This window comes from Hibiscus syriacus, unplaced genomic scaffold (genome assembly GCF_006381635.1).
Source record: "Hibiscus syriacus cultivar Baekdansim isolate YM2019G1 unplaced genomic scaffold, ASM638163v2 tig00110478_pilon, whole genome shotgun sequence".
NCBI lineage: Eukaryota > Viridiplantae > Streptophyta > Magnoliopsida > Malvales > Malvaceae > Hibiscus > Hibiscus syriacus.
In genome coordinates this window covers 267,617-411,795 of record NW_024062755.1, presented here as the reverse complement: position 1 = coordinate 411,795, position 144,179 = coordinate 267,617, and the positions used below count along the sequence as shown (strand labels likewise).

Sequence of the window (144,179 nt, the reverse complement as noted above, 5' to 3'; positions counted from 1 at the left end):
ATTTAGACACTACTCGAGGCATCAAATGAATATATTTTGTTTCCGGAGACGATTGCCATTGAGTTCGATTCATGTTTTTCCTCCTATGCACTTGCAGGTTTTGAAGACGGTTCGGGAGGAAGTGCTGAAGGATTGTAAAATTATTTTCAGCCGCGTCTTTCCCACAAAGTTCCAGGCAGAGAATCATCTTCTCTGGAAGATGGCGGAGCAACTGGGAGCTACATGCTCGACCGAAACCGATTCTTCAGTGACGCACGTCGTTTCAAAGGATGCTGGAACGGAGAAGTCCCGTTGGGCGGTGAAAGAGAACAAGTTTTTGGTCCATCCACGATGGATAGAAGCTGCGAATTTCTTGTGGCAGAAACATCCTGAAGAAAATTTTCCGGTCAGCCAAACAAAGAATCAATGACACCATCTTTTCATGTAGTTTTATCTTTAAACGTACTGTTGATGAATGACCATATTTTAATGTACACATTAAAAGCTTCCACGTTTGGTTTGGAAGGATTCTTAACACTTCTTTTGTAGATTAAACTAGTTGTCTGATTTTCTGACTTCAAGGTGAAATAGGTTTGACTCAAAATTCGAGGTCGATTAGTTATTTTTCAAAGTTTAAACTCGAATTGATTTGATTCAATTCATCCAATAAAATTTTGACAAGGAAAGAAATCGTCTGAGATCAATCTTGAGATTTAATATGAATCAGGATTAAAGTAATATTCTTTGATAATACAAGAGTTGAATTAAAGAAAACCTTTCTAATTATCTGTTTAACTTTTTTGTATGAAACATATTTGATGGCATTTAATAATTTAAACAGCGATTAATATTATCGAGTTTAAATATAACAATAAGAGCAACTGCAAAATGACATGTGGCATCCTTTGCATTGATAAAGCCATTAATTGACGAAGCGCGGAAATTTTAAATCTTTTTAGCTCTTATTGCAGCTTAGTCGGGGGAATGGCGGCAATTAGCGATCTTTCAATGGATTCGGTTCTTTCTGGTTTCGATCAAATTTACGAGGTAAACCATTATTTCTCCGTTTTGTAGTTTTTCATACTCTTTTATCTTAGCTTAGATTAGCTTATCGAGGATTTCCTTTTGTGTTTGGATCCTGATTTAAGGTTGAAAATGGAGTTATTATTTAGAGTACGTGATGGAAAGTTTTTGAATTCACAAATAGAGGAATTCACTTGCTTTTTTTTTTGGGATCATTCAGGATTTCAAGAAGGGAATCGAAGAGATTCAGTTACTGAAATCGAATTGGAATGCAGAAATAAAGAGAGGAGAGGCTCTTGAAATCGCTTGCGACTCTCTAAAACAAGGTTGTTTCCTTAAATCCTTTTGATTTCTTCAAGGATCATAACCTGATTAAGCTTTTTCTTATCTGCTACCTGTCCCTGGTATTTCTCTTGTTTTTTAGTTATAATATTGTTTGATAGGAAGGAAAAGGAAAAATGTTGAAGATGAGAAATAGAGGGAAAGAAAGAGATCCCGGGGAGGGGGGAGGGGGGAGGGGGGAGGGAGTGTATATAAAATGAAATTTTCCTCTGATCATTTTTGTGAGGGAATTGGAAGGTGTAAATTTGAGGGAAGAAATGAGCTGTTACCATACAACTTTATGCTACTTGACTGCACATAGTCTAGAAAAAATTACAGGAGTACATATATGTAGCCGTATGCTATGCGTGTAGTTAAGATTTCCCATAAAAAAAATATCATTCCCAAAGACATTATTGCATTACTAGTTATCATCTGCTTCTGTGTTGAATTTACTTTCTCAGGGCCATGATTTGCTATTAGGGATGAGAATTGTACTTAAAATATTAAATAAAACATGCCCAAAAGCATATGAAATATAATCTTGTGCCGGTAAACATTATTTTATTTGATACTTTATTCTTCAACGTTGCTTACTTGATATATATATATATATATATGTAGTGCACTGTGGAATTATTATTACTTGTACTCAGAAAAATCCAAAGCACACTGATGAATTCAAAGCTTATTAGTTTCTCTTCCTTGGGCACCAGATGCCTACACAACCTAGCCTAGGTTGTTTCCCCTCCGGAAGTTTCACTCTTCCCATCCCAACTGCACAAAAACATCACCACAAGGTAATCATTACTAGCAACAAAAGATACGAAAAGCCGAACCCCGAATTTAGCCTAGTTGGTTCATACAATCACTTTTAGTAAACCCAAGATTCGGGTCTTGGTATTTGCAACCCTTTCATACACACAAAAGCTGAAGATTTAACATAAAATCTATTCATTAAAAAAAATTCGCGTATGTTATGATTACTTACTGTTCAGGAGCTTGCTCTCAGCCATGGTGATTATCAGAAGAAAAGACAGGAGCAGAAGGAGGTTAAACAGCACTGATGTTTTGATGTTAAGCCTAGCCATTGATGACCAAATGCGTCCCAGCAGGTACTAACTCTTCTTGCTATATATATGTTTGTGTGTGTAGAGATTTTGGTTTGATTTGCTTTTGAGAACATTGAAACCTATTTATAGGGATTAATTAGATGAACAAATTACATAAGGACTGCTGAAAAAATGGTTGTCTCCATAGCATGGCGGATCTTACAACTTAAACTATATGAACTATCGAAAAATAAATAAATAAAGGGGATTATATTGTTTTTGACATTTCAAGTTTTATCGTATTCCTTTGTTGGATTAGGAGATATATTTGTGATCGTTAAGTTCGTATTCACGAACATGTTCGTGAATCATACAATTAGCAAATAAATATATTTCTTATTTTCTTGATGTAAAATAATCAATATTATAAAATATTTATTATTATAAATAAATATTCAATATTCTTTAAGTATGTTTTACAGAAGAAATATTAACTTTAAATAAATTAATTTGTTCGTGAACGTATACAAATTGAGTATATTTTTTTTTTCAAAGTCACCCGTTTAATAAATTTAACTTGAAATTTACGTTCATATTTATTTATTTACCTCAGCAAATGAACATATGAACAATATATATATATATATATATAAAAACCAAGTAATTTACCAAATGCTTCTGTTCAGGGTTTTTGTGTTCGTAAATAATATAATTTCTTTCTAAACTTGAATTTGGATTTGATTTTATTATTGTTAAATTTTTTAATTGATGTAGTCAAATTTAAATATTTTAATTATGGAATTAGCTAATTGAGTTGTTATTTAGTTTTAGTTGATTAATTTGAATATGCATTTATTTAAAATTAAAAACAAAACTCTAATTAGAATTGAACTTAAATCTATAAGCAATTGAACTTGAGTTTTTAACCGAGTTGAATTAAATATATTGGATAAAAATATATTTGATTTAGAGAAATAAGACTTCAAATTTTTTTAAATAAGGTTTTATTATTCGAATTTAGAGTTATAATTGAAATAAATTGAATTGAGATAATTTATAATGAATTTTATAATAGTTAATCTAAATTAATTATTTAATAAGTCTAATATAAAAAATAATCAATTATAATTTAAAAGATAATGACGATTCCAAGGTAATAAAACCTTTATTGTCAACAACTTTTCTTCTTCTGATTTTAAAGGTTTTATCTTGATTAATCCTGACTAATTCGTGTTGACATTTTATTTTAATTCTTTTGATTTACATAAAAAGTGTGACTACGAGATCTTATGTGGATCTAAAGTTTGTATCCTATTATAATTCTAATTTATATTATCTATTTATAAAGTTACGTATTTGATAAGAAAATAAACTATTTTGAGTTAAATCAAAATAAAATTTCTATTTTAACTAATTTTTAATAGGGTTAAGTATTTGGATTAATAAGTTTTTAGATATAAATTATTTATTTGAATCAATTTAATTAAACCAAAATAATAAAGGACTAAATTAAGATGAAATTAAAATATAAATACTGAAATACAAACTTAAACATAGAATGGATACCAAAAGCATTATTTGACCAATTTACCGGATTAACTCAGACGCTACCGACCAGGTTTTATTTAAACGATCCATGCGAATGTCGTAGAACATTTATTAATCGAAACGAAAGATTGAATCGTACTCTGATCTCTATATTCGTAAAGTAAAAGAAACAAAATCAAATCACAGCAGCAATAATCTAGAAAGGCAACCAAGAAACCTGAATCGAATTTACAAACAGAGTTGAGAAAGATCCCACATCTCCTACTTTGATCTTCTCTTTGCTTGAACTAGTTCAATGATCCACACTGAAACGACCCCTGTTCATTGTCTCTTTTTCTGCATTTAAGTGATTAGGATTTGAACAATATTGGGTGTTTTAGATCTGGGTTTTTCATTTTGTGCATGATTTGAGTTGAAAATGGACCTTTCTGATGAATTCTGTGTTGGGTTCTTGAAATCTGGGTTGAAATTCTGGGTTTTGATCCTTTGATTGAATAAAGTTAAAAAAAATAGGGAAGTTAAAGGAGTTTTACAGATATAGGGAAGCCATTGATTTATAGATATTGGAGAAACCGGCAACGAGTTGTATAATAGGAATTTGTAGTGCAATTTAGTTTTACATACAGAAGAACACAACCCAAGTTCGTTCTCTCTTTTTCTGCATTTAAGTGATTAGGATTTGAAAAGGATTGGGTGTTTTAGATCTGGGTTTTCCAATTTGTGCAAGATTTGAGTTGAAAATGGATATTTCTGACGAATTTTGTTACAGATATGGGGAAGCCATTGATTTATGAGATATTGGAGAAACCGGCAACGAGTTGTATAATAGGCCTTTGTAGTGCGAGTTGGTTTTACATACAGAAGAACATCGGTTTTACATATAAGTGTTATTCATCTTGTTTTCAATATGAGTGCCCTATGGAGTCTTGGTGTTGTGGAACAATTAGACCATTTGGGTCTTGGAGTTGCTTATTATCTTCAGTACACGCTTGTTTTGGTCGTATTATCCGGTTTGCTTATGTTGGGAATACCACATCTTGATTCAACGCTTTAAGATCGAATATTTCCGGCGAGCGACTGCCGTTGGGTATTCTTGTGTTGTTTTTGGTTGGATGACAATTCTGTTGGTTAAGCAACCTTCGTCGAAGTTGGATCTTTTTGGATTTGTTTCTCTTCCTATCAGTTTTGCACCTTTCGAGTCGTTGATTTTCACTTCGATCATCATTCCGCAAGCGAGTTTTCTCGGGCAATTGTCTGGAATCCTTGTGGGGTATGCTATAGCTTGGGGTTTGATCCATGGGATGACTAATTATTGGGCGGTTTCCATGCTGGGATGGATTGCTCTTGTCTTCATTTTCAGTTTGAAGCGTTCTGGTGCATATGATTTTTTACTTTCTCGAGATCGAATCAGTTTCCGATCCATTGTTGCCTTCCGTTCGGTTTATTGGAAATGGTATAACATTGCAGGGTACAGTTCCACTTGGGGGCACTGAACTTGTCTAGTTCGTGTCCAAACAAGTTGCCGTTGTATGTGTCTGTCTGGATTGTTGAGTAATCCTTCAACAATGCTTCATGCTTCGCTTTCCGGTGTTCGATGGTAGATGGTAATTTCGGAGTCGGAAGAACAAGGACATTCTTGGTCACTAGACCTCGGCTGTGATCGTACAAGTTTGTGATGTTGAAAATTCAAATTCATCTGATATTTATATAATTGTTGAATAACTTGATAAATAAGAAAACCATATTTCTCTAAATTTCACATTTATAGATTCTGTTTAGTTCTAGTTATGTTACTCGAACTAGAGTGTGAATCTCATATATAGGTCAGTTAATTACATCATATGTCTCCAGACTATTATCTTCATTTTAAATTGGTCTTTAAACTTTTAAATATCTTAGTTTCATCCTCAAACTATGATACTCATTTTAAAATAGTCTTTAAACTTTTGAACATTCTAATTTCATCCTCTAATTATGATCTTAATAATATTATTTGACTTAACGATTTTATTAAATGGAACATAATTAGTATATGTATAAAAGCTTGGGTACTATAGTAGACCAAAATTGATAGTTTAGGTGCTAAACCACTTAAATTTTTAACAGTATAGTACTAAAATGAAATAACAACTAAAAGTTAGGTATAATTTTTAAAAAATAAAAAATTTAGGTACTAAAACGGATCAAAAATGATAGTTTAGATATTAAACGTGTAGTTTACCTCTAATAATATTCAATTAAATATTAAATAATCTCAAAAAAGAATTAACAATCGCACATTTAGCCGTCATGTCGATAAAATCTTCAGTACCCTTAGGATACCAAAGAAACAATTTCTTGTTTCTTTTACCAACAGTTGTCAAAGGAGATCCTTTGCCTTCGCCTCTTATCGAACTCGAGATCTATGGCGAAAACAAAGAGCCTTGGAATATTTTCGATAAGCATTCGAGACAGCTGTTTTGGGTTGTCACCAAGTTGAGGAAGAAGAATAAATCAAGATTCGATCAGATCGCAGGTTCCAGTTTTTGGCTTGCTCGGGCCTTGAAGGAAGAAGGTTTGGATGAACAGGGTCGGATATTGGGGATTCATAAGCTTTTCACTTTCAAGACCAAGAACGAGCAGTCGGTGAACCAAGATAACGGCCATTGGGTTTAGAGTTCTTTGTGGCATACATTGGAAATTGGATGGCGGGGAAGAGATGAGGTCGATTCCGGACGATGAGTCCACCTTCAAGGCCAAGAACAGAGATGCTGTAGGTTTGGATCGAAGCCTACGCTTGAAGCCATACGATTTAGAGATTCCAAATCCGAGTCGCAACGATTCGAATGATGACATTTGCGATATACAAAACAATGATGCCCGTCCGAAATGACGAAGAGACGAAGTCCATTTCGGAGTTTACTCTGAATCAAGAAGATTCGATCGATACCGTTATTTGCAAGTTAAGAAACAAAGAAGTCACGGGTTTAGATCCTAAACCGAATACAAAGAAGACTGAAACCCAAAACATGAAGTTGAATGATGAAAAGACGACTACAATTTCGGTTGCGAGGAATGTCCGGTAATAGAGAATGTTTGTGCCGATTCCGAGGAACCAAACCAAATTTGTTGTCTTCTCTTCATCACTCAACTTTGGGTTTTGGGTTCCAGTCTTCTTTGTATTTGGTTTAGGATCCGAACCCGCGACTTATTTGTTTCTTAAGTTGCAGATAACACTATCGATCGAATCTTCTTGATTCGGAGGAAACTCCGGAATGGACTCTGTCTCTTCATCATTCAGACTAGCATCTTTATTTTGTATATCGCAAATGTCATCATTCGAATCATTATGTAATCCTTTAATAATGCTTTGTGATTCGCTTTCCGGGGTATGACGGTACCGGAGTTGGAAGAACAGGGACATTCTTGGTCACTAGACCTCGGTTTTGATCGGAAAAGTTTGTTATGTTGAAATTTCAAATTCATATGACATTTATATAATTATTGAATAACTTGAATAAGAAAATTGTATTTCTCTAAATTTTACTAGTTTTATGTTCGAAGTAGAGAGTGAATCTTAGATATGAGTAAGTTGATTGCATTGTATGTTCTCAAGCTATGATCTCCGTTTTAAATTGGTCTCTAGACTTTTAAATATTTTAATTTCATCGTCAAACTATTATACTCATTTTAAATTAATCTTTAAACTTTTGAACATTCTAATTTCATCATCCAACAATGATCTTAATTCTAAATTAATCCTTAAACTTCTAAATCTTCTAATTTCATCTTTAAATTCATCCAAATATGTAATTATTCAACCATAGTTTAAGTTCATTTTTTTCAAACATATAATAATATAAGTTGACTTAAAGATTTTATTAACATGGAACTTGATTAGTATATACATAAAATTTGGGATGAAATTGAAATGATGAAAAAGTTTGAGGACCAATTTAGAATGAAAGATATAGTTTGGGATAAAACTAAAATGTTAAAAAGTTTAAGGACAAATTTAAAATAAAAATCATAATTTAAGGATGTAATTGGAATATTTAGAAGTTTAGAGACTAATTTAGAAAGAGTATCATAGTTAGAGGGCGCATGATGCAATTAACTCTTAAATAAATAATAATATTCGATTAAATATTAAACAACGAATTTTATTTACTTATTTAACTTGAACTCAATTTGATTAGAATTTCATCTTCTTCTTCACTAATACTAATTTCTGGGAGTATGCAATTTTAATTCTCCAGTGCCCCAAGGATATCAATTCCGTCCTACCAAAAAACAAGTCTTCTTGTCGTATCTGATTCCGGTAGTCATCAATGGAGATCCTTTGCCTTCGCCTTTTATCAACCTCGAGATCTATGGCGAAAACAAGGAGCCTTGGAATATTTTCGGTAAGCATTCGAGACAGTCGTTTTGGGTTTTCACCAGCTTGAGGAAGAAGAAATCAAGAATGGATCGGATGGCGGGTTCCGGTGTTTGGCTTGCTCGGAGCTCCGAGGAAGTTTTGGTCGTATTATCCCGTTTGCTTGTGTTTGGAACGTACCACATCTTTGTGTTATGAGTTGTTTGAATTATGTTTAACTTAGTACGACTAACACTGTATTTATATGGATTTTACATTATAAACAATTATAATTTTTTAACATAATAAAACACTAACGAGAATCAAGTAATTTCTAAAATTGTTCTTTTGATTAGAGAATTTTTTTAATATTTATCATTTAAATTCCAAAACAAATTTTAAAACTTTATATTCTATTTTAGTAAAATTATTTTATATTTGTGTTAAAATATCCACAAGCCCACAAAGAGTTTAACAGGTTCGGACATTTACGTTACTCACATCGTGCACGTCTATATATGTACGAACCAACAATTAGTTTCACATTTTTATCAACAAAGTTTAAATTAATTTCTAATTTAAAGCTCTAAAATTATCAAAATTTTCCAACATGAAGTCGTCAAGTTCGTGTCCAAAGATATTGTCGTTATATGCACAATATAGGTTCGGATCGTCGAGTAAGCCTATAACAATGCTTCCTGATTCGCTTCCCAGCGTTTGATGGGACCGGAGTTGGAAGAACGGGAACATTTTTGGTCACTAGTCCTCGGTTGTGATCGAACAAATTTGTGGTGTTGAAAATTCAAACTCATATGTCATTTATATAATTGTTTTTTTTGGATAAATGTTGTTTTATTCATCCAAAAGAACTTGCTATACAAACCATTTACAAACAAGAAAAAGTAAAAACGCAGCACCTATAAAACCATAAGCCAACGAAAAAGAATATACCTATACCGAGTCCCACTCTGCAGCAAGCGTAGAAGAAGGAATAGCAACCTCAACCTCAACCCAATAGTATGTTTTATCTGCAGAACAATACACTCAACCTGCTGAGGACCACTTCCATGTAATCTACCATTCCTCTCCTGTCCCTGCCAAATGTAATAAAGATAACAACACCAAACTAATTGAACGATGGTCTCCTTCAAGGACTTACCTTACCATGAGCTTGAACCCAATGCACCATATCCGCCCAGCAATACACAGACCGATCAACATGACGTGCTCGTAAAACAACAATCCAAACCTATCTAGAAAAACTACATTCAGCAAAAAGATGATCCCTATTTTCATCACCACAATCACAAAGAACACAAGCAGGGTCAATGTGACTCCTCCAATGGAGCATATGAACCTTCGTTGGCAACTGATCGAGAAGAGCAAGGCAAGATACGAACCATTTATAATTGTTGAATAGCTTGATTAATAAGAAAACTGTATTTCTCTAAATTTTATTCTTTTTTATTAGATCCTGTTTAGTTCTAATTATGTTACTCGAACGAGAGGGATACGAGTAAGTTATTTTAATTTGATTCGATAAAAGCCTAAATTCGATATGCATAATGCTATTTGCAAGTTAAAATACTGTTGTTAAAATACTATATTTTCAATTATAAAATTAAATATTTTAATTGACCATTCATCAGAAAACAAATTTATATATATATATATATATATAATCATATTTTAATATAATAAAGATTATATTACTTACTAGTAATTATTTATTAAAACTACTGTAAACACTAATTATTTTTAATTGTCTTTTAATATATTTTATATGAGAAGAGCATCGGTTCAAACTTTAACTCGGGTATACAATTTTGTAAACACACCTGACCAAGCCTTGTTCGAATGATTGATTTTATTTCAAAATAAGTTCGAACTTAAATAAATACTATCCAATTAAATATTACATAATGAATCTTGAAATTCAATTTGTTATTTAAGTTGCATTCGATTCTGTTAGAATTCCATCTTCTTTATTGCTTGGAGTCTACAATTTTAGTTCTAAAAAAAGAATTAACAATTGCAAATTTATCCGCCATGTCGACAAAATCTTCAGTACCCTTAGGGTATCAATTCCATCCTACCAAAGAAGACATTTTCTTGTTTCTTTTACCAACAGTTGTTAAAGGAGATCCTTTGCCTTCTCCTCTTATTGAACTCGAGCTCTATGGTGAAAACAAAGAGCCTTGGAATATTTTTTATAAGCATTCGAGACAGTCGTTTTGGGTTGTCACCAAGTTGAGGAAGAAGAATAAATCAAGATTCGATCGGATTGCAGGTTCCGGTTTTGGCTTGCTGGAGGCTTGAAGGAAGAATTTTTGGACAAACAGGGTCAGGTATTGGGGATTCGTAAGCTTTTGACTTTCAAGACCAAGAATGAGCAGTCGGCGAACCAAGATAATGGCCATTGGGTTATGCACGAGTACTCTTTAAAGAAAGAGGATCCCAACTATCGGGTTCTTTGTGACATACATCGGAAACTGGATGGCAGTGAAGAGACGGGGTCGATTCCAGACAAAGAGCCCACCTTCGAGGTCAAAAACAGAGATGCTGCAGGTTTGGATCTAAGCCTGCACTTGACGCCATACGATTTAGAGATTCCAAATCCGAGTCGCAACGATTTGAACGTTGAAATTTGCGATATACAAAACAAAGATGACGACTCCATCTGCGAGGTCAATAACAGAGATGCTGCAGGTTTGGATCTAAGCCTATGCTTGAAGCCATACGATTTAGAGATTCCAAATCTGAGTCGCAATGATTCAAATGATGACAATTGCAATATACAAAACAAAGATGCCGGCCTGCATGATCAAGATACGGAGTCCATTCCAGAGTATCATCCGAATCAAGAAGAATCAATCGATAGCGTTATTTTCAAGTTAACAAACAAAGAAGTCACAGGTTCAGATCCTAAACCAAATACAAAGAAGACTGAAACCCATAACCTGAAGTTGAATGACAAAGAGACGACGATGACAGTTCCGGTAAACAGAGAATGCGCCGATTCTGATGAACTAAACCAACAAAATTCCAAGCCAATTGAAGAGACCAATAGTCACCATTTACAGCTACAAGAATCAAGAATTCAATACTGTAACCCTTGGAGTATTCTTAGTAAGTTCATTGATGAAGCAAATACAGTAGACCAGGAAATCATCTTGAAAGGGCTTGATTCAACTTCTAAGGATCCATGTTAAATACGAGTAGCTCGTTTTCCAAACCCAAATCCGGATAACACAGATTGTTTTGTAGATATTTCTATTAAAATGCAATGCAAGAGAATAGAAGTCTCATGATCTATGTTGCTCGTTTGTACTCATGTTCAATCTTGGTTTTAAAAAGCGTAAAGCGCCCTAAAGCGCCTAGGGTCCTAGACGCCGAAGCGCTAAGCGCTAAGCGAAAGCGCTCGCTTTATGCACAAGAAGCGGCAGAAAGGCCGAAATTCACAAAAAAAATACAAAATATTTATAAATTATCTTATTAATACTTAAATATCAAAGTGTCAATACATATATTCAAAACTTATAAGTACTTAAACACCAAAATATAATTCTCAATTTACTTATAACTTATAAGTTATAAACACTTAAATACTTATATACGATTAACCATACGACTATACGAGCATACTAATCTCAAAAGATGGTCTACACTAAAAGTAGTCTAAAGTGAGATGAACAAAAGTATTTTTCTAAACCCTCAATTCCTTATAACTAAAAATCCTCTAAATCGTCATCGTCATCAACTCGGACAACACCATCTCCTTCATCACTAGACACTCCAATATCTTCTTCCATCTCATCTTCATCAACTAAGCATCTACGTGATGGTCTACTAGAGATAGGATTATGAGAAGGAGATTTTCCTTTATCATTTCTCGATGGTCCCGCTCCATCATTCACTACTTTTGATGCTCTAGTTAGATAACTAGGCTCATATGCACCGGAAGCGTTAGCAACATCACTCTATGTCAAATCCTCACCAACAAACACCGCCTCATCATCATCTTCATCTTCTTCCATTCTTCCCATCAACCACTCATTGCTCTCATCAATATCTTGCAAAAGAATGGGATCGGTCTCCTTACTTTTAGCTCGGCGCTCCAAGGCATGATTGAATTTCACAAACACCATGTCATTCAATCTAGATTGTGCCAATTCGTTTCTTAGTGTGAAGCTACAAGAAAAAAAAAAACCAAAACTGATAATTTAATAGCCCGCTAAACCCTAAATAAGCCCAAAAATCGTATCTGCTAAAGCCCATAATCGTATCTTCTAAACTCGCAATTAAGCGCCGATTAGCGCTTTGCTAAAAGCACTGCAAAAGCGCCGATTACTACCGCTTAATGAATTCGTAGTGCTTTTGCTATGCTGAAGCGCCAGGGGCCTCGCTCGCGTCGCTTAGCGCTTTAATCGCGCTTAAGCGGGCTTTTTTAAACTAAGTGTTCAATATATGTTCAAACATTAGTTTGGAGATACTGATTACTGTCTCTCTGATAAAAAATGACAAGTACTCGTACCAGACACAAGCTCGAATCTGAATAACATAGCACATGACAAGCTAATACATATTTTTGGCCTAACAGCTCTTTTTTATTTTATTAATGGCCTAACAGCTCAGCCATTCAACATAGTGATAAAAGTGACAAAACGGATCTAAATCGGACAATTTCATAAGCGATAAACTATACCGGATGACATTATATTATAAATCTTAGGTCCATCTCCAGCTAGAATTAAATATAACCACCTAGAAATAGATGTTATAATAGGAAAGCCTAAAGAGATAAAGAGATGTGAACAAATGGAAAGGAAATATATGTCCTACATCTAACAACAAATAACGCCCAAAATACCTGGTCCTATGGGCATATATAACTCATCAATCTTTAGATGCTGTCGAGCTGACATCTGATGAAGCAATGTTGTGGTTCGGGGATGCCATGGAACCTCTAACTCCAATGTCTCCCGTTTGATGTTGTGGCTGATCCTGTTGTTGGTGGTGGTGCAATTGATGCGGCTCATGTTGATGCAGTTGATGCGACTGGAACGGATGCGGAGGTTTCTGGGATTGAATCTGAAGTTGCTGGAACTGCTGTGCAGTTAGAAGGGTATGCATCGCCTGATTATTTGAGTAGTACTGTTGATTAGCTCCGAAAGATGCATAGTTCATCATCTGTCCACCGTTCGGCATAGATTGGCCAGTCAGTACTTTCAGATGCTGGATTTCCTCTTTTAGTGCATCGTTTAATGCTATCAAACAACAAAAAGAAAGAAAAATCCATTAATTTAGGTAAAAAGTGGAAGTAGCTAAAACTTAACCGATATGCAAAGCAAAAAGTTGAACCACATCGAGAGCCACTCAATAACACTTTGGAATAATAAATACATTTTTGTTCTGAACCAAGTTTTTTCCAACTCTTTGTTCTACCAACAAAATAACAATTTAAGCACATATTGAGGAATCTATATTCAAGAGCCTTGTTAATTGTATCACCATATTCTCACATGTAGAAACCTTTCAAATCAATAGCATATAGCCCCATGATACATATTTCCACTGGGATGAGGAAGATGACAGGCAAAATAATACGGAAAGAAAAGCAAAAGAGGAAAGGTATTGGTATTTAGCAAAAAGTTTGCATGAGGTGCTCACCATCTTGCAAATGAACCTGTTGCTCCATTGTTTGCAACCGCAGTTTCAACTCACTATTTTCAGAAGTCAGACCATTGGTGTCTCTCTGCCCGTAAATTACCAGAAAAGAGCCAGATGAATCATTAGATCTAAGTAAATTAAAAGAACACAAAAACATAAAAATAAAAACAAAAGGACATGAATTCCTGCTATATTTGTGTGTGTGTGTGTGTGTGTGTGTGTGTGCATTTCACAACATTTAGAAAGCACACAAGGAGAGGGTGCTGAGCTGATGAAACAACCTGTAATAGAGCCAGCTGGGCAGAGAGTGATGTTGCTTCTGTTTGCAACGTCTGTACTTTCCGTTCAAGCTCAGCTATATATCGCATCTTTCTTTCCTTTGATCTAGCAGCAGACTGCCTATTTGCCCAGATCCTGTTACAAAGAAAGACAAGAAAAGGTGGCATCAAAATCGGAAAACACATATCAGGGTAACAATATTCATCCCTGTTCAGTAAAAGACAAAATTCAAAGAAGATTTTTTTTCGAGGGGAAGAAAAGGGGACAGGCGGATAGAAAACCAGCAATTGCCCTAGTTTCAAGCTAGCTTCAAACTAAAACCTAGTTACACAGTCTCTCTGTAAACACATCTTCATGGAACTGGTCTTAACCTGACAGCAAAAGGCCTAATGCTAGGATGTAAGCGAAGAAAAAATAACATCTTCACACGGAGCATATTGCAGAAGGTTTGATGTTGAGATTTAAGATAAGAAAAAAATGAGGAGCACGTTCTGAAGGCTTAATGCTGGTATTTGAGCTAAGAAAAAATAGCAACATCACGAGAACGTTGCATAGGTTTAAAACTAGGATTTAAGCATAACGTTGCGTAGGTTTAATGCTGGGATTTAAGCATTTGCAACATCACGAGGAGAACGTTGCATTAGCAACATCACGAGGAGAACATTGCATTAGCAACATCACGAGGAGAACATTGCATAGGTTTAACGCTGGGATTTAAGCATTTGCAACATCACGAGGAGAACGTTGCGTAGGTTTAACGCTGGTATTTAAGCATTAACACCGCCATGTGGAGCAAGTTGCACAAGGCTTAATGCTGGGGTTTAAGTTAAGAACAAATTAATATCATAACCGAACACGTTGCAAAATTCTTAATGATGGGATTTAAACTAAGAAACAAATTAGCATCACTTGATATTCGTTGGGGTAGTATTTTAATGCCGGGATTTAAGCAAAGAGAAAAATTAACATCACGCGGAACAAACCGAGCGCTTCTTTCATTAACCCATAGCACATCTCTATATTTCTATCTTCAGCCATGAGTTAGATCACAATTCATTCTAAAATATAATCAGCAAGCTCGTAATTCGGAATGTGTAGCCATCAAAATAATTATCATGGTAAAAAGAAGTAAAATCCCTACCTTCCTTCTAAACATTATTCTTTTAACTAAATTCGTAATTAAAGACGCTGCCAATAAATTACAATTCAATCAATTTAAGCATATATAAGAATCTGAATGAAAAAGAAATAAAGGAAACGATACCTCTTAGCACGCTTGGGATCAATAAGGGCAAGCTCAGCAAGCTTGGCAGCTGACATAGCTTTCTTGGAATCAGCAGGCGAAGCTTCTTCGGAACCGGACATAAGCATTTCCGGCTTAATATTGGTTGACCCATCCATAGACTGGCTATGCTGGTGCCTAACTCTAGGTTTCTCAGAAGACCCAACAGTAATACTCGCGTTTTCACCATTCATCCCCGTTCCCACTCCGGCAGCTGCCGCAGCAGTAGCCGGAGCACCGGTGGTGGCCGAAGACTCACCGACCTGAAATGTCGAGGTCGCAGAAGAAGAATTGAACTTATCCATATCAAGATACATAGAGAACAAATCCTCCTCCGTATCGTCGGAATAAGACGGCCCGTCAGCAGCTCCAACAACTCCGAGATCACTGTCGAAGCTAATATCATCGGGAAGAGTAAGGATTTCGGAATGGGCACGGCGATGACCTAAGTTCTTCGGCGGATTATCAGACATTTTGCTAATATCATGGCTGAAACGATTCGAATCCGAACTTTGACCGAATGAGTTCAAAGCATTTCCGCCAGATGAAAACCCGGAATACCTACCGGAAGGCGGAGGTAAGCCAGGAGATTTATCCTTCTCCATCCCAGCAAAAAAAAAAACAAGAAAAAAGCCTAAATTTTGAATCAAAACCCAAGCAGAAAATAAAACCCTAAGAACAGCAAAGATCAGTAAACTACAGAAAGGGGTATAAAAAAACAAACGGAAACGATAAATTACAAAAGAAATTAAGCAAAAAAACAAAGTGAAAACTTGGGGAAGAAGACTGAAGGACAACAGCAGTAGTAAAAGAAGATTTTCCCGAGAAAATGATGAGTTTGAAAATCTAAGACCAGATCTTGAGATTAAATAGGAGAGTAAATGGAAGGAAATCAAATCATTTCATAAATGGAAGGAAAATAGAGGGAATTGATTACAGGGTGTGGTGTAGATAAAAGTGAAAGGAATCGAATGAAGGATATCACATGGTGGGAAAAGGGTAAGCACAGAGACAATTTGAGATCTGAAAGACATTATTATATAAATATTTTATTTTATGTATTAGTCGAGTTTGATTCGGACAAATCGGACAAAAATTAGATTTAATTCGATCATTATTATTCTAATTTGAACAAAATATAAGTGTCAATATCATCTGTGGATTTAAATTCAGACAAAACATTTAAATTTTATTCGATCGATTATCTATTTAAATTCAAATAGTTTTAATTATCGAGTTAAAAATCAAATATAAAATTATTAATGAAGGGTTTGTTAATTTTATCTGGAATAAAATATTAAGGTTAGCCTCCTTGTTTAAGAATTAAATTTTAAAAATAATAAATTTTAATCGATCGAGTTTATTTATTCAAATTCAAACAACTCAATCTCTTGAGTTAAAATTTAAAGTTAAATACTTAATTAATTACCAAAATATAGGAGGATATTTCATTTTTAATATATTTTTATTAATAAAAAACACAATTTAAATCGGGTTGGTAATTATTTGAAATCTAAAGTAAAAGTCAAAATTCTTTTTCATTGATTGAATGGGTTTAATCGATAAAATTCTCGTAGTTTAATTTTTATTTCGAATTTAATTTAAATAATAAAAATGAAATTTTATTTGATCTTGAATTTAATTTTAATATTATAAATAAATTCATCGATGTATAATAGGTAAGGTAGTTTATGTTGATTTAAACAATTGAAAAGAAAGTAATTAAACCGGTAATTTTTAGTTCATTTCTTTTAATTTAAGTAAAGAGTCACGTGATAAATATATTCGTTACTCACCTCTCTTTGAAGAGAATCAGTAGTAAATTGAGCTAATCTGACTCAGTTGTATGAGTAGAAGGCCATTTTATTAATGTTACTTTTACAATCACGGCCTCTTGCAAATACGGTATCTTATTAATATGAATAATCCAGCACCTCCGACTCAGTTCACATGAGTCGGAGGTTATTCCGTTAATGTCACACCCTTCGAGCAAGACTGAAATACGAATTGAATAAACAAACATGTTAGTACTATTAAGCATGGCAGTAAACGCCGTGCTACTTAAACTCGTATCGTATATATGAATAAAATCCCACTATGTTTGTTTCCAGCATGGATAGAAAACATGTGGCCGGGACCTCTTTGGAGAGTCTAGAACTGGTCCTGCTGCTCCTTTCTTCGAGTTCGTCATCGTCCTTGCTATCGCCATCTCTTCCGAATGAGCAATCGATCTAGTCTCAAACACGACACAGCCGATTACAGCGAGAGCTCAAACCAGTAATTACCACGACTTCCATGACGACTGAGCTTTTTCTCGATGCGAGACATTGTTTTTTAAAAGAAATGATGTGATGGAATATGGCATGATCCTCCTCATCAATCCTTCAGATGACTAAATGTTTGTACATATAGAATTTAATCCCTCTACTTTTATTTTTAGAAATTTAGTCATCTAACTTTCAGAATTAAAAATTCAAATCCCAAACTTTGAAAAAAAATATGCAAAGCACATTGGCATTGGTAAATATTGTGGTTTTTTTTTATTATTTCACATTTGGAAGAGCTAACATCTATACACATACAGCAATGGAGTCTCAACAAACCCTAGAAATTATCCTTTGCTCGGCGGATGACGCCCAAGGCTTCAGCCTCATTTGTGTCCTCCGGAATATTTAGTGCCTGCCTGATTTCCACACTCGATGTCCGAAGGAACGGATTACACGCCTTCTCTGTTTTTAATGTAGTTGGAATCTGAAACAGCATATTGATAGTCAATACAACATTATTTGGCAAATAGGGTGCTCGCTTGCTCGACTTGTATGGATCAAGTCAAGCCAAAACAGTTGAACTCAATCAAGGAAAACGATGTCGATGGTGAATATCTAAAACAAAAGATGTAACAAGGTTAGAGCTGAACCGATATATGGTTCATAAAATGGAGAAAGACACATGTTATCAAATAAGTAATATAAGAAGATTGAATGCTAGACGGAAATCGCAGTCTAAGTCCTTAACACATGTATGTAAAAGATTCTATGTGTTCTAAAGAATAGGAACAAGCAAACACCTGTAGCTCGGTGCAATTTTCATTTTTTCGACAAATTTCATGATCTAATCCTTCAGATGAATCATAAAACACACACGCACACATAAAAGTAACAGTCACCAGTAGGCCTGTAAATGAACTGAAAGTTCAGCGAATCATTCATGAACCGTGCGGCGGGAAGTTCGTTTATTTGTGTTTATTTATTAAATGAACGAACATGAATAAGATTTTGTGTTCGTTTAATTAAATGAACGAACATGAACATAGGTCTCGTTCGTTCATTTACGTTCGTGAACGTTCGGTTATGTTCGTTCGGTTATGTTCGTTTATGTTCGTTCATTTATGTTTAACCCAATCTTCTTAAATCAATTTTAGTGACCAATTTGTAAGTATCTTAAAAATATTAATTAATCTAATATTCTGATGACCAACTCCATAATTAACCCAATTTTATTTGGAGATTAAATCTGATTGTGGAGTAAGCTTTAGGTACGTTAAAATTTTGAATGGTGGTTTAGTAATAATATCAGTTAAATATGTAGCATCGGGGGGATTTCAGATCTATGTTATTGCTTTGTAGTCCAATTTGTATCGTTCGAAATCTTCATGCTGTTAAATTTTCTACTCTGCCAATGGAAATGATCATTATTAACAAATCTCATTAAAGTCTGACATTGATGTCACAAAACTTTTAGCCGGCGAATTTATTAGAATAACGTAGTGCAAAATGATTGTTCATATGTAATCATGGACCACTAAGATAAATGTTATAGAGTTAAATTAAAGTCGTGTGAATCATTTAATATCTTTAAAAGATCGATCAAAATATCTGATATCTTCAAACATTTCATTACTGCTAATCAGCTCTTACGCTATTTATCACTGTAGATTTGGTTGATTTGCATTGTCGACTATTTTTCATAAAAGAATAATGGAAGGTAGGGTCTCCAACGTTTATGTTCGTGTTCGTTTATGCTCGTTTATTTATTAAATGAACGAACATGAACAAGCTATATTCCTTAATGAACGAACATGAACAAAAAAAAATTTGTTCGTTTATGTTCGTCTATTTATTAAATGAACTAACATGAACATACCTCTGTTCGTGTGCGTTCGGTTCATTTACAGGCCTAGTCACCAGCATTACTTTTTAACATTAATCCTCGAAAGGTCAGAGAAAAATACGGAATGCAGAAATTACCGTAGGCAACCCCTTGTTGCGAAGGTGAGCTACATGTGCTGCATACGACTTAAGCGCATTGTTCTTGGGCTCAATGGATAATGCAAATTTTGAACTACTCTGCCAAAACAGGTACATATATGATTAGTTCCTTTTGGAATTCCGAACCAGGAAAATTTCATGAGTTTAGCTAAAACGATAAATTGACTAACCAAAGTATATTCGTGACCGCAATATATATTTGTATCATCAGGCAGAGACGTGATCCTCTGAAGGGAAGAAAGCATCTGCAGAGTAGAATTCAGCCATTAAGATACGGCTCAAGAACAGCAAAGATGATTTGTTGGATTATGAAAGATCAATTCATGATGCATACTATCAAAAATTTAGAATTGTTTCGCATTTAATTCCCATGTTACGACTCTTCATTTTGTTTTAAGTACCTATGTCCGACACTTGTGTCCAGCACATATCTAGACACACGAATGGAAATATGACCTTACTAATACATGGAATACTTGGAAAAGTATTTAACATGCCAATATCAGACACTGATACCTAACTCCAAATAACTCTTAGGTTATATCCACTGTCAACTAATATATCGTAAATTATAGATGTCAGTTACCTGCTCCGGATTTCCTTCGAAAAGCTTGCCACATGATAAGCTGAACAAAGTATCTCCAGTAAATATTGCTGCAGAACTCGGAAAATAGAAGCTGATATGGCCTGCAAGACACATTTCAATTTTTCAGTATTGATAATAATAACCTATGTTCATCCGACTCGTCGTTTTACTTAAAGTAACCAAACATTGCATAGTCTTGGACACATACTCGTATCCAACACTCAAACCCAAATCCCCATAGCTAAAAGTGAAACAAAGAGGAATGAGAAGTTACAGGCTACCATAAAATGCGGGAAACAATATGACTGCTACACATTCAAACATTATTTCATCAAATTTTGAAAGAAAAAAAAAATTGAGTAATGAATCTAACCTCGGGTATGACCAGGAGTTTCGATGACCTGCACCTCATGACCTGCAAACATCCATTTGTCCCCATCATTTAGAACAATATCAATTCCAGGAATTCTGTCCTTGTCTATTGCCGAACCAATAACCTACACGAACGACAACTGTTGTTATTGTTATGATTATACCGCTCATTGTCTTAAAAAAGTCCGTGATTCAAATGCTTTATGGAACAGGTGAAAACCTCATATATGTCATTGTCTAAAAACTATTTGTAGAAAAACAGTTTTTATTCCTTAAAAAATAAGAAGCTTTATTTAACAAAGGGCAACGAAAAGCGCAAGCGTTCGATAGCTCCACTTGCATTGCAAATAATGTTGTCCATGGGCCGGGCAGGGTTACGGTCCATTTTTCATTGCCTAAGCCAAGCCCATACATTGTTCCATACCTTGATTTCACGGCTGGCAGATATCTACTCCACTCGAGGGTATGATTTAATGCCCGATACGAGCTGAAAATGTTAACTGAACCAAGAAATAACAATTTATATACCTTTGCTCCATATCTTGCTTTCAGCTCTGCATTCCCACCAGTGTGATCTTGATGATGATGGGTGTTCAATATATAAGTCAAATCCCAGTTTTTCCGACTTAAAGCATCAATAATTGGCACAGCTTCTGATGGATCAACGACACCAACAGTGCCAGTGTCAACATCATGTAAAAGATAAGCATAATTGTCTTGAAGACATGGCACCTGAAAAAAAAGGTTAGTGATATTTTCATATATAATATGTTGGCATCGTACATGAAATTCAGTTACTATAACCTTCAACAACAACAACCTCAAAAACATTATTACAAGGTTAAAATGATATCAAACGGAAATTGAATTGACAAAAAGAAGGCCAAATAAACCATCAAGAGTAAGAAACAAGTAAAGAATCATTAAAACAAAATTTAGAATACGAATATTAAAAAGAGGCATGCTCACCAATTCAACTTGTAATGACGAAGACATGTTGGAAACACTGCAAAACTCAGCAACCCTAAGAGAGCGACTTGCTCCGCGCAAGGTTTTGAAGGGGGTTGATAATAACCACAAACCATACTCGAGACCTTTTCTTATGCAAAGCTGCCTCAACCCTGGCCACACACAAAGTCCACTCCTTACCTATAAAATTCGAAAATAGGATTTCAAATATAACCATAAACCAACATATATTCAAAATAGAGTTCCTGAAATAACAATCAAATACAAAATCACCCAAAAGAAAGGATTTTGAACTACAATCATGACTGTAAGCGGCCAATTCGCCTATGACAATCTACATACATACAAATACAAGTAAATGCATGGAGAGATACAAAGCTATTATGTGCCTAATTGTAGGTACATGGCTCGAATCCCACATTGGGAACTAGAGGATTTCCTTATATATGGGGCTGAAGATTATCACCCTAATGGTTAGCTTTTGAGGTATGATTCTCCAAAGATCCATATTAATCAGCATAAGAGCTTCCTACCACTGCTCTTAATTGCAATTGCGCAGCATGGATGGTGAAACCGATATTGTAACATTCGTCTCAGGCTAGATAGTCTACTGCAAAGACAACCGGCAACTACGGTCATGGTGAAGGTACTTGGATCCCAGATTGGAAAGTATCGAACTTCCTTGTGAGGAGCTAAGCTCTCCCACCTCAAGACATCTCTTAAAAGATGACAGCCATCCGCAAGCAACCGAAAATTCTATACTATAAATCACCCCATTTGCACAAACAAAATTCATACCAACAATTGGTGACAAAACAAGCTTCAAATGTTCTTATAAGACAAAACTACTGAAAATCATATGACCCAATACTGGAAAAGTGATTAAGATTGGAATAGAAATGCAAATTATAGATCAGAGAAACCCAAAACCCAGATTCCCCATTAAGCTAAACTAGACTAACTCTAAGCCAGAGGAAAGGGGAAATATACAGAAACAAAGTGAAAATAAGACACAAAAATCAAATGGGAAACACCCATTTCCTCAATTAGCTACAATAAGATTGTTTTCGTTTCCCCAAATTGGGTACAAGAAAAAAAAACAGATCTTTGCAGTTATTTCTTCATTTCTTTTCCAGAAAACAAAACAAATTCAAGCAGTATTAAACAGAAGAGGGGGAAGGAAGAAAAATCAATAAAACTGATGATGAAGAAAGAAACAAACCTTGGAACAAGTAACGGAGGCCATGGAAGATGAAGCTTTAGAGAGCATTTGCATATTTCTCTCAAAAATGAAAATTTTCTCTTTTAAAGAGAGAGAGAGAGAATGAATATTGTGGGCTGTCAGCAGTCAGCTTGCCAATAATGTGTGTGAAAAACATTTTTTAGAGAAAAATAATAATTTTAATATTGAATGAAAGATGTTGAAGAAAAATTAATTAAATGAATGGATTTTGCATTGTTGATAAAATTTTGAAATACCCGATATTATTGAGATCTTTTATGAATTTGGGGAGTATTTTATTGAAATAAAATTCTTTTAAATTGATTAATTTATAGGCATGAAATGTCAAGTAAGTACTGACGGGATTAATTCATGTGATAAGTAGATTAATATTATTTAAATAGATCTCTAATTTCAAGTTTTGTGTATGTAAAATCTTTCATCAGACGGATTAATTAATAACAAGCCTTGAAAATCTGACAATAAAAAAAATCAAATCAGTTATTTAAATATTTCTTTTAATATTATCAATAAAATTAAAAGAACTATTACAAAAAATTAGTATTTAATTTAAATTAATTAATCTATCAAATATCGGTAATTATATATAAAAAAATTCAAATAAATAATAAACTTAATTTAAAATTATTTGACATCAATTTAACACAAGCATTTTTTCTTGTTCATACAATGGAACGCGTTTGTTTGCGCTTACATGTTTTGTATATGTTATTTTAAGGGTAAATTACTTATATAGTCACTAAATTGTGTTTATATATGAGATATGTTCTATTTTGATCATTGTACTATAAATTTTATTAATCAAGTCATTAATTATTAAAATCATTTAAAACAAGCTGCTAATAATTAATTGTCAATAAAAAATATCGATATGGTAGTTAATAAAATTGATAAAATATATAATTAACAATTTTTCTTAACTATCATGTCAACATTTTCGTTAATAGTTAACGATCAGTGGCTTTATTAAAATTATTTTAATAATTTATTGACATGATTGATAAAATTAGTAGAATGTAATGAGAATCAAATATATAATTATATAAATTTATTAACTATCATTTCAATCTTTTTATTAATAGTTAATAATAGGTGTCTTGATTAGACCATTTTAATAATGTAATGTCTTGATTGAAAAAATTCATAATTTAGTGATATAAAAACAAAACTGTCATATAGTTCAATGACTATACAGGTGGTTTACCTTTATTTCAATTTGATATGAACTATTATAGTTATAAAGTATTAATTAAAGCTAAAAACTTCGTGGAATTATAGGGAAATTTTACGAAATAGAATCTTAACTTAAAATCATTGACAGATAATAATAGGTGACTTAGTTGAATTATTTAACATTGAATATTTATATTTTTAATATATATTGTGTTTGATTTAGAATATTGAGAAATAATAATAATTATTTAATCACTAAAATAGTTTGATTCGTGCAAAACGATGAATCATTTAAATATATATCAACTATCATTAAATACAGGGACAAACATAAAATTTTATATTAAATATGATAAATTTATAAAATTTTATAAATGTGAAAATAAGTTATCAATAAATTATACATAAAAAATTAAAATATAAAAGAATTTATCCTAATATTTTTTAAGTGTAAAGTTGACCCATATTGGTGACATAATTGGTGTCACCTTTTTATGAGACATCGTTAGCTTTACCTACCACTCTTTGAAATATGGCAAAGCCATAAAGGTAAGCTGTTAAATAAACACATAATATTTCCACAACCTTAAAGAAATCGTGACCGTCGGTTTGAAAATGGTACATCTGAATCACATGAATGTGGGATTTTGTTTGGTTTGGACCGGTTCATCTCACATGGAAGAAAACAATCCGTTCTCGGATTAGACGACCGAACCGCTACCTAAATTTTCTAAAATTTTTGGCACAATCTCATCATTATTGTGTCGTGGATATTGTCAAAAGACCGAATAAATGTGAACTTTCAGGCATTAATTAGGTCTTCATATACCCAAAAAAATACAAATAATTTGTTTAGGTTTATTTAGATAAATAATAAAATAAAAATCTAAGAGAAGAATAATATGATCAAAATAAAAAAAAGGATCAGAACTACCAATGATTTTTTCAATGTCATAATCAACCGACATTTTTTGTTAAACGCAAGGACTAAATTAATGAAAAGAACTTATTAGTTTTTTAATACTGATCTACTATTTAAAAATAGTCTTATATATTTAAATTTTAAAATAATTTTAAAATGATGTGAGTGGACAGGTATAAGTTGAATGGTCCAGGTTATTTTAGAAAAAATTAGCATCCAAATGCGTGGCGTATCACAGAATAAGCAGTTCCAGCTAAAATGTTCACACCACTACAACATATAACGTTACAACAACAGTGGTGAAGATGACCGGTACCGGACATGTTTCGTACGACAGTAGACAACAGTAACGCTGACTATATTAGAGTTGCATATTGCTTCGGCTTTTCACTTTTTCTTGATCGAAACGGAGCCCGAAAACTAGTAAAGTAGAAGCAGACCCCTCATAGTTCATCCTACAGATAAGGAAACGAACTCGTGGTTAGATATTTGGTTGGGATGCTTTCGAGTATGTCACTTAGATTCTGCAGTGTCGGGTACCGATATGCCTACTTAATTTTTTTGTTATTGGCGGATATAGTCCGAAGCTCTTAAACAAAAGGAAAAGAAGAAAGGAGAGAAGAACCTATGATTGTTCAAAACCTAAATGCAAAGGATATCAAACATATTTCTTAATGTTTCCTATATATTATAGGGGAACAAAATCCCCGACCACAAGCCCTTCAACCCGAAAAGTGACTTTTACGGCGAATTTATTTATCGATTTATTCATATATAAACTCAACTCAACCAAAAGGAATTACTGAGAAGGGACAGAGAGGAAAATGGACTTACGTGGTAATCATCTAGATAATCACGAGGATCATGCTGCCAAAACAAAATCGAATAAACATCAACTCAAACTTGAATACAAGGAAAAGAAGGGAATATTCTAAAAGTTTGTATTTCAGGCCTCTTCCTAACATGGTGCAACAATGATAGTCTCATTGTTCAGACTTCACTCACTCGTGATTACATCCGTCGCCACTATCTTTCTAAGTAACCTAGAAATTCTTTCTTCCTATTCATTTGGGTGTGCATATATATACACGACATTGTATATTAGAATCAATTAATATCAGCAAATGTTACGAGACATCAAGAAATATTTTGCAACCTAAGATATACCATAGACTTAGCTCATTATGATTGAAATTCGATCTAACTTGATCTCACATCTTTGAACAACAAACACATGGGATCATAGGCTTTTTGTTGATTAAATGATCCCCAAAGGAAAAAATGTCTTAGAGAAGAATAAATAAAGACAAATAAAATACCCTTCTTCGGTGTCTCTTGTCTCTATGTCGATGGTCCCTTTCTCTTCTACGCTTTTCACCCTCCTCTCTTGCTCTTTTAGCCTCCTGTACAAATAGCCATTCAAAGACTTCAACAAAATTCATATATAATATAGCTGATTCTAGATTCAAAGCCCTATGAGAAACTATATAAGCCCAAATAACCTCTTCTTCCCGAGCTCTTCGTTCTTTCTCTGCTTCTTCAAAGGCTTCCTTTTCAGCCTGAAATTTACCGTGCAAATCATTAGGTGCTTAGACAGTTCAATTCACTGTAGTCTGAAAATTCACATCTCACCTCCCTATTGTTGCCCGATAAATCTTCTACAATTTCTCTTGCATATTGTGGGTCATCACAAACCAATATGTTGTCAAAAACCGAACCAGCCTTTACCTGTAATATGAAATATAATCCATTTAGTTTTGCCATACAGCTGATCTTAGGTATTCAATATGGGTAGCCAACGAACATGCAAATGTACCATTGGAATAAGAGGTATACCACGTTAACATGTCATTTAACATTACTGAAAAAAAAATGATAACAACAAGAACCTTGGAAAATTGTCACTTTTGGCACAATAGGATCGTTTCTTTTGTTCATGAAAAGAGAAGATCTATCTTCAACCACCAGAAGCATAAGGAGAAATGTTTGATGCTTACCTGCCAGACTTCAATACCCACGTATTTGATCGGTTTCAGCACATAGAGGTCTGGATCATCTTCAAACTCTAAGACAGAAAAAGTAAGAAAAAATGAGAACAGAAAGCAGCCAGTATATATTCAAGACTGGACCGAGGACAGCCATAGATAACAACTGCAAGAATACATCGGAACTCCATTGAAAAGCACCAAAAATGATCGGTGTATATATTGCAATCTTTTACAGGCAAATGTTTAGAAATGCAAAGAGTAGTTTAGATTGCAGCTCAGTGACTACTTATGTAGACTGTAATAAGCATTTATGAGAAGTTAAAGTCCCCTGATTATGCTCTAGTTTCAAACTTTCAAATGAGTGATTTTACCATCAAGCCAATGACATCTAGTGAATAGGACATACCTGGGTTATCAATCCATGGAGTCTTCCACTTTCCCTTGTAGTTGGGGTTCTTGATTTTCTGCAGAAGGCATGCATAGGTCAGAATTTTTGCAGAAATACTACTTTCTATCTTATGTTAATTGCTTGAAAGTACCTTGGGCTTCCATGGTCCTTTGTATTTTGGATTTGGGATCTTGGGTGGTCTCCAAATACCGTCTTCTTCATCATCCCAGTCATCAGGCTATAAGGAAAAAAGTTAAAAGCATGTAAAGAATGACTTCTTATCATTGAAATAATATCAACAATCACATTCAGAGCCTAATTATCATCCTTTGGGTTGTTTGGGGGGGGGGGACACATAATCAATAAAGAGCCCACATGTTTAGACAAAAGACAGGTAATCATTCCAAACAGACAGTCTTGAAACAGTGTTAGACATCTGAACGTAAGACCACTGGACTTGAATAACGAGTGCAAACCTCTTTTGCCTTAGGATCTGGAATTTCAGCAGGAATTTTATCATATCCCTGCATAAAACCAGATAATAGAAGTTAGTTCATAGTAAATCACATGATCGTTTCAGAGATCACCATTCTGAAAATAAGTATGTGCTACCTCTGGTTTGACATCACTAGGATCCTCATGTATTCTCTATCATCCCAATCTGCAGGCTGTAAAAATAACAAAAGTGAGTTAATTTTTTGAGCCAGCAGGCAATTAGACTAGAACATACAAGCAAATTCAAAAAGCAATGAAAAGAACTATATTATTTCCAGAAAGTAACACATGCAACTCAGTGCTTCTTCAAGGTCATTTGCATAAGTTCATAAAAGTTAAATTTCAGAAATACAAGTGAAATATTGATGCATCATCTCAGAGTTGTTGTCTACGAATGAATATCCCATATTGACTCTTAGAGTCCCACCTTTTTGGCTTTAATGTCCTTGATTTTCCGTGGAGGAAGAATATCCCAATCAGTGTACATGCTGCCAGTTTCTCTCTCTCTATTATCAACTAGGACACTGTAAGAGGCATCAGGCCTTAGTATAAATGTGTAGAAGTGAGTTAGCTTGTCAGTTTCGCATTGCAGATCCTTTTTAATAGGATAATTTTGTCCCTGGTAGGATAGTATAAGATGAAGCTTTTTGGTCTGTGTGCCACAAATATCTGGTCCAAACATCAAACTGCACCATGGCAAAAGCCCAATCAGCTAGCATTTGAAGTAATTCGAAACAAGTCTTATAATGGTATTACCTTCTATTATAGAATATATATAAAAAAGGCAAACAACTCCAACAGGAAAAGTAAAATATGCAATATAACCAGAAATTGATATGTGGTACTAAAATATGCATACAAATGTAACAGATATGACTTTGATATAAGCATAAGAGGAAAAAGAATTTTAGCTAGTGGGTAGTTCTTCATATTAAACAACATTTGTATCCTTTATCTAATAAAATTACTATAACCAGATTTTGATTATTTTGTCATGTCACTGCTGAGTTGGCATCACTGAATCAAGTGACACCAAAGTCAATCAGATATTTAATAATAGTATAGTTTCCTCAATAAAACAACTCCTGTGTTGCTTTATATCCTTCACCCATCTTTGAAATACTTTGAAAAATCAAATTGCGGGTCAACAGTCCGAATTTTTCTCTTGTAGATAACTAATTATCTCAATCTGGATTTGCATGTCAATTATCCAAGACGAAGAATATGAAATTTGTCACTTGTGAAAATATAATTATATTGTTAAACAAATTGCTGGACCTGTAAGGAGTGTCACCACCAAATTTCTTCTGGTTTACATAACCGGAGAGAAGCTTAATGTAACCTCCGCCACATTCAATGTCTTGTTCAAATTTGATAGAATATTGAACCACTAGTGTTCTGTTCTTGTTGCTGAACTCTGGTATCTTAGCAGAGATGGCATAATGTTTGGCATCATTGTATGTCTGAAGACCTGCAAGATTTACAAGCATAAAAAAAATCAGCTATAGTCAGCAGTGCTTTCCATATATGTAGATAGATGCACACAGAGTGAAAGGCACTAATTCGGTTGGCCTTCCACATATGTAACCATGTTTCATGTAGCCTTGGATATTAAGAGTTAAGATATCTATATTTTACACCTATTAGTTGAGCAAGTGATAATTTCTAGTAATGTCTAATAAAAACATTACAAATTCAAAATAATAACAACAATAACAATTATGATAGAACACAACCGGTTTACAAAATCGATTCTATAATAGCAACTGCATCTTTTACCTCAAATTCCTAGGCTTCCTGATTCAGCATTTATATATATATATAACAGTATAGATATACCTTTGTCATCAGGATCACCAGACCACTTGCCAGCAGTGTGCTTAAAGGTGCCGGCTTTTCCCTCAGTCCTTTTCCAATCTGATAATACCCAACGGCTCTTCCACCCATCTGTCTCCAAATACCATAAAAGAAACCAAACAAGAAAAATCAAAAATCAATTTCATAATCAATCAAATTTCACTCAATAAAATTAATTCAAATCATTAAAACACACAGTAAATGATAACTACAGTCCACAAGTACAAAGTTACGATCAAACCGTTTGACGAAAATTTCAGAATCATCTTTTCCTATCACTAACATATAAATTCTCTATGTTTAATTTAGCTACACAGTTTCCGTTACTAAATCCTAAATAAGAAAACAGAAACTTCTCAGCTACTTTGCAAAGAACAAATGGATCCAAAAGCATTATAGAAACCAAAATAAGAACAATCGAAAATCATTTTCATAAAAAAACAAACTTCACTCAAAATAAAATCAGTTCAAATCATTGAAACACACAGCATCAATAATCAAAATGATAAACTACAAGTACAGTAACAAAGTCAAACTGTTTGACCAAAACTTCCAGAATCTTCTTTTTCTTATCACTACCGTACGAATCCTCTATGTTTACTTTAAGCTACAGATTTTGCGTTACTAAATCCTAAATAGAAGAAAACATATATTACATCACTAATTTGCTAAGAACAAATCAATCCAAAACGTGTTTCATTTTCCTTCATCTTTTTACCTTCGAAGCGTTCTTCGAAGAAAATCTCAGAGATAGCGAAATCGAAGTAGAGAAAGTGAAGATAGAGAACAAGTAAAAGGAACAACGAGTGTTTGGCGACGAGTTTCACCATTTCTGGTTAAGATTTCGAGTCATCAAACCTTGACTTCTAATGGAGTTCTGATCTAAAAAGAAGCGTAATGTCATATTAGTCCTTATCATGACTATATTTATTTTTGTCTATAATGTATAATATATCTGCTCAAACTATGTCATTAGTCCTCTTACTATATGTAAATGTTGTTTTTAATCCTCATACTCTAATTTCATTAATTTTAGACCCTGTATTTTTAAATTTCAGTACTAATATAAACGGTAAAAGAATAATATAACAAAATACAAGAACTTAAAAGAATCAAATTAGAAAATATAAATTAAATCTACAAGTTCTGCATAATATAGAGATCGATTAAAAAAATTGATTTAATAAATCTAGGGATTATTATCTAGGTCAGGAATGGGATCTTAAAAGGTACATGGACTAAAACAGATTAAATTGTAATAATATGAATTAAATTCACAAATTAGATATAAAATAAGGACTAATGAAAAAATTGACCCAGATATATTATATTCTAGTTTAGGTACTTACGAGTTTCTATTACAATCTCATCTGATAAATTTATTTATTTATTTTTTGAATTTATAAATTTATTAACTTGTCATAGTTTTATTAGAATTAGCAATTTTGAGTCACATGATAAAGAGTTTAATTTTTTTAATGATACAAATATTCAAATTATATTTAAATTTTTATCAAATGTACAATAAGATATATGAACTTCAATTATCTGAAATCGTATACATAAAATTTCAATTTAATTCAAATTTCACAAATTACTAAAATCACTATCAACGTAACATCAGTTTTCATTTACATATTTTATACATAAATAATTATATTTATTCAATACAAAAATAGAAAAAAATTAAATATATGTATAATTAAATTAAAAATAAATTAGACGTACTTATACACAAATTGTTATGTTTACATATTCTATACCCAAATAATTATATTTACTCAAGTTATACCAAATTAAAATTTGAATTGATTATTTTCTTATAAAAAAACTAATCTTATAAGGTCAGATCGAAATTCGTCAAATCTAAATTTTATATTTATCTTCGATCATCTTTGTAATAAGTTTATATAATATTTATTACGGAATAATTGATTATTGAATTGAATATTATGATTATAAAAGAATTCCAACAAAGAATGATTTTACACTTGCAATCAATTCAATAAGGAATCTTCTTAAGTGGCCAATAAAATTCAACTTTAAATGTGAAAGAAGTGTGTGGTCCGACATGGTAACCGAGATGTGTAGAGTGAAAATTTTGGAATTTCCTTGTACTGATATCACGTGAAAAGGCACTTATTTTCAAAGAAATTATGGGCCTGGCCAGTTGAGTTTTCACGTGTTTTCCGGTTAGATTCGTTCGCCGACTTTAGGATTTAGGGTTTACATAAATTAAAATCTGTGTATAAATGGCGGTTGAGCTCAAACTCGAATATGTAAATCGTGTATACAAGTTTGATCGAACCGAATTCGGATAATTTGATTTAAACTCACTTTTATAATGAGTTTTGATTGAGTTCGATTAAATTTCAAATTAAATTTGATCTTTTTATTATTTGAGCTCAACTTGACTCGAATATATTTATAGATCGGGTTGAACATGGAATCTAACAGAGTTGCCCATGGAACTGAGATGCATAAATACCTATTTTGCCAAATCTCAAAATGAATTCTGAAAGATACAATTTCAAGTTCGATAGATGAGGATGAGCACTTTCAAAAAGAAAATAAAATGAAATCACCTAAACTTTGAATCGAAACCCTTTCTTTCGACATGATTCAGGCATCTATACCCCGAAACCCATGTAGAATTTATGTACATGTCAATGAGTCGATAACATCCTCTGACTCCGACAATTGTCATGCCTAACAGCATGTCATGAAGATTGAACGAGTTACTTTCTCGATTTCGTTTCAACCGCTCGGATGTGCGGTGACAGTTGTGATCCGCCACCTAGAGCCGCAGCGGCGGATTCTACATGTGTAAGAAGGTAGTCGTATATTTTCTTCCTAAGCCTATCAACCGTTTCCAAGGAAACATCCGGGGGCGACTCACCATCATCTTTGCTCGAGCTAATTTCGCCTAACCAATCATTGACACTCTTGAGCTGCGTCAACATCCCGACTATTTGACCATTGTCTGATAGAGCAGACTTGTCTACATCGGCATCCAAGAATTTCTCGACAAATCCTAAAAAACCAATCCTGGGATTCCATTCGCAACATATCAGCCATATCAACAGCCTCATCAAGTCCATTCCCCCTTGTCCATGTTTCCAGCAGTGGTTGGACCGGAGTCTTGGGACTGAAGCCTGAACCATTCCCAGGTTTGCGAAGAACACCCTGTGCTACAAGCTTAGAAACAACTACTGAACGGGTTTTTCCTTGGGATTTTGTAGCACCATTCTTATCTGAACTTTCGAGAATTAATATGTTTTGGTTGGCAGGGATAGTCTTCTGGCTTAGTGCAGAGGCTGAACCATGGCTCAGCTTCGAATTATTTTCTTTTGTAAATACAGAGAAAGATGACATATCAGTCGCCAATGCAGCTTGCACCCATGAAGCTGCGTATTTTCGTCTATCCGATGCAACCTTTACAGCCTTTTCTGGCAGGGTTCCTTCTGATTCCGGAGATGAACCGACTCGAATAACTCTCGATAAAGAATCAGCAAGCGTACGAGTATTATTTAAGCTTCCATGGAGGGTCAAGAACCGATCCACTGCAGCCTGAGGGTTGTCTTCCTTAGCTGAGGTAGTAAGATCGGAATATAAGCTGCAAGACAAAACAGTATGCCAAATTTGCCATAAAGGCAAAGAACGATCAGTTATTCGAGTAGATAAAAAACGTCCGAAACAAGAATAGAAACAACTGATCGAGGGATGTATGGTGTAAACATTTTCTATTCGAACTCTCGGTAAATTTTCAACTTGATAGATTCAATCGACATTAGCATATTCTACAGGTTTCAGATAAAAACGTATGCTCTAGGAAACATTCATACCTTAAACATCGAAGTAAGCTCTCGGAAACTGCAGCCTCTTGTAAAGCTTCTATTGCAGCTGTTTGTGCTGCATCCCTGTGTCTCATGACCTCCTGTAACAACAAACGCAAATTCAACATGAGGAATTACAAAAGACAACTATATATTTCACCATCTCAGAACGTTAATTAAGCGGCCAATACAAGCAAACTAAACTATCGGCTACAAACTATGACCCTTAAGCATCGATTAAAGGTTATTGTCAATGTTACTCGTATGCAAGAGTCGGATTTTGCTAAAAGCAAATGCAGCCATTTTACAAAATAATCAGGAAACGAGACTTTCATAAAAATGCTAGGAATGCTGCAAAGATCCCAAAAGTCATATGTTCATACCTTTCCAAGCCTAGAAAGAGAAGAGGGGAGTGAGCCCCAAGAAACACTACTTCCATCTGTCAATCGTTTACTATTGACCGGAACCTTAACCAAGTTCCCCATACCACCATTTTTAGTCGGTTCTCCAGATTTCTTCCCAACATGAATTCTTGGCGTATTTTGTTTCTCGTGGTCACTCAATTTTCCATTTGCCACAGCTTTCTTAGTTGAAACCTGAGATTTACTCTCCTCTTTTAATGGCCTTGTAGACGTCGGGAGCTTAGTCCCTTCCTTGGACGGCAACTTTTCACTTGATGTGCTTTTTCTTGGAGTCTGGAATCGAGAATTCGATTATAACGATGGGAAAAAAAGGTAGCTTGACCAAACAAGACTACAAGACAATGAAGATTCTAAAACATTTTCAACATTAAAGATAATATAGGAGAAGTCATATTCATTGCTTAAACTCTTTTAATCAAAGTCTAAATATATAGACTGAATTGTACTGCATTGACCAAACCCAAAGCCCCGATGTACCTATATCTAACACGTACCACTGCAAATATTAGTAAAAACTAACAAGAGAACAAATAGACAAATATAACACATGTATGACACATCCTAAACTTCATAGCAGAACCCAAGAACCACCTCAAGTTATATGTCCTTCAAGAGATACCTGTACACAAATCGAACAACTAATATAGAACAGTAAAAACCAATGTATAACAAAAGAACAAAATAGAATCTATTTTCTCATGTTTTAAACCTTCTTATGCTTAACTAGGAAGCAAACAGATCAAGAAAAGAACACTTACGGAAGCGCTTCGAGATTCTAGTTTGGTATCATGCATGGTAGTCCTCGGTTTATTCGAATGATCCCTACCCTTCACTTCCATATTCCCTTCCCAGCTCTTTCTCAAAGCCTTGGCCCCTAATTCAATCCCTTGAACCAAAGTTTTAATCATGGGTACTTTTTTTCCGGTCGAACTCACCCCATGAAAAGTGCTTGCCTTCTCCACAGATCCCACCTTGGGACTTCCTTTCCACATTCCCTTTATTTCAGCCTGATGCTTGATCCCCGTGGCAAACTTCTCGAAAGAAGTCGGCATCGAATAACAACTAGTCGGGGATGATGGAATCGACTGAGAACTTAATGCCTTCAATTTCCCTAAAGAACTCCTCTTCACATCCACACTCAAAGCCGGTTTACTCAATAGAGACTTCGATCTAGTCAAAGAACTCGTTTTCGTTTTCATATCCGTTTGATCATCCTTTAATCCACCATTTGATCTATTCCCAGCATATTTCCCTTTCTCTCCACCATAACCACTACCTACCACCATTTTTGATGGTGACTTAGATTTCACCCCAGGTTTTGAACCCAAACCACTCTCACTACCATTATTAAGGAACCCGGGCGAATGAGTTGCAATAATATCCTCAGGGCTCCCTACACAAGGATGTCGACCGGGAACCGGCCGAACCCCACGTAGAATAGGAATCGGCGAAGCGGATTCTAGCCGGTCGACATGAATAAACTGGCCTAATTGGATCTTATCACTAAGAATTAAATCATCATGTTCATCAGGCAATGATACATATGTAGCATGAGATGAATCCGAAACCTTAAGATAAAAGCCCTGGTTAGGGAACAACTCACCACCTGCTAATGCTGGAACTATACTCACTACTTGCAATAAAGAAGATCTATGCTCACCGGCAACCTTAACATCTGTGTTCATATGTTGTAATAGCTTCAAAAGAACACCTGGAACAAGATTCGCCATTTTGGCTACCGCCAATTTGCATTACTTTTCACACTAAAAAGATTTTTATACGAAAGAGAGAACCAAAGAGACCTTGGATGAAAGAAACTGGAGAGATTATGAGGAAAAAAAGTGAAAATCCCAACTTGAAACAAGGAATCAAAAATCACAGAGAAGTTTTATCAAACGAATGGTAGGTGTAAAGAATGGGATTATGCTTTTTAAAGTGAAATATTGTACAAGATTCAGAGTTTCAGGGTGCAGGCTTTTTTGGAGGTCTTTAATGGCAAAGAAAGAAGGGGGAAACAACAGAATAGACGACAACCCAGAAGAGATTTATTAACAAAATAACCCATTAATCATACACCTATCAGAAGAATTTAGAATTAAATGAGATAAATCCAATAATTAGCAGTAATACAACAATAATAGTAATACAACAAGGAAAGAAAAGCAGGATAAATTACCAAATATAATCCACCAAACCCAGAAATATTCAACAAACAAATTCTTTTCCAAAACCCAATATGGAAAATTTGAAAAACAAGTTAAAAATTGATAGAAATTTGGGTTTGTTTTGAAGTCATGATACAAACCTAACCCCACCGGTAAAGGGTTTTAAAAGGAAAGTGAAAACAAAGCTTAAGAAGAGGTGAACTCGAAGGGATAGCTGAAAAATTTCCAGGAAAGGAAAGTGGAAAAAAGGAAGGGAAAATTAGATTGTTTGGCTCAATACATGATTGACATAACATGGAATAGAGAGAGAAAATAAGATGAAACCTGTGTCAGAAATCTGGAACACCTACATACTGTAAGAAACTGAACTTGGAACCTGAGCCTACAGCTTAGCTTTAAGAATTGAGCAGTTCATAGGCAAACAAAAGAAATTTTAGGACAAAGAAATGTTTTTTTTTTTCCTGAGAGACAGAGACGAAGTACAAATTATTTTAATTAATATTTCAGTTTTTCAATGAGGTGAACTGTTTCGGTATTTACATAAAAAAACTACATTTAAATCTTTGAAAATTATTAGTCATAAAAATACTATTAAAATATCAAAATAATCTAAAAAAATATCACAAAATTTTATTGTAAATACAATTATTTTAATCTAATTTTTTCGTTTATAATATCATTATTAGTATTATTGAACTTACCTATATTCTTATATTTAAAATATTCTAATATTCAATAATCATTTAAGTCTCAACCATATGAAAATTTGATCATGGCAAAATTCTTCAAACATTTTCTATTTTTATCCATAATACTTGAAGTCTAAATCTTACTTAAAGAATTTGGATATTCGCGGATATTTTATTTAATTTTTACATGTCTGAATATTGTTGATTTTTATAATATTTAAGAGTAAATTATCATTATTATTATTATTGTTGTTATTTTTATCTACGTATGCAAACGGTTGCATGTGCAATGCAATGAGGTGTTAGAAATAGGGATCCACGTAGGCCTGGTCATGGGTGAAATCATATTTATAGATCCGAACTTAATTAGAAAAGTTATATTTAATCTAACATTTGATGATTTTTCATCTGAATTTAATTTTATGAGTTAAAATTCGATTCGATCTAACTAGAAATAAATAAAAAATAATGTTATTTTATTTATGTATGCAAATGGTTGCATGTGCAACGCAATTGGGGGTGTTAGAAACCATGCAAATGGCTTTGTCGGCTACCTTCAAGAAAATGTCACATACCCAATATAATTGATATTCCCCATACTTTTAGTATTATTATTTTCATTGGTTAAATAGAAATAAATAAATAAAAAAAGAAAAGGTTCAACTTTTTAATATTTTATTGATTTCTGGATAATATTTACGCGAATTTTGTTTTGTTTTTCATTGGTTGAAATGGGTAAGTAATAAAAGAAAGAAAGCTATTCTTTTTGTGTTTAGATTGATTTAAAGGTAAATATTTAACTTATATCATAATAAATTATTTTTAGACAATGTATAGTTCATAATTTAATATTATAAAAAATAAATTAAATTAATAAGAACGTTTTCGTAATGAATTTATATAATAATTGAGTATATGTATGAGATTGAGTCTTCTTATAGAGTTGGATTTTTTAATTAAAAATATAGATTTGGGTTGGAGTTTTTAAAGAATAATGTTGAGTCAGTCAAGTCAGTTTAGGATTTAGGGTGAAAAATATCGTACTCGATCTAAAATAATAATTTAAATATATTTTATATATTTAAAGATAATTATAATAATACTTCATATATATTAATTAAATTATTATATTATCGAATAAAAATTATATGCATTATTTTTTATTGAATAAAGGTTCCCTAAACTTAGATCAAACCAAATAACCTGTGAAGGAGTATACTAATCAAATTAGGTTTGTGTCGATCAAAATCTTGGATGATTTAACATTTGATTGGTTAAAAATATGAAATAATTAAAGAGTTTATTCATTTATTCATTATTTTAAAATTTATCATGATAATTACATTTTTTATTTTTCAAATTTATTTTATTTTCTGCCTTTTAATGCTATTCACATTTCTTTTAATGGAACATGACCAATCAAATATAATGACTTAAAGTAGCAGACCATATGTCTGGTTATGTGTACAAAAATGGACCTATTAGAAAACAATCCAAAAAGGAAAGTACGAATATTCCAAATAAAATATAAACTAAAAAAATAAATTTAAACATGTTTAAATATATAATATTCTATTATATAAAACTGAAAATCTATTTAAGTATGGTGTAAATTTATTATTATACAATCACTAGACTGAATATTATGCAATTAAAATAAAAAAAATTGATATCAAATATTAGTTAGTCTAGCGAGACATTAAATCATGTAAGTAAGATCGAAGGTAAAAACTAAGTTAAAAAGATTATCCTCTTATTAAAGTATTATATTTAAATTAATTTACTAATAAATTATTTACAAATGATTTTAAAATTTTAAATTTTACTGTAATATATAAATTAATATTTCTAATTTAGTTATAAATATATAAATGTTACATAATGATAAAAATAATAATTCAGATAATAAAAAAAAGCAAGAGATAGCACATAACAGCCCAATAAAAGCAAGAACGAGGGAAAGCAACAAGAAAAATTATTGTACAACAAAGTGGTACTAAGTCAGCTTAAAAATAACAATAATAAAAAGAATTAAGTTAGAAGCATCTTTCAATGACTTTTAAAAACATTATAAAGTCAATATTCTAATATATATATATATATATATATATATATATATATATATATATATATATATATATATATATATATAATGATACATTATTAACGGTTCAAATTAATATTAATTTTGGTACGTCTCGATGGCATATATGCGTAGCGGTCGGTATCGTTATTATCCACAAATTATTATGGTCCTTTTCGATAATTTTCTTAGACGGTATGACATCGTATTAGATACTTATATTTTTTTGAAATATAAATTAAAATTGATAAATTTATTTTTATCTACGAATTATTCAATTAATATTGTTTAGTTCAAATTAAATATTATTATCTATCAATACATATCATATTTTGATTTAAAAATTCAATGATCGATTTAATGTAGGATTTTTATAAAAAATGATTCTTCTTATGATTGATTTTAATGATACTTTTAAATATATTAATTGTAATTATATTTATAACTTCTAAATGTTTGAAACGATTGAAGAGGAATAACATTTATTTCATTCACCAATTAGATTTCACTTGAAAAGAGCACTAAAATTCACTTTTTTCCCCCTTTCATTCTAATTGTTGCCCGTTCCTAATCGTTGGCCGACACAAAGACTATCGACTTAATTAACTATTAGATAAACTACACTTTCAATCACTTAACTTTATTCTTATTCTTGTTTTGGTTATTAAATTTAAAAATTTTCAATTTCAATTTTATCACTAAAATTTTGACAAACTCTTATTTTGATCACTTGCTTATAAAAACCATATACATCAAAGTGACGTGCCCCTTTTAGTTGACATCCATTGCTTTTTACTGACATGGCCGCCATGTATAGTCCACCTCATTCTTTCTTTTTTATTATTTTAATTTGTTCCTTTAAAGATGAAACTTTTACAATTTCATACTTTTGTCATGCTAAAATCATATTTCTCTAGTATTGATTATGACCACTCATCATCTCCTATCATTCTATCCGTTTAGATTTTTTCAAATCTATTTAAAATTGTCAAAACTAAACCCCAAAACCAGTATGATCTACATTCTTCATTATCTAACCAATGTAAAATTGAGATATATAGCTTGCCTCTCCTTCTACACCTTCACACTGTTAAGCTTTGGAATAAAATATCCATCATCGATAAATAAAAAAAATTATGGGTTTTCAATAAAAAAAATGAAGAGAATTATAGGGTATTTTATATTTTTAAAAGATAAAATGTCCATTCATAACGGCATTAAGTATTTAACTACGGAGTGACCAAAATTTGAGCAATTCGAAAGTTCAATGATCAATTTTTTTTTAAATTAGTGACCAAATCAGGGGTGAGATTAAAACTGAGTGATAAAATTTGTAATTTACCATGAACTATTTTCTGATTTTTATTGGAAAATTGTTCAAAATTAGGGAATAAAACGAAAAGAACAAAGCAACTTAATATTTAAAACCCTAAAAATATGTACTAAAGAGTAAGGAGTACTAATTAGTATTAGTTGACTTAAAGTTAACAAAGATAAAGCAACAAATTTATGGTTAGTTTCTACACGAATCATTATTTAATAAGCAATCTTCAAGCAAAAGATTCCATGTTAGTTAAGATTTTAATTAATAATTAATAATTAATAAAAAAATATCAAAGCGCATTTCCTACTCAAAAGATTTCTACCAACTTTATAAATTAAATGAGCTGTTATTATAAAGCATTTTGTTAATATTTTTTTTACAACTACAACAAATAATAACAGTATCAACCAATACATTTACAAAAGGATAAAGTTGTAAATTATTGCATTTGACTTAATCTTATTATCATAGATAATATATTAATTAACTAACAGGCGTTATTAGGAGAGGAAGTACACAAATTATTATTTTATCATATTTAATCATACTTTATTTTATGAGTTGATATTCTAGTTCCGTCTCTAAATTTTACATATTTATTTATTGACTTTCAAAACTATAATTTGATCAATAATATCTAAAAGATTTAATTTGTATGGCAAATTGATTTGCAAATAATCCAAAGAAGGTAGACTTTTGTATAACGTCGAGGTTTTTGTCCGCAGTGAGAATAATAGTACAAAGTTCAAACGTCGAAGTTACGAATGATTTGTCAAAGGTGGTACGTCGCAGTTCTATCTTTTTAGCTCAGATTTTGCTGTCAAATACTTGCAAGTTCAGTGAATCCAAGTTGTACAATTTAGACCTTTGACTCTCCTCTATTATTTCGCATAACTAATTTTTTATATGATCCAAAACTATTAAAATATTATATATATGTATATTTTTAGACGATCCAAGTACCAAACTCATGAATAGAACTAACAATTTAGTTTGTAACGAGTTTTATGTAAGGTGGTTGAAAATTTTAATCTCCACGTGATTTTTATCTTCTGCGTATTGCAAACAATGGAGCCTTCATTGAGACAATCTTGCAGCGAGAGGTACGACCGAAGATGATGGAATTTGGACGCTGAGGTGTGATGTCAATCGACGTTTCCGTTACTTGGTTCACCTCAATCAGTGAACTTCGAGGTATAATAGTCTTATCATCTTCAACCTATGCATGATGTCTGCAATGCTGGTGAATAAACAAACCAAAACACACACATATTACAACAATCTACATCCGTATAAGTAATATGGATTTGAATAATAAATATCCAAGCGTAAATCTATCCATTCAGAATCAACAACGGATAATAACTTTAACATCTGAATCCACAAATTATCAAAATCTGAAATATCTGAATCAGCAAAACCAAATCAAATACAAGAAAAACTAGAATCTAGTTTTCTTCGCCTATAGATCCGGTGACAAACTTGGGGCAGTCATATTTTCACAGGTCTTGAACACTCAAACCTGCAAACATGAAAAGAATCGAGAGAAAAAAGTTAAGACCAAGGACCTTGAAATGTTACCAGCATGGCCACAAATAGTAAGCTCAATTGTAATGCCACCGTCGTGGCAACAATGAGAGCAACTGGCTACATTTATGCCATTCATTTCAAATAAGGATCTCATTCAATCAAAACGAAGAAACAAGACTCCACCAACTTGAAAGAAGCAAAGAGTAAGATCAATTTAAATGCTACCAGTTCGACCGCGATGGGAATGATTTGTTTAAGCTACGGAAATATGCCTATAATATGACTGCTCATTTCAAATAAGGATTTTGGTTGAATCAAAATAAGAAAAACAAGGCTCCTCCTCCATTTTCCCGGTCAAGAAGCTTGAGATATTACCAAAATGGTAAGAAAGAAACAGTAGGATCAATTGTAATGCTGCCGGTATGACTAAGACGGGAAAATGGTTAACTTTTTTAGGGTTCTACGATTCTATAATATGTATATTGATTTCAAATAAGGAAGCCGGTTGAATCAAAACAAGAAAAATGACACTGCTCCATCATGCTCAAAACCAGAACCTTAAGATATTTTACCAACATTGTAAGAAAAAACAGTAGGGTCAATTATATCCTGCTTATATGGAAGCATTAATAACAACAGTTCGGTTCTGCTAAGGATCTATGATTCTATAATATGCTTTGTTCAATTCAAAACGGGTATTGGTTGAATAAAGAACGAGAAAAAAATAAGGCAGTCACATTATATCAATGTACCTGGAGGAAGAGACTGCTTCAACTTATCAGCCTTCTCTGCATCGGACACGCAAAGTGTGTACAAGTACTTGGAGCAGCGGACCTTGAACTTGACAACATCTTTGCTCTTCTTGATCTTTACGGAGCGTGCATCCTTCCTTCTGGCAGTGAGAAGGAAGTCCTTGATCTCATGAATCTGCTTAGGCTGTAAATAAAAATGGAAAACATTCATTTAGACAGGAACAAGGAAAGTAACAGATCAATTACTGTGAATATCAATGGATCATAACATCACTTTACGACTAACATAAGCATAGTACTAAATTGTAGTCTCAGTCACAGGTGTGGTGTTGCATTTGCGGATGTCACAGTATGATTTGATTCCTAAAATAACTATGTTTCTAAATTTGGTATGTGGTTGCAATGTCTTGGTGACCATGAAATGCGTTACATTGCATAGTTACACTTAGTATTGACAATAATTTAGTACTATGAACATAATCTAACGAACAACTCAACAAAATGAACTCGAATATTCAAAAACTGCGCACCCATTCATTCCTTAACAATAAAATAATCGATTTTTTTAGAACTGAGACCGCTACCACTTAGCATGATGCAACAAAGAGGAAACATGAAAAGATATCACAACTTCGGTTCAGCTTCAAACACACTTCATTGACACTAACAAGTATAATATGAAATAGTCTTCTCATTATACATACAAATCCATTGTCGAGAAAGATAATTAAAACACGGAAGAAAATAAGACAATAGATTATATGATATTAATACAAATTTCTCCGAAGCTCAATTGAGGAAAAAATCAGAAAGGTAAACAACAAAGCATTCAAATGCAGACAAGTTGAGTAATGAAGGAAGAAAAAGAGCATGAAAATAAGAACAGAATCATAGATTCAAAGAAAAGAATTGAGGAGATGAATGAGTTTTACCATTTTCGATTGAAGAGTTCAGAGAGTACTTTGCGTTAACCCAAGCAGAAAAACGGCGCTCCTAACGTCGGATTCTTCAATGTTTAACTATATATTGTGCTCGCGGGAAAACCCTAGAAGAAATTTGTAATGTATTGACCCTTTTATCCTTGATTAATTAGTTATAGGGTAAACTACTTTTTCCACTCAACTTTACCCATGTTTCATTTTTGTCCACATAACTTTTAAAATTTTATAATTCCATAACTAAACTTTTGAATTGGTTTTATTTTCGACCCATGACATTTTCAATATATATATATATATAGGGTTAGAATCCACGTAATCTATTTTCACTCATCCAATGGTCTTAAATATATATAAAATTAAAAGAATTTTACATTATGTAACACGACCTTATCCCATATATATATATATATATATATATATGAAAAACCCACACTATTTTTTTATTTTATAAAAATATCAATGAAACTTTTATTTCTAAAGTTTTAACCTAATTTTTTAGATTTTTTATTCTTTTATGCTGAAATATTTTACTCCAAATTCAATAATAAAGAAGTGAAGAGAGAGAATATAAATAATAACTTAATTTTATAATGATTGGATAACAAAAATTTTAACTCAATTATTTTTCTTTGAGTATTTGATTGAAGTTTTACAAAATTTGAAAAAATTTAAATTAATAGAGGGATAAAAAATGATGAATTTATTTAAAATGATGACTCCACCAAGGGTCAGCTCTTAGCCCTTACATCTTCGCTTTGATTATGAATGACATTTATTGTGCGACACCAGACGGTGTTCCATGGTGTATGCTTTTCGCTGACGACATTGTCTTAGTGGCTGAATCAAAAACTGAGCTGAATAGTAGACTGTCTACCTGGAAAACAGCTTTGAAAGAAAAAGGACTAAGGATCAACATTGAAAAGACAGAGTATTTATGTTCAAACTTCAATGGGAACCAAAACGATGAAGACGTAGAAATATGCATAGAAGGACACGTTCTCCCCTCAAAGGATTGTTTCAAGTACCTAGTGTCTATGATACGTAAAGATGGGGGTGTAGATGAAGAAGTTTCACACCGTATAAAGGCGGGATGGCTAAAGTGGATGGCTGCTACTGGAGTTTTGTGTGACAAGAAGGTACCTCTAAAACTTAAGGGGAAATTTTATAGAATGGCAATAAGACCAGCGCTGCTGTATGGATCATAATGTTGGGCTATCAAGAAGGATCACGTAAGGAAGATGGAGGCCGCAGAAATGAGAATGCTTCGATGGGTGTGTGGTAGGACTCTATGGGATATGACACCAAACTCTGCTATTAGGATGTCCTTGGGGGTGGTGCATGCATCCGAAAAATTGAGGGAGGGAAGACTACGGTGGTCTAGGCATGTCCAAAGACGACAACCATCGGATGCGGTTAGGAGGGTAAAGTCGATTACAGTCGACGGTACCAGAAGGAGAGGTCGACCAAGGCGGAAATGGGAAGACTGCTTGAGATCTGATTTAAATGATTTAGCCCTTACTGAGGACATGACATCTGATAGGAAATTATGGCGACTTAAGACCATGGTAGCCGAGTAGGGCGAGTCACATCCATTGGGTGTATCATCTTTGTCTTCTTTTAATGCCTTTATAGTAATTTCATTACTTATACTTTTTATACGTTTCTGTCATTGGAATTAATGAAGGCCTAGAACTAAGGTAGCGGAGTAGTGTTGCCTTAGTTTTAGGTTTTAACCCATTTGACTTTATCCATTCTTGAAGCATGCTATCGTTAAATTCCTTGTATACTGTTATTCATGTTTCCTCTTTATAATTTTGGATCTTACTTTTCTGTTTATATACAGATATTTTTACTCAGGGGTGTATTTGCAGGGATTATTTCCCATTACAGACGTGCATATGAAGATTGTCCAACTACGTATTTTATTTATTTATTTAAACATGCATTGTATTTTATCTTTATTTTAATTTTTTGACTGTCGGAGGTCTTCTACGGAAGCTGCTTTCAATCTGGCGTTTGGGGACAGCCTACTACCCTACTTCCCCCTTACCCCATTACATATGGGAATAATGTTTTATTGTTGTTGTTTTATATTTATATAACTTTAAATAAATTAATGTGTGGTAAATAAAATTGATTTATTCGTACATCCTTCCTCTATTCTGGGTAAGTATCTATCTATTGTGTCATTCTATTTTTGAAGCTCAAATACTCTAATTTGCTATTCTTGTCCTAAAAACCAAAGAATGAATTAAAAAAGAAAAAGAAACCAAATGTTTGGAACTTGCAAATGCGACAGTTTCTATTGAATTCAATAACTTCAAAGAAGCACCCTCTTTATCTGTTGAATTTAAAAATCAGAAACTCAACCAACCATGGCGATTTCGCTGATACCCTCAAAATCTACTCTTCAATGTTACGAAACACTCACGTTCATGGCAACAGCTTTACTTTCCCATTACTATTCAAAGCCTGCGCTGCCCTTACTTGTCTTCGTGACGGAACAAAGCTCCATGCCCATGTTCTCCAGCTCGGGTTTCAACAAGACATCTTCGTACAAACATCTATTATTGATATGTATTCGAAATGCTCTGATTTGGATTCTGCCCGGACTGTGTTCGACGAAATGGCTATTAGAAATGTTGTCTGTTGGAACACCATGATTTCTTCTTACTGTCGTTGTTCCCGTGTGATGGAAGCTATGAGCTTGTTGAAAAAAATGTGGTTCATTGGTTTTGAGTTGAGTGCTTCCACTTTTATTAGTGTTATAGCAGCTTGCACCGATCGTCGACTAGGATTATCAGTGCACTGTTGCGTGCTTAAACTCGGATTGCTACATAGCGAGATACCTTTGGCGAATTCAGTTGTGAATATGTATATTAAATTTGGTTTAATTGCTGGTGCTCGTTCCGTTTTCGATACCATGGATGAAAGATCGATCCTTTCATGGACTACTATAATTGGTGGCTATGTAAATGTTGGGAACGTTGGGGAAGCATTCAATCTCTTTAATACAATGAGGCAAATGGGGTGTGTTAGTCCGGATATGGTGCTGTTTGTTCAGGTCATTTCAGGTTGCGTAGAATCAGGGAATTCGCTATTGGCATCATCAGTTCATTCCCTTGTTCTTAAAAGTGGATACGATGGTGAAGCTCCGATCGGCAACTTGGTTCTTAACATGTATGCAAAGTGTGGTGACATCGTTTCGGCTCGACAAGTATTCGAAATTATAGATGAGAAATGTATCTTCTTGTGGACATCGATGATTGCTGCGTATACTCATCATGGTTACCCTGCTGAAGCATTGGATCTATTCAAGGGTTTACTAAGAACCGATCTTAAACCGAATGAAGCTACCATTGCCAGCATACTCTCTGCTTGTGCTGATTTGGGGTCACTAAGCATTGGGAATGAGATTAAGCGTTACGTGGAATCGAATGGGTTGGCGTCAAGTCGGCAGGTTCAGACCTCATTGATTCACATGTACTGTAAATGTGGGAGGATAGACAAGGCAGAAGATGTATTTGCAGGTGTGTTACATAAAGACATAGCTGTTTGGAGTTCCATGATAACGGTTACGCAATTCACGGAATGGGTAACGAGGCTCTGAAATTGTTTCATCAGATGCGGATAACTAAATCTTGCAACATAGATCCTGTTGTTTTCACTAGCGTATTATTGGCTTGCAGTCATTCAGGATTGGTAGAGGATGGATTGAAGTACTTTAAAAGCATGAAAACAGATTACGGAATAGAGCCCCGTATAGAGCACTATACTTGCTTGGTCGATCTTCTTGGTAGAGCTGGTCACTTCGAACTGGCTTTGAAAACCATCCAAAAGATGCCTTTGCAAGTACAAGCTAAAGTTTGGGTTCCATTGCTTAGTGCATGTAGGAAACATAGTAATATCGAACTCGGAGAATACGTAGCCAAGAAATTGTTAGATTTAAATCCCGGAAACACCAGCAGTTACGTTTTGACGGCTAATATATATACATCTGGTGGTAAGTGGAAGGAAGCAGCCATAACGAGAAGCATGATGAGAAACAAAGGATTGGTTAAAGAACCCGGTTGGAGCCAAATCGAGATCAATGGCGCGATAAATGTTTTCATGGCTGGAGACAGATCACATCATCGGTCCTTTGATATCTATAAAAAGTTGAATGAGCTTAATACAAAACTTAAAGAAGCTGGATATATTGCTGAAATAGATATGGTGGCTCATGACTTGGAAAACGAAGAAAAAGAGGAGTCCGTCATGGTTCGTAGTGAGAGATTGGCCGTCGTTTGGGGACTTATCGGTACCGAGCCGGGAACCACACTTACAATCATAAAGAACCTCCAAACTTGTGGTGATTGTCACTCCTTTTTGAAGTTTACCTCGAAGGTTACATGCAGGCATCTTATCGTAAGAGACGGACAACGATTCCACCATTTCCTATCTGGCTCATGTTCATGTAAGGATTTCTGGTAAACTTCTCGGCAATATTGGATCTCTGTACTGAAAAGATCAAGAGTAGATGATAACCTTTCACTTGGTAAATTTATATATTTGTGAGATTTTCATTTTAAGATTTATCAATCAAAAGGTCAATTCAGACTCAACGTTGGATTTTTATTACAAATCACGTGATTGGATATTATTCCACAAATAATATTTGGAATCGGTTGAGGAATGGCGTTACAGGCTGTTGTTTACCCCCAAGACCCATCTAGTAGTTACATTATCGATGATTTCCCCACCGTCACTGGCGGAGCTTGCGGTGGCGGGAGATTTGATTTTTGTAACGTCCCGAATTTTAAAACTCGAATTCAACAATCAGGTTAGATTTTTTCTGAGTAAATTCTTATTTTATTAATGTTAAGTGCTTTCGATATTGAGAAAAATGAAAAATCAATTTTTAAAAGAATTCGGTTTTCGAATATGATATTAAGTTGTTTTCGATAATCGAATTCTGTAAAGTGTAATTTTCATATACGATATCGATGATTTCTACTAATTATTTTACATTGAGTACTCTGTAATAGTATTAAAATATTAAATGATTATTCCAAGATTGTTTTTGATTCAAGCAAGGATTTAAATTATTTTATATTCGAATTCAATCAAATTTAATTTGATGATTTAGAATTATATTACTATTATTTTATTGATTTATGAGTGTCCTATATTCGATATTTTTGGGAGAGTGTCCTAAAAATATAAGAATTCCTTGAGATCAAGAGAAATATTTTGTCTGCTACAATAAAGTGATGACAATTTTAAACTAAATCCGTCGATGGAGGAATGGGAAGAGGCGTTAGCTATACACAATTGTTTGAAATGTCTTGATGAAATCTTAAATAGTTTCAAAGGAATTCATTCTCTTAAGACAAATTTCTACTTCAGAAATCTCTGTATCAAGTACAAGGAACTTTTTCAGTTGGAAAAGAATAGTCCTCAAATTGTCACATTGATAAAGAGTAAATTCGACTATTTGATCCAAGGTTAAAACTTCAAATTGTAGGGTACTCCTATGACATGATTTATGGAAACGATAGTGAGATACAATTTAACATGGTTCGTAAGGAGCTTGGGGAAGTTTTCCAGTATTATGTCAATGAAGCTGAAAATTTGACCACGTTTTCTTCAGTCTTTGATGATTTAAGTTTTTCTACAATATTGGCTGCAAATGCTTCTCTGTTGGAATTCTTTGAAGAATATGCATCTTCATGGAAAACAGAGCTTGAATTGTATCTAAATGAACCTTTACTACCAAATAAAAAGGAGCCTTTATTGCCCTTGGATGAAGACTTACTTGGTTGGTGGCGTGTTAATTCTCAAAGGTTTCCTATGGTTGCGAAGATGGCTCGAGATTTTCTTACAATGCCGATATCAGTTTTTGCACCATGTTCGGATTTCAATGTCATGATCGCAAATCCAACTTGTAGTAGGTTGAATCTTGAGAGCATTGAAGCTTTGGTCTGCAGCCAAAACTGGATGGAAATTCCGAAAGGAAATAAGTCTAACTCTCAACTTATTTAAATTTATTCGTTCTATTTTTCTTACTCTAATATGTTCTTTAGAGTTACATTATCTTACCAATTAACGAAGTTTATTTGCTGTTGCAGATGATGAAGAAAATCAGGAAACCATGAAAAATGCGGTAGGTAACACACATGAATTCGGATTACGAGTGATTTCCATTGAACAGTTTTTCCTATCCCATGAATGCTGAATTGGCTTAATGAATTTCCATCTCATAGGATGAAAGGAAAAGGAAGATGGACGAGAAGGACACTAATGTGGCCAAAGTTGCAAAAGATTAGAATAGTGAAAAAACTGGTAGTATTGTAGACATTGCCAAAGATACTAACAAAAATGGTAACTGAACTATACTAGCTATTATTATTATTATCTGATGGATACTTATGAAGAGAAAATTGTTTTTATTTAACTTGGAATTAATTGAACTCTAGAAATGCTAAATGGTAATCCATCTTTTGGCAATTTGTTGGTGCCAGCTTCAATTTTTGACTGAGAATTCACTTGGGTTTGAATTTGATTTTCGATTCATTTCATCTAAATTTTCATTTCATCTCCTTGATATCTGTACTTATTTTCTGGGTTTTTATTTAAATTTTGATATATTCTTCTATAAATGGATGAATCGGAGGTGGGTTTTGTGAGTAATGTTGACTGAAATATATGGATTATTCTTGCAGTGATTTACGGCGGCTTTGGGGACTGAAATTTATGTTGTCATCATGATTATTTTATTCATCTGAGGTCAGTGCTTAGTTCTTCTTGAGTTGGGAACTATAATTGTTGAATTAACGTAAGATGTGAGATATATTTGCAATAATTGCAATATTTGTCTCCATTTTTGGTTACATATTATTATATATAGCTTCAAGTTTGGGCTTTCTTCGTGGGGGAAATCTGGGTTCTGGAGGAAAAATTGAGGTTGGTTTTTGAAAAAAAAGTGGGAAAATAGATGAATTTGTTGGGAAAATTCCTGGGTCTTGGGAAACATATGTGGAAAGATATTCAGGGTGGAATCATCCGATTGAGTGAAAGCTTTTTCATAGAACTCTAACATTTGCTGATTTTTGTTGGAAGTTGTTTTGGTTTGTTCTTGTGAAAAAAAGGGAAATGGAGTACCCCTTTTCATATAGAGAAAAGGGGAATTGTTATTGGGTTCCTCAGAGGGTAGAGGGCGGCGACCAACCGGGTGGCAATATCCGGAATTCACTTTCTGAGGATCCTTTTTACTTCTCAGAGCTCATGAACTTGGATAATGCTGGTTGGTGTAGTAGCACGGCAGCTACGAATCAGATGTTTGCCTCATTTGGTTTCTGCTCCTTTCCGTCCATGCTGCTTGCGTCTTTTGATTCATTAAATGTTACAGGAAAAAGTTCTGGTACATTTGTTGAATCTGATGATGCATTAAGTGAAATGGATAGTTCTTATTATAGTGCGGACAGAACGGTGTTCCGGCAAACAGATGCACACTTTGGTAATCCATTAGATTTCACAGGTGTAGAACTTGGTGTTAAACCACATCATAATGGTAATACGCAATCTGGTACTTCCGATTCGGCTAATTTGTTAATTTCTAGGCCAATTGGATAATCACTAGATGAGAAGATGCTTAGAGCACTGCCCTTCTATAGGGAGTTAACTGGAGAGGGCATTTTGGCACAAGTTTGGGTTCCAATTAAGCATGGAGATCAATATATGCTGACCACCTCTGATCAGCCCTATTTATTAGACCAGATGCTTTAGGGTTATCGTGAATTATCAAGGACATATATCTTCTCCGCAGAACAGAAACCGGGTTCCTTCCCGGGGCTTCCTGGTCGTGTTTTTATCTCTAGGGTTCCTGAGTGGACTTCCAATGTAATCCATTACAGTAAGGCTGAGTATTTACGGATTACAGATGCTGTCAATCACGAAGTTCGTGGTTTTATTCCCAGTTTTTGAGCCTTGCGAGATGTCTTGTTGTGCCGTGCTAGAACTTGTTACTACGAAAGAGAAAATCAATTTTGATTCAGAAATGGACCATGTCTGCCGTGCTTTCAAGGTTAGTATCTATTATTTCTGTTTCTATGGTAGTTAAAGTTAGTGTTCTGGGGTCTGCAATGAATGAATATCCTATTCGTATTCTGTAATACTCGAAACATATCATTGTCATTGGCATAGCTTGTAGCTACCTTATTAGCATATTTGAACTTAAACTCTTTGCAAGGGATGACGTAAAGAAGAGTATAATCAAGGAGGTAAAAAAAGTTAACTCTAAGAATTTGGTAATTGTGACGTGCACTACAAAATTTTACCTTTTTATACTACTTCAAAATCATGTATATTCACACTGAAATTATGCAGAATATTTGGATTAACAATGTTAAAAATGAAGAAGAAATTATTAGGTGCTATGCTATTCTCCTATGCTGAATGTTTTGGTTATAAATGTTTGAACTATTCGTCTATGAGATTCTCAACTGTATCTTAGAATTGTTATGGCTGTTATCATGAAATGTGTTTTGATCTCTATTATCTGCAGGTTGTGAATTTAAGGACCCTTGCTCGTCCTCAGTTTCTTCTACAGGTATGTTAAAATACTTGTATGCGTTTCATATCAGTTGTTTCAGAACTCTGGTTTTTATATGTATACGTAAGTGTATGTGTACATGTCTATGCATATGCATACCAACTGAACATGTATGTGGTACTGTTGCTTTTCTCTAAGCCTCCCCTTTCACTTTTCTCCAGTGCCTTTCAAGGAATCAGAGAGCTGCTTTAGCTGAAATAACTGATGTTTTGCGTGTGATGTGTCATGTGCATAGCTTGCCTTTGGCTCTAACATGGATTCCTTGTAATTACACCGTGAAAGCTGAGGATGAATTCATAAAAATGCGTGTTAGAGAGAGCGATAAGGCTTGGGATGGGAAGTGTGTCTTATGCATCGAAGATACAGCCTATTACATTAATGACATAGAGAAGCAAGATTTTGTGCATGCATGCATAGAACATTATCTCGAAGATGGACAAGGTATTGCTGGAAAAGCACTTCAATCCAATCATTCGTTCTTTTCTACAGATGTGAAGACGTACGACGTAAGTGATTATCCACTCGTCCATCATGCAAGTAAGTTTAACCTGAATGCTGCGGTTGCAATCCGGCTGAGGAGCACCTACACTGATGACAATGATTATATATTAGAGCTTTTCCTTCCTATTAACATGAAAGGGAGTTCCGAACAGCAGCTCTTGTTGAACAACCTCTCAGGCACCATGCAGCGAATCTGTAGGACTGAGAATGGTTTCAGATGCAGAAATTGTTGGCGAACAGTCAAAAGTAGAGTTTCAGAGGGTAACAGTCCCAACCTTCCCTTTAGTGTCTCTCTCTCAGATGACCTCGGAAATGGCATTATCTGCTGATGGTGATATGAACTCCAGTCATAGCACTCCCTTGAATGAATCTTATTCTAGTCATGCAAAGGGAGCTGACGGTCCTCCTGAAAAGGTATTTCGTTGAGCATTTTTTCCCTTTTAGCGAATGACTTGAGCACCAGAATTATCGGACACATAACTATAGAAGTTCCGGAATTTGATTTCAGTAGCGTACTGAGACCAAGCAATTTTATGATCTATATTTATACACAACATATTTACTTTGTTTGGTATTTACTTTATGTTGTTAAATAATTTCTTAGAATCTATATTTATAGGCAATCAACGGACTGTTTAGGCAGAAGAGAAGTACAGCAGAAAAGAATGTGAGCTTTAGTGTTCTTCAGCAGTATTTATCTGGGAGCCTGAATGATGCTGCAAAAAGCATCGGTGGTAAGCTTCGATGTAACATTTCTATATGCATTTCATGGTCCTTATATACTTGGATCTGTTTCAGGTTTCTATAAATTTAAGTTGATTTGTATTTTCTATGAGATTGTGTATCCAACTTTATTCACTGAGATTGTTCTTTCCAAGTTCATAACATCCAGACTCTAGAAACTGTATGAACTAAGATTTTGACCATAGAATTTTTCGAATCAAATATATTCTTGGCTCAGTCCAAGGCAATAATGTGGTTTGAAACTGATTCTTGCTGCGGATTTTTATCTGACTGACCTTCAAATTTCCTTCTGCTTGTAGTTTGCCCCACTACGCTGGAAAGGATATGCTGACAACATGGTATCTCAAGATGACTGTCTCGCAAGATTAACAAAGTGAATCGATCATTAAAAAAAATACAAACTGTTCTCAACTCTGTACAAGGGGTTGGAGGATTGAAATTCGACCCCGCCACAGGAGAGTTTGTTGCAGCAGGTGCCATTATCCAAGAACATAATCCCGAAAAGACACTACTGTGCTCCAACAAAAACCTTCCCAAAGGATTATCCAAAGCTGTCAATCAATCAGCAACTCTTGCATCTTGTCTTGATGGACAGGATTCAGTGTTTAAGTTGGGTGAAAACTAGTGTTCCTTTGGTGGACAGAACGGAGAGGCTGCTAGGAGTTTGCTCATTCCAAGCATCTGTGAAGAAGTAAAGAAAACGAGTTATAGTGAGGAGTCTAAGTCGGTTGCTCTAGATGCAGGATCATTTCCGGCATCGAGCGTTGGCGCTGTATCTTGGACATGTCCTGAAAATGCAACTATGGGTTTGTTTTTCCGCCAAGGAGACAACAAAGGGAATAAGAAAGTAGAGATTCCTGACTGCCACTTCATGTCTCGGAGCTCAAGCTCCTCATCTGGTCCTGATGAGATGGATAGCCGAAAACAAGGTGATGATGAGATTGTCGAATATAACGACCAACCTGCTTCTTCAAACATGACGTACTCTTCAAATGGCTTTGGTTCAATATTACACGGAAGTTCATCAGACTCTAAAATCTATGGAGGCAAAGAATTCTGAATTGAAAACAATTTTTGTTGATAGCAGCTCGAAAATTACCGTAAAAGCTACTTACAAAGAGTATACTGCTCGATTTAAGTTTGAGCCATCTGCAGTGTGCTTCCAACTATATGAACAAGTTGCGAAAAGGTTCAAAATTCAAAATGGGACGTTCCGGCTCAACTATTTGGATGAAGAGGAATGGGTAACGTTGATTAGTGACTCGGATTTACTTGAGTGCTTGGAAATGTTAGAGTATGTCGGATCACGAAGCGTCAAGTTTCAACTTCGAGATGTACCTTGTGCTATGGGCAGTTCTAGCAATAGTAGCTGTTTTTTGCCTTGAGGATTGTAGATGATGTGCCAATGCCCCTCGGCAATCAACTATCGGCCTTCGTGGTAATTTATCGAACTCGATTCAGGTTCTGTAGATGAAAAATGCGAATGAAACTTATCAAGTTAAATGGCTGCTCAGGTCGAAGCTTCTGTTTTTTGATTTTACACCATTGTTTCTGCTTCAGTCCAAGGAAGAAGGGTGAAGAAGATGTGAGCATAAATTATAGTAAGTTATATAGTGCTGTATATGTTAGGAGGGAGCAATAGAAATAGGATCCTAGCTATTGTCCAAGTTAACTGAGTTTTTATTTTCATAAGTATCTGTATCCGATATTTGTATTAGATATTTGTGTCTAAGACTTGGATACATAGTATGATTATCCTAATATATAAAAATTCCCAACATTTACGTCTTGACACGGTCGTATTCAGCATCTATAAATGGCGTAATTTATAAATATATAATGCCTAAATATGACTATAATACAAGAAAATAATATAACACAACATGTATAGTACCTGGCAACAAAACTTTGAGGGTAACCGACTGTTGCTTCAAGCTGTAGAACAAGTAAAATGAATTGCAATGCTACACATACTCAATTCTTTCCTTTAATAACTCACTAACAATCGGTACATGTGGGAAAAAAGTCGAATGTCTCCGAATTCTGAATGAATGTGAGGCAATTAGATCGGCAAGCAAAGATGATCGAACTTTACCACTTACAAGCAGTTACTTCTCTGTACAATGAATCGGTGAAACCATATGATTGTTTTGATCTTTGCTCCTTGTAAGCGAAGCCACATCTCAAATAATTGAAAGTTGAAGTGGGAATTTGAATAGGTCGAGTTTAATGAATAAACACTGATGCAGTACAAAATCTGTGCCGAATGCTGATATAATCTTACCGGCAAATAAAAGGGTGATCAAGATGTGCCCCCATCAACTCATCTGATTTTGATGTCACTGCGGTCTGAAGCAAATAAATGACAGTTTACATCTCAATAACAAAGGATTAGTTGATAAAATTGAAAAGTAAAAAACAGTCATATACCAGAACAAGCATGAATAGGAATATATTATATACCTCTTTGGAACAAAAGGCATAACCTCCTTGAGTGTTTCGATAGATTATCTCCGACATCTTCCTTGGATATTTTCTGCTTCTTTTCTGTGCAAATAGTGGAAACAAAGAAAATGTAATTCGTTATCACATAAGCAGAGCAATTAAGCAAATTTTCTTTAATGTTCATTATCCACTCATCACCAGATAATCTAACAAGTTAGAACCACGTAGCCTATGTAATTTACTACATTTTGCACTAAATGCATCCTACATTAGTCTCAAAGTTATTCATATCACAATCCTGCATCAGTACTGTAAATTTTAACATAACATTTGATGTCAGTGTAGCTACAAGAACCGCTTGTTAGCCAATATGCTTGTGTCAGCAACAGTTTTCGGGGGGAAATGGCTAATAAAATACATGGTTTATAAAGCTTGACTGAGGGGGGAGAGCATAAGTTTGATACCTTGTGTATGTTGTTGAGTTGAAGAATCACCTCCGAGATACAAGTTATCACTCCAATCTAAATCCATGTCCTGCTCCTTAGCAAACCTTTCCAGTAACCGACCAATTAGATTGTGGGCAACCAAACTTGCTTCGTCACATGCTTCTTGGATTGCAAGATATCGATTTCTACGAGTGCTTGTTTTGTTGTCAGCAATGTTTCGTTCCTCAGTTGATAGTTAGATGAAATGGTCGATGCATTTTCTGGATCCACTCCAATGTTCTGTTCAACCTCATCTCTCTCAACTGAAATACAATTTCTGTTATTTGATGCAAGCGATTTGACCACGTTCTTTAGTTGGTTTATATCTTTGCTACTTTTTTCATGACCTGAGGCAATTTCTGGCTCCATTTTCACATTCTGTATAACGTCATCTCTGTCGATTGAAGTGACAGAATAGGACATGCAACTCTCTAAGTCCTCGTTCAACATTTTCCCATCATTGCCATAATTGCCAGTATCCTCAATACAACTATTATCATCACTTTCTTCTAATTCTTCTCCATATGCATCGGCAAATTCTTCATCTAACTCATGATCAGGAAGCAAGTCCCAAAAGACTTGTTTCATCTCAGCACTTACAGTGAGTATACATTCAACCTCTTCTTCAATTTCATCTCTTACAAAGCGTCCTTGTGGAAAAGATCGGGAATCCTTGTTAATAACAGAAAGTGCTTCTAATAAAGACTTGGGAACCGTATCCATATCACTGCACTCAAAGAGGAACTCTGTTAACATATTTGTAATTGCTCCTCTTAAAGAACGAGTTTCTATTTCAACATTTGGATCCAACAAAAGTTTTAAGGCTTTCAGCTCTGCGAATCTAGCCTTCGTTTTAAGAGTCCAAATAGCCCTCACAATGTCATTCTGCAAGCTTACTATTTCTGGCGTGAATTGGTGAAAGCCTGTTATGGAGGTATTTTGACAACCCGTAGTTAGCTTTAGTGATAAGTCTGCCACCACCAATGCTTTAGCTAAGGGCTCTTGTAGTTTCTCCACTTCATCAAGATCCATAAGCATCTTTCTAGCTGTTTTATTCACTTTTTGAATTAAACCTTTACGTTTCTGACTGCATTCACAAGTTTTTAACTCGGGAATAGATTTGACACATCTAAGCTTCCTGTCCATTGTAACCAAGGTCTGCAAAGGCAAATCCTCTAACCCATCCAGCACATGGATTGCAACAGCATGAAGACACTTAGATGTTGGAGTCATTGATTTCATAGTACTGCTCCGAAAATATCGAGGGTCATTGAGAATTTTATATAGCTGCATAATATCGGTCTTCTTCTTGTGATCATGATCTTCACTGCTCAGAAACCTCGGCAAACATTCTCTAATAACTTTTTTCATTTTGCACCGAGTTTTCTCAAACTTCCCTGAGCCACCTGAAAGTATCATAATAATTCGTTGAAGCCCATCATTAGTCAAAGCATCGAGACTTGAGAAAAGGACTTCATTTATCTTTGGTGCATCAAATGATTCGGCGCTATCTTCAATTACATGATTTCCTATTTTGAAATTGCTTACTCCGAATGCATTTTCAACATGAGTTTTAATAGTCTCGTAGAACATCTGCCAAAATACATAATAGCAACAACATTTGTTAACGGAAGAACACATATTTAAGGTAGCAAATTATAGAAAGTAAACAAGACGACATCCATCATTATCATACAATGTTGCTTTAACTTACGTCATCCTCCCTCAGAAAAGATTCAGGCAAAGTCCTGCAAGACAGAACCAAATACAAATAAATTAAAAATTAACCAATACATCAAAGAAAAACAATAACAAAGATAAATACAAGTAAAGCTCCCCACGTACTTGAACTTAAAAAACTTGGGTTCCTCAAATTGCTTCTTTTTCAACTTGGAAGTCGAAAGTCCCATCAACCAGCTGCAAAAAAACTCGATAAGCAACCTTTTTCCGAGTTCCGACACAAACATAAACCACCATAATGCATCAAAAGCTTTGTTTATATAACAAAACTAAATGCATTCCAATACCATCACTGCAAAACAAGCACTCGATTGAAAAAAATTGCTTTCCTAGTGAATGTTCTTACAAGAAACAACACAATTCCCTTTCTCACACACATATAAATTAATGCAATGAGGGAAAAAAGGATCTTTCACTTGATTAAAACAAAATAAATAAATAAGAAGACCATCAGTATATTTTATATTACAGGTACTAACTACTTTTCAGAATTTTGAAGAATTATACATAAAAGTATATTTTTTTCAAGAAGAAATCAAAGAGCAATGAGCGTGAAAATTTAAGAAAATAGAAATGGGGGAAGAACCTTCTTTTGAGATTAAGCAGCTTCTCTTGATGCTTGATTTCCGATAAGAGCTCGATGCAATCTGTTTTATGAAACTTTTCCATTCTTACTATAATTGTGAAGGTGAATAAAGAGAAAATGGAGATAGAATTAGGGTTTAGTTTAATTTTTTTTTGGGGGGGGGGGTAAGAGAGGGGATAAAACCGAATCATCGACTCTAATTTAGCTTTGACTCGGCTAAAGCCTAAAGCGGGTAGGATCTCGTTTGGCGGGTCAGTGTGCGGGTATTAATATTGTGAGTAAACTACAACAAATACCACTAATTTTTAAAGGATATTTCGTTTATACCACTAAACTTTTAATTACTCTAATTATAATATTATACTTTAGTTTTAACTTCAATTATAAAATTAGGCCGTTAAAATCCAAACATATGATATCGTTTTAGTGTGGTTATTGATCCTAATACTATTATTTTAGCAATTGAACTTTATATGTGTATCGTTTTTGTTATTAAACTTTTAAATAGTTTATTTTCTAGTACTGTATTTTTCGACCGTCGTTAGCAGTCAATCGTTATCTGTCACCGGTCTTCTTTCATGATAAGATTGATAACAAAATGTTCTTATTTCACTCATTTTTCTTCTTCTAAGATTGGTTTTCCACAAAATTCACTCAAACCAAAGTTTAATGCTATAATTGGAGTAATTGAAAGTTCAATGGTAAAAACGATATACTGCCTAAAGTTTAGTGGTATCTGATGTAGTTTACCCTAGTATTATTTCTTTATTTTCGAGAGTAAAATACATAAGAGCTCACTAAATTATATTCAAATAATCGTTCCAGTCATTAAATTTTAAAAACAATACAAAATGATTACTAAATTCGGACTAGATTCCACAAACCTAAATCCTGAAGTTTGACAGATAAGCATTACTCGTAGAACAAGAGATAAGCAATAGAGGACTTCATCATCTACTCTTCTTTGCCTGTGGTTAAATCGATTCGGTTTCTATGCGAATGCTTGATCCCTCAAACTCCATGACCAATCTTTTTCGACCGAATCCAAAGATTCGGTCTCTATCAAACTCGATTCGACTTGCTGGTTGATATCGTACTGATTTTGAGCCCCGTCATAGTCATGAAGTGCTTGTGGCACATTATCCCAGCATAAATCGTTGAATTTGGACTAGTTCTGGATCATATCATACTGCTCACCATTTGATTTATAGGCAAGTTGAAGACCTCATCCTCTGCAACTGCAACTATATTATACCGATTGCTTCTTTCTTGGGGTTTGTTTGTTCGCTGATCGCTGTTAATCCGAATAGTTCAGAATGATAGATCAATCGAGTCGAATCCCTCGTTCTCTGCAGCTGCAACTATGTTATGTTGATTAGAATAAGCTGATTTTGATCACCCATATCAGGTACTTCCAAGGCATTCACAAAATGAATCAAATGCCACATAATTTTAGAGGTAACTAATGAATCAAATCCCTCGTTAGATGACTGCAGATCGGAGATCACTTCATTCCCATGGTTAACAAGAGGAAACGAAGTTATAAACTCGGTAGTTTGTTCACTAATGCTCGTTTGATTTTGAATCCACGTACGTTGGTCATTAGGCACTTCGGTCTCTACCAATGGCTCGTGATTGGATCCTACTCGAACCTAAACCAACATAAAATTATTGTTGAGTATTCAAATCATTCACCATTATTGACATGAATTTAAGCTTTTGCAGAAGAAATATAACTCCAAAATGTTCTAAATATGATCGGTTCAAGTAAGTGTACGAAAAATCCCAAGGATCATAGTTGCAAATATCATGACTGAGATCGACGATGTCGTTGTAGTAATCACGGCCGAGCAGTGTTCAGTCTTGGAGGTAGTCAGTGAGATCTTGCTCGGAGGGGTTGAATCCATAGCCTTTGAACTTAAAGTTGTTCATTGCATGGGCGAAGGTGAAAGCTTTGCTCTGCATTTTACGTAAGTTGTGCATGGATTGTAATGGGTTAAATTGTCGTTTTGATCCCTCTACTGTACTTGAATTTGAATATCAAATTTTATCGATTATTTCTTTTACATTTTTAGTTTCAATAAACTTTTCAAGACTTTCTTCATATATATTATATGGATAATTTTCATTTTAAAATTACTCTCACCATTGTTGACAATTCTTCCGTTGCAGGTAAGGAAGAGGATTTATCGGTTTAAATTATCAATTTATAATCTCTAAATGAAAGTTTAATTCAAAATATTGAACGATTCAGAATTGAAATAAATTCTAATTGTCTAGCTGATAAGATTAACAAACAATGAAACATATATTTTTTATAAGAATATATTAATAATTCTATATATACTTGATTAGACTCATAATCAATTCAACTCGAATTGATCTGATTCAAACAAAAAATCAAGTGATATGATATTGACCTGATATGGACCGACCCAAATCTAACCGACCTGATATTAACTTGACCAAAAAATCAATGGTTTTGATATTGATCTGAATCGAAAACAACTGATCCGATAATCACCCGACCCAAAACTATCCCACCTGAACATTGACTTGACCCGATATTTGACCCGATCTGATTTAGCATACACACGAACTAAATTTGAACCAAATTCGAACAAACCCGAATAAATTTAAATTAAATATAAGCTAAACCCGAAATGACTCGACCTAAACCCAATCCAAATGACTACTTTACCACCTCTATATAAAGTTAGTTTTTTTTAATAATTCATTGATTATATATTTAAAATTTAAATTAATTTGAATATATTATTTTAAGATATAAAATATAACTAATTCAACTTTTATATATTATGATCAGAAAAATTATTATTACACTGATGATAGAAAAATATTTCACAAATGAAATTTTAATGATTTTGAATTGAAACTCCAATAACCTTTTACAATGGTTAAATTTAAATGATTATAGCAATGAGATAAACTAATTTGTAACTTTTAAAAATTAAGTGGCTAAACCGATAATTTAAGCATCCTTTAGTGACCTATTGTTAAAATATTGTACGGACTACTTTGCTAGGGACATGCTAAAATCAGGTGCGGTGTTGATAAAACAAGAAAGCCGCTTATTCGCCATGGTTTGTCTCCACCAGTTCCATTTTTATTTGAACTTTATAATGGTCAAAACTTTGAATGCCTCACTATTCACGCCTTCGTCTTCTTCCCCTCACATTTCCATTTTTATTTTTCCTCTTATATATATAACTATCAAACCTTCCTTCAATTAATACCCAGAACAGAAGCAAGGTAAAGCTAACAACAATGGCGAGTTCAGGAGCGGTATCGTGGAAGTTAGAGGACCACCCAAAGCTTCCAAAGGGCAAGACCATCGCCGTCGTCGTTTTGGACGGATGGGCGAATACAAACCCGATCAATACAATTGTATCCATGTTGCCCAAACACCCACCATGGATTCCCTCAAACAGGTTATTTTTTGTTTTTTTCCTTTTTTTTTTTATCTTTTGTGTTCTTAGATCTGGGATTTTCTCCATTTTTGATTTGAGAAATCTTTCTCAATGATTTTGGATTTGTATGAATCTTATCAAGCTTTCTTCTTGTTCTGAAAGATTATTGTAGTTTTTAGTTTGTGTTAATTGGGGTTGTTAAATCTCATGTTGTCATTAGAACACTTGTTTTTGATAGCGTATCAAACTATAATACATATATTTATATTTATGACAGATTGATTCCTCCAATTTGGGGAAAATGTGTGTGTATTACTTTAAATTAGGGATTTGCAAGTATTTCTTATGGGGACCTTATTGCAATCTTTTGATTCATTGAAGGATTACAATATACCATTATGTAATGAGACTTAATTTGAGTGAAATTGATGTTGTTGGATAGGGTTTCCCGGAGAAATGGAGATTAATCAGGGCTCATGGAACTGCCGTAGGGCTTCCAACATGGGAAATAGTGAAGTTGGTCACAATGCTCTCGGCGCTGGCCGTATTTTCGCTCAAGGTAAGCTTCTCTTCTTGATTTTTATATGTGTGTATGTATATATATGCTTGCTATCATGTTGGCAAATTAACTATGTTGCAAGTGTTCTAACATATTAATTCATTTATCACCGTAGGGCTTTGTTGATCTTGCTCTGGCCTCTGGGAAATCTATGAGGGGGAAGGATTCAAGTATATAAGTGAATCTTTTGCAAATGGTACTCTTCACTTGATCGGATTACTTAGTGATGAGGTGTTCACTCTCGACTCGATCAATTGCAGGTAGTGTTTGGTGATTCTGGATTGGTTCCTATCTTTTGAGGTTTGGCTTCTATAATGACTTCATTTTGTTTTCCGTTAGATTGGTTATTTAATTTGTTTTTTATTTTATTTTATCTTTTTATGCAGTTGTTGTTGATGGGAGCTGGTGAGCGTGGTGCTAAAAGAATCCGTGTTCATGTTCTTACCGATGGTCGTGATGTTTTGGATGGTTCAAGTGTGGGCTTTGTGGAGACTCTTGAGAATGATCTTGCAAGTTACGTGAAAAAGGTGTTGATGCCCAGATTGCATCTGGTGGAGGCCGCATGTATGTAACGATGGACCGTTATGAGGTGAGACATCATTGTCAAGAGTCCAGAATGTGTATTGCACGGACAATTTGCATTTCAGTTGTTTCTGTTTTTTTCAAAGATCTCAAAAGATTTATTGGAGTTGATTAAGAAGCTAATTTTTATGAATGGATCTTTTGTAGAATGACTGGAATGTTGTGAAAAGAGGATGGGATGCTCAAGTTATCGGTGAAGCCCTACACAAGTTTACGAGTGCTGTTGAGGCTGTAAAGAAATTGAGGGAGAATGCTAATGACCAATACTTACCTCCCTTTGTCATCGTCGATGAGAACAACAAGGCTGTGGGTCCTATAGTAGATGGTGATGCTGTTGTTACTGTTAACTTCCGAGCAGATCGAATGGTTATGCTTGCTAAGGCATTTGAATATCAAGATTTCAACAAATTCGATCATGTACGGTTCCCTAAATCCGTTATGCCGGAATGCTTCAGTATGATGGCGAGTTGAAGCTTCCAAGCAACTACCTTGTTTCTCCCTCCTGAGATTGATAGAACATCTTGTGAATATTTGGTGTATAACGGTATCCGTACTTTGCTTGCAGGTATGTTTATAGGACGAGTTCTTATCTCCGTTGTTCTGGTTTTCTTGGAATATTGATATGTTAATTACTTTTTCATGTATCAACAGCGAGACCGTCAAATTTGGCCATGTCACGTTCTTCTGGAACGGAAATCGCTCTGGATGTTTCAAGCCTGAAATGGAAGAATATGTGGAAATTCCTAGTGATGTTGGCATTACATTCAATGTTCAACCTAAGATGAAGGCATTGGAGATTGGTGAAAAGGCTAGGGATGCTATTCTGAGTGGGAAATTTGACCAGGTAATGGTTAATTGAGTAATACTTGATAGGCTTTTAAAGTTGCTAGAAATAATTTTATTATTAGTCGGTTCATTTGATCGGATCAGTTGTAAAATTCAAGAACGACCGGCCGACTGGCCTAACCTATTAAAGCGACTATTCTTACCAGAATCAAAATAGAACTGACATAAACGGATGACATCGGTTAAATCAATTAAATCGTTTTTAACTGAATTTTGATTAGCCTTAGCTGAATGGCTTATTTTTATTGTTTGTTTAGGTACGTGTGAACATACCAAACGGTGACATGGTGGTCATACCGGAGATATCGAAGCTACGGTTGTGGCATGCAAGGCTGCTGATGATGCTGTCAAGGTATGATGGCTTGAGTTCATTCTTTAATTGTCTGAGTTGTGCATCCAAAGGCGATTTATTGTGCAGTTGTATTTGATATCCGATTTTATTCTCAAACATAGCAGCATTGTCTTGTACAAAGGCTTTTCTTACTCGATTATATTGTTTGGTGCAGATAATCCTTGATGCCATCTAGAAAGTTTGACGGAATACATGTCGTGACTGCAGACCATGGCAATGCCGAGACATGGTGAAGAGGAATAAATCCGGGGAACCTCTTAAGGACATGGATGGCAACCTGCAAATACTCACCTCCCACACTTGTCAACCCGTAAGTTTCCGAAATCTTTTGTGTCTCTATTTAATATCGGATTAGTTTGACATGAATTTGTATAGTATGCACGTATCTTAACCTTGTTGCATCGAAGAAAAATGAAGGTTGCATTATCAATAACTACATTCCTTGTTGATGTCGAAAGTCATGCAATGTATGATGTATAGGGTACCTATTGCAATCGGAGGTCCGGGATTGAAAGCTGGTGTTAGATTCCGCAACGATGTTCCCAATGGTGAACTTGCGAACGTGGCTGCAACCGTCATGAATCTTCATGGTTATGTTGCTCCCTGCGACTACGAGCCGTCACTCATCGAAGTCGTCGGCAACTAGGCTTGGCAACAGAACATTGACTAGATTTTAATATATGCATTATTTTGGCAAGGCAAATACCCAAACATCAATTTAGAATAAGGATTATTTTGTTGAAAAAACAAAAAAGTTTTGAATGTTATATTTTGGTAAACATCGATTTGGAGATTTTTATTGTGATAATATATAATTATCAAATAGTTAGCATATTTAATTATATTTTAAAAAATCAAATAATATTACATTATACTAATTAAGTTCATTAAAAATATATTATTTAATAAATCAATTTAAATATTAAACGTGTACATGACCTTATAAACTAATAACAAAAACATATGAAATTAAGATGTACTGATAGAATTAATTTTGTATTAATATAATTTTATAATAATTCCAAAATGGAACAATAAAAAAAAAATAAAAATCAAAAACATATTAGGTTGCTAAATATTATATTATATGCTCTATAAGCTTAAGCTTAGATGTCTCGGCGGCAACTTGGGCAAGTATCTGAAGTACCATTGAAGAGCCAGTCGGTAATGCAAGTTCGGTGGTGGTCATGGCCGCATGAAGTCCATTTAACCGTTCCGATCAACAAACATTCGCAGCAAATCGAGCAATCTCCCAATGCGTTACTAATCGTCACAATCTCGGAAACCAGATGGTTCACTTTTCGACGCCTAGCTTTGTGGTCATACACCATAACCAGAACATCAGCAATGTCAAATTGATCTGCATGTTGAAAGCAAAAAACAAGCCATTAATAATTATACGATTTGAACTGTAAGTTATAACTTATAACAATGCATGTATGGACAATAAACAGACCTTCTAATTTCCACTTTGACTCACTTTCTAAATATCAATGTAAGGCAAGTTAATCACTAATATGATAACATGGATGAATCTTGTGTACTCGAGACAATCATACCTCTAAAAATTTTAAATTTGTATATAATTTCAATATTTTTATATAGTTTATAAAATTTTTAACATTTTTTATTTTATTTATTAATGATATTACTTTTGTAAAATAATGGATTTAGTCCTTACTTGTATCATGTTTAAATTTGAGAAGCCTCGTCATTGTGCTCAATTTATGATTTGGTCTCTATACTTTAGTTTGGCATAATTTGTAATGTCGATTCAGTTTAGAGAAAAAATTATATGTTTGTGCCGTGTTTGTGTTAATTTTGTATGTTAAAAAATTAATAAAGATTAAACTACACTATGGGGGTCACTCCACTAGGGTAAATTTCTTTGTTGGATACTCAATTAATAAGATTTTTTTATTTTGGTCACTCACAGTTAATGTCAGACAGGAAGATAATGTGGCTTATAATAAAATTAGTATAATAATAAATTTAACCCTTTAACTTTTACACATTAAATCATTTTGGTCCAAATTCTAAAAAAAATAACTTTCAACCTTTACCCATATAAAATTGGTCTTAGTTCTAAAAAAAATGACCCTCAACCCGTACACATTGTAACAATTTGATCCTAATCCTTAAAACACAAACAAATTATAAAAAAATAAAAAAAACTTAAAAATATAAAGGGTAAATTTCTTTGTTGGCTACTCAACTAATAAGATTTTTTATTTTGGTAACTGACAGTTAATGTCAGACAGGAAGATAATGTGGCTTATAATAAAATTGGTATAATAATAAATTTAACCCTTTAACTTTTACATTAAATCATTTTGGTCCAAATTCTAAAAAATAACTTTCAACCTTTACCCATATAAATTGGTCTTAGTTCTAAAAAAAATGACCCTCAACCCGTGCAACAGTCGTTGGCATTAATTTAATTTCTTCCACTATGTAACTAGTATTTAATAAGATTTATCATTTGCCTACAAAACAATACTAAGGTTCTTCTTCTTCATCCATAATCATCTTGGGGGAGAAAAGAACTATCAACGGAAATCAAATATCTTGACTGTATGTTGGTTCCATTCGGGATCTTAACAATGGCGGTTTACCATATTTGGCTCCTCCGTCGAATCATCAAACACCCCCACCAACACCGTCATCGGCGTCAACGCGATCAGCCGCCGTTTCTGGGTTCATTCCATGATGGAGGACGTGGGCAAAAACGGAGTTCTAGCGGTGCAGACGTTACGAAACAACATTATGGCGTCGACGGTGTTAGCATCGACGGCCATCATGTTGAGCTCTCTCATCGCGCTCTTAATGACGAGCGGTGCCCGGAGCGAAAACTCCACTGCGTGGTTCGACATCGGGAACCGAAGCCGACGGGAGTTCTCGATCAAATACTTCTTGATATTGCTTTGTTTCATGGCGGTGTTCTTGTTGAACATACAGTCCATTAGGTATTACAGTCATGCAAGCATCCTCATCAACATACCTTTCAAGAAGGTGTACTCGGAACAGCGCCACCGTGGTCTCACGGCGGAGTACGTGGCTGCCACCGTGAATAAGGGCAGCTATTTCTGGTCTTTGGGGCTCCGTGGATTCTACTTCTCGTTGCCTCTGTTTTTCTGGATCTTTGGACCGATTCACATGGTTGTGAGCTGCCTTGTCCTGGTTTCCATGCTTTATTTTCTGGATGTTAACGTTGAATCCGGTTCGGCCGTTGAGGTTTCCGATGATAATGGTGCTGATGGTTCCGAGGATGATGCGCCGAGCTTGGCCGCGTAGATTATTCCATATAATAATAATCTTTGGTATATGGGTTTCATTAGCATCAAATTTTCAACTTTTTATAATAATTATAAGGGAGCATTTGGTTGGCATGAATCTATTGGAAATTTCATCATTTTTCCATGTTTGGTTCAAGTTTTTCAAGGGAATTGGAATCTCTCGTGGCTTCAACTTTCCATCAAATGAGAGAAAGTGAATTACATCCATTCTATGATGGAATTCAATTCTCTTGTTGGAAGGAATTGAAATTTGACTATACTACCCTCATTAATCTTTTGGTAACTTATTCATATATTAAATAAAAATATTTTTTTATTATTTTAGGTTGGGTTGGGTTTCTAATTCATATATTCGGGTCGGGTTGGGTGAAATTGTATTTTGGTCGGGTCGATTTTTTTAAGTGTGATATTCGGGTCGGGTCGGGTCGAGTTCGGGTTTAGGGTGAAAAATACCCGACTCGAAAATATATATAATTTTACCTTATATATTTAGGAATAATTACAATAATACCCCTCTATATATAATTTTTTTTCAATTAAGTCACTGTTTCTATTGAATAAAAATAATTTTTTTATTATTTTGGGTCGGGTCGGGTAGGATTTCTAATTCATATATTCGGGTCGGGTCGGGTGAAACTTTATTTTGGTCGGGTCGGGTAGGTTTTTTTTAAGTGTGATATTCGGGTCAGGTTCAGGTTTAGGGTGAAAAATACTCGACCCGACCCAAAAATATATAATTTTACCTTATATATTTAGGAATAATTACAATAATACCCCTCTCTCTCTATTTTTTTTCCAATTAAGTCACTGCTTTTATTGAATAATTTTTTTTATTTTGGGTCAGGTCAGGTGAAACTTTATTTTGGTCGGGTTGGGTCTCGGATGGAGGTTCCCTTGTTCTCGGGTCAGGTCGGGTGGACCAAAAGCCTGGCCCATGGCCATCCCTAATTAGGATGATTTTAACTTATGATGTTTATTAGCATGATTTTTATAATTTATTTAAATTAATAATCAATCAATCAATAAAATTAAAATTTAATTTATTTAAAATTTTTATAATATATTGCTACATGTAATTTATAAAATAAATTAAAATTAAGCAAAAAAAAACAAGAAGGACAATCTTGTCATTTTATATTACTGAAATCAAATTCATCTGACATGTCTACGAACCAAACAGAATATGAAATTGGATTCCAATTCAATTTTCTGCTAACCAAACATAATATGGAATTAGATTCCAATTCCTGACAGATTCCAGTTCCTTCACATATTCAAATTCCATCAGAAATATTCCAGCGAACCAAACTCCACCTAAGAGTAATTTTCTCATAATTCAATCCAAGTTGAATGGAATTGCTCTTTGCATAGTTTTTGTGACAATTTATGTATGTTTGGTATATGCTTTTATTACATAATTTTGTGATAATTTGTAGATGTATATTTATGGGACAAATCAGGATTAAATAAAGAGGAGATCAATTATAAAGAATAATTGAATGGATGATTAGAGTCTATTTGTAAAATTAATATGAACTTAAAAAATATTTAAATAAAAGAAAATAGAAATTATGAAATAATTTGTCTTATTTTAAAATTGAAAAGGATTTAAGAAGTATTTAAATCGATAATTGAAGTGTCAAAGTTTAGTTTGTTGAAACTCGGGACTAATAATGACATATGAAATAATTGAGCTTAATTTTTTTTGACAAGGCTTAGTTTGCCTAATTTCAAACCTAATAAGGACTTATGTGGCAATTAAACCTAAAAAATAGGGGAGGTTAAGGCCCCTCCCATCATAAAGATACTTTCGTTTCTGTTTATATTATGTATTTTTCTGTATTTTTCAAATTTGTTTTATAATTTATACATGAGCCATTTTTGATCGATGAACATCAAATGAGCGTTATTATTCTCTACTTTCACATATATTTTGATTGCTTGAGAAGGATTAGGAGCTGATTATGTATGTACCCGTGAGATTAACAAAGTTATAATGGGATGACGAAAATGTCATGATTGTTACCCTTTGGTATTATTTTTTTAAGTGTCAATACCAACATTTTGATATCAGTTTTGATGTGAAAGACAATTGGTAATAGATGGTAATTAGTTACCGAAAACGATTAGAAAATGTAGTGTCAAAATAAATTGTTTAAAAATTCAATAATAAATCAATACACATTAAATTTAGTGTCTAAAATGACGTTGTTTTAGATATCGAGATAATCATACCAAAATAATATCATTTTGGTGCGACATATCACATCAACATCTGTGATCTATATCATCGTTCCATTAGTGATTTTACAGAAAAGTGTCATAATTGAATAAAAAAACAAAATTAAGTACTATAATTAACAAAATTAAAAGTTTAATAGTATAAACAAATCAATGAACAAAGTTTAGTGGTATCTTAATTCGTTTTCCGTAAAATGAAAAAGGCCTTCGGGTTTTAGTTTGTTTTAAACCCTAATATCCCGTCGCGCTTGTTTCTTAAGATCTAGCATTTCGCGCTTTATCTACACTCTATCGAAATGGAAGGCTCCGTCGAAGAAACGGCGAAAGCAGTTTCCGAATTAGAAGTGGATTCAGCTGCTTCCGGTGAAACTCAGAGCAAAAAGTTTACCTCCTTTACTCTCTTACTTTGTTTGGCTCTTGAGAAAATTAGCTGCAAATCGGAAGATAAACATTCGCATAGTTTGATTGTTAATCTCATTTCTTTCTATTTATATGTAATGTGTTGACAGTGCTCGCAAGAAGGAACTTAAAAATAAGCAGGGGAAGAGCGTCGCCGTAAGGAGGAGGAAAAAGCAACTAAACAGGTTCTTAATTGTTTTGTTTTCTTAAAAGATATATTATTTTACCATATTTATCAAGAAAAATGAAAACTTTGATGCTAAAGCAACTATGTTTTTGAATGCTAAGAATTTAAAATTTGTTCAAGTAGCAAAATTTATGCTTTTAGTTTTATATGAAATTATATCTTTAGATTCATGTTACTTTTAGCAATTTGCTTTCTGAAACAATTATAAACATTCATATTTAGAAATCATGGTAAGCGGAATTGTACTTTCTGAAGAATTTATGGATTTAGTTTTGCCTGGATTTTATGGTAGTTTTTGAAATGCATGCTATTATTATTAAAGCTGATTGATTACATTTTTTTCTTAAAAATGTAAAAAACTGTAGAAATAGGACTTGCATTCTGTGAAAAGAAAATTTGTTTCTTTTTCCGTTCGTATTGTAGAAAGTAAATCGTTCAGAGAACCACGACAATCAACAATTTGGCGAAGACTTAATTTTAATTAAATTGTCCCAGTTATCTTTCTCATCGAGTTATTTATCATTGCTGTAACTTCCGATTTCATTATGATCTCTTTGATGACTAAATTATATTTTTGTTCAGGCTGCAGCCAAGGCAAGCTCACAGAGTCAGAAACCTGCAGGAGCTGATGATGAAGATATGGATCCCACTGTATGATTAATCAGTTTCTATATAATGCTTTGCACAATCTCGTGAATTTCTTGGACGTTATTTTAACGTAAATCTAACCTTTTCATGTCAGCAATTCCATGAGAATAGGCTGAAATTTCTTGCAGCCCAGAAGGCAGAGGGAAATAATCCGTATCCTCATAAGTTTTTTGCATCGATATCTATCGTTGACTATATAGATAAATATGGAAACTTAGGCAATGGGGAGCATATTGAGGATGTTGCAGTATCATTGGCTGGTATTTAACTGATTCACCCCTACTCCCATTGTATCATCCAATGTATCGTGATTGCATTTATTTTAATTTATTTTTGAAATGGCTCTATTTTCTTTCTTTTATGCTAGGACGGATTATGAGCAAAAGATCATCCAGTTCAAAGTTATTCTTTTATGATCTGCACGGTGGTGGTGCCAAAGTTCAAGTTATGGCTGATGCGAGGTATAATTCCTTGTTTTCCCTTAGGACTTTTATTTTCTTATTTCTTTTCCTCCAACTGTTTTCTTTTTATGGAAGGTTTATGCGACTATAGTTGGTTCTGGACTATAGTCGGTTTGCAATATGTTTTCTGTTTGCCATCTACTTCTTCTGAACTAGAAGGATTACCTTGGCATCTTATGAATGTATTCTGATTGAGCTTTTGTGATTGGTTATCTGCCATTCTGCCTTAATGTATCTTGTCTGCTTTCCCTTGTTTCCACTTCTGAACTTCATTCTCATACATCTCTTTTTATTTATTTTCTTCTTTACTGCAGCAAGTCAGGCTTGGATGAAGCTGAATTTGCAAAATTTCATTCCAGTGTCAAGCGTGGCGATATAGTTGGTATCACTGGGTTTCCAGGTTGGGGATATGATGCATTATTCCTATTCTTCCTGTATATTGGTCTTGTTTTGTCTTTTGTCATTCACTTTTTCTTTTTCTTGGTCTTTTTATTAAAATTTATTATTAAATACGACGAGAAAATAAACATTTTCCTATATGCTTTATTGGGTATATGTATCATATCATTAAAAATTTCAAATAAAATGTTTTCAAATATATATCAGAAGATTTAACTTAACTTTGAGGTATGTTGGCTTGGGAGGCCGAGAGAGATTTTCGATTGAACTGATAGCAAAAATCGTATGAATTCTGATTGCCTCCATGATATTATAGCACTTCTTTCTATTATTATAGTCTTCGCTCCTTTTGTTTGAGTAGTTCGTAGGATGCCTCCATGTTTAAAATCCTTTGCACTGAGCTTCATTAGTTAACTTTCCTTGCGTCGTTTTGTAAATGATGGGTTTGGATTCCCCCCCCCCCCCAATCTGTATTGGAATCCTTTTCTTCTTCTCTTTTCTGGGTTAAAATGAGAATCTTCTAGAAGCTTTATACTCTTGGTAGTTCTGTTTTTCACTTTTTAAATTGCCCTTGGCTTCTTTAGGCAAAACTAAGAGAGGGGAGTTGAGCATCTTTCCAAAATCATTCTTAGTTTTATCCCATTGTCTCCATATGATGCCGAGGCAAAAAGCAGGTCCTGATGCTAGTGTGAAGGTAAACCAATGTGTGATGTGACTGTCCGATTTTTGTTAAGGTCCGTTGAATTTGTTCATAATGATGTTTTGTCATTTCTTTGCAGAAAACTGATGCATGGGTTCCAGGAAGTACCAGGATTCCTGAAACATATATTTTGAAGGATCAGGTACTATTTCATATTTTTATCAAAGAAGCTTTAATGGATATGTTGAAATTCTCTTGATTTTCTGCCATCAACTATGCCAATCTTTAACATTCATGGCATCTATCATTTATCATGCCAGTTAATGCATGTTGATTGAACTCACTTTTTTTTTGATAGAAGTAGGAGACCTCATTAAAAACCTCCCTCATAGTTGGCTCTTGAAAAGAGGCAACTAGCGGAAGGAGGAAAAGAGTACCTCAATTTATTAATAAGTCAAATAATACATAAGAGTTAACCATTACACCTTAAACAACAATAAACAACAAAACCCAATTTACATCTTTTAAAAAAACCAAAAATTAAGCCAATCCCTTCCTTAGCTAATTTATTTGCCTCCCAATTACAACCCCTAGGAATCAATCTAACAATAATCTCTCTAGCAGAAACTAGGGACCCAATTTCCAAAACCAAAGAAATGAAGAAAGGAGCAGAAATCGGCAACAAAATCTAGTTAACAGCAGATTTGCAGTCTCTCTATAATCAGTCTTCCCTTCAATGCCCAAGAAGATGAAAGAAAAAAGTCAATTCCTTTTTTAATGGCTTTCAACTTAGCCAAAGGAGGAGGACCAGTGTTTTAAAAAGCGCGCCTGAGGCGCTAGGCGAGGCGTTTAGAAGAAAGCCTCCGATCACCAAGGCGGCGGCGAGTACATGAGGCGGCGATTCAGTCGTCGGAGGCGGCGAGGCGATGCTTTTAGCGATTCACGTACAATGACCCATTTCAGATTGGGCTTTTTGTCTTCATGCGAGTGAGCTTCAGAGATAGAGAACGAGATCCGGTCAAAGGAAGAGAAGGGGAAGGGAGAAGCTGGGAGTGCCTTCCGGGTCGACTCAATGAGCCGTGGATGAAAGACACAAGCGAGTTGGAGGCGGCTGCCATTGGTGGAGAGATGAAGAGAAGAAGCAGGTAGCAGCGAAGATTTCGAGTTTGAAGCAAGTGTGGATTCAATGGTGGGCGCCAAACTAAAACAATAAAATAATAATTTTTTTTCATTATGATCATCGCCATTCCCCAACTGTGTTAGACATTTTCGATCCATGTTTTCATCGTAATCATCGCCATCAATATAACTGCATTTTTTTACCCAATTTTTACACTTTGTTAATTCAATTTCTTTGAAACATATATTTTCCTATCTTTTTTATAATAATTAATATTTTTAATTCAATCTTTTAATGATACAATAATATTAAATATTCTAAAAATGGTAACGAATTAAATTTGATCAACTTTTTTATCAATACGATTTTATTCGGAAATATACATCCTCCACTTGAAGGTAACATTTTTGTATACATGAAGCTGATATTTAATTGTAAATGTTAATATCGTATTAATTTATTTTAAATTGAAATTTGTGTGCTAAGAAAATTGAGGTCTCAAATTATATTAGGGCCATGTTTAGTATTTTCTATTAAAAGTATTATTGAGATTAAAAGTATTCTTGAAATTTGGTGTTTTTGCTTATTAATTTAATTATTAAGTTGTTTTGTGTTTGAGGTATGGTTATAAAATATTTATAAATGTTTTGTAAAATTAAGCGCCTTGTGTACGTGAATCCCTCGCCTCAAAGCGCTTCAAAAATTGAGGCTCTCGGGTAGCTAATCGCCTTGGAGCGCCTCGTACCTTTTAAAACACTGAGGAGGACCTGAACCAACACCATTAGAGAATGTCGCTAAAGTATAGCTATTAGAGTCTTTCAAAATGCCTCCAATTCCACCCACCATCCCATCACATCTGACCGCCCCATCCACATTAAATTTGAAAAAAATCTGTTGGGGGAGGAAGCCAGCACTGGACCTTCTTTCTCTTAAAGGTAAGACTCGGAAGCATGTCTGCAAGAGAGGGGTCCAAAACTAGCAAATCAATCTGAATAAGAACATGAGGGAACTTAGCTAGAAACCATTTAGCCAACCTAAATATAGAAATGAAGAAGAGAGAAGATCTGTCGAGTTTCAAATTATCAAACACCACCGAATTCCTAGCCTTCCATATTGACCACAAAACAACTCCCGGGATAAACTTCCAAATTGAAGAATTTTCCCTTAAATCAGACCATGAACTAAGCAGGGAAGGGAGTTCTTGAGGCAGAATTGAAGAGATGTCCCATAACCTGAAAAATCTATTCCAAAATTCCCCTGCAACAGAGCACGAAATGAAGAGGTGCTGGATGGTTTCTTTATGATTGTGACATAATGGACAAAGAACATCATCCAAGGGAACCCCCTTTTCTTCAACTCCATTCTAACTGCCAATTTTTTGTGGGAAACCTGCCAAAGAAAGGTTTCTACTCTGGGAGGAGCCACACCTGACCACACCCACTTGTTGCAATTGAAACTACCTCCAGATTTAATTGTTAAAGTCAACCTGCAGGATTTAGCCGAGAACAGTCCATCACCCTACCCTGACCAAGAAAGGAAATCATCCACTGAATCAGACAAAGCAATAGTATCAAGCAATGACATTAATTTAACCCTCTGATCCAATTCCCAATCACATAAGCTCCTCCTAGATTGAATGTTCCAAACCCAACCATTTTTCTCAAAGCAACCAAAATCAGCCACTTTACCACATTTATTATTAGATAAAGTAAAAATCATGGGAAATTGATTTTTTAAGGGTGAATCATTAACCCAAACATCATTCCAGAAGGATATAGACTTACCATTTCCCACTTGGATCTTAGAATGAGACCTGAAACACTCTCCAACCTCATCATTTTTCGAATAGTTAATAATTCCTTTCCAAATCCATGAATCTTGAGGAGAAACTGCCTTGTTAACTGATAGAGACAGATTGCTAACACTATATTTGCTGCAAAGCATCTTTTTCCATTGGGTGTCTTTTGCATTTGCAAATTTCCACACCCATTTACCGAGCAACACTCGATTTATAGTATTCATATCCGAGACTCCCAATCCACCCTCTTCACAGGGTTGACAAACCACTTTCCAATTCACCTAGTGAATACGACTCTTTGTTGGTCCTTCCCCCCAAAGAAATTTAGTCATCAAAGAGTTAATCTTCTGATTTACCTTGAACGGAATTTTAAAGATAGAAAGGAAAAAAATCGGCAGGGAGGACAACACCGACTTCAACAACACCAATCTACCCACCATTGACAATGAAGAGGCTTTCCAACCAGCTAATTTCTTATTAAACTTCTGGATGACCGGATCCCAAAGAACCTCAGAATTTTTCTTTGCACCTAAAGGAAGGCCAAGATACTCCGTAGGAAAAGATCCCACTGAACAGCCAGCTGCGATAGCCCATTCATTTAAGATGCCATCTTCAATATTAATGCCATACAGATTACTCTTAGTAAGATTCAAATAAAGCCCTGTCATTAAACTGAAAATCCTCAACACTCTCCTAATATTTAAGATGTGAGTAGGAGAATCTCGGCAGAACAAGATAAGATCATCAACAAACGGTAGGTGTGTCAGCTGGAAAGGATTATCAGACCTACCAATAGCAAACCCTTCAAAGAGGCCCATATCAGCAGCTTTAATCAGCATAAGATGAAGAAGTTCCCCAACTATATTAAACATAAGAGGGGACAAACTACAACCTTGTCTCAACCCTTTAGCCATCGGAAATTCCTCTGTGGGAGATCCATTCACTAGGACCGAGATTGATTGAACTCACTTTAAACTGCAAAAATAATTCAAACTTACATTGAGAAACTTGTCTCATTGTTTGTCATAATTGAAGAATTGGATAGTTAATTAGGAACTAATCTTGTCAAATTTATCAGTTAATATAATTTTCTTGTTGGTTGAATTTAATATAATTTTCTTGTTGGTTGAATTTAATATAATTTTCATTTTACCTTTTCTTTCCCTTTCTGGTACATCTGTTGGCTAAAAGTACTAAAAAACTGTATGATGCAAATACGGGAAGTCATTCTATCAGTCTTGCATTTCAATCCCTGATCCTCTGAATTCAAACACGGGCTTTTAATTTCCATGATAGGAAACTCGATATCGCCAACGATACCTTGATTTGATGTTAAATCTGGAGGTTCGTCAAATATTCAAAACCAGATCTAGGATCATTTCTTATGTAAGGAGCTTTCTTGACAATCTTGATTTCTTGGAGGTTAGTTATCTGTTCAATGTATCAATTTATCAGTTCTCTTTACATTTCTTCTTCTGGTTTTGTCACTTATGTGAATATTTAATCATTAGGTTGAAACTCCCATGATGAATATGATTGCTGGGGGTGCTGCTGCTCGCCCATTTGTAACCCATCATAATGAACTAAACATGAAGCTCTACATGCGTATTGCACCTGAGTTATATCTGAAGGAGCTAGTAGTTGGTGGACTGGATCGTGTTTATGAAATTGGAAAACAATTTAGAAATGAGGGTATTGATTTAACTCACAATCCTGAATTCACTACCTGTGAGTTCTATATGGCTTTCGCAGATTATAATGATTTGATGGAGCTCACTGAAAAGATGTTGAGTGGTAAGTAACAAAAATTGCTTGACAATTGACATTGGAAGATACATTTCTGTTTGCTGATTCTTCCCATTTTTGAATTTGTTGGATTTTCCATGACTTGGTTAATCTACAACAGGGATGGTCAAGGAACTTACAGGAAGCTATAAAATTAAATATCATTCAAACGGCCTTGATAATGATCCAATTGAGATTGATTTCACTCCGCCTTTCAGGTTTGTGGATCTCTTTTACTCATGAACCAATCAAGAAACAGCCTTGGAAGTGACTTTAGCTAATAAAGTTGTCACTAATTCTCGCAGGAGGCTCGACATGGTAGAGGAGTTGGAGAAGATGGCTAACCTCAACATCCCGAAGGACTTTTCGAGCGATGAAGCTAACAAGTATTTGATTGATGCATGTACGATGTTTGACATCAAATGCCCTCCACCTCAAACAACAGCACGTTTATTGGACAAAGTACGTCTCTTGTCTTTCCTGTTTCACTTCAAATAACTGTGATGTGAATCAAGGTACTCCCTGGACTTTCTGTTACGTACTAACCTGTATGCATTTTGGAGTTGTACACAATATCTAATTGAGTAATTGCCCTCTTTTGAGTTGTTCCTGGGTCTAAGTGCTGAAGTTTTACTAATTTACCAAGCAGTTTAGTACCTAATCGTGGACTGGTTTATTTTCTGCTAAATTGAAATAAAAGGTAAATGCAATAGAATGGAACTACAACTATATCGTCTTAATTTTATCATTGGTTGAGTCATACAGTGGCAAGACATAGAACGGTAAGAATTGTAACTTCAACTCCATGAGTGTTTAAATTGCCATATTGGACGTCTGGTTGGCTGTGTAGGCACCATAATCTAAAGTGGGACTGCATGGGGACATTAGGAGATTTCTATTGGGGTTGTGAGGCATCAGAAGATGATATAATGTCTATGGTCACCTTCGTGTCGGAAAAATGAGTTTTTCTTAATTCTAGTAGAAGTTTTATCAATTTTTATTTCCTTTGATCGCAGCTTGTGGGGCATTTTCTGGAAGAGACTTGTATGAATCCTACTTTCATCATCAACCATCCTGAGATAATGAGTCCTTTGGCGAAGTGGCATAGGTCAAAACCAGGGCTGACTGAACGTTTTGAGCTTTTTATCAACAAACATGAAGTAGGCTCATCAAACATCTTAAATCTAGTTTATTTTCCTCATTTACTTTTACCCAGGCTTACAATTCTTGTTTCTTTCCAACTGTTTAGCTTTGCAATGCATACACGGAGTTGAATGATCCTGTTGTACAACGTCAACGCTTTGCTGAACAACTGAAGGTATCATATACTGTCACCAGTTCTGTGAAGTAGTGGTAACATTAATTGGATTATGTAGGAACTTTTTCTGATATAAGCGTTGGAATATCAGGACCGGCAGTCAGGAGATGATGAAGCAATGGCTTTGGATGAAACATTCTGTACTGCTCTCGAGTATGGGTTGCCACCAACTGGTGGTTGGGGATTGGGAATCGATCGGCTGGCTATGTTATTAACCGATTCACAGAACATCAAGGTTCTCTCTCTCTCTTTCTAATATGGGTGACCAGTTTGTTTACTCTTATGAAATTCAGTAGTCGACTTAGTCACTTATAATCTCTTTGATGTTATTCGAACAGGAGGTTCTTCTCTTCCCAGCCATGAAACCTCAGGATGAGCCATCTGCTAAAGGTAATAAATTTTGATTTTACACTGTTTATTTACCCTCACTATTTCATGATCCTTTTTTGTATTCTGGTTGTGAACCTACAATATTGCTCGAGTTTCGTATTCGGCCCGACAAACAATATATAGTATTCTAGCAGAATTGCACATGCAGTACCCCTACAAAGCCGAGTTTCGTATTAATTTGTGTATAATACCTGATGGTTTTGACAGCTCCAGCAACTTAGGGAGTTCAACCGTGCGAAATACGACACTTGGTTCTATCTATCGCGTTTACTTATGACGGTGATCCCTGTGGTAACAACCGTTGAAGCCTTTTGGTTTAGATTTTGTCAAAAGAGTGTTTTGCAGTTGAAATTCAACCCACTATAAATTACTGGTGTGTGTTTTTTCATATATTTGATAGGGGTCACCTTACTTCCATCGCTTACGAATTTGAATTGAAACAATATTTAAAGAACTTTGAAATTGATCTTGTTTTGAATTTTATTCTTTCCATCCTTCGAAACTGGATCAAACCAGTTGGTTGAACTAACTGGATGAAACGAGCCGGTTGGTTGAACTAACTGGCTGAAACGGGAATCAGTTGGTTGAACAAAATATTTAAAGAATTTATGAGATTTGAGCTTTTGACAATACATTGAATCAAATGCATTAGATCCTTGAATTAAGTAAAATAATCAGTGACCAATACTTGCTAAAATAACAAGTTCTTCGAAACCCTGAAGGCATGACATGAGATCGTTACTGGGATTCTGATGCCGGTAACTGGATGTAAGCTTTTTAAGTGATGCTATGCCATCGTTGTCTACTTCCTCGAATGCGTCACAAATTGCAGGCATTCCATGAAGGAATCAGGAAGCAATACTTTATCTAGAATGGTAGTTTCAGCTTTTCCACAAGTCGTTCCAGAAAGGAACATCTCTGATGGCTTGCCTTTGCTATTCCAACAGCACCCGTCATCGATGTACTGCTGTTTCTGCTTTGCCAGTGCGAGGAACTGATGTGCCACTGAAACTGTTTGCACGGAAAGATTTTCAGAGCTATACCTGGAGTGACCTAAAATAAGGAGTGGTATCAATAATTTTGATTGCCAAATTTTGCAGGGAAAGATAAAGGGTAAAGTGCACCAAGGACCCTGAACAATGATCAAACAATCGTTTTGTTCACTTGACTTTTCAAAGTTACAAGGTTATTAATAAATTTATTTAACTATTATAAATAGCCACTACAACATTTTCAATTTGATAGGATTTAATGACCATTTTGTGATTTCTGAAAATTTAAAAATTTAGGGGCCTTGGTATATTTTACGCAAAAATAAAACAAACAAAACAAGGTAGAGAATACGGCATGCTAAACGAAGAAACGGTGAGCCAACTACAATCTATATGGAAGAAAAAAAAAATCAATTAGTAACCTAATTTTGTTGTAACAAGATGATACTATTTGTTTATGTTAACAGGTAGACTCCAATTTTTCCATATGTTTGGAGGATCATGCGCTTCCATCCACATATTAACTTTCCCTTACTTCATTGTAAAGAAACAAAAATGTTTCGGACATAGGATATTTTTGGAAGAATGAAGAGTCGGAATAACATAGGTACTGGGTGCCAAGTGATATTCAGCTACAATGTAGGCATGCTTTAATATAATGGCTTCATAATCCTGGAATAGGACAAGGACAAATAGGCATACCTCTTCAGCCTCGATTTTTATTGTCAGTAAGCTGTCTTGATAACATTATGACTGCTAATGAACTTTAAAGGTCTCAACTTGAGCAATGAAGACAGCGTCATTGATTCCATCTCCTTACATGTCATCCTCAGAGACTAGAGTAAACAAGTCCTTGAAATCCATGCTTAGAGAAGGTTCCTTCCATTCTAATGAATCCCACCAATCCTTCTCTCCTTTAATCCCCTTCAGAGTGTGTTTTGACTTGGAATCTATATCGATTTTCTTGAAATTACGGCAGTTGCATACACTGATATATTCGAACAAGGGCAACACACCTTCCCCAATGTTTTCTAATGCAGGAAGGTAGTGGAGAGTTAAGCTTTTGAAAGTGAAATCTGAAATGCGACTCAATTCAGCAGTCGTATCGTGGAATATTATCTTCTCAATTGCTGTGCAATCATCAACTATCAACTCCTCCAAGTTAGAGAAGAATCGAAGCATGGAGCTTTTCAATACGTATTTCAATTTTGGACATGCATGCACATACAAAATCCGTAACATAGCGAAGCTTCCTTCAGGAACAATGCCCTTGCAGATGTACTCCAAATTCCACAAATAGTGAAGATTCAGGTGCTCTAGGCATGGAAATACGACCTCAGTGAATTCCTCATCATCCGCAATGGCTTTAACTGCAGGACATTCACTTACTATGCAGTATTTCAACTTATTCATGTTGCCAATCCCGAATTGTGATATACTGGTTATGTCCAGGTGATGATCTAAATAAAAAGCAGAGCAACAGGCTAGTACTTTGACAATTGCATCAGGTATCGTCTCACTATTAACAAATCTCAAGCATTGGCTTGTTCGATCATAATCAAGCTCCACATATTGTGGGACTCGAGAGACAATACGCTTGATATCATGTCCAACCACAAAATTATACTTGGTTAAGCATTGATCAATCCATGCTGCACTTTTTTGGAGGAACAGTTCAAGAAGCTCTACTTCTGGGAAATAAAAGGACAGAGAAGTTAACCCCGTCAATTCACTTACCTCGGAAATTATGGATTTGACACATTTGTCCCACCGCTCATCTCCCGGGCACACCTTGATCCCCAGTGATTGCAATGCATGAAGCCTAGATATTATCCCATTAGAAATCAAGCCTTGAGGCAATTTAACCTGCTCACTCCGGTTGATAGATCCATAGAAGCATACATCAAAGTATGCCAAAGAGGATAGTTCACTAATCTCATCAGGTAATTTGTTGATCTCAGTGCCTCTAAGATCAAGTACTTGAAGAAGTTTGAGGGATCCAATGTCAGCAGGAAGCATAACAAGGCGTTCACAATTACGAAGAACTAGAGTTTCCAGGCTTACAAGTTTATAAATTGTTTTTGGCAGGCACTTTATTCTGGTATTTGATAAGTTCAGCACTTTCAAACAAGACATGCAGTCGAAAAAGAGCATGGGTATCACTCTGAGCTTGAAGTTTCTTTGGAGAAACAATGTCGAGAGTCCATGGCAACTTGGTCTCTCAGGTAAAGAGGACAACTTATTGTCCATCAAAAATATCATATTAGAATTTTCCCATTCCTCTAGTGAAGGCGGTTGGGTCAGACCTGAGCCAGCTTTCAATATGAATTGATGACCATCAGGAATATACAATCTATTGCTCTCGGGCCTTTCTTGTGGTCCAAGCAGTGAATGACTTTCTCGGTTCGCTGGTTTTGAGTAAGCTCTCAACAGAAATTGACTACCATTTTCCTGTGACAAGATGGCCAGTGCTAGGTCTCTCATCATATCATGCATTTTGATGGAATAATTGGGAGTAATTTCTAACAAAAAGGCATGTGCAAGAGCAGTAACTATTTCATGCCCCCTCTTATATGCATCAGCCATATTTCCACCAATCAGTCCTTCTTCGATGGAATACTTCACAAATTCTGAAATGTTAACCTCTTGTTCTTCAGGAAATAAAGCACAATGAAGGAAACAACTTTGTATGTCATGAACCTTCAATTGGTCAAAACTGAATTTTAACAATTGGATTATGTCATTGCGGTTTCTCGGGTATATAGAAGGCACTGAAAATTGCTCCAGCAATTGCTCCCATGCAAAGACATCTTCTTCCCCCGACAGAGCTCTTCCAGTGACAATAATCAGCAGAGGCAGACCTCCACACCTCTCAACAATACCTCGAGCACAGGAAAGGATACCTGGGGCGTTGACAATGCCACCGACTTGTTCACAAAACAGCTCCAATGCTTCTTCATTAGAGAGCGTTCCAACTTCAATAAAATTAATGAAATGCATGTCATCACAAACCTCCAACTTTCTAGTTGCCAGTATCATCGCACTGCCATTTGCCAAGCTAGGATCAGGTATGCCAACTGCTTCTAAATCTATCTTCTCCCAGACATCATCCAAAAGAAGCAAAAACTTCCTGCCTTCCAAATATTGGAATAATTCTTCTCTATTTTCAGATTCAGCCTTGAAATCTGTTGATAATTGCTTTAAAACTTCTTTCTGCATCTTCCTTATACTCCAGTATTTTGATACAGTCAACCAAATGATCAAATTAAACATGCCTTTTGTCTGGGGATGGTCGATAAAGGCTTTCAACACAGTAGTCTTGCCAATCCCTCCACTGCCATAAATGCCAATTCTTCTGACTGTATCATTGCTCAAAAGTTCCAATATCTTCAACACAGTGCGCTCAACATTTGTCTTGGCATCAGTTTGATTAGGATCCTCACTCTCCACTTCATCAGTAAGTAGGATTTCCTCTTGTACATGAGATTCTACTGAAAATGCATCTACCGAGGATAGATTGCTTTGGTGAGAGGTGAATGCTCTCGCTTCAATCGTAGGTTCAACTGATTGCTGATCATTTATTAGTGATTTGGGAATATGACTTGCTGCTGGTAAACTAGCATCAGATTCTGTTTCATGACTGGATGAAATCTCTTCGATCTCATTAAACATGGTATTGGAAATTCCAGGTGATAGATATGGTTTCATTTCTTTTTCTTCCTCCACGAAAGAAATAAGCTCAATCTCAGATCCAGGAGCTGTTATGATGCCGCTTCGTGAAGATGATACCACCTCATGGTTAGTTATGGGTTCTACACCATCTGTTGGCAATGCAGAGCTTAAAAATTCTTCCAGTGCTCCTCCTTGGTCTCTTTTGGTCACCGGAGTTTCCACAGATACAAATGGCTGATGCTTGTCAGGTTTATTCGATGATGATGCCATTAAGGCTTTCCCCTTTTCAACTTCCTTTGCCATAGCATGAGATCTTCCAGCTTCTATGTACGCCTCATCTGGATCTCCGGTTTTGATCCTCAAGAAAGCATTTGCATTTCTTCTGGGAAGACCAAAACTCTTGACTTCAGTCATCGAACAACTCATTGTTCTAGTTGCTCCTTGCAATGGAGAACTCTCCAAGAGATGGGTGATGTCATCAAGCATATTCATCAAATCAGCACGTGGCTGTTTCCTCGACGACCTCAAGTTATCTGAAGTCTTCCCATGAAACTTCAGTAGTTCATTTGCACTAATTTCAAACTCTCTCACCTCGATCAACCATTCTCGACATTCTCTAGTTCGTCTTGTCCCAACCATTAATTCTTTGATCATTTCTTCCTTCACGGAATCTCGTAGATCAAACAGATATTCAGTCTTCGGTATAAGTGATGGATGAATCCTTTTCTCGCGTTTTACACCCGCAATTTTCTTACACCAGGAAACCATATTTGAAAAACGGCTATCCTGCCTAGAATCCATCCCAACTGCATAAAATGAACCACCAAATTAAAAGCATATAAAGTCATTAGTTCTAGTCTTAGATGGATCATTCGGTTTCACTACAATGTTTCATCTGGTATCTTGGATTCATTACATCAAACCTTGAATAATATTATAAAGTCCTAATTTGAAGTTTATTACTGCATACAAGTTCAAAAACCTTTATTTTCTGGTTTTCATAGATCAGAGAATTTCCAGGGGAAAAAAACAAGATTAAAAAGTTCATCATTATGCTGAACCTCAAATAAGTAATATAATTTCAAATTCTGAGATCTAATATATGTAAAATTGTTTCCGTTAACCTAAAAATTTCAATTATATACCCGACTGATGCACTCAAATTATCTCCCTTGAATTACTGAACATGAAAAGCTTCAAATAAATCAGATTTCCATCCACGAGTTCTTGGCCGGAAAAGGAATCTAAAAACAATACATCAGAATCGAAGTCAAATATAACTGAAATTAAAAGCAACGCATTTAATTTCATTTAAACGATTTAAAAATGAAAAAGAAAGGAAATGATAGATCTAGGAAAAAGCCAGAACTAACCGTAAAATATCAGCCTCAACCCGGAAACAACCGCCGGCCGCAGCAATCAGCAAAGCTGTTCAAAACAAGAGCCAACTGAAGGGCTTAAAGTTTTAACTTTTTATTATTGAGCTGAAATGGATTCACTAGGCGTTGACCATTGAAATTAATGTCATTTGACGGTCCTATCCATAAATAGAAATTTAATTACACCTCATTTCGGTTTTAGCTACCAAGAGAGGCAAGTGCATTTTTGTAATTTCATATATTTATTTTAATTTTCGGTAAATTAGTTCATATAGGAAATTCATCTTCGTTTGTTGTTGATTTTTTTGCTGCTAATTTAACTTTAATTTTGAAGCAATATTAATGGCGGATTCGATTGCGTCTCCCCTGCTCCAATCGCTTCTCAACCGTTTGGATTCCATTTTCCTTTCATTTGACGAAGGCGGCGATGAGATATTGATCCGGTCGCGAACCGTTGTGGCGGCAGTCAAAGACTTAGCTACAGTGGCGGAGCAGCGGTTCGAGATGCCGGAGGAAATCAGGGGGTGGTTGGCTGAAGTCAAACGTTTAGCTTACCGATTGGATTCTCTGTTGGATGACTATGAACAGCAAATGCGCAAGGTAAGGAATCAAAAACTAAAGAGCTGTTGTTTTGGTTTCCTCACAAGAACTGGAGACCAGCGTCCGATAGAGGATGTGATCGAGAAGTTGTCCAGACTCTCTGGCGAAGGCGATTGGCCATTGGAGAGTAATTGGAGACCAGATCTTTATTTTCGATTGAATTCTGGAACTAATTTATTAGGTTTAGAACCTGAAATTGTGGGCAGGGATACAGATAGGGATAAGATAATTGGTTTATTAACGAGCAAGACCAACGAGATATGCCGGGTAGTATCCATTGTAGGCGGCGGGGGAGTGGGAAAAACAACACTAGCTCGTCTTGTTTATAATGACGAGTCAATAGGGCGTAATTTCAGGTTCAAGTATTGGGTTTCTGCAGGCAATAATCGTGGTTTCAATGTCCAAAGGATTGGGGAAGCAATTTGCTCTAAAAAATTTTCGATCTTGGATGACTTTGAGATTGGTGTTAGATTTGAACTGATGGGGAAGAGGTTTCTGATTGTGCTTGATAATCTGTGCATTGAGGAGATGGATCAATGGTTAATGTTAAGGAACTTATTCAGTGTGGGTTCTTATGGATCTGCTGTTATAATCACGACTCGCTCGATCGATGTTGCGGATGGTTTAAGTAACATGCCTTTATATTACTTGCAACCTTTGCATGACGCAGATTGTTTAGATCTGTTCCGGAGGGTGGTATTGTTGCCCTGGAAAGAGAAGGAGGAAATTCAGAATACCGAATTGTTAGAGATTAGCAAGATTCTTGTTGCGAATTGTGGAGGGTTGCCTCTTGCTGTGAGGATACTCGGCGCTTTGTTACCCTATAATGGAGATATGGGAGATTGGTTATCTGCCGCTGCTCTTGCGTTACTGGAGCTGCAAAAGTATAGTTATGGATTCAATATTTTGAAGGTTCTGCACCTCAGTTATGATCTTTTACCATCTAATCTGAAGCAATGCTTCGCGTATTGTTCAATATTCCCAAGAGAATATTGGATCAGTAAGGAGAAATTGTTGCAGTTGTGGAAAGCTGAGGGCTTTTTGCAAACAAGTGGCTCAAATGAAAGCTTCTATGACTTAGCGGAGGACTGCTTTATGAAATTGTTACAACGCTTTTTTTACGAAGACATAGTAAGAGATGATTCTGGGACCATATTTTGCAGAATGCATGATGTTGTGTACGATTTTGCGGTTACTGTTAGTTCGACAACATGCTCAGCTATGGGACCTGAAAGTTCCAAACTTGTTTTAGAAGAACTTCGTCATTTCTCCCTGGTATTTGAGTTTGAGCCTTCAGCACGATTAAGATATTTGAGTAACAAAGAAGACTTGCAGACTTTGGTTTTCTTATCGAGTAAGTTTGATAGTATCCCCGAAACTATATTCTCTAGATTTAGCCATCTGCACGTATTGGACTTCAGCCATAGTGGCATTTCTGAGTTGCCTGTTTCTCTTGGTGCTTTAAAACACCTGAGGTACCTTGATGCATCTCGCACACATATAAGAAAGATACCAGAAACCATCAGTAACCTGAAGTATCTGCAGACATTGGAACTCTCTGAATGTTATAACCTTGAAGGGTTGCCCAAAACTGTCCCCCAGTTGACAAATCTAGTAAATCTCGGTATTTCATCATGCTGCTCCTTGACTTATCTTCCCTCAGGGATTGGAAAGTTAAGGCTTCTTGAGAAGCTGTCGACATTTGTTCTTGGAAAGCAATCTGATAGTGCTAAACTAAATGAGTTGAGTGAGCTGAACCTTAAAGAGAGACTAGAGATTAAGAATCTTGAAAATGTGACAAAGGAGGCAGAAGCACGAAATGCGAAGCTGTATAAGCAAGCAAGCATTCACTCATTGACATTATCTTGGGGTCAAAGTTATGTTGGGAATGCTCAATTGTCTTCCATAATACTCGAAAACCTCCACCCACCCGAGAACCTAAGGGATTTTTGTTTAAAAGGATATAAAGGTTCCAGATTTCCATCATGGATGAACCGGGGTCTTCGAGATCTTTCAGGTATTTCATTAATCAATTGCAGCTGTCAAGTACTTCCGCCACTCGGACAGCTACCTTCCCTTAGGTTTCTCTATTTGAAAGGGATGTCTGAAGTGCGGTCAATAGGCCAAGAATTTTATGGGGATGGAGGATTCCCTTGCCTGGAACAGTTTGAAATATATGATATGCCTGGCTTGGAGGAATGGAAGAGTATGGAAATCTTCACTATTGTTGAAGGTTCCTCAGTTCCCTCGTCACTTGAAGTTGAATCTTTCCCTTTCCTGGACAAACTTGTGGTCAAAGGATGTCATAGGTTGACTGCATTGCCAGTTATCCCAAATCTTAGAAGCTTAGCTCTTTGTGACAGCAATGAGATGCTGCTGCGCTCCATAGTTCATCTACCATCGCTTTCCTCTTTGGTCATTGAAAAATTTAAGCTTGAGTTCTTAAATTGTTACTTTAAAAGCTTCCTCTCTGTCGAGAAATTGACATTGTACAATTGTGATCACTTGGATCATCTATTTGAGGACAACCAAGCATCCTCTTCTCTTAAACATTTGAGCATTCTGTACTGTGATGGATTGATGTCACTGCCTTCGGACCTAAGATCGCTGACTTCCCTTCAGAGATTTGAGGTTATGGAGTGTGGACAACTGAATGACATTTCCGTTTTGGAGTCCCTTAGTTCTCTTCAGGAATTAAGTATTGAGGGTTGCCTAACGTTGCATTCGATGCCATCTGGTCTACATAACCTTACCAATCTCCAAAGGTTGGTAATCAAAGGATGCCCTGCTCTGGAAATGGAGAATGATGAGGACTGGTTCAAGATTGCACATCTACCATACATAGAAATAGAACTCAAAGGGTTGCTTCTCGAAGATTAAAGACCAAAGAAGCCAAACGTACACTATATCTTCTGCAAATCACCTGTAGATCGGTCAACTCAAAGGTAAGCTCATGTTACTCTCAAATACAACTTTATGAAGATGCATAACCTAAAAAATACATCTTTCTATGAAGCCTTTTTGCATCCCAAACTATGATTTCCCGTAGAGGAGAATAAACTCAATAGACAATATACATCTTCTACATTGTTTGAAAGAACAGTTTAACATACCGCTTAGGAACCTTTACTGTATATTATATACTGGCAGTAGAGTTTAAATTTCCCTAGTGTCAGGTTTATATGGTAGCCACATCTATTCAATTATAAGGAAGCAAAGAAGCCTTGAATTATTAAGTTGACATAATTATTTATTTAAGTTGAAAAGTTGCAGTCATGTATTCCTGCTTTTCGGACATTTTAAACTTAACTGCTTGTTTTGTTTTATAGTAATCTTTTGTGAAGTTCATATAAATCATGCAATTCAAGCATTCAGCTTAAAACCTGTGGCAAATAGCCCTCTCCAGCAATTAATGTTTCCAACCATATATTCATACCTGTTTTTCTCCTGCAGTTATGGAGCTGTGGTTACATCTTGAAATTCACATATTCGGTATTCAGTTCGAATCTAAGTGGCTAATGGTGGCAACATTTAGCATTTCCATTGTTGCATTCAGACCTGTTTTCATATGCCATACAGGAGCAGTGTGTTTCGTGAAGCTCTTCCCACATCAATGTATATACCATTTTGCTGCTTTCTCAGGTTCGTATTTTGTTTAAGTACACTTGAGTATTCTTCTCCCAGAAAAAGAAATGAAAAGAGTAACATTTTGCTACTGGTATTTGACTACTAGCTTCCTTCTGTCTTTCAGGGATAGATTTTGTACCTTAAATGGAATTGGAGTGGGAATACAAGCTCAATCTTTAAGGATTCAGAGTATAAATTGTCTTCTTAAGGTGAAAGGATCAAGAAAATTTTGCTTGGTATTATTGTAAATATCGCTGTCGATTCGACTGTGTTTGGAAGTCTGTTGTTTGGGATATCTAGGGATCAACCTTCAACCTGTTGTGATGGTTTCAATGATGCAGGCCACGAGATTCCTCTGCATTCAAATGTTGTCCCCATCTTCTTATGTGACATTAATCCTTTTACTTCTTACCAGATGTATTATTCAACCTAAACATTGCATAAGGTGCAATTATGTACCTCTAAACCATGTTACTCGGATTCAATGTTAGATATGAGTGTGGTTTCAACTTGTGAAAGATCTAATCAATATTGTCTATTTGTTAGTAGCATCACCGGTATCAGATCTATTGTTCAATTAATTTGGATCAAATCTTATAAAATGATCTTTCTAATTATGTTTTCTCTATTCACAGTGTCAGGATTCGAACTCAAATATATATTATCGACACAAGTAGAAGAATTGTTGTCTCTAGTAAAAAAAATTGTATGTTTACTCAACTCCCCTTCCCAGTGCTCTCTTTTCCTATGGAAAAACGGGGAGGAAAACAGAAATAAGCAAAGCTGAAAGTCATGCAAAGCAAATGAATATTACATATCAAAACTGGTAAAGGGTGACTGCAAAAGTATAGCGGTTTAAATAGTTTGATTGGTATTAGTGCAAAACAGTGCAAAACCGTAGTTTTTTCATGCAGCTCTCTTCTCCTCCTGTTTTTCTCTCTTCTTGTTTTTGAGTGCATTCTTGCTCATCTCTCTATTATCATGGCGTACTTGTCAGAATCGGAAAATACCAAAATCAAAGACGGTGTAAAGGTATGATAAAATTATAATAAAAGCAAAACTCACCCTGTAGCACTCCCGCCAACAACTGCAATTACACAATCATTAAGATAGTCCAGATCACCAATAGGAAATTTTAAATATAGGAAACGAATCCTGATAATGTAGTCATATTGAAGATAATTGAGAAGGCAAGTTATTTAGAAAGGACTCGGAGGTTACACAGTTCTGTAAACCGTACTTGGGCGACCTTGAAAGGTCATATCATCTTACCCATATTCGAGTATGGTGGTTTTACTACTTGGGGAGCTTGTCATTTAATTTCCTTGTTAATATGTTGCGTTTATTCAAAACGTTATAGTAAGATATACCCCGTTGTTGTCAGAAAATACTTCTGCCTGAACTGCAGCTGCATTCTTAGCATGTGGAGGACGATAAGCAGCAGGCTTCTTTGCAGGAGGGTTGGCCGGTGCAGGCTTTTTGGAGGTTGACCCTTGTCCTGGAAAATGATTAATTGTGTCAACACATACAGAAATGAAAACTTGATAATCAATCAAAGCTACGCTAATCAGACTCGAGAGTGACTGCCAGAGACGATACTTCAAGAAAAATGAAAAGTCAAAGCAATATAGAAACAAAACATGTTTAAGAGTTTGAAAAAGTAGGACCTTGTGATTTGGTTTCTTCAATCTTCATGGAATCAACTGACTTTATAAGCTCGGCAATTTCGCCTAACTTTTCGGGTGACTCCGGCTTCCAATCAGCCTGCGTGAAGATATAAAAGAACGAAAAGTGAAAAAGAAACCAAATCATGAAAAGAGCACTAAATAATCAAAATACTGACCTGGAACAACTTGTCAAACATCTTCTTAAAGAACAGCGATCCATTGTAGTTAAAAACTTTAATACTTCAAAAACAACAGAATCAGAAATTAGTAAGTGAACCATCTTGTAAATAATGTTTACTCTTGAATCTGGTCAAAGAGTAAATATGATATCGACATCGTCTATTTACGCAGGCAAGAATAGAGATAATTGTTTTCATATAAGATACAGAGAACACCATGGGATTTTTGTACTTTTTTCCCTTAACAATAATATCTCCATAGACATTGAAGTGCCAAGATTAACTAGTCAAAAATTTAAAGAAAATAACTCAATCTCTAGTTCCGCCCGAGACCAACTCCCTGTGGCCACCAAATTCATAGTGATTGAAAGAAGCTTCTCTATTTCAATGGTTTGTGAATAGATCAATGGAATTGGCCATTTAATGTGACAAAACAACCAAAACCAAGAACACCATGTTTGTAGAAGCAAATATGAAGGTGAAACGTTGATTGCAGCACTATAGTATACCCCACTAATTCCTTGTTATAAGAAGATGACAACAATCACATACCAATTGTCAACTTGGAGTCTGGGAGCTGTCGTTGCAGTCATGAAATAGCGTCCATCCGCAGACCACTCACTTGTTACCGAACATTCAGCCCTAGTTGTTCCAGCTGCTTTTTATGTACAAAGTCCCAGAATGCCTGAAGAATAAAACTAAATATTAGCTGCATAACGAACGAGGGTGAACTGACTCGGAGAAACAAATCCATGGGAACCACCCAAATACCAAAATCAACTTCGCCGGGTAGATACCTAGTAAACACCATTAAGATAAAGTTTTGTGATTAAATTTGACAAAGTTCCATTGAGAACACTCAAAATAATAGCTTCCAATGCTATAGGTAATATTCCTTTTTTTTCTTGGGAAAATAAGATAAATACTAATAGTAAGAAATTGAAACTCAAAAACTCCAGATTTTCTTCACTTCTACGAAATGAAATAACCTGGTCCTATCCAATCAAATCATATGGTATTTATTATAAGCTTTTAATTAACTTTGACATGTTCCTCTACTGTCACAGCATGTTAAGAGAATATTCAGAAAACTATTAAACCAGGAAAGGAGGATACCGATACCAGACACTTCTCAGGTTCTTTCTTTTCACGACAAGAAATCTGCAGAAGCCAACGGAACACAAACCTTAGATTCTGGAACAAATGCTGCCACATGGCACCCAGGATCCTTGGATAGCTCCACCGCAGCAACCCCAGGAATTCTTAGCCAATGCAAAATTCCTTTAGAGAAATCTGCAGGATCAAAAAACTGTATTTCATTTGTAGCAAGTCGGCATGCAACAACTTCATCAGAAGTGAGCCGGATTGATGGCCTGTGACACAGATTTACAAGCAAGTTAACATAGACATGCCAGCAAAGAAGATATAGGGAGATAGAAGATGCCAAAATGAAGAGTTTTAGTACCCCAATTAGGCACAATTCTAATAACATCCAGATTGTGTTGCGGAAGACGGCTATCGGATAGAGCAAAAACGCAAATGATAATTTGAGAAAAAAAAATTGAAGATAAAAGAGATACAAAATTTACATGAAAAACCTCTAAATAATATAGGGTAAAAACCACAGTCAACGGTAGAAGAATTTCACTATGGGAAAATATGAATTACAACTTCTTTCGATCTACCAAGGAGAAAACAATGATAATTCTCTCTTGATAAAAAGGAGAAAAACAACTCTCAAGAAACTCTCTAAATTCTCTCTAGTATTAGAAGAAAACTAGAATGCTTTGGGATGGTTTTGAAGCTAAATGAGCTAGGGTATTTATAGTTAAAGCCTAAGGACTAATTTGTAAATACCTTAAAGTTTAGTGATTAAATGAGTGATTTTACCATGTCAAATTTCAACATTTTTCAGCTACTTTTCGGTGCATTAATTCCAAAAGCCACCTAAAATTTACAACTTGTTGTTTTGACTTTTCAACAATCACCCACTTGAAGATTTGATTGGAACAACCATATCTTCACACCATTCTTTCTACCTTGTACCTTCATGTTGCTTACGTCTCTGACAGGCCACAAGAGGATCGACACCAGGTAAATTTATTAGCATTGATCGTCTTCGTCATGAAATCTGCTATGTTGTCTTTGGTATGGATCTTCTGCATATCTACCGTCCCTTCTTCCACCTTTTCACGAATGAAATGGTATTGAACTCGTATGTGTTTTGTCCTTGAATGAAATGCTGGATTCCTTGCTAGATGCAAGGCTCTTTGACTGTCACAAAACAGAGAGACATACTCTTGATTGTGCCCAAGCTCATCTAATAGCATATTCAACCAAATTGCTTCTTTACTGGTGAAGATACTAATTTTTTTTATCCATATTATTATTATTATTATTATTATTATTATTACTATTATTATTATTATTATTATTATTATTATTATTATTATTATTATTATTATCATTTTATTATTATTATTAATATATATTAAATATATATAATAATTAATTACAGGCCAATTACAAATGGACCGGCCCAGTTACAAACAAACCAGAACCGGTCCAGAACAAACCAGAAACCCTAAACATTTAGGGGTTTCAGTTAGGGTTACCTAACCCTAATCTAGCCGGCCGCCTCATCACAACCGTTGGATTTGAGAGATCCAACGGTCCCTAGATTGCTCCAGATGGAAACCCTAGGGTCTGATACCCTAGGGACACGCGGCCGCCGTTGCTATCTCGCCGCCTCCGCCGCTGCCACGTCCCAACCGAAGGCTCCAGAAGCTCCAACGCCAGCCGTCCACGCCATGGCTACGGGGTGAGTCACCACTGGTAGTCCGGTGACTCACCGAGACTCCATCTTCGGACCGGTCCGATGGCCACACCGGTGGTGGCTATAAAAGCCACCACCCCAACCTGAAAAAAAGGGAGGAGACAGAGAACACAGAGAGACGGAGAGAAAAAAAAACAGAGGAAAAAAAAAAGATATACTAAAAAATATACCAACGATCTCAGTCAACATCAACGCAGCAAGAAAAAAAAAGAGAGAAGAGAGGAAAGAAGCTTACTCTGTCATCGGAGAACCCCAACCGTCGCCGGATACAACGAAAACCGAAGGTATTTTTGTAGATCTGCTCCGATTGGGAGCTTTTTAAGGAAAAAGAACACCGGAAACGGTTTTAGACCGTCCCGATCTATATTCTGGTGGATTTTTGTAATTTCCGGCCACCATTAACGGTGGCCGGCAGCGGTGGTCGGAGCCCGGTAGCGGTGGCTGACCGGGACGGCTTCTCTCAGTTTAGAGAGAAGCCAGAGAACTCTTCTCTCTCTGTTTGAGAGAGAGGAAAAAAAAAAGAAATGAGATAGCTGGCCCGAAGGGCCAGCCGTTTGGGCATTAAATAGCCCTTCCCAAACGACGCCGTTTTGGGGAGGGCTATTTGTGTAATTTTATAAATGTTAAACCCTTTCCGTAATCCCTATGTTTTATATGTTTTACATTTTAGTCATTAAATTGAATTTATAATATTTTAATTCAGTCTTCGAATTTTAATTTCTTTTATTTTAGTCCTTTATATTAAAATAATATTTAGGATAAATAACAGATTTAATCCCTTAATTTTAATAGATAATTTTAATCCCTAGTTTATATTTTTAATTTATTTTAATCTTATATTCGAATTTTAATAAGTTTATTTTAATCACTAAATTATTAAATAAGAAAATAGCATGTTTAATCCTCATAATTCTGATTAATTATGAATTGGTTTTTTTATTTTTAATTTTACTATAATTTAGTCCTTTATTTTAAGTATTGTTTATTGCTTTTAAATATATGGCTATAATTGTATTTTTATTTTACTTGTTTATATATTAAATATTTTTATTATGTAGTCATAATATATATATATAATAAATAAATATTTATTTTAAATAAATTATTTTAATATTTATTTTTCAATATCGAAGAAAATGACAGTCTTAATACAACTGGATGTCCTATTCTGGTATTTTAAAATAAAAAAAAATATAAAAAATATATCAATATCAAAGAAAAGAGCTGTCTTAAGGCACCTAGAAGTTCTTTTCTGATATTTTAAATAAATAAATATTTTTTTATAATAATTTTGAAATAATAAAATTATAAATTAAATATATTTTGAATTTTTAAATTTTAATAATAGAGACAATTTATAATTAAAAAGTACCAATTTTGGGCGTTGTAGGGGTGCTAATCCTTCCCTAAACGTAACCGACCACGAATCCCTTTTTTATTAAAAAGAATGAATTTTTGGTTATAAACGCAGATCAGTTCATTTTTTTATTAGTGTTTTCTTTAAAACTCTCTTAAAAAATAATTTTTAGGTATTCGACCTACCTGACCCAAAAGGCCGATGGCGACTCTCAAATTATTTTCAAAAACATTTATTTAAATCAATTTTCCAGCCAAATTTAAAATTTTATGCCCGGACCAAAATCGGTTACGACAGCTTGGCGACTCCGCTGGGGACGGTCAAACTTTTAAAAATCAATTATGAATTGTCTCTATTAATTAAAAATTAAAAATTCATATATTTAATTTTTAATTTTATCTTTCCAAAATTTTTATATTTATTTATTATTTTCATAATATTTATATGTTTCATTTTATTTTATTTGCAAGTATTTTATTTCAGTATTTATTTTTCTGTCAAAACATTTCTCCTCACACACAACACTTGCATTCCATAACATAAAGCTCTATAATTGAGTTGTCCCTTTTAAGTGGGAGTGAAAGCGATGTCTTCGTGAGAATTTATTCTCCGTGTCAGACCTAGCAAGTAACTTCCGGGATTCATATGCTCTCTGTCTTCGTGAGAATTTATTCTCCGTGTCAGGCATAGAGAAATGTATCCCCTCGAATTGAACTCGATCCACTTTAGTCTGTGATGGATTAGGATTGAGGGTTAGCAACCCAAGGGGGCACTAACAAGGACAATTCGGGTACCTTGATTTTTAGATCTGAAACCCTGCATATAAAAAAACTTAGAAACTCTTCCAATCCGAAGTCATGCCGAAATTTTGTCTAAAATAGGTGTACACACAGGAGAAATGAATTCTAAACTTTCTTGTTTATTTATTTTGTTAATGATTAAATTACATGTATATTTAAATTATTTAAATTTAGAAAAGCATGTTTAAATAAAAAATTATTTATGTAAATGCTAAATTTCTTTATTATGTAAACTAATTTATTTTCTTTTTGTGTGTTCTTTATTTTTTTGTTTGCATTGCATCATACAGGATAAAAGACATTGATCCTTGTGTTAATTGTCTCATTGGAAAGCCTTCATCTATGGATAAAAAGTGTTCAAATCAAGTAATTCTAAACTCAGAAATAAGACAGTGGGCTGAGGACTTACAAAAATGAGAAGGAGACAGCCTGCAGGATGATTATGTATCTGACTTGGCCAGTTATGCTCCAGTTTCACTAAAAAGAAATGATATGCAAGATTTGCGAAGCATTTGGGAAAGTTGGGATTCAAACAAAAAATTGCAGTTTTATCAGACTTACGGAGACATCCCATATTTGCTCTATGTAGAAGTTGATGATGAATTACTCAGAGCCCTAATTCAATTCTGGAATCCAGGGTACAATTGCTTCACTCTCAATAAAGAGGATTTGGTCCCTACTATTGAAGAATACACAACTTTGCTACATATAGGGGCTTTGGAGAATCGAATCTATTCAAAGTCAATTAAAACTCAACCCTTTCGAGTTAAATTAGCAAAGATTGCCGGGGTACGAGAAGAATGGGTGGCATCCCGTACAAAACAAAAAGGTGAAAGCGAAGGCATTGCTTGGACCAACATTAAAGAACTTATTCAGAGTCATCCAGATATTAAAGTACGATTCGATTTATTTGCTCTGGGTATGTATGGTATGGTCATCTTCCCAAAAGTATTGGGATATGTTGAAGCTGCAGTGGTAGATTTGTTTGAACAGCTACCGAAAAAGATTAATCCTGCTTCTGCAATCCTATCAGAGACCTTCAGATCGTTAAATGCTTGTAGAAAGTTAGGAGGTGGACGATTCTCAGGGTGTACCCAGTTGTTATATGTTTGGATCCGTAGTCATTTCTGGAGGACAGAAAAGGTTTCATACCGACGCTTTAATACGGATTACTCACCATTAAAAGAATTTCTAGAGCAGGAATGGCCGAAAGAAATTAAGAAAGATATGTGGATTAATGCCTTTCGAAATCTGCAAAGCAATGACATTGTTTGGCGAGCCCCGTGGCAAATCCAAAGAGAATTCTTTTACAAATGTGGAAATTACAACTGGATAATGCTGCTCGGATTATGGGGAGGAATTGGATATGCACCACTTCTGGTTATAAGACAGTATGAAGGTCGTCAATTTGTACCTGTCACTGCTGGATTACAGTCATCTGAATTCACATTCCACAGCAAAAATTATAAAAGAAGTATTATGGAAGCCGTTACAGCTTGGAAAACAACTTTTTGTATCCGAGCTAAAGCAGCAAAAGAAATGCTAACTCCTGATTATGAAGAATGGAGATCTGTCAGAAAAAACGAAAATATTCCTTTACCAGATCAAAATGAGGATATCTCTATGGAAGATCGCATTAAGGTGGTTCCGTCAGAGATTGAAATCTTGAGAGCTGAGTTTGAAGCAGAAAGAAAGGCTGGTCGAAAGAATTAGAGCAAATGAGACAAGATAAGCTATGTTGGGGTTGACATTGAATTTATTCATCACAATGTGCAATGTTGAGAAAAGATAAAGAAAAAGGTGAGGATGAGTACAGAGCCTTACAGAAAAATTACCAGGAGTTATATAAATCCCGGAAAGCATCAGGATCAAGCCAAGCAACAATACAGATGACTAGAGAGTTGAACATCGAGAAAAGACGAGTTGAAGATCTGAAAGGAAAGAATAGCCGTCTACTCAAAAGCCTTGAGAAAGGAAAGCAAAAATGGAAGATTTTGAGGTCGACAGAAGAGAGCGAATTATAAAACACAAGGCTGAGCATCGCGAGATCATGAATGAAATGCAAAGAAAGAGATCGAGCCAAAGATTAGAAGAAATGAAGAATGACATATTTAATAAATTTGAAGGTGAGAAAAATATCATGTTCAAGGGATTTGAATCTGAAATGAACCAGTTGATTGCTGAACTTGAAGTCAGAGGCCAAAAGATGGAAGAATCCAATGTTGAAAAAGAAAAATGGGAGCTGGAAAGAAAAAATTTCAACACCAGACTTGAGGTAGAGCAGGAAGTGGCTAGAAATTGGATGCGAAGATGCAGAAACAAAGATGTGCAGATCCAGAAGCTTAATCAAAGAACGCAAGAAGCACGAACAAAACTTGAAGAAGATCTGGACCAGTCTAGAAATAAAAACTCAGAGTTTAATGCTTACATTTTGCAACTTGAGGAATCGTTGTTTCAAGAAAAGGTTCGTCTAGGGCCTATTGATCTCAAAGAAAGTAATGAGGAAAATGCTTCACTGCGAAGACGCATTAGAGATCTTGAAAAAATTATGCACAATTGTCAAGTCAGAATCACTGAGTTAGAGCAAACTCTTGAAGGAACAAATGAACAATGGCAAAAGTCAACTGAGTTCTATGTTGAAATAAGTGAAGAAAGAAGTAATATGGTGTTCGAGGCCATGGTTCAAATGAGCGAAGTTGCTAGATATGTTGGGGAACTAGCTGTTGAAGCCAAATAATTGAGCATCACGTTGATCCAGTTTCTAAGTGCGGAAAGAAGGTGTCATGGTTAATGAAAGAAATTATAGAGCTTAATAGGAAAGCTACGCCTTATCTGTAGTTCTGAACTATTATAAAGAAACTTTTGTATGCCGATGAAAGTTGTTCTATGACAGTTAACTTTTTGGGATCAATACCTTTTGCATACATACATTTTGCATACATTCATCATTCATTTCATAGTTTTCTCTATGAATAATTTTATTTTTTATTATTAAGATAAAATTCATTAATTAAAATTTGAAAAAAATAATAAAAAGATTTTTCAATCGCAGTTATTCTGGCCAAAAGAGAAATATAACATTACTACGGTACTAGACAAGCTACTAAGAGAATTATGGAGGATAAAATACAGCGTATTGAAGAACATCATAAAGAACAAGAAGAATGAGAATGAAGCTGGAAAAAATTGAAGCCAGTATTGCAAATTCACAAAACAGTATGATGCAGAAAATAGAGGACATGTTTAAAAGACAGGCTATCATTGGAAAAATGCCTGAAAATCCTATATCTTTTGATCAAGAATCTATGTATCCTTTAGGTTTTCCACCAGAACCAATTTATCATTCTGGTACTACACCTATACAAATCAATGCTCGTACATCTGCATTACAAGACGCCAAACCACATGAAGATCAACAAGTGAATCCTGCATCTTCAAGCAAAAATCCGCTTATATCCGATGTGAAAATAGGGGATCTTAATACTGAGCATTTGATCCCAAATTTGAATGAGCTGAATGAGAAACAAAAAGTAAATGAAGAGCTGACCAGACAGATCAAGAGCTTAGAAGAACGAATGAAATCTGTGGAAATAACTGAATCATTCTATGGGTTTGACGCTAGTGAGTTGAGTTTGGTTCCAGACTTAATCCTCCCCATCAAGTTCAAAGCTCCTGAATTTGATAAATATGATGGTACTACATGCCCTTCATCCCACATTACAATGTTTTGTCGCAGAATGGCAGGGTATGTGAAAGATGAGAAATTATTAATTCACTGCTTTCAGGATAGTTTAACAGGACCGGCTTTAAAATGGTATACTCAATTGACCAAAGCCAACATTAGATCCTGGAAAGATTTGGCTAAAGCATTTTTAGAGCAGTATCGCCATGTAACAGAAATGGTCCCTGATAGATGGACTCTCCAAAATTTGGAGAAAAAGAATAATGAAACATTCAGACAGTATGCCCAGAGATGGCGTGACACTGCGGCCCAAGTTCAACCACCTTTGTCAGAAAAAGAGGCCACAGTAATATTTGTTCATACATTGAAGGCTCCTTATTTAAATCATCTAATGGGGAATGCAACCAGAAATTTTGCAGATTTGGTCATTTCTGAAGAACTCATTGAAAATGTCTTGAAAAGTGGCAAGATTGAATCAAATGATGGGTCTAGTTCCAAAAGACCTACGTACCGGAAAAAGGAGAATGAAGTCAACAATGCAAATTCTTACAGCAAGGATTCATCGAAAAGTGTTACAATAACCCAGCCAAGGGTTAAGAAAGAGGAAACAAACACTAATCGAGCAGATTCCAGAGGAGCTCAAAAGGAAAATGAAAGGTTGTCTTTTACACCTTTACCAGTACCATATGCTGAGATCTATGACTCACTGTTAAAAGCAGATGTCATACGGCCTTATCCTTTGGTTCCCATGCAACCACCATTCCCTCCTTGGTATGATACAAAGGCACATTGTGTTTACCATGAAGGAATTACGGGACATTCTATTGAAAACTGTTTAGCATTCAAAAGGGTGGTCCAAAATTTGATCAACACTGGGAAGTTGGAATTCAATACACCATCTGCATCAAATCATCCATTACCAAATCATGGAGACAAAAACGTGAATGCAATTCAGGAAGAGAACAGAAAGAAAGCAAAAACTGACATTTCTGAAATTAAATCTCCGTTTATTTGGGTATTCCAACAACTCTCTTTAGCCGGTATAATTCCACAACAATTCAGGACAAAGCAAAATGAAGGCAAGAATTATTGTGAATATCATCAGGAGAAAGGGCATAAAATTCAACTATGTCCTGAGTTTAGGGATTTGGTGCAAAAATTGATGAACAATAGAGAAATAGAATTCTTTGAAGAAGAACCAGGAAAAAAAGAAGATGATGTTTGCTCATCAGAGGATTCTAAACCAAGTCAAAAAATAAATGATCCTGTGATCATTAATGTGAAATCATCTACGATGATTCCTGCACCAATAAAGCCGAAGGTAGTTATCACCACTCCTCTACCATTTCCATACAAAGATACCCGCAGGGTACCTTGGAATTATACTACCAATGTTTCAATGGTAGGAGGATCTGTTTCTCTAGAAAAAACAGAAGAGAAAAAATAGAGTTTGGGTACAACATCGAAGTCTGAAGCAGTGAGCGAAGTCGGTTTCTTTACAAGAAGTGGGAGATGTTACTCTCCCGAAACATCCAATGCTTCAGAACAAGTGAAAACAAAAGGAAAATCCATGGCAATACCTCAGAAGGTATTTGATGATGAATCCTCTCCAGCATATAATGAGCATGTGACAGAAAAACAAGCTCAAGAATTTTTGAAATTTTGAAACAGTGAGTATAGTGTGGTTGAACAACTACACAAACAACAAGCGAGAATTTCTATTCTTGATCTCTGATGAATTCAGAAGCACATAGAAATGCTTTGATGAAAATCCTCAATCAAACATTTATCCCGAAGATATATCCCTCAATAAACTTGACAGAATTGTGGGACATATAGCCGCTGACAATTACATAACGTTCACAGATGATGAAATACCGGAAGGCGGAATGGGGTCAATAAAAGCTTTGAACATCACAACACATTGTCATGGTCATGTGTTGCCAGGAGTATTGATTGACAATGGATCCGCTCTCAACTTGATGCCTCTAGTCACACTTCAAAGAATGCCTGTGGATCAATCACACATGAAGAGTTATCAGAATGTGGTACGAGCCTTTGATGGTACTCAAAAAGAGGTTCTCGGGAAAATGGAAATACCGTTGTTAATTGGCCTAGTTGTGTACAATATTGACTTTATGGTGATGGACATCCACCCTACATATAATTGTCTATTAGGGAGGCCATGGATTCATTCAGCAGGAGCCGTTCCTTCTTCATTACATCAGAAATTAAAATTTGTTGTTGATGGACAACTAATATGCGTCGGTGCTGAAGAAGAAGTCATTGCGTCTGTAACAAGCGATGTTCCATATATTGACACCAATGATGATGCTCTTGAATGCTCTTTCCGAGCTCTTGAATTTGTAAATGCAACCTTTATTGCAGAAAGAAGCAAAATTCCATATCCCAGATTGTCTGATTGCACAAAAATGACGGTACAACAAACTTTAGGCATCGGAGCTAAAGCTGGGAAAGGTCTAGGAAAGAATCTTCAAGGGATTTCAGTTCCCATCAGTATAAAGATGAAGAAGGATCGTTTTGGGCTTGGATTTAAGCCCAATTTTCAGCAAAAGAACAAAGAGATGAAAAGAAGATGTGAAGACAGAAAGGCAAAATTGAAAGGAGGAGAAATCCTTTGGAAACACATGTCTTTCCCACAGTTGAAGACCATATTCAGATCAGGGGGAACAATTAATGTAGAACAGCAGCTTGTTGAAGCCTTTAAAGAAGAAAAGTTGACGAAAGATCAAGACATAGTTGAAAAAGCTATGAATGGATTATTTATCAACATGATCATGAATGACAACAAGACTGGCAAGTACTTGGATAGGATTCGCCCATGTTTTCCTGGAGAAACACTCACCAATTGGACCACTGAAGATCTTCCTATAGTTTTTAATATTAACGCAGAGTAATATTCAGAACTAATCTTTATGTTTAGCTCAAAAATATAAAACTTTTTGTTATCTTGTAAAAGAAATTATGTTAAATATAAGAAGTTTTCTTTAAAATTTTCATATGGCAATCATTCTTTACATTTTCTTACATTTTTATATTTATTTATTTCATAAATTTACTATATTCTTTCGGAAATATGTCCGATTTAAATTTGCAGGTGTCACCGTGTTAATAGCATGTTTATTCCTAAATTTAATCCAATGATAAATTTAGAGCAGCCTATATGTCTGGAAGAAATCAATGGGTGTGAGGATGAACTGGAATGTGATGTTCCTACTGAACTATTAAGATTGGTAGAAAAAGAAGACAAACAAATTCTACCCCACAAAAAAGAGGTTGAGACTGTGAATTTGGGAACAGATGAAGAAATGAAAGAGGTGAAAATTGGTACTACTCTGACAATCCAGATAAAACAAGAATTGATAAATCTCCTTCAAGAGTTCAAGGATATCTTTTCCTGGTCGTATCAAGATATGCCTGGTTTGAGCACAGATATAGTGATACACAAGCTTCCAATCAATCCAGAATATAAACCGGTCCAACAAAAGCTCAGACGATTGAGGCCAGAAATGTTATTACAAATCAAAGAAGAAGTAATGAAACAGATCAATGCAGGTTTCCTACAAGCATCTAAATACCCAGAATGGGTAGCCAACATTGTGCCCGTACCAAAGAAGAATGGGAAGGTTCGAATGTGTGTGGATTACAGAGATCTCAACAAAAGCTAGTCCGAAAGATAGTTTTCCATTACCCCACATAGACACATTGGTGGACAATACTGCAGGACATGCATGGTTTTCATTTATGGATGGATTTTCAGGATATAATCAGATAAAAATGAATCCTGAAGACATGGAAAAACAACATTTATAACCATGTGAGGCACATTCTGTTATAAAGTGATGCCATTTGGATTGAAAAATGCAGAGGCAACGTATCAAAGAGCCATGGTAACTTTGTTTCATGACATGATGCACAGAGAGATTGAAGTATATGTGGATGACATGATTGCCAAATCCCGAACTGAAGAAGAACATATTCAAAATCTGAGAAAGCTTTTCCAGAGATTGAGGAAGTATCAATTAAAGCTCAACCCCGCTAAATGCACTTTTGGGGTAACTTCCGGAAAACTTTTTGGGATTTGTGGTCAGCAAAAAAGGAATCGAGATTGATCCAGATAAAGTAAAAGCAATTCAAGATCTCCCACCACCCAATACAAAAAAGGAAGTTCGAGGCTTTTTGGGGAGAGATTAAATTATATATCTCGGTTCATTTCTCAATTAACTGACAAATGTGATCCAGTGTTCAAATTACTTCGAAAGAATAATCCTGAAGTCTGGAATGAAGAATGTCAAGAAGCTCTGGATATTATTAAGAAATACTTATCCAATGCCCCAATTTTAGTATCACCAATGCCTGATAGACCATTAATTCTCTACTTGACGGTTTTCGAAAATTCGATGGGATGTGTACTAGGACAACATGATGAATCTGGAAGAAAAGAAAAAGCTATTTATTATCTGAGCAAGAAATTTACTGATTGTGAAGTTCGATATCCCCAATACAAAAATTATGTTGTGCTTTGGGTGGACTACTCGAAGACTCAGACAATATATGTTATACCATACTACTTGGTTGATATCAAAACTTGATCCTTTGAAATTCTTAATGGAATCACCAGCTTTGACAGGCAGAATGGCTAGATGGCAGATGTTATTATCTGAGTTTGATATTGTATATGTCAACCAAAAAGCAATAAAAGGAAGTGTCATAGCTGATTTTCTGGCCAGTCGTGTATCAAATGATTATCAGCCTTTGAACTTCAATTTTCCCGATGAAGATTTGTTATGCATATCCATGAATGAAGAAGTCAGAACAAATGATGAATTTGTAACTTGAAAGCTTTATTTTGACGGAGCATCTAATGCTTTGGGACGAGGAATCGGGGCAGTGCTAATTTCTCCAGAAAATGTTTATTATCCCTTTACAAGTAGACTGGAGTTCTTTTGCACCAATAACATGGCGAAATATGAAGCTTGTGTCATGGGATTAAAAGCAGCTATAGAAAGAAAAATCAAATGTCTCAAAATATATGGAGATTCATCGTTAGTGGTGTATCAATTGCGAGGAGAATGGGAAACAAAAGATCCCAAATTGTTGGAATACCGAAATTTTACCCTCGAATTAGTGAAATAATTTGAGAAAGTTACATTCAATTATCTCCCTCGAGAAGAAAATCAAATGGCAGATGCTTTGGCTACATTAGCTGCTATGTTTCAGGCAACTAAGAAAGTTGATATGATGCCAATCAAAATGCAAGTATATGAAATTCCTGCACATTGTTATAGTGTGGAAGAAGAGGTAGATGGTAAACCATGGTATCATGATATCCTGCAATATATCAAAAATCAAAGTTATCCACCAAATGCATCGGAAATTGATAAAAGAACCTTGCGAAGAATGGCTGCTGGATATTTTCTTGATGGCGAGATTATGTATAGAAGAAGCAATGATCAAATGCTATTGAGATTTTTAAATACCAGCGAAGCTCGAAACGTCATTGAAGAAGTACACAGTGGAATATGTGGAACACATGCAAATGGTCTTTCCATGGCCAGAAAAATAATGAGATATGGATACTATTGGGCTACCATGTATACAGATTGCATTGATTATGCAAGGAAATGTCATAAATGCCAGATATATGCAGATAAGATTCATGTACCCCCATCTCCTTTACATGTAATGACAACACCCTGGCCATTTTCTATGTGGGGAATAGATGTCATTGGGGCAATCACACCAAAAGCATCGAATGGACATTGTTTCATCCTTGTGGCAATTGATTATTTTACCAAATGGGTTGAAGCTGCTTTATATACCAATATTAAGAGGTCCACAGTCTGCAAGTTCATAAAGAAAGAGATAGTTTGCCGGTATGGCCTACCAGAAAGGATCATTACAGATAATGCTCTGAACCTGAACAACAAAATGATGACTGAACTTTGTGCACAGTTTAAGATCAAACATTCAAATTCAGTGGCATATCGTCCAAAGATGAATGGGGCGGTTGAAGCAGCAAACAAGAACATCAAGAGAATCATTACAAAGACCACTGAAACTTACAAAGATTGGCACGAGAAGTTACCTTTTGCTTTATATGCATACCGAACTACTGTTCGAACATCTACTGGGGCAACGCCTTTTTCTTTAGTCTATGGGATGGAAGCAGTCTTACCAATTGAAGTTGAGATTCCATCGCTTCGAATATTGAGAGAAACAAAATTGGATGAATCTGAATGATCCAAGCTAGAGTTGATCAATTGAACCTTGTTGAGGAGAAAAGATTGAAAGCTATTTGCCATGGACAGATGTATCAAAAACGGATGATGAGGTCTCATGACAAAAAAGTACATCCAAGAGAATTTCAAGAGGGTGATCTAGTACTAAAAAAGATCTTGCCTATACATAAAGATTTCCGGGGGAAATGGATGCCTAATTGGGAAGGGCCATACGTTGTAAAAAAGGCTTTTTCCGGAGGAGCATTGATCTTGACAGAAATAGAGGGAAAAATTCTGAGAAATCCAATAAACTCGGATTCTGTCAAGAAATATTATGCTTGAAGAAAAAAAGAAAAAAAAAAGAAAAAAGTGAAAAGGAAGAAAAAGAAAGGGGGTCAAGGTGAAAACCCGCAAAGGGCATCTTGTAACCAAAGGAAGGATTTGAGTTGAAAACCTGAAAAGGCGGCTCAAATGCAGGTTGATATTAGGCATCTGGCAATTGAACCCTCTTAAGATTTTGACAGTTTGGAAGAAACTTCACATCTACAAGCATTTCGACAACGTTTGAGATCTTCCAGACAAAAGCTTACATCATTTCTCTAAATTGTGTCAATGTGATTAATTTAGAAATACTTATGCTTATAATTTGTTGAGACATTTGAATTTTTATCATTCTTATGCTTGCCATAACTTTGAATACAATTCTATCTATTTCAAGTTCAATTTATTTGAGATTCAATTTATTTTCGAAAATTCAATTTATTCTTTTATTGAATTAACATAATTTTGAAATAATTTAAAGATTTTTGAATATCACTTTATGATAATACTTTTAAATACATGGAATACAAAGTAAGCCAATCATCACCATCTTAAAGCCATGAACATTAAGATTGTTACACGGGATGCTACCGACAACAAGGCTAAATTTGACAAATCTACTCATCAATTGCTCCAACCGATCACCATTCAGTTCTTGCACATCTGTTTTCAAAGATATACTAAGACAGTAGAAGGCGATCTTTGCAGCACTGATTCCAGCAAAAAGAAACAAGACATTGATATTACTGGGAAACATGTCTCTATACAGATCCTTGTATATGATTTTTAAACCTAGAAGCATTTCCACCTCATCAGGTTCAAGTGGAGCAACTTTATTCCTTCCAACTCATACTAGATTCCATTTTCAGCACTCATTAAGAACATACTTCTGAACACTCGAAGTTGGCTCATTGTCATAAGCTTCAAGAGCCTTACAGATCCTTTCTGTCAATTTGGCACTTCCTGTACATGTTTATAAACAGTTAAACTTTATTCTTGGATCCCATGAAAGCCATCATTTCTTTGTCAATGGAAAAACATCAGCACATGGAAGAAGCAGAATAAGAGAAACTCTGTTCTTAGTTGGCAGAATTATGAATATAGTCCTTTTCAGTGTAGTATGATGGAAATACTTCGAATCTACAAATTCTGGCTCTACATCGAATAAGCATTATGATATCCTAGTCCAAACATTAACTGGAACAAATATAATGTGCTCAATAGCATCTTTTGGGAAGTGTTCTTTGAGTTATCTGATCTGGTTGGACAGAACCAATCATTGAATTTGGAAGAATAATGTGCTCAATAGCATCTTCTGGAAGTGTTCTTTGAGTTATCTGATCTGGTTGGACAGAACCAATCATTGAATTTGGAAGAGAATGTGTCCATAGCATCTTCTGGAAGTATTCTTTGAGTTATCTGATCTGGTTGGACAGAACCAATCATTGAATTTAGAAGATGAATTTGCCAATAGCATCTTCTGGAAGTGTTCTTTGAGTTATCTGATCTGGTTGGACAGAACCAATCATTGAATTTAGAAGATGAATTTGCCAATAGCATCTTTTGGAAGTGTTCTTTGAGTTATCTTATCTGGTTGGACAGAACCAATCATTGAGTTTAGAAGATGAATTTGCCAATAGCATCTTCTGGAAGTGTTCTTTGAGTTATCTGATCTGGTTTGGTAGGAACTACAGAACCAATCATTGGAATTAAAAGATGAACTGCATGATCGTCTTCATTAAGAAGTTTCTTTTCAAGCTTCTTTTGCTTATCCTTTTCCCAAAAATCATAGCATAAGTTTCGTCTTTGCTTGTAACTGGGATTATCACATAATGGCTTCCCATCTTTTACCGGAAGAAGTGCGTCAGCATTTTTAGTCATTTGAACAGCACATATAAAATCTATCAATTTTGCAATTGATGAATCTGGACCACGTTTCTCCAGGTCTATTGAAGCTTCAGCCTTTGAGAATCCCATTTTTGTCAAGTATAACAGTTTATTCTCCTCATCAGAATCAGAATTCAAGATTTCTCGGTATTAAAAGAACTATCGATATCTGTGAAATCATCTTGAAAGGTCACTTCATAATCAGATGAGTTGTTATCAGAATCAACATGTTGCATGAATGCAAGCTTTTCAAGAGCTTATACTATTGAGTTTTATTCTCAAGAGGTTTTGTGACATTATATCTACATCTACATTTGTCAAAGAAGATAGATTCTCTGATTTGAAGAAGACAGATATATTGGGTTTTTACAATTGAAGAAATACTCAATTCACCAGTCTGAAATCAAACAACTTAATATTCATGCATCATATTTAAGCATTTGCAAAAATAGATGCATTTTCATTCATTTTTATTCTTGTTGAATTTTTAACAGAAATTTCAAAGATTTTAGCAAAGATTTCGAATCCACTTGATGGATCATCTTTGCCAGAGAAGGTTCATAATGAGAAGAACTCATCTGAAGAAGGAAGAAGAAGTTCATAATGAGAAGAATTTGTTCAACCTTTTACCTGAATCCATCATTTGATGGATCATCTTTGCCAGAGAAGGTTCATAATGAGAAGAACTCATCTGAAGAAGGAAGAAGAAGTTCATAATGAGAAGAATCTATTCAACCTTTTACCTGAATTCATCAATTGATGGATTATCTTTTCCAGAGAAAGTTCATAATGAGAAGAACTCATCTGAAGAAGGAAGAAGAAGTTCATAATGAGAAGAATTTGTTTAACCTTTTACCTGAATTCATCAATTGATGGATTATCTTTTCCAGAGAAGTTCATAATGAGAAGAACTCATCTGAAGAAGAAAGAAGAAGTTCATAATAAGAAGAACTTGTTCAACTTTTTGCATAATTCTATCACAGAAGGAGATAGATTAGCATCAGCCTTTCTAGAGAAAGTTCATAATGAGAAGAACTCATCAAGAGCTTATTCAACCTTTTGAATGACTCTATCACAGAAAGGAGGCCATCATCATCCCCAGCAGAAAGTTCATAATAAGAAGAACTCATCTGGAGAGAGAGAAGAATTTATTCAATATCTCCATTATGATTAAAGTAAAGTCAAATGGATAAAAAAAATTTTGTTATCTTTTCATCTTTGCCCTATTCTTGTTAACACAAGAATGAGCAAAGAGGGGCAGCTGAAGATACTAATTTTTTTTATCCATATTATTATTATTATTATTATTATTATTATTACTATTATTATTATTATTATTATCATTATTATTATTATTATTAAAATATATTAAATTATATATAAATAATTAATTACAGGCCAATTACAAATGGACCGGCCCAGTTACAAACAAACCGAACCGGTCCAGAACAAACCAAAAACCCTAAACATTTGGGGGTTTCAGTTAGGGTTACCTAACCCTAATCTAGCCGGCCGCCTCATCACAGTCGTTGGATCTGAGAGATCCAACGGTCCCTATATTGCTCCAGATGGAAACCCTAGGGTCTGATACCCTAGGGACACGCGGCCGCCGTTGCTATCTCGCCGCCTCCGCCACTGCCACGTCCCAACCGAAGGCTCCAGAAGCTCCAACGCCAGCCGTCCACGCCATGGCTACGGGGTGAGTCACCACTGGTAGTCCGGTGACTCACCGAGACTCCATCTTCGGACCGGTCCGATGGCCACACCGGTGGTGGCTATAAAAGCCACCACCCCAACCTGAAAAAAAAGGGAGGAGACAGAGAACACAGAGAGACGAAGAGAAAAAAAAAACAGAGGAAAAAAAAGATATACTAAAAAATATACCAACGATCTCAGTCACATCAACGCAGCAAGAAAAAAAAGAGAGAAGAGAGGAAAGAAGCTTACTCTGTCATCGGAGAACCCCACCGTCGCCGGATACACGAAAACCGAAGGTATTTTTGTAGATCTGCTCCGATTGGGAGCTTTTTAAGGAAAAAGAACACCGGAAACGGTTTTAGACCGTCCCGATCTATATTCTGGTGGATTTTTGTAATTTCCGGCCACCATTAACGGTGGCCGACAGCGGTGGTCGGAGCCCGGTAGCGGTGGCTGACCGGGACGGCTTCTCTCAGTTTAGAGAGAAGCCAGAGAACTCTTCTCTCTCTGTTTGAGAGAGAGGAAAAAAAAAAGAAATGAGATAGCTGGCCCGAAGGGCCAGCCGGTTTGGGCATTAAATAGCCCTTCCCAACGACGCCGTTTTGGGGAGGGCTATTTGTGTAATTTTATAAATGTTAAACCCTTTCCGTAATCCCTATATTTTATATATTTTACATTTTAGTCATTAAATTGAATTTATAATATTTTTAATTCAGTCTTCGAATTGTAATTTCTTTTATTTTAGTCCTTTATATTAAAATAATATATTTAGGATAATAACAGATTTAATCCCTTAATTTTAATAGATATATTTTAATCCCTAGTTTATATTTTTAATTATTTTAATCTTATATTCGAATTTTAAATAAGTTTATTTTAATCACTAAAATTAAATAGAAAATAGCATGTTTAATCCTCATAATTCTGATTAATTATGAATTGGTTTTTTTATTTTTAATTTTACTATAATTTAGTCCTTATTTTAAGTATTGTTTATTGCTTTTAAATATATGGCTATAATTGTATTTTTATTTTACTTGTTTATATATTTAAATATTTTTATTATGTAGTCATAATATATATATATAAAAATAATATTTTATTTTAAATAAATTATTTTAATATTTATTTTTCAATATCGAAGAAAAGGACAGTCTTAATACAACTGGATGTCCTATTCTGGTATTTTAAAATAAAAAATATATATATATATAAATATTATCAATATCAAGAAAAGCTGTCTTAAGGCACCTAGAAGTTCTTTTCTGATATTTTAAAATAATAAATATTTTTTATAATAATTTGAAATAATAAAATTATAAATTAAATATATTTTGAATTTTTAAATTTAATAATAGAGACAATTTATAATTAAAAAGTACCAATTTTGGGCGTTGTAGGGGTGCTAATCCTTCCCTAAACGTAACCGACCACGAATCCCTTTTTTATTAAAAAGAATGAATTTTTGGTTATAAACGCAGATCAGTTCATTTTTTTATTAGTGTTTTCTTTAAAACTCTCTTAAAAAATAATTTTTAGGTATTCGACCTACCTGACCCAAAAGGCCGATGGCGACTCTCAAATTATTTTCAAAAACATTTATTTAAATCAATTTTCCAGCCAAATTTAAAATTTTGTGCCCGGACCAAAACCGGTTACGACAACTGGCTTGTGTAGCTGCTACATATTCTGCCTCTGTTGTGGATGTAGCCACAACTGACTGTAATTTTGAAACACAACTTACAACTTTGAACACATATCATGTAGTATATTTTCTTTTATCCAAATCCCCTGCATAGTCAGAATCTACACACCCATTGATTAGTAAGTTTGATCCTCCGTAACATAATGCAACTTTTGAGGTCCCTTTGATGTATCTCAGGATCCTCTTCACTGTATTCCAATGCTCTTTGCCTGGATTCGCCATGTACCGATTAACCACTCCCACTGCTTGTGCAATGTCTGGTCTTGTGTACATCATAGCGAATATTAAACTTCCCACTGCTGATGCATACGGTACTCGAGACATCTCCATCCTCTCTTCTTCACTGCTAGGACTCATACTGGAAGATAATTTAAAGTTAATAGGAAGAGGTAGAAATTGGCTTACAATCTTGCATGTTGAATCGTGACAAGATCTTCTTCAAGTAATCTTTTGTGAAAGCGAAATCTTCCTATTACTTCTGTCTTGGTGAATTTGCCATCCCTAGAATCTTGTTTGCTGATCCCAAGTCCTTTATTTCAAATTCCCTAGCTAGTTGTGCCTTCAATTCTTCAATATGATCTTTGTTGGGTCCTGCAACCAACATGTCATCCACATACATCAGGCAATATAACAAATCGTTATCACCAGACCTCTTGAAATAAGCACAAGGTCGCATTAAGTTTGTTGTATCCAAGCACATAATGAGGAATCAAATCTCTTATACCAACACCTCGACGTCTGCTTTAGACCGTACAGAGATTTGTTCAATCTGCAAACCAAGTTCTTCTTTTCTTTTTCTTCAAAACCTTCAGGTTGGAGCATATAAATCTATTCTTCAAGATTTCCATGAAGAAAAACTGTTTTAACATCAACTGCTCTAGATGTAAGTTCAATGTAGCACACTTACCAAGACTACTCGAACTGTTGTTAGTCGAACCACAGAAAAAAATTTCATTGAAATCAATACCTTCTTTTTGAGCATATCCTTTGACCACCAGTCTTGCATGATACCTCTCCACTTGATCGTCACCATTTCGCTTGATTTTGAAGACCCATTTGTTACCAATTGACTTCCTTCCTTGTGGTAGTGGCACAAGGTCCCATGTATTATTTTTATGAAGGGCTTCGATTTCTTCTTGCAACCGCCATCATCCACAGTGAAGCATCTGAATTTATTGCCTCCCGTATATTGATGGCTCACCCATCCTCTGTTAAAAGGTAGTATGCAATATTTTCTTCTATAACATAATCTGAGTGCCAATTTGGATGTCTTCTCACACGATCTGATTGACGAGTTGTTGGAGCTTCAGAACTCTCTGGTTCTTGTTCATCATGTGCTGGTTCTGCTTCAAAAGAATCTCCTTGTTCAACCTCTTTTTCCATATGTATTTGTGTAGTCTCTGACTTTTCAGTGCTATCATCTTCTTTTCTTTGTAGTTTATCTTCTACAAAGATAACATCCCTGCTAATGACTACTTTGTGGCAATGAGATCCCACAAGCGATACCCCTTGACTCCATCAGCATACCCTAAGATTTGCTTTCCAGGATTTTGAATCCAGCTTTGAGATTTCTTGGGAGTTGTACATCACGTACACAATACTTCCAAATATATGGAGGTTTGAATAATCAGTTGGTTTACCAGTCCACATCTCCATTGGTATCTTCAGCTCTATTGCAGTCGATGGAGCTCAATTCACCAAATAACAGACGGTATTGACTGCTTCTGCCAGAATGATTTTTTAGGCCTGCATCCCTTAACATTGCTCTTGTTCTTTCTAACAAGGTTCTGTTCATCCGCTCTGCCACTCCATTTTGTTGAGGAGTGTTCGCCACTGTGAACTATCTTTTGATGACTTCTTTCCTGCAAAAGTCATCAAATTCTTCGCTTGTGTATTCTCCTCCATTATCTGTTCTGAAACACTTGATCTTATTTCCATAATCAAGTTCCACCCGCGCCTTGAAGTTTTTGAAAGTTGAAAACACATCTAACTTCTTCATAATAGGGTACACTCAACATCTCTTGGAGTAGTCATCAATAAATGAGACAAAGTATTTTGCTCCACCTAGGGATATAACTGGTGCTTGCCATACGTCAGAGTGAACCAATTCTAAAACACTTTTACCTCCAGAATTTGATTTGTTAAATTTCAACCGGTGTTGCTTACTTGTTATGCAATGGTCACACAAAGGAAGTGTTACATTTATTAAGCCTGGAAGTAGGTTTTGCTCCACAAGGACTTTCATTCCTTGTTCTGACATGTGTCCAAGGTTCTGATGCCACAACATTGCATAATTTGAACTACATGAGGCAACAGAGGCTTCTGCTTCTAGCAAAGTATCTCTGTAACCCCCTCAGACTGATGCAGGTAACCCGATCTGATCTGGAGTGTCACATTAGGGCCACCGGAGTGACCCACTATAAAAATAGCGGAAAATTTAAAACTTTTATTAAAACATGTAACTTATATAATGATTTATCAGTATGTAGAAATAAATAGATTTTCAGACTCGTATATAAACAAAATACAATTACATATCCCTAATCACATGTATTGTACTCTGCACAACGCCGAAAGAACTTCCTTATTGAAGTCGATAGCTGCACTGGTATAATTCTTTTAACCTCAATGTTGAGTAATAGAGTGAGATTCGGAAAGCTCAGTAATACAGAACTACCAGATGATGCTGATGAACGTGCATACAGATAAATATATATTTCCTTATTGTTTCTAAACATTTACAGATTTTTATGCTGAGCAGAGATCCTACTGATATTTCAGACGGTAACAGACAATGAGCTTTCAATTTAGAGAAATATTTCGGATGACTGAGTTCAGGAGATCAGAATATGTTTCTAGTGTGTTCCCGTAAAACCAGTAAAAGATACAGATCTTTTAAAACATATATATATATATATATATATATATATATATATATATATATATATATATATATATTATATATATATATACCCCTATCCTTTCACAATCTATTTGTGTAGGTTCTCCAGAACCATACACCCAACCTACACAACCTGTAAGGCCCTGACACAAAGCCGGGAACCTGCATATATACTTCCTTCAACAATACCCCCCAATTAAAACATTTTTCGTTCGTAAACGGAGATATCAGAAATCAAAACAGAATTTAGAACAGATATCAGAACAGAATCCAATCATAAATCATAACAGAATTTAGGTCATGTATCAGAACAAAATTCAAGTCGGAAATCAGATAAAATATTTATAGATTAGGGAACACACTAGAGTTTACAGATATTATTCAGAGGTACTAGATAATCTTAGCAGGCAGAGAAACACGGATCTTCAGTATACCGATAAAATGTCAGAATTTAGAATCACTATTGGAAAAGTTCAATAACTGACGGAATCATCAGTCATTCAGAATGAGACTTGAGATGATAAGGAAGAATTGAAGATTCAGGACATTTACAATCTATGTCGATTGATCGGATTATCGAACAACTCTTAGATGAATAGTTCCCAGAACTAATACTTATCGACTGGTCAATTCGTTGTCCTTCCAGAGTATTTACACTTTAATACCAAAAATTCTTATCCATAGATCATCTTCGGAATCATCACTTAATAGATCTTCCAATGTCTTTATTTCATTTTCACGCTTTCACTATATCATGAAATGCTGACGTGCTGATTTGTAGTTCATGATCCATAAGAACATTACATCATGTATGTTCATTAACGTTTCCAGACTCATCCAAATCACTTACTTAATCCATAGTCCTTGAGGTTACTTAATTCATTTAGTAGTCATGTTCATTCCCGTTATTTTGGGATTTTCCAGAGTAATTCAAGCGTTCCTGAATTTCATATACATGTTGCACTTCTGTTCTATTCAATTTGGTCTTCGTGGTTGATTTGTCGAACAAATGTTCAATTCTTAGTACTGAATGCGATATAGAGTTAAGCTGAGCTGAATACTTCCAAAATTTATCATCGAGCCAAACTTGAGAAGACGAACACGCATTCAAGTAATATCTATGTCATCCATGTATTGATATAACTTTAGGGTTGATCTACTCACTTAAATTATTTTCCATTTCTTTTAAAGGTAGTCCAACACCTATACTTATTTTAATTCTTTGATTAATCCAAGACATTTACTTAGTTTAGGCCATAAGGTTATTTTGGTAATTTTGGTGTTCAGTTTTATTCCATTCATTTCAGAGCTCGAGGATATCCAACCATTCCTGAGCTTGGTGATATTCTTGAGTCATTTCCATTACAGGGGTATTTTGGTCATTTTACAGATCTACGATATTTAAATCTTTTCCTTCCATCTGGTATTATTATTTAATTCTAGTTTATCATCTATTTCAGTCCCTTCAAATAATTCTGATAAAAGAGCACCATCCGATAAATATTTCTTCAAATATTTACTCATAACTCGGATATTTTCGGGTCAAGTGCATTCTCAGATTTTACAAACGGAATATCATAAATTTTTATGTACAAAGACAATATCTTAACAATTAAATTCGTACTTAATCGAATTAAGTATAAATCCTCAAAGTATTTTCTCATTCAGGGTCAACTCAGACTATTTTACCTCTCAAGGGCATTTTCGTAATTTCTTAACTAGATACTTTCGATATTAGCTCTTAACGAAAATAATTATAATTTAAAAATCCTATGGTTAATTGTTTTTCTGAACATTCTCTAATCTTGAAATGATTCCTTAACAGACTTCTAGCATCTTGCTCAAACCCTCTTGGGGTTAAAAACCAGTTATTCGCATTTCCTAAGCAAAACTAACATTTCTTATGCACATCAGTAATTTTTACCGGATCAATATGTCTTTCAGAGTTATTAACCAACTTCGAGGGACAATTCTTGTCATCTTAAAATATAAGGGTATTTTCGTAATTTTACCCAACTAGAGTATTCTCATAATTTCTCATCCGAGTACCTTTAATATTTAACCTTTGTTGATATAACATATAAGTTACATATCCAGGGCTGATTCCTTTATCACCAATCACAAAACTTGTAATTTAATTCTAACAATCTCTCAATCTCCTATATTAATCATCTGAACCATAATCAGTTGCCAAATTTCTATTGTGTTCGGATCGAGTGTAAAAATTCATTAACTACACAAATGAGACCAACATTATCTTATTCATACATTTACTAATATTCACATATTCCATAAAGCATAAAGAGATAGTAAAGTATTACCTCATTTTTCGTGCCATATTGGTCGACCATTTAAATTCCATTTGAATGCCTTCGATCTTTAATTCAACTTCCAATATTCTCTCACAATCCATGCCATCAAAATTACTAATTCGTATCCAAATAATTTCCCTCGCCATAAAATAGTTTATCAGAATTTAAATAATAATCTGAGGACTTAATTGGTAAAATTGAGAACTAATGATGCCATCAAAATAGTTAATTACTTAAATTAGTGACTAAATTGATATCGTAAAAACTATTATGTCATAACTATAACCACTTGGAAACTAAGAGACAAGGTAAAGATCTCACCAAACTTGGATGACATACCTTGTGATTTACTCATTTTGCACTTTAATAATAACCCCCAAATCCACGTTATTCCATTGCTCTATTTCACTTTCATTTTTTTCTCTTTCATGTTATGCTCTGTAAGTGAAGAACACTTGCCACGATCGTCGGTACACCACCACGCCGCCTAACGCCATCGATCGCCATTCGTGACCCAAAGTACACCATCAAACTCTTTTTTCCCTAATACGTTCTCCAACACGAATGACCTTTAAGACACCCTTTGATCTTTTAGAAGAAAGAAAACACCATAATTCAGTCCATCTGGTGGACAAAGCTGAGCATGAGTGAGCAAAAGCAAACTTTTGCGCCATATTTCTTTGCCAAAACTGTTACTAAAAGCCCTTATGACCTGCTTATCCAAGTCGTCTACTCTATAGGCATCCAAACGATCAACATAAAGCAAAACATCTATGGTCTTATTCCAAAGAAACCTTTGATCAACTGAAGAGCTTGGTGATAACATAGCCAGCCTCTACAAGTCCTGGAGTATCAATTACATTCAATGTAAACCTTCCCAGGTGCGTGAAACCATTACGGGTCTCAACCCCTCTGACTGGAACGCAGTGACTCGACAACTTGCTCCACAAGAGAGAATTGATAGTAGAAGACTTTCCTACACCGCCTTTGCCCATAAGGATAGTCAAGTATTGACATTCTCTTGCTTTAATTTCCCAACAAATCAAATAATTTTGTTGAGTAGCAGCGGAGAATTATTGAAGGCCAAGCCATTCATAAGGGAGAAGAGTACCCATCACAGAAAACAATGTATCTTCGTGGGTGTAACTTAAGAAAGAGCGTGAGAGAGATGAATGAAGAATTTGGAGAGGTCTTTTAGGGTTGGATTTTTGTGCAGCAAGTGGATGAGAAAAGGAAATAAGATGATTGGGGATTGGATTGGGGGATGGGAAGGTTATCTAGTATGTGGCTTTGGTTGTTTCTTTCGTGCCAACTCTTAGCCACTTGTAGTTTTTTTTTTATTTTCCCAACAACTCTTCCCACTTGGTTCTCTATTTTCCATATAATAATAATAATAATAATAATTAGATTCACATAATTGGGGTGTGACACTCTCCCTTCAGCATATACAAGTTTGCTGCTATCTTTTCGCCTTTCAGCAGCACAAGCGCTCCACGGAACACCTTCATGATTCCATTCTGTGTTTTAATCTTGCTTGCATTATTATCCAACAATCCGTAGGATAATAAATTTTTCTTCAGGCCTTTCACGTGCCGCACATCTCGAATAACTTTAATTGTTCCATCATACATCTCAATTTGATGGTTCCAACGCCAACTATCTCTAAGGCATGATCATTGTAACTATACATAGATCCTCCTGAGACAGGTTCATAATGATGGAACCATTCTCTTCTTGAGGTCATATGATATGTTGCTCCTGAATCAATGAGCCATATATCTGCATATCTCTTTCTGCCTTCCACGGTGGTTGACGCTTCACAACATAGAGCATCTCCATCATCTGAAGTGTTTGCGGTATTGCCTTATGGATTGGAGTTTTTATTTAGACTCCAACAATCCTTCTTCAAGTGACCATTCTTTCCACAGTTGTAACACTTTAAAATTTTCTTGCTCCTCGACTTCGATCTACCATGATTGTGACTGCTGCTTTGGCCTCGTTCTGTTGATCTCCCTCTCATCGTTGTCAACTCTTCTGCTTGCTGCAGATTTACTTGTCTGTCTTCCTTGTTCTTGCGCCGATTTTCTTCTTGGAGAACAACAACTGCAACGTCATCGAAGACTAGACTGGTGACATTACTGTTTGTCAAGTTGATTATGAGTTGATCATACGAATTAGGTAGACTTTGAAGTAGAAGTTCAACACGTTCTTGTTCTCTTATTGTACATCTTAAGGATGTAAGCTGAAAAAATAACGTGTTCAGTGTGTTTAAGTGCTCCGTCACTGAAGTAGATTCTGACATACGGATAGTGTACAATTTCCTCTTAAGGAAAATTTATTGTGCAGCGATGTGGCATCGTACAATTGGTGAGATGATCCCATATCTCCTTAGCTGTCTTCTTCTCCTCGATGCTTGACAATACTTCATCTGCTAATGCTAGATGAAAGTTTGCCATAACATTCCCATCCATTCGATCCATTTGTTGTCATTTGTGAAATCCACCAGCCTTTCACTGATAGCTGTTAGACAATCGTCTTTCCTCAGGATGACCTTCATCTTCAATTTCCACAATGAGAAATTTCTCCATTGAATTTTTCAATATCAAATTTCGTTGCCATAGCTTCTTTTACGGATAGCTCCCACTATTTCACTATCGTGAATAGTTCTCTGGAACCTTCAAAGAATGAGTAATAACTTCTTACTTTCTTATGTTGGAGGATCCACCTTTTGGTGGCAACCACAAAGACAATAAGTAGATATTACACACTCAAATCTGGCTCAGATACCAATTGTTGCGGAAGACGGCTATCGGATAGAGCAAAAATGCAACTCATAATTTGAGAAAAAAATTGAAGATAAAAGAGACACAAAATTTACATGGAAAACCCCTAAATAATATAGGGTAAAAACTACGGGCAACGGTAGAAGAATTTCACTATGAGAAAATAGGAATTACAACTTCTCTCGATCTACCAAGGAGAAAACAATGATAATTCTCTCTTGATAAAAAGGAGAAAACAACTCTTAAGAAACTCTCTAAATTCTCTCTAGTATTGGAAGAAAGCTAGAATGCTTTGGGATGGTTTTTGAAGCTAAATGAGCTAGGTATTTATAGTTAAAGCCTAAGGACTAATTTGTAAATACCCTAAAGTTTAGTGATTAAATGAGTGATTTTACCATGCCAAATTTCAACATTTTTCAGCTACTTTTCGGTGCATTAATTGCACCACCGAAAGCCACCTAAAATTTACAACTTGTTGTTTTGACTTTTTCAACAGATTGAACACTTAAAATTTTGTTTCTTTTTTTCGCTAGAGTGGGAAGAGATCCATAGAAACTATTGCAACAACAACACATAATGCAATGTGTGCGGCCGAAGTACGCATGCTCATTATTCTACCATGTTCCTTTGTCATGTTTTTCTGGAACTGCTGGTAAACAGCATCCGCGGTCTCTACGCTACATAAGACCACAATCTTTTCCTGAGGTGTAGTAGATTTCTGAAAGGTTTGAAAATAAGTCCCGCACGGGGACAAGGAAGAAGCAACATTAGGGATCTGAAAACTTCTAATCTCTTTCAAGGTGCTGGAATCATAAATGCTAATAGCACAGTCAATTTTCGTCACCATAAGCCTCGAACCATCCTCACTAAACTTGGCACTAGTGCAAGGAACTTTTTCAAGCTTAATCCCAGGTTGATTATTGTTATTGAATGGAGGCCCATTCCAGATTGAATATCCATCCGGTTCTCGAACTGCAAAACCCATGAAGTTTATAAAAAGAAGCATAATTATTTAGTACCTAAAATCTCTAAAACCGGTGAAGTTTCCACAGCTGCTGCCATTGGAGGCTAAGATAAGAACTGCAAAAACCCCATGTCAAACAATTCAAGCACATTTCTTTTTAAGGAAACTGCACTTCATTCTTAATTTAAATTAAGCAGACAACCATTTGAGCACATCAACTATATTGTTGTTGCTTGAAACAAAATAAAGAATCAACCTTTCAATCAAATTTGATGAAAACAATAGTAAAATAAAAAAGATTAAAAGCGAGGCTCTATTCAATTGTTTCTTTTGCTACTTTCTTCAAACTTAATTACTGTAAACCTTAGAAAAAATATTAAACGCAAAAAAGTTTCGATTTTGTTTTTTCTTTCTTAACAATTTCTTGAGAAGGGGCAAGGAAAATACTGATCGGATTGAGAAACAGACGTCGTATCTGGCGATCTGTGCTGCCGTCGGTTGAACCCTTTACTTGCAAATCAGCTACTGTAAACTTGCGCTCCGTCTTTTACATGCTGCTAATTGCGTTCCTAGATGAGCAACTTCGTTTCATGTTTGTGCTGCATTTTCCTTTATTTCTCCCTAGTAAATATCAGTGTAAGATAATTTGCAACTTTTATTATAATCTGGGAAGAGTTGAACTTTTTTTTTGTCTGTAATAATTTGGTGAAACTAGTTTTAATTTTACCTATTTATTGTCATTTAGATTGTTAATAAAGTTATAACTTGATTTATTTTATTTTTTTTAATTTAATTCAAATAAAAAAATTGATGGTTTAGAAATTGGCATATCCTAATTATTAAAAATTATATTTTCAATCTATTTTGATATGTGAATTCGTAATTAGATTCTATATTCATTATGCGTGTTAATCGAATTTTCAATTAATATTTGATGATTGTTTGAACGTTCATAATTTGGAAATTGATGTTTGATAATATATGTGATGGCACAAGAGAGACTTGAAAAGCGCACATATGCATTAACCCAAGAAATATATATGTGTTAAGCCTTAGATAATAGACTTATACATAAGTGTTGGTTAACAATGATAATAGATATACCTTCAACATGAACGAACTTACTTACTTTAATAATTAAAAAAATCGTTATTAATGGATTTATGTGTTTAAAAGTAACAATAATGTCACATATAATAAAAAAGATATAAATACTTAACTTTTTTTTTTCAAAAAGGGGTGAAGATCGTTCTTTTAGAATCTTCTAAGAATGCAATAGGAAAATACTTTTAAAACTTAAATTCATGGAACAGTAATACTTTTTGATAAAAGTTAAATGAAGCAGATCATAGATTAGACTCCTCTACTTATAACCCATTAAACCTTCGTGAACCACCAATTTACATGTATCTACAATAATTTTGATGTTGTCTCATAACCTTCGATGGGATTGGAGGCATGCGAGTAGGAGATTTAAGGTTAACAAACGGCATGTACTGAGACAACGGTTTCTGAGAGGGTGACTTCGTGAAGGATTTTTCCATGATAATAAGATTAACACCGACTAGAAGCAGAACGGAGGTGCTCAGTGAAAGTTCATTAAGCAATTTATTTCCTATGATAATAAGTCTTAACGCAGACTACAACAAAAAGCAAACTAAAAGTAAATAAAAGAGATTTTAGTCACAAGGACAGCTAGTGGATGGCGCTCAACAGGCAAACAAATATCAAAGATAGAAAAGAACCCCATGATCACGCCTTTGAAGTTTTGGAGGAGAGTTTAAAGGTTAAACCCGAGCCATCCAATTTCTCTTGAATAAGCTTCTCCATACGTTCAATCATGGATGATGTGAGATAGTGGCTCCAACCTCCCACTTCTTCTTTCCTGAAAAAGACTTTGTATGGAATCCCATAATTAATGTTTGAGCCATTCTTGTTAACTTCCAGTTCTTTCATCTTCTCAAAGCTACAAATCTTAGTTATTTCTTCAACAACTCCTCGTTTCTCTTCATCCTCTGTGAAAGGAACCCCTAAGAACATGGCCAAGTGTTTCAGCTGAGAATTAACGTCTTCCTTAAGATCTTCGTATTTTAGAAACAGTATCTTGTTAGGGTTTTCTTGGCATGCCTTCCAGTAACCCAATACGTGATCAAAAAATTGACCAAACTCATAGATTCCGTGGCAGAACTTGTCAAAAGCTTCATCAAGTGAAAATAACTCTTTGCTTTCGTCTCGAAGTGAGTTTCTAAAATGCCAATAAGAAATGAACATATCCATAGGGTTTCTACATAAGTAAACAATCTTACAGTCGGAATTTTTTATTGAAGTTGGCAAAGAAGCATAAGGAACGTGGGTGGCTAAAAGCCTTGGAAACACAAAAACTTTCTAGATCGGGACAAGGGTTGTTCAAGTAAACAAAAAACTCCAAGTGACGAACAAGTTGGTGAGGATTAAAGGTGAGCCAAGGATTTTCATCTCTTGCAAGCTGGTTGCGGTACAGAGTTGAGAAAGCCAATGCCTTGAGCCAAGTAGTCCCACATTTGGGAATGTGGCGATGAAGATATCGGAATCGGATGCTTGGAAATGTCTTTGGAAAGAAATCAGAGGTTTTAGAATAAAATCTGCGCACCAGAAGCCTTGATAGAGATGAAGATTCGATGCACCGGCCCAACCTTGTTCTTTAGGGAGGGTTTGCACCAGTTGTTTGAGTTCATCATCCCATGACTTCTCCACATCTTGGGACGATGAACCAATTTTAGCCTTGCTGATTTCTGATATATCCATAATGAAAGCAACAACAAATCGAGAAAGGGGTCAAGAAGAGCACTCGATAATTATCATCTTTCGCATGAGTTTCATCTATTTAACAGCAAGTGGACAGAATCCACCGACAAAATGTCTGGCTCTAAAAATTCATACTCCACCCGGTCTAAAAAATAAACAGTTAATTATCATCGTTCGCATGAGTTTCATCTATTTAACATCAAGTGGACAGAATCCACCGATAAAATGTCGGGCTCTAAAAATTCCTACTCCACCCGGTCTCAAAATATCTTAATCTTATCCATTTTCAATTATAAATTCACTAAAACATTTTTTTTACACTTAAGGGTAAATTTTGCCTCTACATTAAGCTCAATTTATCAATTTTTTTTTATCAATTTAACATTCAAAGTTATTTAAAGTATTCATCCTAGCCCTTGAAGTCCGTTGACCGTTCTGACTAACATAATGAGAGGCTCCTGTGTATGTGGATTAAGTGTTTAGGTTAAAATATTTTATTAAACACAATGATTATAACAAATTCTCAAAAAAATATTATTTATTTAAGTGAGATTAAGGGATTATGTCAAATTTTTGAGAATTTTTTTATAACAATTGTATTTAGTAAATATTTTGTTATTTATTTTTTAATACATGTTACGTCATCATCAAATCACGTTTGTAATATTGGTTGATTTGAAAATGACTGATGTTGATAAACGCAAAAGGCTATGGTTTTGTTTGTCAAAATAGACTTTGAAAGTTAGAATAAACACCTTAAACAACTTTGAGAACTAAATTAATGAAAAAACGATAGAGGTAAAATTAATAATTGAGTTTATTATAGGGGCAACACTGACCTTTAAGATTTTTATTTTATTTTATTTGTGTGTGATAGAGCTCTAATACAGATTGCAAAAGAGTAAAAGAGAGAAACAATTTAAAAATAAATAGAAAGATGGGACTACTAGATATTATAGTCGCAAACACAATTAGTTTATGAGAATATTAATTTGAAAAAACTATTTAACTATTATTGAATTTTATCTTATCTGTTGATTATTTTATATTATTAAACTTTTAATTTTATTTATTATAACACTAAATTTTAATTTTACATTCAATTATACTATTTTATCATTAAATTATTAACACAATGATATTATGACTAACGATTATTGATGTTATATCATAACAACGTGCACCGGCCAACCTTGTTCTTTAAGGAGGGTTTGCACCAGTTGTTTGAGTTCACCATCCTATGGCTTGTCCACATCTTGGGGTGGTGAACCGAATTTAATGTTGCTGATTTCTGCTGTATCCATAATGAAACCAATAACAAATCGACAAATAATATCAATACCTTTTGCATAAGTTTCATCTATTTAACAAGCAGTAGACAAATAATCCACCGACAAAATGCTTGGCTCTAAATAATTCCTAGTACACCCAGTCTCAAACTATCTTATTCTTATCGAATATCAAATATAAATTCTTAAACACAGTAATGAAAGATAGTTAAAACTACTTTTGATTATTGTATTTATATGAGTCGAATTAAATTTAAAATTTATCTCTAATAACTCAAATTCAACTAGTTTTAGTAATAAAAATTTTACATTGTTTAGATATGATTTTTTAAAGTATTTGAATATATCTTTTAAATATATATTTATTGAATGATTAAAGATAAATTTTATACATGGGCATTGTCATTGTCATAGTCTGATTCATACTCGTGTAAATATTTGGCATTACCTGAAAATGGAAGTTAAATTTTTAAACCCGTAAGATCTGAGGGTTAAATTGAAATTTAATAAAACTTTGGTGCCTATTTGTGTATTCCCAAAGTATAGAATTTGATAGTATAATAACTCTACGTTTTGGGCATTTAAACACCCATTTTCTCTTCTTTCTTTTTCCCCCTTATTCAAAGTTTCAATTGTTTGTATTCTTTTCTAGTCTCCCACTTTCTCACCTCTTCAGTTTTATGCCACTTTGTCGTCATTTATGTCGTTGCAGGTGTTATCATCGACGCCATTCGATCCAACTCATTGTTCTCTTTCAGCTGATGTCCTTATTTCCTTCAGCATTATCGTCGTCACCGAGCTGGAAGGAGGAAGTTTTTGAAAACTTTACCTCCTCTTCAGTAGGAGACTCTTGACCCCTTAAAGTATAAATCTAAAAAAATTGATGTGTTTTTCGTCATCAGATGGCGACCCACGTGCTGCACACATTACTGCTACAAGTGGAGGAATGTTTACAACAAATCAATCAAACCGATTTAGAAATTAAATTGATTTAACCCTTATTAAATCTGAACTGTTAATCTGATTGTTGGTAGTTTACATTGAATTCTAGTTATTATAATTAGGGATGGGTATGGTCGGGTTTCGACCAACTTTACTAAATCTGAAAATTTTACATCCTTCACTCTACTCGACCCGATCCGAAATCGACCCGACCTTTTGAGATAAAATCTGAACCCGATCAAACCTGACCCGAAATAAAAAAAATATTTTTATTCAATAAAAACAATAATTTAATTGAATATATATATATAGAGCGGTATTATTATAATTATTTCTAAATATATAAGGTAAAATTATTTTTTTGGGGTTGAATCGGGTCAAATATTTTTCACCATAAGCCGAATCTGACCCGACCCGAACAACACCTTTAAAAAATCGACCAGACTTGAACCCGATTTTTTTTTAAAAAAAAACCGACCCAATCGAATTAGATCGGAACCCGTCGAATTTAGGTCTCATACCCGTCCGTAGTTATCATTGTCTTATGTAATGTCACCACACATTACCAGCTTTGAAAATTCGACAAATCCTTGCAGCCACACTTGCTTTCTTTGTCGTTATGTTTTTTTATACCAAGACATCAACTAGATTTCTCACGTAATCAGCGTACAAATCATGAAGCTCCTACACAGCCTCAAACAAATTCAACATACAAAGCGACTTTTATTTTTTGTGATAATAAGACAACTCTCTATAACAAAGGGATTTTAGTCACAAAGACAGCTAGTGGATGGCTCTCAACAGGTCGATATCAAAGCTAATAAAGAACCCCATGGTTATGCCTTGGGAGTGTAGGAGGAGAGTTTAAATGTTAAACCTGAGTTATCAAATTTCTGTTGAATAAGATCCTCCATACGTTCAACCATGGAAGGTGTGAAATAGTTGCTCCAATCTCCCACTTTCCCTTTCCTGAAAAAGGATTTGTGTGGAACCCCAGCAATGCGTGAGCCCTTCTTGTTCACTTCCAGTTCTTCCAACCTCTCAAAGCTGCAAATTTTAGCTATTTCTTCAACAACTCCTTGTTTCTCTTCATCCTTTGTGAAAGGAACCCCTAAGAACATGGCCAAGTGCTTGAGCTGAGAACTGATGTCATCCTTGAGATCTTCGTATTTTAGAAACAGTATCTTGTTGGCGTTTTCTAGGCTTGCCTTCCAGTAACCCAATACGTGATAAAAAAATGGTCCAAACCCACAGGTTCCATGGCAGAACTTGTCAAAGGCTTCATCTAGTGGTAATAACTCTTCCCTTCCGTCTCGCATCATGTCTCTAAAATGCCAAAGAGAAATGAACGTATCCATGGGGTTTCTACATACGTAAACAATTTTGCATTTTGTATCTTTAATGGAATTTGGCAAAGAAGCACAAGGTGGGAGGAAATTACCCCTGGCTTATAAACATTAATATTTTCGAGATCGGGACAAGGGTTGTTCAAGTAAACATCAAACTCTATCTGTCGAACAAGTTGGTCAGGATTAACGGTGAGCAAGGGATGTTCATCCATTGCAAACTGGTTACGGTACAGAGTTGAGAAAGCCAATGCGTTGAGCCAAGTAGTGCCACATTTTGGGAAAGTGGCGATGATAACATCAGATTCAAATGCTTGAAAATGTCTCTGGAAAGAAATCACAGGTTTTAGAATACGAGCTAAGCACCAAAAGCCTTGATAGAGATAAAGACTCCGTCCTCTGATCAAATCTTCTTCTTTAGGGAGTGTTTACACCAGTTTTTGGAGTTCATCATCCAATGATGAACCACTTGTAGTTTTGCTGATTTCTACCGTGTCCATAATGAAAGCAACAACAAATCGAGAAAGGGGTCAAGAAGAGCACTCGATAACTATCACCGTTAACATTGTTTCCTCTATTTAACAGCAAGTGGAGAGACAATCCACCTACTACACCCTGTCTCAAAATATCTTAATCTTATCCATTTTCAATTATAAATTCACAAAAACATTGTTTCCTCTATTTAACATTGTTTCCTCTTAATCTTTTGTATTGAAGTTGAACAAATCCCTACAGAAGTAGAGTTATATTGTTGATTCGAACTAAGTAAACATTTTTTGTATTATTTATTTTACATATTTTACGTTTTCTCTTTCTTTTTTTTAAATTGTTTCCAATACTGCCACTTTAATAATCAACTTTAGTAAAATTATACAAACAATTTTCAAATACAAATTCACAAAACATCATCCAAAGAAATTTATTTTTTATGAAATAACAGAACTCTGAAGTAGATTGAACAGAGGATGGCTCTCAACATGCATATATCAAAGCTAAAGAGGTCGACAACCCATGATCATGCAGAAGAAATGGTATCCTCCGAAGCTTTGGATGAGAGTTTAAATGTTAAACCTGACTTTTCCATTTTCTCATGGATAAGCTTCTCCAAACGTTCAACCATGGAAGGTGTGAGATAGCTCCAATCTCCCACTTTCCCTTTCCTGAAAAATTCTTTGTGTGGGATCCCCATAATGTGTGAGCCCTTCTTGTTCACTTCCAGTTCTTTCAACTTCTCAAAGCTACAAATTTTTGCTATTTCTTCAACAACTCCTTGTTTCTCTTCATGCTCTGTGAAAGGAACCCCTAAGAATATGGCCAAGTGTTTCAGCTGAGAACTGATGTCTTCCTTAAGATCTTCGTATTTTAAAAACAGTATCTTGTTGGGATTTTCTTGGCTTGCCTTCTAGTAACCCAATACGTGATAAAAAAACGGGCCGTATGCATAGATTCCATGGTAGAACTTGTCAAAAGCTTCATCTAGTGATAGTGCCTCTTGGTTTTCGTCTCGAAACTTGTCTGCGAAAAGCCAAAAGGAAATGAACATATCCATGGGGTTTCTACATAAGTAAACGATCTTACAGTGGGAATCTTTGATGGAGGTTGGCAAAGAAGCATAAGGAACGTGGGTGGCAAAAGCCCTTGGCTTATAAACACAATTTTTTTCGAGACGGGGACAAGGGTTTTGCAAGTAAACATCATACTGCAAGAAACGAACAAGTTGGTGAGGAGTAAAGGTGAGCAATGGATTTTGATCACTCGCAAACCGATCACGGTACAAAGTGGAGAAAGCCAAGGCCTTGAGCCAAGTAGTGCCACATTTTGGGATAGTGACAATGATAACATCTGAATCGATTGCTTTGAAATGTTTCTGGAAAGAAATCACAGGTTTGAGATCACGAACTGAGGCTCCTGAGCACCAAAAGCCTTGATAGAGATAAAGACTCATTCCACTGATCCAACCTTCTTCTTTAGGGAGGGTTTGTTCCAGTTTTTGGAGTTCATCATCCCATGAGTTGTCCACATCATGGGCTGCTGAACCAAATTCAGCCTTGCAGATTTGTGTTGTATCCATAGTGAAACCAACAACCAATCGAGAAAGGGATAAAGATGAATGCTTTAAAACTATCTTTTCTTTTCTTTTTTTGCGAAAGTTTCATTGATATACAATCCTCGGCTCCAACTTAAGAATTTATGGTGTTGAACTGTTGATGCTGTCTTCATATGGACTCTGAACCAACTTGGGTAGTTTTGTCTGTTTCACAGCAACTTGAACATTGAATATAGCATAAATTAATGGCGAAGACTAGTTGTATATTATAAACATATGTTATACAGCTTATTAACATGGAAAACATTATCTCTAAGCTTCCTTGCACATTAATATTTCGAAGATTGATAAACAAAAAATACAAAAGATTCCCGAAGATCTGATTAGAAAACCCGAGAAAACAGCAATCAGTCATAAAGCATTAAGGTACAACTTGGAAAAATTAATATATATACCAACCATTCTTTAGTAATGAAACCAAAACAAAAAAGCAAAACACCGCCGCCTCCCTCCGCCTCTTCCTTACAACAAATGGTTCTCCTTTTAATTAAGAAGAAATTGAAAAAAAAAGGAAAAATTTAAAAAAAAAAGCTTAAAACAAAGGAGCAATATATTTTTGTGTGAATTCTATCCAACAATAGATAACGGAGATCAAAGAACAAGAAATTAAAGTATTTGATGCTAAATTTGTAGAGTTTGAAACGTTTTATTATTAAACAAACACCATATTCACATTCTGAAAGAAAGAAAAAACAAGTTTGATTAGGAATTTTGGAACTCATCAATTGTTATCAATGAAAAGAGTAAACTAGATCAAATCATCATGTTGAGATTTGGAAGCAAATGCTTCATCATCCTTCTCCACCTCCCTTATGTTTCATCATCGAGAAAATCAAAGGAAATTCAAAACTACCGATTTTTCTTAAAAAATGAAGAAAGTTTTGGGGTTATTTAATAATTTTAAAAGAAAAATATCTAGTCATAATGTTGTTAAGTGTTTACGGATAGAGTGACCAAAATAGGAGTCAATCAAAAGTTAAGTGGATAAATTAAAAAATTAAATTTTAATGATTAAAATAGGAGTGAGAAGAAAGTTAAATGATGAAATTTGTGATTTATCCTAAAAAATTTAGGGAAAAATCTTTAATGTACCAGGTCAGATTCTCTAAACAACAATCGAAGATGGTGAATATAATGAAAATAAATTTTAATAGTTAGAAATTCAACAAAACACTGATCTTATAATTATAAGATCATTTGCATACTTTATTCATTTTATACAATAATCATTACGTGATTTAACTGATTAAATTCTATATCCCGTGAAAGATCTTCTTACGATATTTATTAATTAAAGATACCTTTTGTTGGTGTTTTGGTCGTAATCAAGCTCTCGCAGCTTGCTCTTGTGCTCGTTTCTACCGGATAATGCTTTCAGTGGGGCTGTTTTGTTTGTTTCTTTATGAATAATAAATCTGTTTACGCCGAGAGAAAAAACGAAAACACCCAAGTTGGTTCAGATTCCATGCGGTGCGGAAGTGGCAAATTTGGATCGCTGGATTGTGCTCTTTTCTCACGAAGATAATTTTTATAATTTATAAAAAAAAATTATTTTAATTGTAAAATACATATTAAAAGAAGTTGAGGCAAAGACAAGTCTCCAATGACTGAATAAAAAAAAATATTTCCATGTAATTGGCAAAGGAGTGAGCTTCAATTTGATTCCATTTCATTTTTGGTTTATTCTAAATTTATATTTTAGATAATGTTTTACTATATAAGTTCATAAAACCTTGATGATTAAGTAGTATAATTAAACAATTACAAATTTGTTACACCCTATCTTAACTCAAAGTAATCTTGGTTGGGCGTATAAACTGACGTAACTTTGGGTAAATGTTTGTAATTTTTTAGTTTAGGGGATTAGAAATAGTATTTGTTTATAGTTTTTTAATTATTGATAATATATATTTTTCAGACGTAAATACTTAAATTCAAGACTGTAAATCATTAAGATTATTTAATAAAAAAAAGATACTTATAACTTTTTAAGAGTTGTGATAGAATGTATTCATATTTAGCATTAATTTTTTTTTTTATTTTCAAATATAAACTCAACATACAAAGCAATTTATTTTTTTATTATAATAAGATCACATTAACACAAACAATATTAAAAAACAATTTTTTTTATAAAAATACATAATTGGGATTAAAAGATATTTTAGTAACAAGACAGCTAGTGGATGGCTCTCAACAAGCAAATACCAAAGCCAAAAAGACACCCATGATCATGCTTATGAAGTTTTGGATGAGAGTTTAAATGTTAAAAGTGAGCCATCCAATTTCTCTTGAGTAAGCTTCTCCATACGTTCAATCATTGAAGGTGTGAGATAATTGCTCCAATCTCCCACTTTTCCTTTCCTGAAAAAGGCTTGGTATGGAATCCCATTAACGTGTGTGCCTTTCTTGTTAACTTCCAGCTCTTTCAACTTCTCAAAGCTACAAAGCTTTGCTATTTCTTCAACTACTCCTTTTCTCTTCATCCTCTGTGAAAGGAACCCCTAAGAACATGGCCAAGTGTTTCAGCTGAGAATTGATGTCCTCCTTAAGATCTTCATATTTTAAAAACAATATCTTGTTGGGGTTTTCTTGGCTTGCCTTCCAGTAACCCAATACATGATCAAAAAATGATCCAAACCCACAGATTCCATTGCAGAACTTGTCAAAAGCTTCATCTAGTGATACTAGCTCTTTGTTTTCTTCCCGAAGCTTGTCAGCGAAATTCCAAAGAGAAACGAACATATCCATGGGGTTTCTACATAAGTAAACAATCTTACAGTGGGAATCTTTAATGGAAGTTGGCAAAGAAGCATAAGGGACGTGGGTGGAAAAAAGCCATGGCTTATAAACACAAACGTTTCCCAGATCGGGACAAGGGTTGTTCAAGTAAACATCACACTCCAAGAAACGAACCAGTTGGTGAGGAGAAAAGCTGAGCAAGGGATTGTCATCTCCCGCAAACTGATTGCGGTACAAAGTGGAGAAAGTAGAGGCCTTGAGCCAAGTAGTGCCACATTTTGGGAAGGTGGCGACGATAATATCAGAATCAAATGCTCGGAAATGTTTTTGGAGAGAAATCACAGGTTTTAGAACAAGAGTTGTGAACCAAAAGCCTTGATAGAGATACAAACTGGTTCTACTGATCCAACTTTCTTCTTTAGGGAGGGTTTGCGCCAGTTGTTGGAATTCATCATCCCATGATTTCACTACATCTCGGTTTAGTGAAATAAATTTGGGTTTGCTGATTTCTGCTGTATCCATAATCACACCAACAGCAAAATCCTGAAAGTGGCCGAAGAAGAGTGCTCAAAAGGGGACAACCACCGATTCAAAATTTTCTCCCTTCAACACCATGTCAATACTGGGTTCCAACCAGCTGAGATCTAAATAGTGATTCGATAATTATTGATATCGAATATCGCAATCATATAGTAATTAAATCATATAATAATTAAATAGCGATTACAATAATTAAAAGTATCGAATATTACAATCATATAATAATATTTTTAGATAGTATTCCGATAACATAACATTATTCAAATCTCACTCCAGTTTAAGAATTCTTAATCCAGCTGGCCTCAAAATATTTTAAATTTTTTCAAATTATTAAACAACCCAAGTGGAAATTGTTTTTGTCTGCAACTTGAACATTGAATATAACTTAGAATGACGGAGTCGTGATTAATATTCAATTACGAGTTTTAGAAGGGTTGGTGTAATAGTAGTTTACACCTTATGTAGACAATTTATATTTAAATTTTAAAGAGGTTACCGTTGAAAGATATGAAAATTATAATCAAACATAGAGATATTATGAAAAATATTTTATCTTGAAATTTTTATTATTTTATTGTTTAGGTCGAAGTATAGGTATAACTGGTGGCTGAACCCCCGACTCCCCTCAATCGTGGTCTAATCTTTCGTCTATCTTATAAGCCATTAACCTTTAAAGTTTTCAATTACAATATAAATTTCACAATCCATAAGATTGAAATTAACAAACGAAAATAGAATAAACATGATCATCATTCAATATAAATAAACTATTAAATATAATTAGGGTTGTAAAAAACTGACCCGACATGTAAAACTAACTGAACCGACTTGAATCAAAACTGATTGTGACCCATGTAGAGATGATCTGAAATGATTCGAGTTCGAATTTGTGTTGACCTGAACCCGATTTGGACCTGAAAATTATGGATGTAAACCCAACTTGCACCCGATCTAAGAACGACCTGAACCCGAATTGAACATATAATATGATAATCGAACCCGACCTGCATCCGACCGATATGAACCTGAACCCGAGATTAATTGGTAAACAACTGGTATTACCCAATTTGTTATCAACCTGACCTGCTATGAACATGACCTGTAAATGATCTGACCTGTAAATGATCTGACTTGTTATTGACCAACCTGATATGATATTTACCTGACTTGATATTTACCCGACTTATTAGTAATAAGTTACGATTGATGCAATTATGAGATTTTAAATTTATAATAAACTTGTGATAATTAAATTAATATGATTAATTTTTTAAATTTAAAATAAATTGTTAGTTACGATAACTAAATTAATAAATTTACTTTCTATATTAATTATAATCCTTATATTATAAATTTTAATTATAATCATTAAATTAATTTTATTATATAATTTAGTTATTGTACATGATTTTATTAGATTATATAAAATTAATTAATATATTTATAAGTTTATTTTATTTTTATGTAAAAATTGATTAATAATATAAAAATAATTTAACTTAATATATATATATATATAAAAGATGAAATTATTTGAAATTTGAAATTTGAATAACATAACAAATTCTAAAACTAATCATTTATAAATAAATAAATAAATAAAATTTATTACACTTTTTTAATACACTAAAATTATAAAAAAATCAACTAAACAAATTTATGTTAAAATTTATACTCTTGTCATCACCCATTTTATCTAGGTGATGACATTAATATAAACTATATATTAGTAAATACCATATACCATTTTCATATTCCATATATATATATATATATATATATATATATATATTACCTATGTTATAAATAAATATAACATACTTTTATTCAAGTCCAAAAATAATAAAAACCCATTTATATTATATATAAGTCCATTTTCATAAATTAGGACCCAATAAATGAAATTCATTAAAACAATAAAAAAATATTTAGTCCAAATTACAAGCCCAACGTGATACAAAAGTTAAATCTATTAAATGACTCTATCTTTTTAAGTGTCATGTCACTAATCTTGATGAACAAAATTAAATCAATTTAGACTTTTGATAGGATTTGATCCAAAGACTATTATTCTTTAAGGCTTATATTTTATATATATACTTTATACTTAATAATTTATAGTTAATTATACATGCATAAGTATAACATACATTAAATATACATACATCATATTATCATAACATTCATCATACACACATATATTATAAATGTTTCAATTTCTCCTAAACTTCTTAAATGAATGCAATTTAATCTATTTTACAATTTTTCCTCACATTTTACAATTATTTTGACTTGATCCTTTTATGTTGTTTAATTTATTTTAATTTTAATTTATAATTTCATATTTGTTCAATTTAGTCCTTAAAATTATATTTGTATCTGAAATTGACTCATACTTATTTATATTTTTTTAATTTACTTCAATCCCTATAAATCACATAATAAATTTCATTTCAAATTCTGTAAACTTTGTTCACCAACCTTTTAAATGTATGCAATTTATTCCATTTTATATTAATTTCAACTTCACATTTTATAATTACTTCAATTTGATCCCTCATCTATGCGCGTTGTTTAGTTTATTTAAAATTTTGTTTCTAATTTCATGTTTTTTCAATTTAGTACTGCAAATTATATTTTTATCAAAATTGACCCATAATTATTTGTAATTTATTCTAAATCATATACAATTACAAATTACAATTCGACGTTCTCACATTCAAGAAACATTGAAAGGAGAAAAATAATTAACTAAAAAATGACCCGACTTGAAGTCAATCTGTATCCGGTAAAATATGACATGAATTTTGTCTGTCAATGATGTGACCTGATCTGAACGAGATCCGATTGATGTCCATCCGAACCTGAATTAACCTGGTATCTAACTTCTTCGGACCTGAACAGTTTTGACCTGAACTGACATAGATCCAAACTGAAATTAACCTACCTAAACACGAACTGTATCTGATATCAAATCAACTTGAAAATGATCGGAACTGATTCGACTTGGACTCGACCTAATTTGAGCCAAACCATTAAATTAACCTGACTCAACTTGTATCTGATTCGACCTAACCTGACATGATTCGACTAAAACCTGAACGATTACATGATTTTACAACCCTAAATATAATCACTTTTATCATCACCCATTTTATCAAAGTGATGACATTATATAGTATTATTAATTATATATTGTATTATATTATTTCTATATCCATATACATGCATTACTCATGTTAAAAAAATATAGTGTACTTTTATTCAAGTCCAAAAAATAATAAAAGCTCATTTATATTACATATAAGTCCATTTGCATATATTAGAACCCATAGATGAAATCCATTTAAAAAACATGTAGCCTAAATTACAAACTCACCATGATACAAAAGTAAAAAATCTAAACCCTAAATTTCGTTTTCACATCCACACCATCTTTTACCAAGGGAGAAAACTTGTTTGAATATTATCTTGGGAAGAAAAGCATTAAATTGGCTCTACTTTTTAGGATTGCCACCTTAAAAATCCATGTGAACATAACTATTTGCATATGAACCCCTAACTCCCTTCAATCGGGATCTAATCTTTCGTCAATCTTATAAGCTATTAACCTTTAAATCTTCCGATTACAAGATATATTTCACAATCCATAAGATTAAAATTAACAAGCGAACATAGAATAAAGATGATCATCAATTAATATAAATAAACTATTAAATATATCGACTTTAATTGAGGTTCAAATAGTTTCTTAAGGTGTCCCTACCAAATATCCTATATGAGGTTCAGATAGTTTCTTAAGATGTCCTGGTTTAGCTCGCGTGTTGACGTCTTGTCACTGTATTATCTGAGGTGTTGTTTTTCTTAGATTGGTTTTAATTTTGATTTAATATCATTGTTTATAGGGTTGATTTTCCTTTTTTAATAATAATAAACTCGTGTTGCCACAAAAGAACCACCCGGATGATAAAAATATTATAAAAGTAAAATTCACACCATATATTGCATGAGGTAGATGATAATGATGTAAAATTGTTATACTTTCGGGAATAAATTTTGTATAGATTAAATTATTCTAATCTATCATTATCTTTTAATAAGACAATTGAAAAATTCAAAAAAATTAAAAATTTAAATCTCTTAACGGACACTTACATTAATTACCTTATCTTGTTATAGGCAATAATCATAATTCTAGGACTGCTATCTTCAACAAGTATAAGAGATTAATATATAAAATCCGTCTAAAACGAGAGAAGGGGACTCTCGAATCTTTATCAGTTTCACACATTATCTTTTTTCTTCTCCACACATAATTCTAGGTGACCTTAATTACCTACAACTCCCTTATAATTAGTGTTTAACTATCGATCGATCATTAATTATGACTCTTTATTCAAATAAGAAAGTATGAACCACCATCAACTAATATAACTATATTTGTTCTATCAGTAAAAATTAAGATAAAATTTATGTACAAATAACAAGATAACTGTCACACAGAAAATTACATAAATAAATAAATGGGAGTGAGATATTTTAGTCACAGAGACAGTAAGTGGATGGCTCTTAACAATCAGATTCTAAAGCTAAAAAAAAGACACACAACGATCGGGAAGAAGCAATACTATCCTCTAAAGATTGTTGCGGAAGCCGGCTATCGGATAGAGCAAAATCATAATTGATAATTTGAGAAATTAAAAATAAAGATAAAGAATACACAAAATTTACGTGAAAAACCCTTAAATAATATAGGGTAAAAACTATGGGCAACGATAGAAGAATTTCACTATGAGAAAAATAGGAATTACAACTTCTCTCGATCTACCAAGGAGAAAACAATGACAATTCTCTATTAATAAAAAGGAGAAAACAACTCTCAAGAAAACTCTCTAAATTCTCTAGTATTGGGAGAAAGCTAGAATGATTTGGGATTGTTTTGAAGCTAAATAAACTAGGGTATTTATAGTTGAAGCTTAAAGACTAATCTTATAAATACCCTAAAATATATGGACTAAAGTTTGTGATTTTACCATTTCAAAATTCAACAAAAAACAAGCTAACTTTCGGTGTCCTCCCAATTGTTTGACAATTATAATATTTTTTTTATAACTTTCCACCTTTTGGTGGAATGCAACAATTTTCAACAATCTCACACTTGAAAATTTGATTGGAACAATCATATCTTCACACAATTCTTTCTACCTTGTACCTTCAAGTTACTTACATTTTTGACAGGCCACAAGAGGATCGACACCAAGTAAATTTATTAACATTGATCGCCTTCGTCATGAAATCTGATATGTAGTCTTTGGTATGGATCTTATGCATATCTACCGTCCATTCTTCCACCTTTTCACGAATGAAATGATACTGAATTCGTATGTGCTTTGTCCTTGAATGAAATGCAGAATTCCTTGCTAGATGCAAGGCGTTTTGACTGTCACAAAACAGAGAGACATACTCTTGATTATGCCCAATCTCCTCTAATAACATATTCAACCAAATTATTTCTTTACTGGCTTGTGTAGCTGCTACATATTATGTCTCTGTTGTGGACGTAGCTACAACTGACTGCAATTTTGAAACCCAGCTTACAGCTCCACCAGCAACTTTGAACACATATCTTGTAATAGATTTGTTTTTATCCAAATTCCTTGCATAGTCAGAATCAACATACACATTGATAAGTAAATTTGATCATTCGTAATATAATGCAACATTTGAGGTCCCTTTGATGTATCTCAGGATCCTCTTTATTGTATTCCAAAGGCTCATTGCCTGGATTCTCCATGTACCAACTCATCACTCCCACTGCTTGTGTAATGTCTGGTCTTGTGCATATCATAGCGAACATCAAACTTCCCACTATCGATGCATACGGTACTCGAGACATCTCCATCCTCTCCTCTTCACTGCTAGGACTCATATTGGAAGATAATTTGAAGTTAATAGGAAGAGGGGTAAAAATTGGCTTACAATCTTACATGTTGAATCGTGACAAGATTTTCTTCAAGTAATTCTTTTGTGAAAGCCAAGTCTTCCTATTACTTCTGTCTTGGTGAATTTGCATCCCTAGAATCTTGTTTACTGATCTCAAGTCTTTTATTTCAAATTCCTTTGCCAGTTGTGCTTTCAATTCTTCAATATGATCTTTGTTGGGTCCTGCAACCAACATGTCATCCAAATACAACAGTAATATAACAAAATTGTTATCACCAAACCTCTTGAAATAAGCACAAGGGTCTGCATTAAGTCTGTTGTATCCAAGGCACATAATGAAGGAATCAAATCTCTTATACCAACACCTCGGCGCCTGCTTTAGACCGTACAGAGATTTGTTCAACTTGCAAACCAAGTTCTTCTTTTCTTCTTCTTCAAAACCTTCAGGCTGGAGTATATAAATATCTTCTTCAAGATTTCCATGAAGAAAAGATGTTTTAACATCTAGTAACAAATCAATGCTTGGCTCCAGCTTAAGAACTCCTACTCTAGCCGGCCTCAAAATATTAAAACAAGTAAACAACCCACATGGAATCTTAGCTTACGTAGTTCCTATATTCTGTTTTACACATGCAGCAACAGTTCAAGTATTAAAAAACAAAAGGTTTGCTATGAGGTTACTTTCCCAATAGCATATCTCAACGGTGGTTATGAAACTAGAATAATTTTTTATACCTCTTAAGAGACGTCATAAAGGATATCTTAAATTTATAAATCTCATAAAAATGATACGTTGTTTAAGAAAAAAAGATGTCAAGACTCTTAAACTCAGCCATAATTCGTTTGAACTACTTTGAGTTAAGTTTGCTGTTAAACTGATTCTTTCTGCCATTTGATGAAATGATCGAATATAAGTTGTTGCATCAAACTTCCCAGCTAGAAAGAATATCCAAGTATATCGTGTATGCATCAACAAAGCTGATTTAGTAACTAGAGTTATTACTTATTATATTGGCATGACCACATAAATCAAGATGAACTAATTGAAGTGGTTGATCATAAATAGTTGTAGAAGCATGAAATAGTGACTTGTGGCTTTTTCTCAATTTACAAGCAACACAAAAAGAAATATTGCATCCTTTGAGTACTTTTGTTAGCGTGGTATCAGAAGGATGACCAACCTTCTAAGTCATTGCTCAATATTGCTAAGTAAAGAAGGGCTTCAGAATTTCTACTCTGAACTCCAGTAGATTCATCAGCAGACTGCGGCTCATATAAACCATCACTTTCAAAACCTTGAAGGATCGTCTGCTGTGATGCTAAATCATTCACAAGAAACAACAAGCAGGATAAAAATTCATTGAAACGTTAGTCTTTGGTAAACTTAGAATTTTTCCTTGATGCTGGGAACATGCAACAACTGATTTAAAAGCAAAGGTATAGAATGTGTTACCAACGAAGCTTATCCAGTTCTAGATATTAGATCATTGGAGCCATTAGCCACACAGTACTTACCTATTCCTTAATATCGAGTGGATTTAACATACGCATTGATGTCTGGTCTGAGACGGGTCTTCCCTGTCGACCACCACACCCCCTATAGGGCATTTGAACCTTCCTTTGAGGAGATACAACAGATCCAGAAGTTACGATACTTTGTAAACCATTATGAGAAGGCATCACATTGTTGAAACTAGGGTACACACCCTGATTAGAAAGGCTTGGAAAAACTGAGCTTTGAACTGAAGAACACTTAATGGACTACCATTATGATTAAGAAAAGTATGTCTTTGACCCAGAACATTTGAGTGTGGACCATGTACCGTGTTGATCGCAAGATTCTGAGTTAACACATCTTGCTGTCATGCTTCAGTGTCAAGAAGTACATTGCATACTCCATCAATCTTAAATGGTTTCTGGCTAGAAGTAATAACCGCTACAACTGGTTCATATTCAAGTGGAAGTCCTGAAAGTATAGTTGACATATCCATTGTCTCAGTAAGGGGATTTCCACTCTGCAAGACTGTCACAAATTGTTTGGCTTTGCGCAAGATACTCTCTCCTTGTTTGATCTCTCTTTCTTAGTCTTTTCAAAGAGCAACGGAAGGTCATAATCTTTGTAATGGATGAGATTGAGAAAATATGCTGAACTTTTTATCGGATTTCTGAAGCAGTCTTGTAACTAACATGTGTTGGCAAGATAAGGACTGATCGAGGCAAGAAGCCAAGAACACAAGGCATTATCTTTATGTTTGAATGAAAAATTCTAACTTTGACACCTTTATTATTAACAACATACTGAGACGGTATTGACAGAGTCCCGTCAATATGTCCAACTAAAGCAAGACTTGCAATCGGTATCTTTAATGGAAGAGGGCAAAGAAGCATAAGGAACGTGGGTGGCAAAAAGCCTTGGATTATAAACACAAATATTTTCCAAATCGGGGCAAGGGTTGTTCATGTAAACATCATACTCCAAGGGACAAACAAGTTTGTGAGGATTAAAGGCGAGTAAAGGATTTTCATCGCTTGCAAACTGGTTGCGGTACAGAGTTGAGAAAACCAATGCCTTGAGCCAAGTAGTGCCACATTTTGGGAAAGTGGCAATGATAATATCGGAATCGGATGCTTGGAAATGTCTCTGGAAAGAAATCAGAAGTTTTAGAATATGATCTGAGCACCAAAAGCCTTGATAGAGATAAAGGCTCCATCCACTGACGCAACCTTGTTCTTTAGGGAGGGTTTGCACCAGTTGTTGTTCATCATCCCATGAATTCTGATTTCTGCTGCATCCATGATGAAACCAATAACCAATTGAGAAAGGGATATGAAGAAGAGCGGTGAATAACTTTCTTCTTCTAGCAACGAGTCAATGCTTGGCTCCAGCTTAAGAAAATTCCTACTCCAGCCGAACTCAAAATAGTAAAACAACAGGCAACTACAGTTGTAGTAAAAACAAAAGGTTTGGTATGGGTTTACTTTCCCAATAGCATATCTCAACGGTGGTTATACAACTCTAATACATGTTACCAACAGAAAATTAAGAATAAAGAGATAAATAAGACTAGAAAAGATTTTAGTCACAAAGACAGCCAGGGGATGGCATCAAAGCCGAAAGGACGGCCCATGATCATGCCTTTGAAGTTTTGGAGGACAGTTTAAATGTTAAACCTGAATTATCCAATTTCTGTTGGATAAGCTTCTCCAAGCGTTCAACCATGGAAGGTGTGAGATAATTGCTACAATCTCCCACTTTCGCTTTCCTGAAGAAACTTTCGTTTGGAATCCCAGGAATGAATAAGCCTTTCTTGTTCACATCCAGTTCTTTCAAGTTCTCAAAGCTACAAACTTTTGCTATTTCTTCAACAACTCCTTGTTTCTCTTCATCCTCTGTGAAAGGAACCCCTAAGAACATGGCCAAGTGTTTCAGCTGAGAATTGATGTCTTCCTTAAGATCTTCATATTTTAAAAACAATATCTTCTTGGGGTTTTCTTGGCTTGCCTTCCAATAACCCAACCCATGATCAAAAAATGGTCCAAACGCACAGACTCCATGGCAGAACTTTTCAAAAGCTTCATCTAGTGATACTAACTCTTGGCTCTCGTTTTGAAGCTTTTCAATGAAAAGCCAAAGAGAAATGAACGTATCCATGGGGTTTCTACAAACGTATACAATCTTACAGCGGGAATCTTTAATGGAAATCGGCAAAGAAGCATAAGGAACTTGGGTGGCAAAAAGCCTTGGTTTATAAATAGAGATGGTTTCGAGATCGGGACAAGGGTTGTTGACGTAAACATCATACTCCAACTGATGAACAAGTTGATGAGGAGTAAAGTTGAGCAAGGGATTTTCATCCCTCGCAAACTGATTGCGGTACAAAGTTGAGAAAGTCAAGGCCTTGAGCCAAGTGGTGCCACATTTTGGGAGACTGGCGACGATAACATTAGAATCAACTGCTGGGAAATGTCTCTGGAAAGAAATCACTGGTTTTAGACGACGAGCTGAGCACCAAAAGCCTTGATAGAGATAAAAACTGGAACCACTCCAACCTTCTTCTTTAGGGAGGGTTTGCAGCAGTTGTTGGAGGTCATCGTCCGATGATTTATGGGCATCTTCGGTTAGTGTAACAAGATTGGCTTCGCTGATTTCTGCTGTATCCATGATGAAACCGACAGCCAATCCAGAAAGGGGTAAAGAAGAATGCTCAAAAACTTCAGCACCAAGTCAATGCTTGTATCCAACTTAAGAATTCCTACTCCAGCCGGCCGCAAAATATTTTTAAATTGTTTAAAGTATTAAATAATCCACATTGAATATGGCATTAGAGTGATGGCGAGGAATATTTAATTACAACGAGTTAAAATATGTTTAACTTATCTGTTCCACGATCTTTAAAGTGTTTCAACGTGTGCTCCACCATCATTATACTCATAATCCCCATGTGATGTGAATGGTAATAAGCGAGGAATCCCGAGGTATATATTTCACGGTAGATATATACAAGATGGTTATAGGTGGGGTATTTTCCACTCGAATTTGAATAAATTAAATCAAGTCGGACCCCTCAAATTTGAATCAAATATCTATCCATCGGATAGGAACCTGTTGCGGAAGACGGTTATCGGATAGAGTAAAATCGCAACTGATAATTTGAGAAAATAAAAATGAAGATAAAAGAGATACAAAATTTACGTGAAAACCCCTAAAAATTTAGGGTAAAAACCACGGGCAACGGTAGAAGAATTTCACTATGAGAAAATATGAATTACAACCTCTCTCGATCTACCAAGGAGAAAACAATGATAATTCTCTCTAGATAAAAAGGAGAAAACAACTTTCAAGAAACTCTCTAAAATCTCTCTAGTATTGGAAGAAAGCTAGAATGCTTTGGGATGGTTTTGAAGCTAAATGAGCTAGGGTATTTATAGTTGAAACTAAATGACTAATCTTGTAAATACCCTAAAAGTACAATGACTAAATTAACATTTTTACCATTTGAAAAATTCAACATTTTCAAGCTTAATAATTTTGATAGCCGCCCATGTTTTGTTTCCTTTCAACAATCTCCCACTTGAAGATTTGATTGGAACAATCATATCTTCACATCATTCTTTCTACCTTGTACCTTCATGTTGCTTACGTCTCTGATAGGCCACAAGAGGATCGACACCAAGTAAATTTGTCGGCATTGATCGCCTTCGTCATGAAATCTGCTATGTTGTCTTTGGTATGGATCTTCTGTATATCTACTGTCCCTTCTTCCACATTTTCACGAATGAAATGGTATTGAACTCGTATGTGCTTTGTCCTTGAATGAAATGCTGGATTCCTTGCTAAATGCAAGGCGCTTTGACTGTCACAAAACAGAGAGACATACTCTTGATTGTGCCTAAGCTCCTCCAATAGCATCTTCAACCAAATTTCTTCTTTACTGGCTTGTGTAGCTGCTACATATTCTGCCTCTGTTGTAGATGTAGCCACAATTGACTGCAATTTTGAAACCCAGCTTACAGCTCCACTAGCAACTTTGAACACATATCCTGTAGTAGATTTGCTTTTATCCAAATCCCCTGCATAGTCAGAATTGATTAGTAAATTTGATCCTCCATAACATAATGCAACATTTGAGGTCCCTTTGATGTATCTCAGGATCCTCTTCACTGTATTCCAATGCTCTTTGCCTGGATTCGCTATGTACCGACTAACCACTCCCACTGCTTATGCAATGTCTGGTCTTGTGCATATCATAGCGAACATTAAACTTCCCACTGCTGATGCATACGGTACTCGAGACATCTCCATCCTCTCTTCTTTACTGCTAGGACTCATACTGGAGGATAA

At 34.7% G+C, this 144,179-nt stretch overlaps 13 protein-coding genes, 2 long non-coding RNA genes and 10 pseudogenes across 17 annotated transcripts in view; 9 read left to right on the top strand and 16 right to left on the bottom strand.

Moving 5' to 3' along the window:
* Nucleotides 1-620, top strand: part of LOC120128203 (RNA polymerase II C-terminal domain phosphatase-like 4) — an 8,962-nt gene extending 8,342 nt beyond the window's left edge. The window contains exon 8 of the mRNA XM_039145940.1: nt 98-620. Within this exon, the coding sequence (XP_039001871.1) occupies nt 98-409 (312 nt within the window). The 3' untranslated portion in view covers nt 410-620. The remainder of the gene's footprint in view (nt 1-97) is intronic.
* Nucleotides 621-950: 330 nt separating this feature from the next.
* LOC120128243 lies at nt 951-2,492 on the top strand. The gene is made up of 3 exons (XR_005516618.1): nt 951-1,026; nt 1,223-1,328; nt 2,322-2,492. It is a non-coding gene; the product is annotated as an uncharacterized LOC120128243 (long non-coding RNA).
* Nucleotides 2,493-4,692: 2,200 nt separating this feature from the next.
* LOC120128196 lies at nt 4,693-5,589 on the top strand (annotated as a pseudogene).
* Nucleotides 5,590-12,884: 7,295 nt separating this feature from the next.
* Nucleotides 12,885-16,211, bottom strand: LOC120128190 (probable transcription factor PosF21). Of its 2 annotated transcripts, XM_039145932.1 has the most exons (5): nt 15,473-16,209; nt 14,211-14,343; nt 13,930-14,014; nt 13,299-13,526; nt 12,931-13,265 (listed from the first exon to the last, which is right to left on the bottom strand). In XM_039145932.1, exons 1-5 carry the CDS (start codon nt 16,093-16,095, stop codon nt 13,156-13,158), a joined length of 1,179 nt encoding a protein of 392 aa, XP_039001863.1. In that variant the 5' UTR covers nt 16,096-16,209; the 3' UTR covers nt 12,931-13,155. The 2 variants fall into 2 exon arrangements, with proteins under 2 accessions (XP_039001862.1, XP_039001863.1); XM_039145931.1 differs by having other exon boundaries at nt 12,885-13,526; nt 15,473-16,211.
* Nucleotides 16,212-18,001: 1,790 nt separating this feature from the next.
* LOC120128212 (hydroxyacylglutathione hydrolase 1, mitochondrial-like) lies at nt 18,002-23,026 on the bottom strand. 2 transcript variants are annotated; one of them, XM_039145944.1, is made up of 8 exons: nt 22,908-23,026; nt 21,686-21,865; nt 21,245-21,448; nt 20,718-20,841; nt 20,345-20,445; nt 19,929-20,003; nt 19,738-19,836; nt 18,002-18,241 (listed from the first exon to the last, which is right to left on the bottom strand). In XM_039145944.1, exons 1-8 carry the CDS (start codon nt 22,959-22,961, stop codon nt 18,095-18,097), a joined length of 984 nt encoding a protein of 327 aa, XP_039001875.1. In that variant the 5' UTR covers nt 22,962-23,026; the 3' UTR covers nt 18,002-18,094. The 2 variants fall into 2 exon arrangements, with proteins under 2 accessions (XP_039001875.1, XP_039001876.1); XM_039145945.1 differs by lacking the exons at nt 19,738-19,836; nt 19,929-20,003.
* A 2,388-nt stretch (nt 23,027-25,414) lies between these two features.
* Nucleotides 25,415-30,643, bottom strand: LOC120128386 (calreticulin-3-like). Its single transcript, XM_039146069.1, is given in 15 exon segments — nt 25,415-25,478; nt 25,858-25,890; nt 26,343-26,426; nt 26,526-26,582; nt 26,656-26,751; nt 27,021-27,088; nt 27,418-27,475; nt 27,551-27,637; nt 27,876-27,923; nt 28,012-28,040; nt 28,043-28,067; nt 28,322-28,580; nt 29,173-29,365; nt 29,734-29,841; nt 30,470-30,643. Coding segments are annotated over 15 exon segments (1,269 nt in total). The 5' UTR covers nt 30,582-30,643; the 3' UTR covers nt 25,415-25,466.
* A 1,572-nt stretch (nt 30,644-32,215) lies between these two features.
* Nucleotides 32,216-36,316, bottom strand: LOC120128372 (annotated as a pseudogene).
* A 5,241-nt stretch (nt 36,317-41,557) lies between these two features.
* LOC120128222 (60S ribosomal protein L38) lies at nt 41,558-43,587 on the bottom strand. The gene is made up of 3 exons (XM_039145951.1): nt 43,485-43,587; nt 42,553-42,736; nt 41,558-41,792 (listed from the first exon to the last, which is right to left on the bottom strand). The coding sequence occupies exons 1-3, from the start codon at nt 43,485-43,487 to the stop codon at nt 41,770-41,772; spliced, it is 210 nt and encodes a 69-aa protein (XP_039001882.1). The 5' UTR covers nt 43,488-43,587; the 3' UTR covers nt 41,558-41,769.
* A 2,189-nt stretch (nt 43,588-45,776) lies between these two features.
* LOC120128229 lies at nt 45,777-47,976 on the top strand (annotated as a pseudogene).
* Nucleotides 47,977-50,274: 2,298 nt separating this feature from the next.
* LOC120128340 lies at nt 50,275-54,716 on the top strand (annotated as a pseudogene).
* Nucleotides 54,717-56,240: 1,524 nt separating this feature from the next.
* Nucleotides 56,241-58,710, bottom strand: LOC120128198. Its single transcript, XM_039145937.1, has 4 exons — nt 58,588-58,710; nt 58,107-58,178; nt 57,976-58,009; nt 56,241-57,854 (listed from the first exon to the last, which is right to left on the bottom strand). Exons 1-4 carry the CDS (start codon nt 58,668-58,670, stop codon nt 56,346-56,348), a joined length of 1,698 nt encoding a protein of 565 aa, XP_039001868.1. The 5' UTR covers nt 58,671-58,710; the 3' UTR covers nt 56,241-56,345.
* Nucleotides 58,711-61,728: 3,018 nt separating this feature from the next.
* Nucleotides 61,729-65,124, top strand: LOC120128223 (annotated as a pseudogene).
* Nucleotides 65,125-66,215: 1,091 nt separating this feature from the next.
* LOC120128339 lies at nt 66,216-67,666 on the top strand (annotated as a pseudogene).
* Nucleotides 67,667-70,170: 2,504 nt separating this feature from the next.
* Nucleotides 70,171-79,501, top strand: LOC120128265 (annotated as a pseudogene).
* A 1,044-nt stretch (nt 79,502-80,545) lies between these two features.
* Nucleotides 80,546-85,177, bottom strand: LOC120128263 (disease resistance protein At4g27190-like). Its single transcript, XM_039145977.1, has 3 exons — nt 85,077-85,177; nt 84,849-84,947; nt 80,546-84,509 (listed from the first exon to the last, which is right to left on the bottom strand). The coding sequence occupies exon 3, from the start codon at nt 84,502-84,504 to the stop codon at nt 80,848-80,850; it is 3,657 nt and encodes a 1,218-aa protein (XP_039001908.1). The 5' UTR covers nt 84,505-84,509; nt 84,849-84,947; nt 85,077-85,177; the 3' UTR covers nt 80,546-80,847.
* Nucleotides 85,178-85,356: 179 nt separating this feature from the next.
* On the top strand, nt 85,357-89,318 carry LOC120128264 (putative disease resistance protein RGA1). The gene is made up of 2 exons (XM_039145978.1): nt 85,357-88,627; nt 89,136-89,318. Exon 1 carries the CDS (start codon nt 85,425-85,427, stop codon nt 88,560-88,562), a length of 3,138 nt encoding a protein of 1,045 aa, XP_039001909.1. The 5' UTR covers nt 85,357-85,424; the 3' UTR covers nt 88,563-88,627; nt 89,136-89,318.
* Nucleotides 89,319-90,219: 901 nt separating this feature from the next.
* Nucleotides 90,220-92,509, bottom strand: LOC120128272 (eukaryotic translation initiation factor 2A-like). Its single transcript, XM_039145982.1, has 7 exons — nt 92,342-92,509; nt 91,708-91,840; nt 91,153-91,216; nt 90,977-91,073; nt 90,701-90,807; nt 90,375-90,396; nt 90,220-90,282 (listed from the first exon to the last, which is right to left on the bottom strand). Exons 2-7 carry the CDS (start codon nt 91,746-91,748, stop codon nt 90,275-90,277), a joined length of 339 nt encoding a protein of 112 aa, XP_039001913.1. The 5' UTR covers nt 91,749-91,840; nt 92,342-92,509; the 3' UTR covers nt 90,220-90,274.
* A 24,491-nt stretch (nt 92,510-117,000) lies between these two features.
* On the bottom strand, nt 117,001-118,252 carry LOC120128271 (annotated as a pseudogene).
* A 2,195-nt stretch (nt 118,253-120,447) lies between these two features.
* Nucleotides 120,448-121,204, bottom strand: LOC120128273. Its single transcript, XR_005516620.1, has 3 exons — nt 121,092-121,204; nt 120,700-120,760; nt 120,448-120,652 (listed from the first exon to the last, which is right to left on the bottom strand). It is a non-coding gene; the product is annotated as an uncharacterized LOC120128273 (long non-coding RNA).
* A 1,131-nt stretch (nt 121,205-122,335) lies between these two features.
* Nucleotides 122,336-123,464, bottom strand: LOC120128266 (annotated as a pseudogene).
* A 3,009-nt stretch (nt 123,465-126,473) lies between these two features.
* On the bottom strand, nt 126,474-127,505 carry LOC120128338 (annotated as a pseudogene).
* Nucleotides 127,506-128,140: 635 nt separating this feature from the next.
* On the bottom strand, nt 128,141-129,091 carry LOC120128269 (cytosolic sulfotransferase 15-like). Its single transcript, XM_039145981.1, has one exon. It carries the CDS (start codon nt 129,074-129,076, stop codon nt 128,408-128,410), a length of 669 nt encoding a protein of 222 aa, XP_039001912.1. The 5' UTR covers nt 129,077-129,091; the 3' UTR covers nt 128,141-128,407.
* Nucleotides 129,092-131,355: 2,264 nt separating this feature from the next.
* On the bottom strand, nt 131,356-132,411 carry LOC120128268 (cytosolic sulfotransferase 15-like). Its single transcript, XM_039145980.1, has one exon. The coding sequence runs from the start codon at nt 132,374-132,376 to the stop codon at nt 131,576-131,578; it is 801 nt and encodes a 266-aa protein (XP_039001911.1). The 5' UTR covers nt 132,377-132,411; the 3' UTR covers nt 131,356-131,575.
* An 8,249-nt stretch (nt 132,412-140,660) lies between these two features.
* On the bottom strand, nt 140,661-141,133 carry LOC120128337 (cytosolic sulfotransferase 8-like). Its single transcript, XM_039146030.1, has 2 exons — nt 141,062-141,133; nt 140,661-140,978 (listed from the first exon to the last, which is right to left on the bottom strand). Exons 1-2 carry the CDS (start codon nt 141,131-141,133, stop codon nt 140,661-140,663), a joined length of 390 nt encoding a protein of 129 aa, XP_039001961.1.
* Nucleotides 141,134-141,439: 306 nt separating this feature from the next.
* Nucleotides 141,440-142,528, bottom strand: LOC120128267 (cytosolic sulfotransferase 15-like). Its single transcript, XM_039145979.1, has one exon. It carries the CDS (start codon nt 142,497-142,499, stop codon nt 141,468-141,470), a length of 1,032 nt encoding a protein of 343 aa, XP_039001910.1. The 5' UTR covers nt 142,500-142,528; the 3' UTR covers nt 141,440-141,467.
* Between the last annotated feature and the right edge of the window lie 1,651 nt (nt 142,529-144,179).

Coding starts and splice junctions, on each gene's coding strand:
- LOC120128190 (XM_039145931.1), bottom strand. CDS start 16,095: ATGGAGAAGGATAAATCTCCTGGCTTACCTCCGCCTTCCGGTAGGTAT. Junction 14,344..15,472: donor GATCCCAAGCGTGCTAAGAG/GTATCGTTTCCT, acceptor TCTTTGTAACAG/GATCTGGGCAAATAGGCAGT. Junction 13,527..13,929: donor ACAGGTTCATTTGCAAGATG/GTGAGCACCTCA, acceptor GTTGTTTGATAG/CATTAAACGATGCACTAAAA.
- LOC120128212 (XM_039145944.1), bottom strand. CDS start 22,961: ATGCAAATGCTCTCTAAAGCTTCATCTTCCATGGCCTCCGTTACTTGT. Junction 19,837..19,928: donor GCGGTCACGAATATACTTTG/GTTAGTCAATTT, acceptor CTGTTTTGGCAG/AGTAGTTCAAAATTTGCATT. Junction 18,242..19,737: donor GCAACAAGGGGTTGCCTACG/GTAATTTCTGCA, acceptor ATGCTGTTTCAG/ATTCCAACTACATTAAAAAC.
- LOC120128222 (XM_039145951.1), bottom strand. Junction 41,793..42,552: donor GAAGCAGTCTCTTCCTCCAG/GTACATTGATAT, acceptor TCATGTTTGCAG/GTTTGAGTGTTCAAGACCTG.
- LOC120128198 (XM_039145937.1), bottom strand. CDS start 58,670: ATGGAAAAGTTTCATAAAACAGATTGCATCGAGCTCTTATCGGAAATC. Junction 58,010..58,106: donor CCCAAGTTTTTTAAGTTCAA/GTACGTGGGGAG, acceptor TCTGTCTTGCAG/GACTTTGCCTGAATCTTTTC. Junction 57,855..57,975: donor CTTTTCTGAGGGAGGATGAC/GTAAGTTAAAGC, acceptor GTATTTTGGCAG/ATGTTCTACGAGACTATTAA.
- LOC120128263 (XM_039145977.1), bottom strand. CDS start 84,504: ATGGATTCTAGGCAGGATAGCCGTTTTTCAAATATGGTTTCCTGGTGT.
- LOC120128264 (XM_039145978.1), top strand. CDS start 85,425: ATGGCGGATTCGATTGCGTCTCCCCTGCTCCAATCGCTTCTCAACCGT.
- LOC120128272 (XM_039145982.1), bottom strand. CDS start 91,748: ATGACTGCAACGACAGCTCCCAGACTCCAAGTTGACAATTG. Junction 91,217..91,707: donor AGACTCCAAGTTGACAATTG/GTATGTGATTGT, acceptor TTGTTTTTGAAG/TATTAAAGTTTTTAACTACA. Junction 91,074..91,152: donor TGTTTGACAAGTTGTTCCAG/GTCAGTATTTTG, acceptor ATCTTCACGCAG/GCTGATTGGAAGCCGGAGTC.
- LOC120128269 (XM_039145981.1), bottom strand. CDS start 129,076: ATGGATACAACACAAATCTGCAAGGCTGAATTTGGTTCAGCAGCCCAT.
- LOC120128268 (XM_039145980.1), bottom strand. CDS start 132,376: ATGGATACAGCAGAAATCAGCAAACCCAAATTTATTTCACTAAACCGA.
- LOC120128337 (XM_039146030.1), bottom strand. CDS start 141,133: ATGGATGCAGCAGAAATCAGAATTCATGGGATGATGAACAACAACTGG. Junction 140,979..141,061: donor AACCCTCCCTAAAGAACAAG/GTTGCGTCAGTG, acceptor ATTTCTTTCCAG/AGACATTTCCAAGCATCCGA.
- LOC120128267 (XM_039145979.1), bottom strand. CDS start 142,499: ATGGATACAGCAGAAATCAGCGAAGCCAATCTTGTTACACTAACCGAA.